Genomic DNA, 125,478 nt, shown 5'->3' with positions numbered 1-125,478 from the left:
CGTTTTGAAATCGTTCAAAGAGTAGGTCGTATATGGGCAATTTGAAAAGGCTTTTATTTTGGAAATCAAAATCAGAATGACTTGAAATTGACATGGTAACATCGTGAGGTTGTATACTGTTGATCTAAGGTGAAATTATCCTGTGGAAAGAGCAATTTTCATTTTTAGAGCATTGTGAAATCACTGAAAGTTAGGTAAGTTATGGGCATTTTCAACAGGCCTTTATTTTGGAAGGCAAAATCAGAATGACTTGAAATTGACATGGTAACATCGTGAGGTTGTATACTGTTGATCTAAAGTGAAATTATCCTGTGGAAAGAGCAATTTTCATTTTTAGAGCATTGTGAAATCACTGAAAGTTAGGTAAGTTATGGGCATTTTCAACAGGCCTTTATTTTGGAAGGCAAAATCAGAATGACTTGAAATTGACATGGTAACATCGTGAGGTTGTATACTGTTGATCTAAAGTGAAATTATCCTGTGGAAAGAGCAATTTTCATTTTTAGAGCATTCTGAAATCTTTAAAAGAGTAGGTCGTATCTTGGTAATTTGAAAAGTCTTTTATTTTGGAAGGCAAAATCAGACTGATTTGATATTGATATCACTGTGGGGTTGTATACTATTGATCTAAAGTGGAATTATGCTGTGGAAACAGCAATTTTCCATTTTAGAGCATTTTGAATTCGCTACAAGTGTATGTCATATATGGGCAATTTGAAAAGGCTTTTTTTATTTTGAAAAGCAAAATCAGAATGTCTTGCTATTGATATGGTATCACTGTGGGGCTGTATACTGTTGATCTAAAGTGGAATTACCCTGTGGAAACAGGAATTTTACTTTTTAGAGCATTTTGAAATCACTGAAAGGTAGGTCAATTATGGACAATTTGAAAAGTATTTTATTTTGGAAGGCATAATCAGAATGACTTGATATTGATATGGTATCGCTGTGGGTCTGTATACTGTTGATCTAAAGTGGAATTACCCTGTGGAAACAAGAATTTTTCATTTTAGAGCATTTTGAATCGTTAGAAGATTAAGTCAAATATCGGCAATTTCAAAGGGCCATTACTATGAAAGGCAAAATCAGACTGACTTGATATTGATATGGTATTACTGTGAAAAAGACTGTGGTTGGAAAGTGTTGATATAAAATTCAAATAGTATTTGGAAATACGACTTTTGCTTTTAAGAGCATTATGAAGTCATTGAAAGAGTAGTTCAAAAATGAAGATTCACAGGGCTTTTACTTTGAAATCCAAAATAAGATGGCCTTGATAGTGATAGGGCACAATTAGGGTACAAGGCTGTGTCATATAGATCTAACATTAGAGTTTGTAAAAAAAAAAAAGAAGCCTAAATTATATGTTATTATTTTCTTAACATATCTGTTAATTCACTCGAAGTTGGCTTTTATTTTGAAATCCGGTTTCCACATCCATTCCCGTAATACTTTGAATACACAGGGAACGTAAAACAAACTGGAGGCTTATGGGCTCAAAATGTGGTCATAAATATTTTGTACTTGTAAAAAAGATTTGTGTGTGCGTAAAAAAGATTTGTGTGTGCGTAAAAAAGATTTGTGTGTGCGTAAAAAAGATTTGTGTGTGCGTAAAAAAGATTTGTGTGTGGACTTAGAAAAAAAACCCCTGCAAGTTACAAGTACGGATTTTTGACCCTATTTCTCTTCCCTTCATCTGATTGGTCAATGTCATGTCAATCACAAATGTAACAATCCAATCAGAGAACAGATGGGTTTGGCTGTCGGAGGGGCGCTGTTTTGAACTGCAGGTCCTTGAAGGGTGATACCGTTTGAAGCTGGAGGATCGCTATATAAATATCCGATAGCAGCTAGGTCCCCTAACTTTCAGTAGCTGTTGAAAGGATAAAGTTGTGGTATATCAGTGGTTAGAAATAACATTATTACTTTAGGATTAGTTTAACACAAAGTCAGGGCTGACCCAGGACCATTGCTGTGAGTCACAGTGCGCAGCATAAAAGTCCTTTCACATCGGATGCAGGATACGCTGCTAATGCTAACTGCTAACTAAAAGCAAAGGATCCAGAATTTGTTAAGCTGGCTGCTGGGCTCTGTGGGTTTTTGCAGCAGCTCTACCTGTACTAGATGCACCTGCTCCTTGTCTTTTCTATCTCTGACTTTATGTCCTCTAGAAGAGTTTGTTTTTTTTGCTAGTTCTTCAAATGTTCAATAAAAACATGTATGCTAATTCATAACGAAGAAAGCTTTGTAATGAAGACTGTCATTTCCAAAACACTGCCCACCCCCACCCCGCGGTCCGCAGCGCTGTTGAAAAGGCTGTGGAAGTCCCTGTATTAAACACGTAGACCTGTGACACAAAAATCACCAAACTCGGACGACCACAGACTGTTTTCCTTCGTGGTGATGAAGGAAAACGCTGGGTTGGCATGTAAAAGGGCATTTACTCCCTTCAAAGACCTGCAGTTCAAAAAAAAGCTCCCCTCGACAGCCAAACCTATCTGTTCTCTGATTGGATTGTTACATTTGTGATTGACATGACATTGACCAATCAGATGAAGGGAAGAAAAATAGGGTCAAAAATCCGTACTTGTAACTTGCAGGGGTTTTTTTTCTAAGTCCACACACAAATCTTTTTTACGCACACACAAATCTTTTTTACGCACACACAAATCTTTTTTACGCACACACAAATCTTTTTTACGCATACAAATCTTTTTTACGCACACACAAATTCTTTTTTACACATACAAATCTTTTTTACACATACAAATCTTTTTTACAAGTACAAAATATTTATGACCACATTTTGAGCCCATAGAGGCTGGCTTGACTGCAAGTCTCGAATTGGGGGCTGGCTTGACACTAGTCAATAACAGCGGTAGATCGGCACTAAATGCCCAAAAGTTATAAAAACCTAATCCCGGCGACCCGAGCACCTATTATGAAGCCAAAGCTTTTGTCGAGAAAAGGGAGTTTAACTTTTAACTTACCTCTAAAGAGCGGCGTCCAACTGTACACTCCGGTGTATTAAATTGAACTGCTCTCTGCTGTCACAAACACGCCTAGTCATGTTGAAACTTGGCGCCTTTTCGCCTGTCTCCTGTTCCACAGGCAAGAAAAACACAGAATGCCATCTAGTGTACTGGAGTGTCCAACACATAACAAACAGAAGGACAGGACAACTGAACGGAATCCCTTTGTTGTCATTGTACACAGCACAATACACAATACAAACACATTTAAATAAACAAAATAACACACAGATAAAAAAAAATCCCTATGAAAGATCTGAAAACAACACAAAGGAATCAAAGTCACAAAAGCAATGCAGATAAATGTTAAATATATGGTTGTGTTTGCTATCAGCAGTCAGTGCAACTTAAATAGTTTCCAGTAGACATGTTCAAAATATGTGTACTTGTCTCCTTAAGAAGTATTCGTCTTCATTAAAAAGTTTTTGGTTTTAATTTTCTTACAAATCCAACATGCATCTTTGTTCAGTGCTGATAGAATGATAATTAATCCACCATCACTGTAAACATTTCTGTGTTAATTGTTGGTTTAGTTTAGCAAAATATATAACTTTGGAGGTCTTTCCAAAGAGTTAAATGTTCAACCATGAAAAACATAAGATATACTCCCTCGCAAAAGTGTTGTAAAAAGTAAAAAAAATGTCATCAACATTTAGGATTTAATTAATATATCTTACAGACAATTTCCAAGATACCATGTTTGAAATCAAGAGTACAACATTTTAATAATAATAATAAAAAAAGACGTTTCCTGACGGAACGACGTCAACTCTGCTGACTGCACACCTGTTACGTTGCAACGGAGCCCTAAACGTAGCAAGACGCCGGGACGTCTCCTCTGACGTTTTTTAAAGCGACACCAACCGCTTCAGTGGCAGCAGCCTCGTTCTCGCCGCACGTCTGAGTGCTTCAGCGTTAATTCAGCTAAACTACAAAACCAACATTACATCGCTACAGACGCCTACCGTCAGTTAAACATGGCCAGTACAGAGGTAAGCGTGCAAACGACGTACGGCCATTGGCGCGTTTGTTGTTTTAATACCCAGCTGGACACTTAACAACAAAAGCAAGCTGTCAAACTGGGGTCTCTTCTCCATTGAGGGCACATTAGCTAACAATAAACTAACCAAAGCCATGGAGTTTTACCTTGTAAAGTTCATGTTTTGACCTATTTGAATTTTTCTTTACTTTTTTCATGTTACCCTTTTCCTTCTCAGGGAAGTAAACTCTGGGGAGGTCGATTTGTTGGAGACACCGATCCTATTATGGAGAAGTTCAATGCCTCAATCGCTTATGACCAGAGGATGTGGGATGCAGACATCCGTGGGAGCAAGGCTTATGTTAAAGCTCTGGAGAGGGCAAAGCTTGTCAGCACGGACGAAATGGAGCAGATCTTACACGGAATGGCTCAGGTGAAGTCACAACATAAACCACAACTAAGAAAGATAGTTCAGGGCAACCACAGGCTGGCAGTAGCAGAAAATCACTTGCATGGTTATGTGAATCACTGCCTTCCCTTTGGCTGGTTAATAGATGACAGCTGAAAATGTGCCATGGTGCAGGATTCCTCTGAGTGTGAGCTGCACAATGGTGTCATCATGTGACATCTGTCAGCTGCTAAACAGCCTTAGTTCTTCTTTCATGCAGCTCATTTTTTAGGGTGCCCTCTCTGTCCTGAGGTTCTGCTTTATTGGTGCGATTGTCAATATGTAACCAGGACTGACATTTGCTATACTCATGCACAGTTACTGAAAACTTCCTATGTATTAATATATTTTATTTACGGATTATATTTTAAAATAGTCCCTATTTGTTTCTGCAGATTTCTGATGAGTGGTCTAGAGGTGTTTTTGTCATCAAACCCGGAGATGAAGATATTCATACCGCCAATGAGCGCAGACTAAAGGTGAGTTATGGCTTGTAGAATTTCTTTTTCCTTTCGTTTTCATGGCAACACTCAGTTCAATATGCTTTATATCATAAGGCAAAGACCCTACAACATTAAAAAGAAAAGTGCAGTGAACAGAGTTCGACTTATGAGGTAGTGCTTGGTGACAGTGGCAGAGACCTCCAACAGGACCAGACTCAGGGAGGCACAGCCATATGAGGTGACTGGTTGGGGTTAGAGGAGAAAGAAGAAAGGGAAATGGAGCATAGTGGAAGCAGAGAAGTATTTTTAAAAATATACAGGTTATGTTTTGCACAGTGTTCTAATTGTTGAATTGATCCTACCAAGAAGTGCTGCATGGTGCAGCAGAAGCTTGATAGAGCTTATTCCACATCAGTATTTTCCAGAAAACAATGAAAATTACATTTATAAACTCTACTGTTGATTTTAGTAGAACACTAAATGCGTGTGCTATCACTGCTGAAAACAATTAAAAAAATGTATACACATATATTGGGTTCAGATACTATTTATCGCTCCTGATGGCTGTTGCGATTTCTATTTGATGAGCGTAAGATTCTGTAAAATCGCTTTGGTCTTACCCTGATGTGTGGAGGATATAGAAGAAAAAAACTGCCAACGATAAAATGTAATTTGAGTGTTTTATTGTTTCAGTTTTGGGCTATAAAACACTGATCTCCTCCTCCGTTGAGGGCTTGGTGATCGCTGTGGTGACAGATGTCATAGTCGTGTGGCTACATGTTTTCTCAGGAGCTGATTGGTGCACCTGCAGGGAAGCTGCACACAGGCAGGAGCAGGAATGACCAGGTCTGTGTTTGTGATATTAAAACTGTAATGATTTAACTGTTATAGAATAGAAAAGATTAAAATATTACCCTCTGTGTGTTTTGATTGATCAGGTGGTGACTGACATGAGGTTGTGGCTGCGAAGCGCAATCTCAACCCTTACGGACAACGCGCTTCAGTTGATAACTACCATGGTGGAGCGGGCGGCAGCGTGAGACAAACACACGCTGGCATTCGTAAACATGTGCTCTGCTGTAACCTTGCAGTTTTTAAAAAATGATATTTTCCATCACTTTTTCTGAAACTCAGAGAAATTGAAGTCCTTTTTCCTGGTTACACCCACATGCAGAGGGCACAGCCAATCAGATGGAGCCACTGGATTCTGAGGTGATCTTCCTGTACTGACATATTTGCAATTTTCCCGCCTTTCATTAAGACAGTGTGATGTTCACGTCAGTCTCGTGCATCTCTGTCTCCAGCCACGCTGTTGCCCTCAGCAGAGATGTGGAGCGGCTTCAGGAGCTCAAGAAAAGAGTTAACGTTTTACCTCTCGGCAGGTACGCCCTGAACGCGCTCGTGTGTGACTTTCATTTTGGTCTCACAGATATGATAAAATGAATCCTGTTGTTTTCAGTGGCGCCATCGCTGGGACTCCATTCGACATCGACAGAGAGCTCCTGCAGAGAGGTCAGGCCAATTGGCTTTTTGTTACCAATGTCTTCTTGTCATTTAACTGTTGTTTTTTTATAAAATATGAATTCAAAAATGAGCAGAAATTACAACATTTGCTGTCCTCTGGATCTGCAGAGCTGGGGTTTGATAGCATCAGTCTAAACAGCATGGATGCCACAGGCCAAAGAGACTTTGTTGGTATGTACTGTAAACTGTACACACCAGGAAGCTTTCAGACTAAAATGGATCCAAGCAGTGAAAAACATGAACTCTACTCTGAGTCCTTTCATGTTCACTTGTCTGTTTATTTAGCTGAGTTCTTGTTCTGGGCTTCGTTGTGTTTGACCCATCTCAGTAAGATGGCCGAGGACCTGATACTGTACAGCACAAAAGAGTTCTCCTTCATCACGCTCTCTGATGCCTACAGGTCGGTTCATGCTTTTATTTTGCAGTTCTTTAGCAAGATTTGTGACATTGTGCATGAACTTCAATATTACATGAAACACCGCTTTCATATAAAATCAATGTATGTAAAGATCTGTGATTTACATATTGGAAAAAAATTACTGGCACATAAGAGGAGAGCTGTTCAGCAGTTTATTTACTTCATGAAAGTTTCTTATTACCTATTTTACAGGTAGTTTCAAGGCAAATTAAATCAATAATCAGTGTAAAACTAATAATTCAATTAAACAATCTAAAGCAACAACAAATAAAGAAACTGCAATAATGCTAATCTATACATCCAATCACAGTTAGACAGAGATCGGAATGCTGCAGCAAGCAAAGGAAAAGGAACTTCAAGACATGTTGAGGAGGTCATTTAGCCATTTGAATCAGCTGTGTTGGATCAAGGGCACATATAAAACCTCCAGGACACCGGTCCTCGAGGCCTGGAGTTCGACACCTGTGCTGTAGAGGTTTGACAGTTCACTGGATTTCTGTGAGCATAATCTTGGTATTTAATCTATAATAAAACGGAGCCTAAAAGTCTACATCTCATCATTCAACATTTACAGCAACCAAAGTGCAAAGGCTGCAGTCACGAAGCTGTGTTATAAGTTAATAAAGTGAAATGTTATGTTTGAATCATTATTTTCTCTGTAGTTGTGTCCATTTAGCACTGATCTCTCTGCTATGACCTACTCTATTTTATGCTGCATTTTCATTGCCCTTCATGTATATTTGTGTGTCTGTGTGTAGCACCGGCAGCAGTCTGATGCCCCAGAAAAAAAATGCTGACAGTTTGGAGCTGATCAGGAGTAAAGCAGGTCGTGCCTTTGGCAGGGTAAGCCTGAAGGGTTGGCTTTAATGCTGTCTTTCTACGCATGTCAGTAGCTCACACTTGCAATTTTATTTTGCCAGATAACTTAAAAAAAAAAGAAGTATAATATAGAAACACCAATGATGCTACAATAACTCTTTTCAATATCTTGGTATAGCTGTAATGTGCTGTGTGAGATCACTTCCATTAGTTCAAGTGTAGACCCTAAATCCTGTTTCTTCCTGTTGTAAATAGTTGATTCTTTGCTTTCATATTTTAACTTTTTAAAAAAGGGTCAATATGTTTAAAAGTGGAACTAACTGTAGATTTTCCTCTCTGGAGAACAGCTTGTTTTTCCTCTGCAGTACCAGCGCCCTCGTGTGTCCTAAAGCAGTCACTAGTTTTCCGTCACTAGAATCACAGTTGGCTGGTTTCAGTATGAAAGTACAGTGCCAAACTGGAGAAAAACACATGTTAATAAATAGTCTATTTTCTAATAATTTAATATTTTATTATAGTGATACAATAGATCCTTCATAATTCATCATCAACACAGCTCTGTATGATGAAACCTGGGAACAGGAGGCAGAGGCTCTTCAGTGTGGAGGGTGATAATAGTTTTATTGTAGTTGTCTGCCTTGCAGCTACAACAGTATCACCTTTCATGAGCATTCAGACGTGCTGTGCTCTCATAGTCTTTACTGCTTTCATTCTTTACTCGCTGCAGTTTTCTCACAAAACTCTTCCTGTGATTTTTGTATTTCAGTGTGCGGGCTTCATGATGACGCTGAAGAGCCTACCGAGCACGTACAACAAGGACCTACAGGTATGAAAGTCTGTCTTCACGTGGTTTCACTTGGAAGGAAGTCAAGTTTCTCCTAATATCCAGCTCTCTTTATCACCGTGCTCACCCTTCAGGAGGATAAGGAGGCCATGTTTGACTGCTATGATAATGTTCAGGCTGTGCTGCAGGTGACCACTGGAGTCATGTCAACTCTGAAGGTCAGACAATCAGTTCACTGCTGTTTCCTTTGAAAAATAAACCGAATACATTTCTTGGTTTGTAGATGGTAATTGATTTCCATAAAGACTATGTTAAAAAGTTAATATGGAAACAGTAACTCCTGTGTGGTTAATGAGATGCTTCATTTAAAGCTGAATCATTTCCACACTTCAGTGACATCGTGGCAGTTTTAGCTGCAGTATTTGTATGCAGAGGTGGATTATGAGAATTGCATCACTGTCAGTCATCTTGCAGCATTAAACATTTTATTACAAGCACTGCTGAGGATTTGACAGAGCTGATTCTCTGTGGAGACTAGCAAACGACATTAACGTAGAAAGATTTTGTAGGGTTTTAAGTTCTGGCTCCATAAACTCAAGGCTGGAAGTTGAGACAGTTTTCCAAACAAGAAGAGGAATTTCAGTTTTTCTTCAGTCTTTTTTCACTGTACAAATAATCTTGCAAAGGTTCAGGGTGTCCTTTAATTTTTGCTTATTTTTTTTAGATCAATCAGACTGTGATGGAAGCTGCTCTCAGTCCTGACATGCTGGCTACTGATCTGGCCTACTACCTTGTGAGGAAGGGGGTGAGTAGATCATATATCCTTAAAATATTATATTATGTAGATGTTAACTATTATGTTATAGATATTCAGGATATGAAATTAATCTATATTATTATTTTTTTTGAAATTACAATTTTGTCTTGCAGATATTTTTAGAACATAACAAATTACTGAGTATCAGTTTTGTAGTTTAGTTGTGTACAATATTCGAGGAAGTAATTACAAAGAAATGATTTCAAATGATGTCTACAGTTTGTACAGGAATTCAAACACTCTTCATAGCCTTTATTAGGATACAAGTTTATTAGTCCTAGTAACTAGTCCTAGGTAAACTAGTGTCTCTGGGTAGTGGTTTATCTAACAAGTGAAAGCTACCCTGTTTGATCCTGGAAGGAGACATAAATCTGTCAGCAAGGGTCTGTTTTGTCATTCTTTTTCTTTTTTTTTTTATATGAGTTTATTCACATTAATTTTTCACTGCAAAATACTTTCCTGCATTTCTGCATGTTGTGTGTTACAGTGTAGCTGTGTGTTATTGTGTGTTGCAGGTACCATTCAGAGAGGCCCATGGTCTCTCTGGCAAAGCTGTGTTTACAGCTGAATCCAAAAACATTGCCCTGAATCAGCTCACTGTGGAAGATCTCACTGCTATAAGGTGGCTGTCTTCTTCTCACACACACAGACCTTTAAACTAAAAGCCTAAAACCTTCCAAATGAATCATTTTCTCTTCTTTTGATTTCTATCATGTTTTTCATACCATAATTTTAAACTCCTCTTTCTTATCTTTGTCTTTTCTTTGTCTGCTCTGTACCTTCAGCCCTCTGTTTGGAAGTGACGTGTCCTCAGTGTGGGACTACAGGAGCAGTGTGGAGCAGTACAGCGCCCCTGGAGGCACAGCTAAGAGTAGCGTCGCTGCACAGGTGGAGCATCTGAGGAACTGGCTGAAGAAACACGCACAGTGACCTCTCGGTGTCACTCGGTGTAACCTTTAGAATCAGATTTGCAGAGCGAGGTTGAAGTGAAATCTTTATACTTTGAGAACCACATTGCCTCCCAAACATTTCACTCTTCTCTCTTTAATATGGAGTGCCATTTCCATCCTGTGCAAACATGTGATGTTTGTCATTGATTGTGTACAAACTGGAAACTGACCAGTTTTAAATACCTGAAAAGAAAATAAATAGTGCCATGGCAGGTTGATTAATAAGTCTGATTTCCACCACAAAAACATCTGATGTGATTTACTTTACTCTCTAGCCATCCTAAAGACACACACAGCCTATTTTACTGCACAGACAAGAACGTGTATTTATTTATGTCACATAAGTGGATCCAACATTACTTTATGGCAGGTTTATGCAGGATTCACACCTGCGCTGACAATTGAGAGAAACTCTGAGGTGCCTGTTTATTTAAATGCTCCAGTGTGGCCGTTTACCAGTGAAGTCATGTAATGCAAGCATGGTTTCCTGTTGTATATGAACAAAGTTACCAACAGTCGGCTATGATAAACACAACTGACCGGGGCAGAATGAACTGCAAGGCAGATTTATTTCCATGGTGCTTAAAACAGTCAGTTTCATTCATTTTAAACTGATCTAATTGAATCTGTAGAAATCCAAATTGGTGAATACTCAATATAAAATCAGTCTCACTCACAGTAAGGGTTCAGATAAATCCACTGACGTCAGCTGTTAGTTTACTGATTGAAGTTTTGGGTTTGGATTTTGCACATCATAAGAAGTCAAGAACAAGTTATTACTCTGGCAGAGGATTAATATTAATGTATACTTCATTGATCCCCGTGGGGAAATTACTGTCTCTGCATTTGACCCATTCACTCAGGGAAGCAGAGGGCAGGCGCACCGGGGATCAGTGTGTAGGGAGAGTGCCTCGCTAAGTGGTACCTCAGGGTAGCTGTTCAGTGTATTCGAACCCCCGACCTTCCTATCATGGGGCGACCACTCTACATACTGCTCATTGGATTGCTGGAGGATTACTGGAGTTTAGATCTTAATTAAAACATGCACAGGTACATTTGAGATGCCTTAATTACCAAATGCTTTGTTAAACTCTCTAAACAACAAAGATACAAATATATACATGAAAAGCAACGACAAAAATAGTAGAATAAAGGTTATTATTTAAAGAATCTCTCATGTTTTGAAAAAGAAAGAAAAATATGTTAAACCTCTAATTCTATATATCGGTTTATTACTTTTGTCCACAAAAACATCTAGGAGAAAATAAGCGTTAATATAAAGCAGTAAAACATGAATATTAAAAACTGACCTCCCCCCTAAAGCCCCAAGTGCTGCAGGGTACTAAAGCTCACACACATACTATGTTGGTTTTCAGTTTCCTAGGTCAGAAATACTGACATAATTGAAGTCAGTAATACTTTCAAATTCAAATCTACTGCCATGTTAGCGGCTTCAGCTGAAGTCGGCATGTGCTAATTAAATTTGATCATCATACAAATTTCTGTTTGAGATGAAGATGGTGCTGCTTTATGGTTTCAACGTTTTAAATTGGTCTGGTCTGAATCAGTTGATCGGTTTGTTTTTCTTTCTTTCAGCTTCTTTCCACAAAGAGAAAAATCCCAAAGAATCATCATGCATCCCTTCAAATCACCAGAAAACGTTCATGTAGCTCAGATATGTCTATGGTGGGGAGGAAGAAAGTAAATATAGGAAGAAGGTCTTCTTAAATAGCACATATATGTTTGCATTTATGAAACACGCCCAGTTAGCTGTTTTAACTAGTATTACTGTGGAAGCTGCCATTCTTTGCATGCTCCACCATAGCTGCGACATCAGGCTACAGGAGCCGAGTGCACTCACATTTTAGTCAAAACTTGCCTGAATCATTTTCACACCACTACCGAATTAGTTTGGTGACTGAGACCAGTTCCTCTAAAGGCTGTTGTTATCATTCTGCTCAGTACAATATGTGAATCTGTACAGATTTAAGGACAAACAATCCAGTATCTTCAGAATCAGAACACTTTAATAATCTCTAAGGAAATAAGTTTGACACTGGTCCACTGACTGTGAGTCAGTGGACCTGATGGTGGTGCTAGGAGAAAACTATCTAATAGGGTTGTACGAGACACTGCCTGGCAGTCATGTACCTAAATGTGGGCATTGCTGCTGATGTGATCAACTTTAATTGATGGTAATTTGTCAGGAAAAATGGATCATCTTAAAAAATGATTAAGTATGAATACATTACCAATAGTTAACGCAAAACAACTGCCCCTTTTAAGGGTAGCAGTGGCATTTTTAATAAAAACATTTCTTTGCATCTCTAATTTTTGCATACCCTCTGATCTGCAGAGGAAGGCTGAGCTGTGTGTATCTAGCTCTATGTACTTCTGCTGAACTCAAAAAGGGACCATTACTTACTAACGATACATCATGCTTTATCATGTGACTAAGATTCATCAAGAAAATGTTTACTGAAGTTATAACCCAAGGAAGGGGTTATAAAGGGCAAATACTTTTTCACAGAACTGTATATATACAATCAGACTTTGAGAAGTCACTCCCTGCTGGCCATAAGAAAAAATGCAGATTTAAGACTTTGTGCGTTGGCTTCGCTGTTCAGACTTGAAGACTATGCCCATTTCTTGCTGCGCATTCAGTGTGCCAGACCCAGCGTAACAGTCACAAATGATAAAAACAGACACCAAAAATGTGTCGCAGTTGTCTGAGCTGTACCCGACTTTGAGGAGTACACAATCCTGCCATCCAGCGGCTGCGTAGGTCGGAAAATGTCAGTCATGGGATGCCCTGTCCAAAAGCGACACTGCTTAACTATCGCATCCAGCTGTGAAGTGGAGAGGGAAAAAATGTGTTTGAGGAGATGAAGAGTTGTTTAAAGAAGGAAAGTTGTTGTAGGTCTTGACCTCTTAAATGCAAAGTGTTTCTGAAAAGTTTTTTTCTTCCCCCAGGCGTTTTCTACTTTTGTAGTTTTACTAGTTTTATTTTGCAATTTAATATCACATCTCCATAACTTCTTCAAATATGCTGTTTTTGTTTACATTGTGAAAGAGTAAAGAAATGTCCGTTTGGAGGTTCACAGGTTTATGGATGAAATGCAACCAAAAGCACTAGTTTCTCTACTGTGAGCCTTTTATCTCTTTCACTTATTTATTCTTGCTTACCTGTCGACTACTGATGGCCAGCTTCCTGTGAAACACTGTCCAGGCAACTGCCTGCTCACATCCCGGCGTTGTCATGGAGCCCACGTAGCGGTAGTAACCTTGTAGGTCCTTTGCAGCTGGGATAATGTCACCGAGTCTAAAGTTTGGGATCACTGTGGTGCTGCCTTCATGTGACAAAGAAAGAAGCAAAGTCAGGACTGAATAAAGCTTATTGTGCCCTGATGTGGGAAACAATTATTTGATCCCAATCTGGATCAACTCCTCACTTTATTTTAATGGAGAGAAACAGATTATCCACCAAAAATCCTGAAAAAAATTATTACATGAAAGCAATAAACTGACTTATTGAATTTAAGTATTTGATCTCCTGCAAATCACAGATGGGAAGATAGATTACAATCAATCGATTAATTGCAGATACTCCTCAACTGGTTATATGTATAAAGCACACCTATCCACAGAAATCAGTTTCTTCCAACCAAAGAGCTGCAAATTAACAGCATACATACCGTTGTTTTGTACGCGGCCCAGCGCATCTATTACTGTGTCCAAATGAGGATGATCATCCGCTGTTTCCTAGAAAGATACCATCAATACTATGCCGCAAGTCACGTCTTAACATTTTATGAAGAAGGTGAAAACATCACAGTGTATTACCTCAAACAGGAAGGCGAGCAGAGCTATACCTGCTGTGTCATGTTCGGCCTCCGCCAGAGAGCTGTACGGCTCCTTAATGTGGACTATGTGCATCTGTATAAAGAAAAGAGTACTGTACTGCATCAAGGGCCCTTTCTGCTTTCAGAGATCAGATCAGTCACATAATTTTTTCAACAATGGATATAACAATATTAATAAAATGTTATTAATGACCCTCCTGTGTCATTGTGGTGTATCTGTTAGCCTTACTGAGCAGATTTAAGGTAAATAAAAGGGAATAATAAGGGAATAAAACATGAAATTTTTCACACTAACATAACTGCCATGCTTGAACATTTTTGATGTCAGAAAACCAAATCCATGTGCCAACAAAATTATTGACCTCTACTCAAATCTTTTATAACTTTAATGATGACTCCTTTACCTCCATGGGGAATCTCTCTCCGTCAATGGTGTGCTCTGATCCTGGTCTCCCATTCCCTCCCCAGTGGAGGTGAAATTGGGCGGCTCTGTAGTGACCTGGCAGAGCTCCCCCAATGAATCGAACAGACGCCGGCAAAGCAAAGTGGGCTGCAGGGGCGAGAGATTGTCACTGAGCAAAGGTATTATGTTACTTTAACAGTTATTTTTATGTAAACATGTTGAAAGTATTTTGTCGTTAAGGGAAAAAACACGCTCTGTGTGCCAGACTGGATAAGATCGGCTCTTCATTACCAGAGTGCCCTTTGTTTTCCACTGTCATGTTGATTGTGTCGGTGTGGCCAATGAAGTTGAAAGGTGACAGGGCGATGTCGATGTGGACTTTGCTGGTCACGATGTTAATCGGTGACTGGCGTAACCCTCCACATTTTGGGAATTGAGTAGCCCAGTGGTTGGGGTCTAAGCGACACAAACAGGAAAAGCAACAGCATCATCAGATTTTAGGCTTCACTGACCATACAGAGTGCTGCCTCTCAGAGAGTCCATGAAGATTGCCTCCCCCACCCATGCTGGCTGAAAAGACAGGATGCCTGCCTATTTACGTAAACGCTTACATATTGTATTTTTTAAAGACTTATTTTGGGGCTTTTTTGCCTTTGTTCATCAGCTGAACAGCCAAGAGTAGACAGGAAGGGGGCAGGAGAGGACACACAGCAAAGGCCTGCAGGTCAGACTCAATTTATAAAGCAACAACAAAATGAATAGTGCTCAGCCAATTCACCTCATGAATGACGAATATTTGCTGGTGCTGTAGATCTCAATGAGAATGAACATCACTTTCTTCTGCTTTCATTTTGCTACTTTGGGTTTGCTTCTCACAAACACAAGAAACTGCACCTGTGTCCTGTGGCACTTACTAACAGCTGAATCTTGTTTTTTTTATTATCTTGGTTTAGATCTCTCGTTACATTAAGAAACTTTAAGATGAAATTGACTGTTTGAATTACCATCAAACTGATGCATTAAGATTCTCATGGGCACCTTCATGTTTTTAGTCTTCAACTATATTACTTAATATATTACTATATTAATTTGGTTTTTGATAGTGATCTGATAGTGTATTATTTTTTTTGACACTTTCAGGACACTGGTAGCAATTTTATTATAATTTTGTATTTTTATTTAATTTTTTACTTTTTATTTTGCAGTTTAGTTTTAGCTGGTCTCCAATGTGGGTATCCTTGTTTCAGTTTGTCTGAAGATGTTTAGTTTTAGTTTAGTTTGTTAATAGTTTCAGTTTTTAGTTTTAGTCTTTTTTTAAAATGTTATTATATTTAAGGAAAAGTGTTTTAAAAAAGTGTTTGCCCCCTTTATTATTTCCTAGTGTTTTGGATATTTGTCATACTTACATGTTTCAGATGATCAAAGAAATTTTAATATTAGACAAAGATAACGCGAGTAAATACAAAATGCACTTTTTAGATTATGATTTTATTGATTGAGGGAGAAAGGGTGAACTAACCTAAACCTACCTGGTCCTGTGTGAAAAAGTAATTGCCCCTCTTGTTAAATCACAAATTAAATGTGACAAACCACATGTAAAAGATCTTAAAAAGCAACACATCATGTCACGATCTAAAGAAACACCTGAGAAACAAAGTCACTGACATCTATCAAGGGTTAAAAGGCCATTTCTAAGATTTTGGGACTCTGATGAAGAGTCATTATACACAAGAGGAGAAGACTTGGAACAATGGTGAACCTTCCCACGAATGGCCAGCTGACCAAAATTACTCCAAGAGGGCACAAAAGAGCCCAGAAAACTTTAAAGGACTGCAGGCTTCACTGCCTCAGTTAAGGTCAGAGTTCATGATTCAACACTAAGAAAGAGACTGGGCAGAAATGGAATCCACGGGAGAGTTCGAGAAGACCACTGCTGACCATGAAGAACACAAAACCTCGTCTCACATTGGGTAAACAACATTTTTTCGATCCCCTTGACATTTGGGAAAATGTGGACTGACGAGACAAAAGTTGAACTTTTTGGAACGTGTGTATCCCAGTACTTTTGACGTAGAAGTAACACAGCATTTCAGAAAAGGAACATCATACCAACAGTAAAATATGATGGTAGTGTAATGGTCTGGGGCTGTTTTGCTGCCATGAACCATGAATTCTGCTGTCTATCAAATCATGAAGGAGAATGTCCGGCCATCTGTCCATGACCTCAAGCTGAAGCACACTTGGGTTCTGCAGCAGGACAATGATCCAAAACACAAAAGCAAGTCCACCTCTGAATGGCTTAAGAAAAACAAATGGAAGACTTTAGAGTGGCCTAGTCAAAGTTCTGACCTGAATCCAACTGAGATGCTGTGGTACGACCTTAAAAAGGTGGTTTATGTCCGAAAACCCTCCAATGTGGCTGAATTACAGCAATTCTGCAAAGATGAGTGGGTCAAAATTCCTCCACAGTGCTGTAAAAGACTCATTGCCAGTTATTGCAAACTCTTGACTGCAGCTGCTGCTGCTCAGGTTCTTCCAACCACTTATTAGGCTTAGGGGGCAATCGATTTTTCACATAGGTTTGGATTTTTTCCCCTTAATAATAAACACCTTCAATGATTTGTTGGTGGAAAACTAACAAAATAACTCCTAACTTAGAAACTATGACAATAACTTTTTGGCATGGGATACGCTTTGAGTGTAGTTTGTGATTTTGTGTATAGTACACTAACAGGTTATTACAGTTAAAACAATTTTAATACATGTGCAATGTTTCTGAATAAGTAATATTTTATTTGGAAGATAACATAAATTTGTGTTTCAAAACTTGAATGAATGCCACATGTGTATTATAGCCACATAAATAAACAAATTAACTATACTCAGAATTATGTCAAATATATTAAAATGGGTTTCAACAGGACAAATAACAGGACCTCCACCTGTTTTTGCAATACAAATGTCTTAAAGTACAAAGAAAATAAAATGTTTATATATAAAATAAATGACTATTCCTTTAAAAGTAAATACTGCTCAGAAAGTGAGCTGCATTGGTGAAGGTTTGATCTCTGAGTCATTCTTGATTCATTTAACTATTGTTTTCCAAGTTCAGAAAATCTTTTTCATTTTTCAAAAGTCCAGTGTTTCACCTGGTGGCTGTAGCTCAGGAGGTAGAGCAGGTAGATCACCTACTGATCAGAAGGTTGGTGGTTCAATCCCTGGCTCCTCCATGCCAAATATCCTTGGGCAAGATACTAACTCCAAGTTGCTCTCCGATGCATCCATCGGAATATGAATGTGGTTAGACAGCACTATGTTTAGAGAAAGTGTATGTGGCATGTTGTATAGAGCGCTTGGAGTACTCTGAGAGAGTAGAAAAGTGCTCTATATGAATCAGTCCATTTAGTTTTTATATTTTCCACATCTAGTTTTAGTTTAAGTTAAATGCAATAACTTTATTCTGAAACTGATGACGTTTAACCAAACAGATTTTTGGAGGCCAGTGAGAACCTCTGTGGTTAAGCCCAATAATAAAATAAATGGTTAAAGAATTGTTCATATTGCAGTGGTTTACATCCTTGACTTGCAGGATCTTTGACACTTTTTGGATTTTCCTCTAAAATTTTGTAGGTTCCTTTCTTTCTAGTCTTACCTCTGCATGGGTCATCACAGGCATTCTGGTTTTGATAACACCAGTTAGCTGGAGAAAAAGTAAAACACTGAGATTAGACCCAGGAACACACACAAACAGACACACATAACCTGCAGTGTACACAGCGCTTATATTTATGTTCGGGATGGTGCTGCGCTGTGCCAGGCCAACAGTCTCCCTGCAGTTAATAAATGAATATTAATTAAGTTCACGCTCTATTAGACACAGCGTTTATTTTTTTCTTAGTCAGCAACTAGCTGATCTGCTCATGTGTTTGTCCTCTGCACCTGAACTTTGCAGCTGACATATTATTAGTCTTCACATGACACATGTGCTCAGTGTGTTAAAAATATGCTGTGTCCATTAATATGTTATCTGATAAAGCACAGACAGAATGATGTGTGATTACAAATGACTGATCCTTACGATTTATTGATTTATTACAATGAATCACCCTGCCTCCCTGCAAATTTAGTCTGACTGCTGAGCTCAGTGCACTTTGAAAAAGTTGCACAAAACCCACCTCTGCAAAAAGTGAAAAAGACATCCAAAAATGTGTTCAGTCAAATTCACAGACCCCCACACTTACTTCCTTTGTTTACAAGAACAACAAAAGCTGTGCCAGAACAAGAGAGTAGTATAAAAATATATTGACCGAAGGTCTTACAATAAAATAAATTAGCAGCTTACATTTAGTTTTCAAACATGTTTTACTCAGTTTAAATGTTGGAAAATGTGTCTGTGTGTGACAGTGAGTGGAAGAGATGCAGGCGGATTTTAATCACCCAGGTCAGCTGGTTGTTATTACACTGATTGCTTTCAGTGCAAAGTGGCTTTATCCGACTCCTTAACTGCCTCTGCACCGCTGCATTAAGCGTGTTCATTCAGCAGGTGCTGATGACGTTATTAGAGTTGTGCCGTGGTTGTGTATTGTGTTTCTGATGTGAATGAAAGTCCGGTGTTTGACTCTGCAGTGGGAATGAAAGCCGCTATAGAGAACCATTTAGCTAATATAGGAACACAGATTAGCCCTGCTGACTCCCACAATGCCGTCCTTTGAAAAGGGGACAGTGGTTCTCACCAACTGAGAACAATACACAGCTGGAGGCTGGCTTTACACCACCTGGTTCATTCACCTGTGTGAGACTGAGCAGCGGGGAAAAGTCAGAGTGAAGTCTGTGCAGTGATTACCTCGCTAAATTCCCAGTTTTACTTTCCTTACACTGACAATATCTTCTACAGTTCACCATCTGAGCTTTCAGAGTGGCTCCATGCAGCCTAAACTTGGAGCTTACACATGACAACGTGAATCCCTGTGAGAAAATAATTAAACTCTTACTGCATTGACAGAAATTAAGAAGGTAAGTAACAGCAGGTGCTGCTGATCAGTTGCACTTAATATAGAGTGAGCACCTGTGTAAAAGCAGATGTTTTGGCAGTTTGCTGATCTGGAGCACTCGGGTGTTTGTTAACACGATGTCACAATCTTTCCAGGAGTGGAAGTCCCGGCAAATTTTATATGTCAGACTGTGCAGCGCTCAGAAACTGCAAAAACATCCAAGCACTACATCTCAGACTCCAGGCCTCGGCTAAATGTTAAAGTTCATTACAGTAACCAGAAACCACAAGACATCTGGAGCAATGTCCTTTAGACAGAGGAGACCACAGTGGAGATATTTGGCCATGTTTGGCAGAAACAGAAACACCTAATACCAGCTTCAGGCGAGGTGGTGATGATAAGTGATTGATTTGGAGCCACAGAAATTTGGCACCTTGTAGTGAATTCGTCGACAGGAACTGATTGAAAAGATGCAGCAGGACCACAAACCTGAAGCTATGTTCAGTTCAAGCTATAAGAACGGCCCAAAGTTCCTCCACAGTGATGTGAGAGACTGATAAAATTATAAAGAAAACGGTTGCTTTAAATTAAAATGTTGTTCTTAGGACCTGTGGAAATGTTCTTTTCATGGGATTGTAGCTCAGGACACTTAGAGGCTCTTCTGCAACTTGTTCTGGTTGGTAGCGATGAGTTTTTTGTGGCAGGTGTTCTTAAACTGGAGAAAGATATTGCTGCAAAGCAGACACTGGTTTGTTGACTTTTATGGCTCCATTCTTGTGACTCTTGTGAACTGCAAGCCAAAACACCTGCTCCCCGGCAAACTTTCAAAATCAATTAATTTTTTACGTAAACTTTAGGAAAATGAAAAACTCACAGATGTGAGATTTGCACATCCCCAAATGGGAGAATTGGTTGCTTTTCCACTGCTTTCATGATCTAGACGAACTGTTTTTGAGTCTTGGACTTTGTTTCAACAGAAAAAGACATCTGATGTTGCCTCTAATCCACTTTTTTCCACTATGATTTGCAGGGCTTTGTCATTTAATCATATAGAAAAACTAATGAGCCTATTAATTAGTAATAAAAATCATTGCTGTTTGCAGTTCAGCTCGTGATCTTTCCAGTTAATATTTAAACATTCATGAAGAAGTAGCAAGAAAATTCAAAATATGTTGTAGATAGTTGTGTTGCTGCTTTGATTCTTAATAATCTCATGGCACTTGTCTTCCCACAAATTACAGCATGTTTAATCAAGTGTGGCTGCAGATGTTTTATCGTCATATCCACCCTTTTGACTTAAACAAGAACAAGTTGAAACTAAAAAAATAGGCGCAGAAAACTGAAGCCCATCATAGTTCCTGCATTTAGCTTAAATGCAGTTATACTGTGTATATTATGTGTGAGTCTCCTACCTGTGCAGCGGGAAAGGAGAAGATGCAGAGTCAGGAGGTAGAGAGAAAAACCCATGATGAAGTCAGGCGAAGCTCCTCATAGACTAAATTTCAGCTGTCTTCACACACCAACTCAGCCACCTTTGAAGGTGGGAGGGAGGTGATTATTGTGTGTTTGTGTGTGTGTGTGGAAGTTATTCTAAACAGGAGGGGGGGTCTTGGTGCAAACGTTCCTAATTTTAAGTTGTGTAAAACGAGAGAGGAAGACACCTGGTGGCAAAATGTACAAAATGATTTCAGCTGTTCCTTGTTTTTTATTTTTGACTTGATACAGCAGAAAAACCAGGAGGAACAAGAAAGTATTTTAACTCACCGGACAAAATGTCATTATTTACATCTGATTTCCATTTTCTATAATACATTAGTGCACATAATAAAGTGGATGTGTTTATTTGAAAAAACTTTAAAATTAAGCCTGGAGCTTTTGCTTTGCTATTTTATTTTATTTAAAATTGGCAGCATTTTTCCTAAATTGCGTGCTTGTCTTCCATCTTCCACATAGTAGAGTGTACTTAATAAAGTGTCCGGTTAGTGTTAGTGTCTATGGAAGTTAGCAGTGCAGCATCATTAACATCAGAAGAGGTTTCCAGTTTTCTGTGTCAGAACAAGCTTTTGTGCACCAGCGAAGGTTGGGTGTGGTTTCTGGTCCCAAAGATCACGAGAACTGAACTCTGAATTTTCTGAATCTTTTAAATGTTACCATTCATGGAGATTTTATCACTGCAGATGATAAAATCCAAAGTCATTGAAATTTGACTTTAAGCAACACTCTTCATAAGTTCTTGACCCACTTATGTAAAAATGTTTTTCATGACCTTTAACAGTTAATTTAACAACGTATGAGACTGAACTGTGAATCTATTTCTAACTCACAGAGGAGAGCTGATGAATATCAACTCTGTATTATGCAACATACGCTTGTAAAATACAGAATAAAAATAACTTAAATTTCAAACTGATACATGTAGCAATTTATTTAGTTGAATATTAAAATAGAAATGCATATATATTTCTTTAATTGTTGTTTATAAATTTAAATGGTGCGATATAGGCAAATATTTAGAAACAACTACACTTGGTCACTTAAATGTTTTACATTTGGTCATAAAAAAATCATTAAAAACTTCCTTCACATGAACCTGCGTGATTCGGATGAGCTGAAAACAAACACTGAAATCTCACTGGACAGATTGTCTTCATGCCTGCCAAACACAGCCTGAAACTACTCTGGGCTGAAATCAAGTGCATTCGGGCTGATTGTCAGATTAATGGCGGATCCATTACTGAAACAACAAGCTAAAAATACCCTGTAGGTAGCTCCTACATAATAATAATAATAATGATGAAAAAAATCATTTTTCATTATTAACATGAACTTCATCTTATGGCCCTTCATGTAAACATGTTTTGTTTTTTAAATGCAAGGTAGAATAAATGGACAACATACTTTGAATCATGCAATACCTCTACACTTACACTATTACTTCATTAAAAAAAAACAACTAAATCATTCATATTTAAAAAAAAAAAAGTATTAAAAATGTGGTGATGAATTAATGGAACGTAGTGATTCTTGCATAGATGAGAATAAATAATTATCTTCATTAAAATAAACGGCTCTCAGTGAGCTCCATGAAACTTCACTGAAATGTGAAATGGAAAACGGCAATCCTGAAACAACACAACATTGCTATCTTGTTCATGCATAAACAAATGAATCCTCCTTGTTCCTCTTCTGCGGCCCAGACGATAAAGGAAACAGCAGAACGGCTTCAGAGGAGGTACTTCTGTAAAACCAAAGACACAAACAGAAGACTCAGCTGGAGGTTTTTCTAAACATTTGCTCTGCATTCATAATGCTTTTAAAATGACTGATGGGTGTCTCAGAGGTAAGCTGTGACGCAGCTGTAAGCAAGTGTTTTAACAATATTTCTATTTGAAATAGTGCTTCTATTTCTATTTGAATCCTTTGTTGTTACTCAGTAGGAAGGTTGGGTAAAAACTAGTCTGCAGACTGTAGAGGGCAAAAGGTACGGTGGCCCTGAGAGGCCAAACGGACTGCAACTTAAGAAAACACTAGCAATAAGAAAAACGCTGCAAAAGCACACAAAACACAATGAAGGAAAAACAGAAACAGAAATAGGAAAAAACAGATTTTCTAAAGCACAAGGGAAGTGTTTCTGGGGAGACAATAACCCGACGGACCAGTTGCAGGAACCCAAAACATGGTAGGCGTGTTTTATCATGATTCATATAATACTCATGACGGATTTTTAGGCCAATAGTTAGGCTAACACACTTACCTCTCATCTTTTCTTTCCTCACAAAACTGATAGATCCTCCACTTATTTTAAGTGTCTCCCAGCGCAATTCTTAGCATAATTTGGTTCCTGCAACTGGTCCGTCGGGTTATTGTCTCCCCACAAACACTTCCTTTGTGCTTGTGGAAATTAGTTTTTTCCTATTTGTGTTTTGTTTGCTCCTATTTCCGTTGTTGTTTTTCTTATTTCCGTTGTCGTTTTTCCTATTTCCGTTGTGTTTTGTGTGCTTTTGCAGCGTTTTTCTTATTGCTGGTGTTTTCTTAAGTTGCAGTCCATTTGGCCTCTCAGGGCCACCGTAAAAAGGAGTATACAGAGCAGAACAGAAAAATGCCACAGTGCAAAAAAAATAAATGTCACACATTTAACATTTATATATGTGAATACTGAATAAAAAAAATACAGAAATACTGTGAAGTATTTGCATTGTGAACCAAAAAAAGAAGAAGAAGAAGAAAGAAAAACATTCTGCATCTTTGTTGCCATTTGACCCTTTCCACATCCAGATCTGTGTGTGTGCCAGGCTGTATCTGCCACATTCACTGGATAGCATTGTTTACTGAACCAAAGAGCCCCGGGTTGTTTACTTACAACTGTGTAGCTGTTAATGAGTGAGTTGGGAATGTTTTTTTTTTCAGATACAAGAAAGTTTTGTCATTGTTGCGTTGTTCTGTTTATTGGCATGTGTAGTTTTGGATCATTCAACTCTGTTTTCATGTGCGTCGTGGATTCGCTGCCTGTATATGGACAGCTTGCCAATCGATCACAGACGACCATTTATCATCAAATCTGCCTCAGAATCACTGATTAATCTTTGAACCTTTGGAGGAAAAAAAGGCTGAACCACCACCACTTCCACAGGACCGAGCACTAAACAGCTCAAAACCTGAATAAATTAAATCTGCTTGAAAGCACTGAAACAAAACTGGGCATGCCTATAGTATGACAAGCCAGCTGGTGGTTATGTAACCCTTAACCCTAAATCTGTCTTCACCCAGAAGGAGCTTTTCATTAGGCCTTTGAATGTAGATGGAAAGACCAAAGTTGAGCTTAAAAAAATACTTGTGGACGGGGGACTTGGTGGCACTTGGATGGTTCAGCTCCCATTGTGCAGCATGACTGGAAATGCTTTATATTTCTATACTGTAGCATGTTTAGAAAAGTGATTTACAATAAGAAACAAAAATAAAAGATACAAATTCACGCATTTACATTAATTACATAAAATTACAAAAAGCATGATGTCTTTAGCTAAGAGTTAAAGACAGAGGTAGGTGACGCATTTGTGAAGTCACTTGGATGATCATTCCAGTGTCTTGGTGCAAGCAAATTAGCTTTGACTCTGCTATGGTCTGGACTCTAGAGTGATTAGGAAGTAGACCTTAACCCTGTAAGGCTGAAAAATCTGATGTATGCAATCAGACACATGGAGTGCTACTGCGAGACAAATATTACAAATTAAAACTCATATATGGAAATTAATGTTTGCTTTTTTTTTAATTGTCAGAAGGTTCAATAAACACTTTTTTTCCAAAAACTTTTTTTGAAACTGTGAAAAAAAAAAAACAGTTTCAAAAAAATTACAATCGTCCGGCAGTCATTGCATAGTTCAGGATTTACAGGGTTAATGATGTTGAGAGAGAGTATGGATACAGCATAAGTCTCTACCGCAAACGCAGGTGCAAGGCCATTTAAAGCTTTAAATACAATAGCGCACTTCATGCTGGATTCTGTGATGCGCAGAGAGCAGGTGCAAGTCTGCCAACACTGGAGTAATGCGATCGCTCTTTTTTGTCCCACTCAGTAATGCACATGTGCACTGTGTGACACTCAAAGGATGTGTTCAACTACAGAAAGGTTTAGGTTTCTCTGCTCCTCTTAGAATATTGCAGCTAGCTGGGAAGCTCGTCCACTGATACTGCCCGTGTCAGTTATTCCTTTCTTTCTTTTCAACTCACCTGAATCACAACAGCAGCCACCATAACCAGAGCAGCTAGGAGCGCCATCCGTCCCACCCAGCCCACATCTACGGTATTGAGGATGAAGAAGCGCGCCCAGCCCAGTTTCTTCAATGTGTGCGGCGGGTAGCGCATGTCGTTCACCCCCTCCATTTTCAGCTTTTTGACCAGACAACCACGCAGGTGGCTCAGTCGGTCAAAGCTGAACTTGCCGTGGTAGCAGCCTATTCCACTGTTTCCTGCACATGGAACATACACAGATGTTGGCATCAGGTTTGACCACTTTTAATCAACACAATAAACCAGTAATACAGACAGTAAAGTCACTAAGGGGTTAAAAAAAAGGCTCCATTTGCACAGTTTCTCTACTTACCCACTCCTCCAAATGGCAACGCGCTGACAGAATAGTGCACGAGGCAGTCGTTGGCCAGGAATCCTCCACTCGAAGTCTCATCTCTCATTCTCTCTATCACCTTTACAGAGAAGAGAAAACAAAAAACCCTGACAATAAGTCTCGACCTAAACACTGGTTTCCACGTGTTAACTGCTTTGCTGTGTTGGCTGCTGGTAGATACCTTGTTATCTGGTGAGAACACATAGAGAGCCAGAGGTTTCTCTCCCTTATTGATCAGCTTGATGGCTTCGTCCAGGCTGCTGACTGGTAAGATAGGAAGTAGAGGTCCAAAAATCTCCTCCTGCATTACCTTTGCCTCTGGCTTCACGTCCCGTAGAACTGTTGGAGCTAAGCACATCACAGAAACACTGCATGACTTTGCCTTGTTCCTGAAGGTTCTCCTTTCAGATATTCTGGTTTATCTGTCTGAGTTTCAGTTTGATTATTTTAGTTTAAAAGCTATCAACATTTGTCTTCATTGTAACTTCTATTGTTATTTTCCCCTTATCCTCCTGCTATTGAGTATTGACTCTGTATATGGTCCCTGAAGGTGCATCTGTCAAGGCCTGAGAAAATAAACACAATATTTTAAAAATGAATTAATTGTTACCTATGTAGCAGTCTGACTCATCATTTTCCCCGCCTACAGCGATGTTGCTGTCTTCTAACATGGCCATGACCCTCTTGAAATGGCGCTGGTTGATGATGCGACCATAGTCCGGGCACGTCTTTGGGTTGTCTGTGTAGAACTCCTACAGAAATTATTTTAAAAACCAGTAAATTAATGGACAAACACATTAAATTCCCCCCCCCCCCCCCCCCCCCCCCGGTGCACTGTGTTGCTACCTTGATAATGAATCTTTTAGGCATAAACATTTCTTTGAGGTTTGTATTGAAATAAAGGCTAAAGACTATATTTTTTTCCTTAGTTTTAAAATTCTCAACTCAAAGTTATGTTTTTTTCAATCTTCAGTACCTTAATACACTTCTTGACCTCTTCAATGACCCGGTTCTGGATGCTGGGCTCACAAAGGATGTAGTCTGGGGCGATGCAGGTCTGACCACAGTTACTGTACTTCCCCCACGTGACACGCCTACAGAGCAGAGGAAGTGTTACCGGTGACTGGATTTATGTCATATACAGTTGTGGTCTGAAGTTAAACATACACTCATCATGAGCATGAATATCAAGACAATTTGAGAATTCAATTTCTTTGAATTCTTTGTCCTTCAGGGTGGAATGATGTGCCATCACGTTATCAGGGTGTTAAAGAAAACCCCAAGGCTCAGGCCTGCCATGAACTGGAAGCGTTATAACACCAGCGTCCACAGTCGAGCCAGTTTTACATTGACTCGGACTGAGAGTGTGTCGATCAAGAAAGAAGGCCCCGCTCTAAAATCGATGCCTTCAAAGTTTTATGGTCGGACGAGACAAAGATTGAAGCCGTTTTGTCACAATGACAAGTGGTAAGTTTGGAGGAATAAAGGTGAGGCTTTCAAACCTAAGAAAACTGTAACAACTGTCAAGCATGGTTGTGGTAGCATCATGTTCTGGAGCTGTGGTACCAGTGCATTGCACAAAGTGGATGAAATAATGAAGGACTATCTCATATTCTTCAACTTTACATTAAATCAACTGCTTTTATTTGGTGTTCCACCTGGACAATGATCCCAAACACACATCGACCCTGTTGCAAATTTGTGGATTACGCTTAAAACCCATGTGTTGGCAAGGAAACCAAGTTATCTGATTTAACTCTACCAATTCTGCTACAAAAGGTGGTCAAATGCCAGAAACTTACTTATGATCGGAGCTGGCTTGGCCCTGACTTATCGGAGAAATAAGAGAGCGGAACCAGCTGTTCAAACTCCCCCTAAGCTGACCGCTGGAATTGAAGCGATGGGACGAGGCGCGGCCTCCCACACCGAACGCAGCATGGTTAACACCTTGGAGACGCTTACAGCTGCCGTGAAGACTCAAACTAACACCATTGAGCGTATGATGGGATACATCAGAGAGGGGCCTGCTCACAATAACACCCTTGAGCGGAAGTTGGATAACATCGCAGAACGGCTCACTGCAGCTGTGGGGTCTCAGAACCAAAAGAATGACAACACCACGGAACAGAAGCTTGATACCATCATGGGGAGGCTCGCAGCGCTCCAACGGGAAATCGAGGCCCTAGTGTCAGAGTGCTAAATTCGCTGCTCGCATAAAGGAGAAATCAACAATATTCAACATTTGGACACCACGGCGCCAGCTGCTAGGCCCAAGGCTGGAGCCCACCAAAACAACTCCCTGATAACGACTGTGTGATGACTATTCTTCCCATCCCATGAAGGACACCTGGATCGGCTGGAGGACTGTTTACTTAGCCTGATATAGCGAAGGACACTGTCTCAGCTGAACTATGGACACGCACACACATACACTTACACTGATAAGCACGCACTCATCCCCCTCCCTTCCAAACGCCTTCGATGCTTGTTCCTGCGGGGGAAGGCAGCGGGTCTGCGTGCCGCGCTGAAATGATAGCATGGTGCAGGACGACTGCTGTGTTCCTTCGAATCACCCCCCACCCCCCTATCCATCCCCTGTGGCTTGTCATGTGCTCTGATGTTGTGATGTGGACATTAATGTGCTCTCTGTGCAGAGGAGTTTTTTTGTTTCCTGTTCTCATGCTGTCCTCCCATAGGTTGCCCAGCGTGTGAAGAGGTCTCTTTTTTTCCTCTTGTACTTTTCCCAATGTTGTGTAATTTTTTCAGTGTTATTCTCCCAACGCTGCCGGTCTCCGACTGTATTCCCTTGTGTTGTCTTGTTGTTGTGTGTGTAAGTCGGGGGGGGTCCTATTCCTCTGTGGGGTAACCTGCATATGGCCAATAAAGCATTCATTCATTCATTCATTCATTCATTCATGACCACCAGAAGTGTATCTTAGCAAGGTGCGACTTGCTTGGACACTGAATATTACTGATGGTGTGTAAGTATACTTTTGACCTTATGTGGATTAGAGAAAATTAAAAATCATTCAAATCATTAAAAGCCCCAAATTACTATGACATTCATGTCCACGACTAGTGTATATAAACATCTGACCACAGCTGCATATGCTTTGACAGCACTCGCTGGATGGACCAACACTCAGAACAAAGGTGGATGCTCATATTAAATATGGCCTAAAGCTGCAAGTATTCTAAAGCCCATGCTTTAGATTCCTCTTAACATCAGAGAGAGTAAATATATTTATTATGCTCATTTAGGGTACACAGTTCTGAATTTGAGCACAACAGCTCCTCCCACCAGCTGTTTGTTTATGAGGTGTAGCCAACCACAAAAAAGCTGACTTTAAGGCAGGGTGGTTGAAAGAAGAGAAGCTTAAACTGATAACGACAGATGATGAACCAACGGCCACAAGGCTAAAATAAAAGCTGTCTTAAACTGTGATCATGCAAAGCTACCCAGCATATTCAGACACCCTTAATGGAAATATTAAGATTCTGAGTGACTGTATGTAAGAAAGAAAAAAGAAATTAAAATTGTAACATGAAGACAAATAACACTGAGCACTGCTTTCACCTGCAGGCTATGCTTATGTCACAGTTCTTGTCGATGTAGCAGGGGCTCTTCCCGCCAAGCTCCAGGGTGACTGGTGTCAGGTGTTTGGCGGCAGCTTCCATGATCACTTTTCCCACCGTGCTGTTGCCGGTGTAGAAGATATGATCAAATTTCTGGCGTAGCAGCTCCTGGGTCTCCGGCACTCCTCCAGTTACAACAGGGTAAAGCTCCTGACACACAAAAGAAAACATACACGGAGGTATCACAAAAGCTCCGGAAACAACACGTCTCTGTAATTTAAACAACTTGAGATGCAAGGCAGTTTTCTTCTTTAGATCATTTGCAGAATAAATAGAGATGAATAAATAAATAAAACTGATTATAAAAAGCAAATACAGCACAAGTCAAAAGCTTTTCTCTGCTTGACTTCCCCCATCATGTGTCTATAGTAAACACAGTTTCCTTGACATCTTGTGTTTTCATGGGAAACATTTCACAGTTTGTTTTTATATGACACAGGATAAAACTATAAGTGTAAGCACAGAGGCAGTTTGTAAAGAATAAGCAGCTTATAACAGAGCCTTGTTTGGCTGGACATAGGCTGCTGTCATGTGACCTGTCCTTACTTTGTCAATGTAAATCGGCAGAAGGTCCTCCATGACTTTGGAAGTGTGCACACAGACCTCAGAGGGCTTCACCACAGCTGCATTACCTGCACAGGTAGAAGAGAATAGCAGCTCAATATTGTCTTTATCTAACAATTATTTTCAATCATTTTCTTTGATGATGTTTGTCCATTTTTTCCTGACACATTTAATATGAAATGTACTAATGTTGTTATTGCTTTGTGATCTAAAAACACAGCCTGTGGATGGATAGCTATTCAGCAGAATGCAGATCATGGCTTAAAGTCCAAGAAAATATCCAGTTCTCTTTGTGTGCAGGCATTTGGCATCATTATCTTACATTTATTGATCATTATCTCCACTAAGACAGCTGAGATCACGCGCCTACCCCCAGACGTTCACCTTTGTCTGTGCTGGCAGCCTCAGCTACACCTTTGTGCTTTTTTATTGGTGATCAACAGAGTTCTTATAATTTCGTTTTTATTTTCATTTCACTGTGACTTTTTGTTTTTAATTCTGTTTAGTTTCAGTTAGTTTCTATAGTACTGCTGCTTGTTCCACTTTAATATTTACTGCTTGAAAACATTTTCAGTAGTTTCACTTTAGTTTTTATTGGTTTCAGTGTCAGTTTTAGTCTTTTATTGTGTGGAGGACACACGACAGAGGCAAGATTATGGAAAATTAGAACAGGCATTCCCAAAAATACAACTTTTTTAAAGCTATTGACTCTCACTCTTTTAAACATCCATGTCTCAAATTAACATGTCCATCAAAACCTCCACAGCTAAGTTATGATAGCAAATTTTAACAGATAACAATGTCTAAAGCTAAGGATATTAACTTATTATCTATATTTTTATTTTACTTTAATTCATTTTTCACATTAGCCACAATTGTTTTGGTTGTTTTTAACCTTTCTCCAAGTCTACTTTTTATTTTTATTTTTAGTTAACTACAATAACCTTGAGGATCACTGACACGTGAAATGCAAATCTAATTGATTCAGTTGAACAAGTATCATTATATATATCAGAGTTTTTACATGATGGTATATATCATGAATTATCAGCCTATTACATATAGTACATACGTTGTTCATGGGTCTCTGTTTTACTGAGATTAATTGAATTATTTTTACTCCCTGGAAATAAATGACACTTATATCCTGCTTTTCTACTCTTTTCTAGCACTCAAAGCACTTTTATACAACTAGCCTCATTCACCCATTCAAACACACACATTCAGGCTGTGGCTGCCCAGACAGAAAATGCTAACTTACTATTTTAACCTGAAATTGTGACTGTAAATATTAACCAATCACAATGAAAAAATATTACGCACATCAGTGTGCATTATATTTTAAATGCATAATTCTTCAACAGTTTTGTAGAACTGACAGTTGCCTTTGGCCTGAAAATAATCAGAAGAAAAGACTTCTGACCCACTGGGCTGATACGAGCATCTGTGTAATATCTGATATTGCCGGTGCAAAGAGCAAAGTCCATGTTGTGCCAGCAATCACAGAATATTAAATGGTGGCACAAAGTGCTGCACAACTGCACTGACGAGTGCTACACTTTTTCAGTATTTGACACTAAACTAGATTTATCCAAATGAAATACAAATGAGCCGCCCACTTGCAAGCACTGATATGCAAAGCTATCACTGGACAACCACAAATACTGCAGTGTCATGCTGTGTAGTCACAAGAAACCTCTTCATGACATCGTGATTAAAGCTGAGTCGCACAGTTTGACCACTCAGGCTGAGCTTTATGAAGATAATGTATGAGAAATAGAAAAAAACATGATCCCAGCATCTGATGAGTAAATACCAACGTACAAGGACACACACAATGAATCTTTTGCCGTTCCTAAAACTTCTGCTCTCATTATTGCAGTATAGAGTTCACAGAGTGGCCTTTGACCTACTTATCACAAGCTGAAAGAGAACACTTGGCAGTGGCTGGATAGAAAGGGGAACTTGAGCGGTTGTGATCACGGGACAAAAGAAAAGAACTGGCCTGAAAAACAGACGAATAGAAAAGAACTGAATACACGCCTTGATTTCCAAATCTTAGGCAGAAATGTTGTGGTCTTTGCTGTCTGTTGCTAACGTATCCAAAGACATTTACATAGGTTCTGATTTTACTCTGAACTGAAAAAATGCTACAATATCAGAGTTAATAAGGCTGTGTGCTTAAAGGGCCAGGCACTACAAACTGTGAGTAAATTGTATATTTTAAATTGAGAATTTGGTGACATATAAGTTTACTCCAGTACTTAATTATATAGGTAACTTTGTTTTCAGTTATTATTTAATATGCACACAATAATAATTATTATTATATATAAATGCTAATGCTTTATATAATTTGACTTTTATGCTATTTTATGCAATTCTGCACTTGAGTAAGTGGCCACAAGGACACAAATTGCCTGTGGTATTCTTATCATAAAAGATGTTACAGATGTAAGCGCTACTCAGGCACATTACATCACACTCTGCCCTTTCATCCACCCCAAACACTCTCAGCATGGTACAGTACCGGCAGCAATGGCTCCAATGAGCGGCCGGATGGTCACAGCCCAGGGGTAGTTCCAGGCCCCGATGACCAGCACCACCCCCAGCGGCTCTGGATGGATGTAGACGGTGTCAGACATGGTCAGCAGGTTCTTCTTCACATGCCGAGGGGCTGCCCACTCCTTCAGATTCTTAATGAAGAGGCTGATCTCACCCTCCAGACCCAGAGTCTCATAAAACTGTGCCCCAACCTCGGTCTGAGGAAGAAGAAGATGAACGTAGGATCTCCTTATGGTGGATACTCTTCAGCTTCTGTATGCTTCCATGAAAGGAAACTATTTTGGCTATTTTTGATTCATGAACATTTCATAGGTTTTATGATCTGACCACTTTAAAACTTCTATTTATATTTCTTAACAAGGCAGTCCTATACATATATATTTATTTATAGCAATCAGATTTCCAGAGGAAAGAAGGGATCCCATCCAGCTCTTTCTATGTCAGACTGTTTGTGTGCCAGCACAAGTATGCACAACTACCAAGACATTAATGACACAGACAAAAAAATTCAGGATTTAATTGGGTCCAGATGACTTTGTTTAGAATTACGAAATGTGCCTTGGCCTTGGCAGTGGATGTGCTTTCCGGGAGCTTTTGTGCTTACCTAAGAAATAAAATGGGAAACATCGGAAGCCAGTCTGTAAAAACACAGACAGGAGTCTATGTGTTTTGTACTCACTACTCACCTTATTGAGGTCTTTCTTAATGGCAGCTGCAATCTCTTTCTGTCTCTCGCTGAATAACCGCTGCAGATTCTTGAGCTGGTTGATTCGGTACTCTACAGATTTGGACCTGCCTGTTTCAAAGGCTTTCCTGGCACGAGCCACCGCTTGCTGCTCCCGGGACATCTTTTGAGACCAAATGAAAAAGATTTCCTCAAAGCTGCAGAAAGCAGAAATCAAGAAAAGGTGGATAACTTTAAAAATACACAACTCTCCTACTGCAGCTCTCTTCTCACCGGTCCAAGCACGAGCAAGTGCATCAAACACTTTAAAAAAAATCTGTTATAACCATAACTATCCTAGTTTTATTGATCTCTCATCTATAAAGTAAGAACTGTTAAATTATATAATGTAATTTGAGGTTTTGGTGGTAGTTTAGTAACTTAAGCTATAAAGGTTAGGATAGTTTAGTATTTTCTGTTATATTTAATTGTGATTGTTAAGGCCCGGGAGCCAAAATCAGCCTGCTTAAGACTCCAGTCCAGCCCACTGAACATCTTTGGAAAATTTAGGAACGTTTCAAATGTAATTTCAAATATTTTACAGTTTGTGTTACTGATGCACTGATATAGACCTGCCCCACAGCCACTCATACTGCAAAGTAGTTAAGTAATATATAAACAGTTAAATGACAGAAAAGGTTTTTTCACTATCTACTATAGATATTTTTTATTTATTTACATTTACAGTAAAACAAATGAATGAATGAATGAATAAATAAATAAATAAAGTAAGACATTTTCAGTGTAATAACAAAAACCTTTTACTTAATTACAGGACAGTGTGGGCAATGAGCAGAAGTTTTGCTGTAATTTGTTTCTTATAGTTGTGCTGAGAGATTTCGTTCATTGACTACAGCAGCACTGCTTTTTCTTTTATTGAGACAAACCCACTATATTATAAAAATCACAGAAGTGATAAGATACATCATCGTTTTGCATATTAGCAATTAAGTATTATATAAGTACGTTTTTCTGTTGTTGTGTTGGCTCTCTGTACTTTTAATTATATGCATACGTTATTATATGCTCCTGATAACTTGGATCAAGCGGAATATTTGTCCATTATCGCTTTTTAGGGAGGGAGCCTGATGCTTTCTATGCTTGTATGCTGTGATAATGACAGCAAAGGGAAACCATCACAAACACCAGGCTACAGCGGCTGGCTCACACTTAAAGGTACAGTAATTAGAAACTACACATACAACATCCGGTATCCTGTTTCACGTTAAATGCTTCACGGCTGACGTTGGTTATTCTGCACAAACTTTATTGGATACATTATCGTCTTAATGTGTCCGTCTGGCTGATTAAATTTCGTGTTTTTATTGTTAGTCTTATTTGTTTTTTTTTTGTCTCTTCACAAATCGCTCCCGCGGGTCGCTCTCTGTCTGTTAGGTCAGGAACTTAAAACGCGAAAACACCTGTGATCTGGTTTTGTTCAGTCCTACCTTTATAATATCAGGGGCGGTTAAATTCTGGAGATCCTGAAGCGTCTCGATGGTGAGATAACCTGCTGCGGAGGAGCCGGACGGGTCACACTGGCGGAGAAACAGAGCTCTCCTTCCCCGTTAGATCCCACCCCCCGCTGGGGGGAGGGCCCCACACTCCCTCCGCTGGGCTTAGCTTTCAGCCTCAGCGTGTTGCTGGTCCACACCTACAGTTCATAGTCCACACCGAAATATGTCAACATGGACGTGGTTATTTGTCATAAAAAAGACTTCAAAACGTTAAATCTGACTTGTTATGTTAGTTGATATGCTGTTTCTGTATTTTGTTTGCAAATTCAAACTAAGTAAAGGTGTCACAGAGATGTAGTGCACCGCTGGACCTGCAGTCGACTTTCAAACTGAGCCAGGAGCACACAATGCCATAATAAGCAAAAATAAATGAAAAACTAAAATAAACAAATAAACAGATCCAATTACAAATGTGCCTTATGCACATGAAACAAATCCCCTTCTCTCTGTATTTATACAGAAATATCTTAATGGACTTTTTCCACTGTGGAAAATAACGGTTTTCTACTTTTAATAAAATATTAATGTTTCAGAGATTTAGAAATTCTGTAAATAAGATGATCTGGAAATATTACCTTTGGGAGTCATTTATGACAAATAACCAAGTCCTTATTTTTGCACAGGTTCAACAAGGTGCTGGAAACATCCCTCAGACATTTTGGTCCATGTTGACATGTCAGATTCTCACACTAGTTGCAGATTTTTCGTCTGCATGTCCACAATGAGAATCCTTCCCACCACATCCGATATGTGCTCTATTTGACATCTGAGGACTGTGGAGGACATTTGAGTACAGGGAACTTATATTAAGTTGTGATCAAGACAGTCGTTTGAGATGATTTGATGTTTGTATCATGCTGTGTTATCCTGCTAGAAGCAGGTCAAAAGGGGATGGAAAACAGCAACACTGCTCTGGGAGACTTTGGTGTTTAAATGAGCCCCAGTGTGCTCACTCATACAAGGGAGGATGGATCCATGCCTTCATGTTGTTTGGCAGCACATTTTGAACTTAAGAACTAATGCTCTTCTGCATACCCTGCTGGTCAGGCGGCTGAGTGAGTGTGAGTGTGCACTAGGATGCAGAATAAAATGTGTGAGCGAGACATGTTGAATAAAGAGCTTTGTGTGCTCAGGTAGAAAAATCACTAAATAAGAGTAATTCCATTTACCATGTTTTGGTTGTAACATGAGGTTATTTTAAGTTACCTTTACGTTATTATCAGTTTGAAGCAGTCTGACCATACTCCTCTGACATCTGACATCAATAAAGCATTTTCTCCACTCACTGGATATTTTCTCTTTTTCAGATCATTCTCTATAAATCCTAGAGATGGTTGTGCACCTAATAAAGTGGCCAGTAATTGCCTACTGCAGTTAGGATATCATTTTTTAGCTTCCGACTTGGCATATTGACGATTTAAAATTATGTACTGGTAACATCTAACAAATTATGCTATTGTTAGTAACAATGCACTAAAACCTAGTGTGAATATTGCATATATTCATATCCAAATCAATTCCCTGCTGAGGCTGAATCCATCTTTTATCAGATGCCAGCAGTCACACATCTGCTTTAAATCTCAGTACCCTGTGATTCCTGGAAATAGGGGAATAATATTTTTGTCTATGTATGATATCCAGTTTCCCATTCAGGCTTCTGCAGACCCCAAAAAACACTGCGACAATCCAGCACATAGCCTGAGTCAAGTAAGACTGCTTCATTCATTCATTCATTCATTGAATGTACTGTCATGTCAAATTTATTTATCAGTACATATAAAGCAATAGCTGTGGACCAAAGTGCTGCACATCTAAAAAAACAAAAACAAAAACAGTGATATAAAACAACAGACTTAAAGAACATAGAATTAAAGCAAAAAGAGTAAAACAACATAGATAAATAACAGTCAGAATTCAGTCTGATCTAAAAGCCAAAGAATAAACATGGGAGATGCTGATGTGAAGACGCAGTTTGTTCCACAATTTCACCTCCTGTGTTTAATTAGGAGCTCGAGACAGGCAGACATTTGCTAAGCAGATCTCAGTGATTCAGTTGAAGTGCGCAGGGTTAAAAGATAAGCACTAACCCATACAGTGACAAAATATAAAATCTTAAACTACATTAAACTAAAAAGCAGCCATCATATTACAAAGGAAGCTATTATGGATAATGTGCGGTTTACAATGTCCATCAGACACCTGTGCTTGAGAAACTGTAGCCCAGGTTGGAGGAGCAAACTAGTTACATCTGAACATCTGTTAATCAGCAGCAATAATTAATCACCACCTGATTGCATGTACAGGTTGTGCCTTTGGTCAGGATTTTGACAGAAAGAGGGGAGAAATTAATTTCTTTAATTTCACTGGGAAAAAAACATCAGTAGTTTCAGTAGCTAAGTGCACAAAAATGCCCAAAAACCCATGTTATGTGTTACTTTGTTGGATTTAATTCAGTTTATGAAGTTCACTGAATAACATGTGATCTACAGCCACAGTTTTCTCCTTCACTGACTTCATGCTTTGCTTACTTATCCAAAGCCAAGTTGAAGTCACACCGACCTGTTGGATCGCAATGCTGACAGAATATTTCAGCTTCCTTTCCATCTGAGCTGTAATACCCATTTATTTTGTATCTCCAGCTGCACTAAATCGTGTGTGATGCTTTTGCTGCTTGGCCTGTTGTCCTTTTATCCATAGCCAAGCTGGAATCACACTTTGCTCCTACTTCTCAGATCCAGAGGGGCCTTTACAAGCACGGGACAAGAGGCGAGGAGTAACCCCCTCGCCTCTGCTATGCAGAATTCAAGATTGGGCCCCCAAAATCTCTCAGGTTGACAGGAAATGTGGAATGAGTTTCCACATCAAATAGAGGACTGAGGAGCGGCGTTTGTGTATTGTGAAGGAAGGAGCGAGGACTGAGGTGACGGAGAGGAGGTCAGAGCGTCATTCACGCCTGAGTGTCAATCCTGATTTCTTAGAGGGGAGTGTGGACACAGGAGTGCAGCGTTTCTCTGTGTGCACACCTGAGTTTGTGAGGTATAAACTGAGGCATTCACACACAGAGAAAAAGACAGTTTGTGTATTGTGTTTTTTCCACGGTGAGGCCGGGAACACAGTCTGGGCAGAGGAGTGGGCAGGAGAGTGGAAAAGTGAAGAGAGCGACTACTCAGTGAGAAGAAAAGATGAATTCTAGATCGCCCTGTCAGTTTATGATTAGTAACAATTGAAGTACAAATGAAATGAGAAGAAATCTCCATTAATGTATTAATGTTCTTTGTAGATGGACAGATGATAAGAAAAAACACACACAAAGTCTCAAACAGCATTCACTAGATAACTGGTGGGTTGAACATCATCTGACCAGAAATATCATTTTTTAGGAGTCCACTTTGCATCTTTATTCCACCACGATCTTTTGCAGCTTTTGCCTTTAGTTTGTATTTGTGAGCTGCCATGCACTGCTGAAAGAATTTGTCTCTTTACGACCTGCAGTCAGCTGAGACTGAAGAAGTCACTTGGATGAGTGACGAAACGTTTCTCCCACTAAAAACGCTACATCCAGATGGACAGAATAAACTTTTGGAGATTTACTTACCTGGATGATTGAGCATGCATCAAGATGTCTCTTTATGACATACAGTGGACCCAACATCCCAGTTAACATGAATCAACATTTGGATAGAGCATTAAGTTCATTCAAGTTGTATTGTTAACCCAGCAGTGCAGTTGACCTTGCTTTCATACTTTAGTCAGTTTGGATTGGTCCGGTGCAATTGACCCAAATTTATAAGCAAACAAACTCTATACTCTATTCGAAAATTAATTTAACATCTATTTAATAGATAGATAGATAGATAGATAGATAGATAGATAGATAGATAGATAGATAGATAGATAGATAGATAGATAGATAAAAGCGATTAAATGCTGCCATCTAGTGGATCATTTCATCTCTGCAGCTGTAGCTTTAGAAAAAGCTTTACAATAAAGTAGGGCAAGTAAAACGGATATTTTTGTACCACAAACACACCACAAACTTTTCAGCTGTGCACTCATATTTGTTGTAAGCACGTGTTTCAATTATCTGCAGAACCTGCTGATTGGTGGGACCATGCCTCCCACTTTTCATATTAAATGCATTTTCCTGCTTTTCCACATACAGCGACTTATAGAAACTGTGTCCCACATTTTGAATGGCTCTAGCATTCAAAAGTCAACACTGAAGGGCACTTTTCTTAAGTCTGAGAGCTGGGAAAGCTGCCTCTGTGGGCGCCATACAAGTTAATGTGTCACCTTTTACTGTCAATGCTAAATTCAACAGGGAAAATTTCAGCTCTGAGGCATAATTTATGGCGATTTCTGGGGAATAAGATGAAACCACACACACACACACACACACACACACACACACACACACACACACACGGAATTGCAGCAGTGACGGCCAACCAAAAGCTGTGACAGAAGCCACAGGAAGGCAGTTTTCATATAGTTTCTTCTTCCTCTCATTATTCATAGTATTTTCATTTTTGGGGAGAATATTTATATGAAGCGTTGTTTAATAAGATATATGCAAATCTATCTTCATTACAGTGAAACCTAAAGGTTATTATCTGAAATACAAATTAATCAGTTAATTATCGATTACTGGTAACAATTTGAACAGAAAACACTCGACTTAATTTTATGTCATTATTTACATACAGAAAGCATTTAAAAAGTTGCATTTTCATATCTTCCATACGCTTAAACTGTGTAGCTGCATATTTTTAGGCCGTGATCTAAAACCAAAGTGTTCCTAACAGCAGTTTGTGTTTGCAGGAAGCTTTTAATCCTTTCTGTGCAGTTTTATTTTTATTGAAGACACTGTCGCGCTTACACTTGGACGTGGCAGATTTAAATGCATCAAGAGTTTTCTTTACTAAAAACAAAACAAACAACAACAACAAACAGTCTGAGCTTTCCCGAAAATGGTTCCATACAGAAATTATTTCTGCTATAAGTCTGTAAGCACCTCTTAAAACAAACTCTTTCGGGGAGAAGTTCTTTGGTCGTTTATGGCCATTCGTGGAACTGAAAATGTTTCTTCTACCACCTTCATTTTTCAGACCACTTCCCAGCGTTACAAACTTGTCCCACACAAACACAGGCCACTCTTTGTTCTCCACAGTTTGCTGGGACCTCTTCGACTGCATCTGTTATGTTATTGCATTTAATCAAATCACGTGAGCTTGGCTTATGATCTTTTAATGGCGCATTGTTCTCTGGAGAGAAGGTGAACGTAGAGTACTTCACAGCTAATTTGACCCAATCAACAAGGCCGCCGTCTCAGTTCAAGTAGGCTAATTTTTATTTCATGCAGCCTCTACAAAATATATTGTAGCATTCAAAAAATCTGCTTATAAGCAAAATCAGTGGACGTGTTGTAATTTAATACATGCAGCCCGTTTCTGTCTGTTTGTGAAGGAGCTGCGAGTCTGGCACTCGCCTGGGAACTGGCTGAAAAGGACTACGAGTGATCCGGTGTTTTGATGTCTCGTTCGGTGGAAACACAACCGACAACGAAGAAAGGGGTGGGAAAAGAAGTTGCCTGATTTGTCACCTTCACACATTGTAGCTGACAGAAGCGTCACTCCCACAACTTCTCCAATACGCTTCCACTGCGCGCTTTCATGCGCACCAGGAGGCGGCGCGCGGTAGAGGATGTGCCGCAGACTGGAGCTTCAAATCAGTAAAACAGTGCCGGTGTCGCTTCGCTCCTCGTAGTGCGGATGCCTTACACTGTATACGTTCATGAATATCATTATTACGGGCACTATTAAAAACAAAACTAGACCCGGATCAGAGCAGCCGTTCTGGCGCTTCAAGGTGTTTCCAATCATTTTAATTTGCCCCCCTCCACGCTGTTGATTAGTAACACATGTGTTTATAATTTCAGGCCAAAACAGTTGCCATAAAATCAGAGTGTCTTGCTTCGAAAATGATCTTAAAATGAAAGAAAACGCGCCCACGATAAGTTTATTTCTTCACCTGCGGATGTCTTTGATTCATCTTTCCATTTTAAGGTTTCTGGAGCATCTCGTTGTCCGTAGCTGAAGACAAGCTGTCTCTCTGGTCTAAACGGGGCCCATTAACGGGCCATAGGGGATCAAACAGACACCTATTATCCAGACAGCCATTAACAGGTGAGCAGCACATCAAAGCCACGCGTTCGCAAAGCCCGATAGCGTCTGTGATGTGCAAGAGGATGCCACGCAGGGGGTCGTGTTGTGTCTGCAGAACTCGGGTATAAAATCCCTCTGACATCATGCCTGCTCACTGGAGAAGTGTCTGGGACTCACTCACGGAAACTTATTTCCCCTTTTAGCTGCGTGCTTCGGACACAGCGTGCGGGATGGATTTTACCAGCGGTAATGTTTCTGAGATCATCACGTTTTTCTCGGAGCAGTTATGGCCTGATGCACTGACTGACAACAACGGGTCGGCAGAGCTCTCCAGCACGGGTAGGTGGACATGTATTTATATTTGCACATTTAAAATGTGATATAGTTTGAGGACAAACATCTGTATAAATCTGTGGGCTGTTGACTCTGCAAATTCTGCATTTAAAATGTAATTGTCAGTTTTAACAAAACGTTTTGCCCTCCCTCTAAAGTGCACCATGTTCCATACACTATCAACTCGAAGACAAAGTGCCGCCGAAAGCGCACAATATTCAGCAAGGCGCAGCTGAGCCAGCTGGAGAGGGCCTTCTCTGCTACACCCTACCCGGATATCAATGGGAGGAAAACCCTGGCCACTCTAACTGGACTACCGGAGCCTAAAATTCAGGTAGGACACGTGCGACCTAAGGCTAATTTAGACAACGTACACTTGTTTTGTTGACTAAGAGTTTCATGTAATTCTCAATTTTCTTCAGGTTTGGTTTCAAAATCGGCGCGCACGCTTCTTCAAGACTAAGAAATCAACTCGAGGAGCCACCAAACCTTCACAGGTCAGGCACAAGACACCGTGCACTCCTCAGGTGGCTTCTCCTCCACCTCCTAGTCCCAGCCTTGCGTCTCCAACAGACTACCGGGTGCCCAGTCTACCTCAGTCCACCAGGCTCTCGTCAATCCTGGACATCCAGACCAAGTCACCAGACGTTCCCCAAACCTTTTGCCACCAATCCCAGGACTTCACCAGCTACTGCCAAGACGTGTTTCCATACGAAGGGCTGGATGAGTTGGATTTACCAGAGGACTTTGAAGCTTTTCTCAATGCACGGGGGGTACAGCCAGCAGAACGTGGCCATCCTGTCCACAAGGAAGACATCCAGAGTCGGCAAGGCCTCCAGGCTCTCTCCAGCTCTATAGAGACCCTGGCCGACCTGTCGGATCTGTGCTTCCAGGACCTGATGGTCCCCAGTCTGCCCAGCTTGGACAGCTCAATGATTGACTATCTTTTGGCATGACTGACAAAACTGAGAGCAACATATTGAAGACTACGACATGAATGGGTCCACGTCCAACAACACGTCCGTTTGTGTAACAGCTACGAGCCAGCCTGCAGCAGGATGTCTGCTACATCAGTGTATCCGTTCTCACACCCATACGTCTACGCTGTGTCGCCAGTTGCCGTGGTGGCCTCCACTAGTGCACCCATTCAGTGATGTCGCGGTCTTTCAAAGTGTTGCGCTAATTTTTTTTTTTTTTTTTTTTTTTTTTTTTGGACAAAGGTGCCGAGTCTACCTTGGGGAGGTGGTAACTGTGACTTATGCTATTCGTTATCTATTTAAGAAACACCAGTATGATGCACATCAGATGATTTCACATGTCCTTTTTGCACATAGTTTGTTTATATTTTGGATGGGGTTGCAAAGATAACGTTTAGCACTTGACTCAAAGCTGTCCTTGCTGAGTGGGCTTCAGCGGAGTCCCGGAAAAAAAGTAAATGAGACGCACTTGTTTCCAACTGAAACTCTGTACCAGATATGTTACAAGGTATGCCAACTGCTGTGACGGGGAAATGGGACACGAATGACCAGATCGCCTTTTTTTTTATTTTTTTATTTTTATTTTTATTTTTATTTTATTTTTTTGGGGGGGGGGGTATATTTCACGATTTTCATGGCAGGCCGTGGAGATCTGTAATGTAAATAAAATGCATATTACGTTATGTACATAACATTGTTAATAGTATTTTTTACTAATAAATGTGTCCTGAACAAGTCTCTCAGGCTGTGTGTTATCATTCATAAACTCTTCTTGAGGTCAGGAATCACGTGGCGCCGTGGCTTAGTTGGTTAAAGCGCCTGTCTAGTAAACAGGAGATCCTGGGTTCGAATCCCAGCGGTGCCTTTTTGTTTTCTGTTTTGATTAAAGTAAACTTTTAAACACTCCCGTAACATTAAATGTTGCGACACTGACGCAAATCAGATTTTTATTCATTTTTAAAAAAACCTCAAAATAGTGTGTATTTGGGTTTTTTTGTTTTTGTTTTTTTTTTTTCCCCACTGATGCAACAGTTCGATAATATCAGGTTATGTTAAAAACATCTGTAGTGGTTTATAAATTACTTAAACCTTAATACAAATTTCCTAATGCCTTTTCAAAGTTGTAACACAGCTTCTTATTGTATTTATTTTTGATATATTTTCCCTTGTACCGGCCTATTGCCCAACAGAGGGCGCTGCTTTTTTTTTTTTTGCTTTTTTTTTTTTTCCACCTGAAGAGGTCAGCACAGGATTACGGCAGCCTCTTGTAGGGATACTCATGAATTCACTGAACAGAGGCCTGTATGTGTGCGCGCATATTCAGTTGTATGTTGCATTTGTAAAAACCAGGTCAGGCTACCCCAAAAGCTTGATTCAGTCTCACTAGATACAGCATTTTCAGGGGGAGGAAAGTGACCTCTTCAGTCTGCAGGTTTCCCTAAGCTTATAAACATTACATCTGCCCTAATTTATGTGTAAAAGGAACCGCAACTGAACTAAGTAAATCTTTCACCATCTTCTAATGCTGTGACAGCAGCCATTCCCTAACTCTGTAAATGAGTGGCTATTTGCATAACTTTATTAAAACTTGAAGTTATTTAAAAAAAAAAAAATAAATATATATATATATATGGTGTTATTTTAGGTCAGTATGAAACTGTAGTCTTTAAAAGATTGAGCAAATCTGCTGTAAGCTATGATGGATGAGTGGTGAAACATTTCTCCCACTGATAACGCTGATAAAGGCTCGGTGTTGAGTTTGGGCATGTAGGCATGATGCATGGCTACAGATCACATTAGATGTGTGTGTAATCTCTGCCATGTGGTCAAAAATATCAAAGCACTCAAGCACTGAAATGTAAAGTTTATTAATTTTGAATAATTTCAGTGTATCCACCTAAGAGGCCATTGGAGAGGTGTCTATCCTGAACTACATGCAAGGGTCAAAGGTTTTGTCATCATTAGCCCCATATTGTAATAGTCAAGACAAGTATTTATCTTTTTTCTGCCCTTGATGCATCAGGTGCAGCAGCTTCATGCTTGCAGCCCAGCCAGTACTTTGCGATAGATCGAGGATAGGGAGGGTAAGTGGCATCCACGCGTTTTGTCTGCAGATCCACTCTGTAGTACTTATCTGATATTAAAAACAAAAAGGAAACACACAAACCAAAAGGTGTTAAGGAAGAATAAAGAGCTGTTTTTGGAAGGATTTTGACTCATTTTTTTTCAGGCTGATTTACCCTTCTTGAAGAAGTACACATTTTGAACGGGGGTGCTTTGGTACTCCTGCATGATGCTCTCTTCAGAGCTGTCACTGTAATCACCGAGGTCGAACAAATCATAGAACCAAAAGTCATCGTGGCGACTCTGCCTTCTTCGCTGTCCACGCCTCTTACTGGGCCTCTTCCTCCGACTCTTCCACTTCTTTGCGGTCGGAGGTGAAGTTGGTTTGGGAGTGGTGTAGACTCGTCCCACTATGGCAGCATCTATAACGGGCCTAATACCCCGCCAATCCCTGCTGATGAACCAAGGGCCTGTTTGGGAACTGGTAACTGCTAAAATACAAAAGTCATGCAGATGGAGAATAAGAAAAAAAAATCTGAAACAGACAAGCATAAAGAGACCAAGGTCCTTACAGGATCCTCCAAAGAGCTCAGTGAAGAGATCCTCCCATGCGTTATCGCAGAAGAGGTCTGTGTATTGTGTGAACAGCACAGAAGGGGAGGACCTGCTCATCTGGATGCACTCCTCGTGGGAAGGCTGGTGCTTGAACTCATATTGATAATACCGGTCCCCTGAAGAAAAGAGAAAAATCAGATTTCAGGATTTTACTCGATGAGAGAGAAACAATGAGGCTGTGGAGTTGCCGATACATTTTTAATGATATACAAATGCAGATAAAACCTTGCCATCTGCATTTGCTTCCATCAGATTCTGTAACTCTTTGCTTTGCCTCTAACTGCTTTTTCTGAAAACTTTAACCTCTGTGCTCCACTGGGTGTCATCAGACTGCTCTTTATAACTTGCTCATCTTTACAACTTGCCGTGAAATGATGATGCAAGGAAATTTTGCTTTAGAGGTGAAGTGTAGAAGGAAAAGCACCAAATGTTACAAGTGAAGACACTGCATTAAAATAATAAACGAATATAGCAGTGCTCTGTTTGAAGTCATCACTTTAAGGGTAAAGTTAAGGGTAACTTTATCAAGTAAAGACAAAATAACTTGACTTTCAGATAAATGTGGTGGGTTAAACATTTCCTAAAAATGTCAAATATTTACAATATAAGTAAGTACGTATTCAGCTCCTTAACTAATTATTAACAAAATGAAGCAAAAAAACCCCAAAAAACATGAAAACAACTTTGTTTATTAATTTGCTTGTTTTGTGTGATAGGGTGCTACTTCCCTATTCTTGTAAAAGCCATTATATATTCACATGCAAAGTCATCTTCCTTAGTTTTATCAGATCACGAGCAACACTTAGAAACCCCTGCTGTACTTGTATATGATAAAAAACATTATCACCCATTAGTACAAATACCTTTGAAGAAGTAGGCCTTCTCCTTGCCACGGTGACTTGGTGCTGGTATGGCAAACGCAGCATCGATCTCATCTGGTATGCCATCAAAGCCGTTTGAAATAAGCCGTGGATAGTCCTCATCCAGGACGTCACCATCAAATCTCCAGTACTGGTTCCCCTGAGAGAAAATGGAGCCCAGAGCATTGAAGTTTGAGGATACCGCTGCGAGGGAGTGTTAATGAGGGCAACAGACTACTCTCCCTAAAGAAGGTTTGAAGTCTGAAACATTCCTAATCATCATCTTCTTCTTCTTTTTAGGGGTCGCTGCAAACATCTCAGTCAATCCTCTGTCCCACCAATCATCTGCACGTCCTCTATCACTACATCCAGTAATTTGGTGCCTTAAAGCTCCATCTTCACCATCTTCCACTTTCCCCCCGCCGCACATGTCCAAACCAACTCAGCCTTGCCTCTCCAACTGTCTCTGATATACTTATTTCACCATTGCCTCCAAACCATATATCACAGCAGGTCCATCTTGTAAACATTCCCTCTTTCTCATGCTGCTACACTTCAGTCACAAATCACCCCTGACACTCATCTCCACCCACTCCACCCTGTCTCTTCTTCACCTCTATTGTGCACCGTCTTTTACTTTTGATTGTTGACCCCAGGCGCTTAAATCTCCTCTCATTCACACACATATTTCATCTTGCTTCTACTGACTTTAATTCGTCTTCATACCGCCACCTGCTCTCTACTCTCACTATAGATCACAATCTCATCTGCATAGAGTCCATAGAGACGCCTGCCTGACCTCATCTGTCAGTGTGCATCCCCCTGCAAACAAGAAGAGGCCCAGAGCTCATCCCTAATATAAAATACTGCTAATACTTTGCATAATTAACAACTTTTGTTAGTTAGTTGAGAAGAACACCGCTTTCTCTCCACGTTTCTTATGTTTTTTTTTGTAAGGTTACTCCATTTTATCCAGCTGAAGACCACTGGCAGGGTATAGCAAGAAAAAAATGCACAATTCTTCTTCATATGCACTGTACAAATAACCGAATCAATAAGGAAACAGATCAATATTATGAGTAATGAAGCAACACCATTTTCTAGCAACACTCATGCCAGTGTGGGGCTGAAGAGCATTATTTCTGCCATAATGTTGGATAGTGTATTTGATCTGAATTATTGCACGCAACAGAGTCACTGCTTGAGTATTTCGGAGTTACAGAGAAATGGTTTAAAACAATGGCTTTTACAACTGTAGGCACTCATTTTGAATTTTCAGAGGCTTAAAAGAATAAACAATAAATGTAGCTCAATTAAACCTGAAAACACATGCACACCACCAAAAAAAACACACACATTTGTGTGAGGTGGAGCCTTTTGTGGACCTCATCACAAAGAAATATGGTAGCTTATACCTTAAAGATGTAGGATTTCCCCTGGCAGTTGATGCGTGTGAATGCAGCACTGATGGGTCCACTGATTCCCCAAACGTCCTCAATGAGTTTGGGGTAACCAGGAAGGATGGACTTATCATCCAGCTCAAAGAAATATACACCTACGAGGAAGACCAGGCTCTGGATCAGTGTTTACATCAGCATTCAAAGAGTTTCAAATCTTGCAGCAGGATAATCCACAAAGTTTCCACGAATGGGTACTCAAGTCTGATTTTGGGTCTGTGTTCAAAATGACTGCAAATATGTACCCATTTATCGTTTACTTTTTAAAGAAACACATTCTGTTTTCATTGAGCAAAAGCTCCTTTAGCATTTACTTTCCTCAAACAATTGTTATCATTTTTATTTTAATTTTGGATGAAATTGAAAAGGCTTTCCCTCCTTTTCTTTAATGTTTGGATCTTTTAAGCTATTAACATTAGTTTTTACCATAATTTACACTTTTAGGCACTGTATCAATTCTGCATCTTCTGATTATAACTTTCTCCTCTCTGTATTGGAAAAAACAGCATTGCTGAATAATTAAGGAAATTAAAAAGAGAGACATTACACAATGGCAACAAAGTAACAAAAGTAAAAGTAGAAGTAGAAGTAAACTGTCCTGTTATGTGATCAGGATTACCTCTAAAAGCGTAGATTGATCCATTTTTCAGCTGCAGAAAAGCATCAAATGCCCGCCCACTGCAGGGCATGGCATCAGGATCCACCGGTAGTAGTGTGGGCGCCTGTGTAACATTGGGTGTGACAGTCGGTATAACCGTGTCTGAGGTTGGCATAAAAGTTGCTGTGCTCGGGCTCGTCTCTTCCAGTGGTTCCTCAAAGACATCGCCTCGAGAAACTGAAGGTAGAACATGAGGTTTTGTCAGATGGTGACGTTTCAAAGGAGAAGAAAATTCAAGCTGACTCTTTAGTGAAACTGTCACACAGCACAGCACTGACCTTTTCTGGGGCAGATGGTGTAAAAGTCCCCACAGCAGCTTCCATAATACACACACATGGAGTCACACTGACATTTGCTCTGTGGGCTGAAGGAGCCGCAGCGACCTGCACAGGACTCTGTGGGAAAGTAGTTTTAGTGTGAGATATCATGCAGCGTGTAGACCTGGTCTGAGTTTACCATTCAATAATCAGTGAAACCAGAAGTAATCAGACCCTTTACTCGTTTAAACGCACCAGCTGTAAAACAATCCAGATGCATTATCAGAAAGATAGGATATAAAGTTAGGATTAGATTCTTCCTAATTCATCACTAAATAAAATATTTCACATTGTCAACGTTTGAAATATTTACAGTTATTTACCAAGGTGAACTGAATTTGAAGAATTGGGACACGAATAAGAGGGAAGCAACAAAATTGTGTTTTGGGTTCAAAGAGTCATTGAAATCAATTCATTTAGATATTTAAAGGGGAAAGTGTGTAAAACACGAGTTACAGTTACTAAAAACATGTTCCCACCTATCAGCCTATGACAGGGATTCTTTCATTGATTATGGTGTGGAATAATGGATGCTATATATTGTCCCTGCAAGCTCAGGCTGCTCTATTTCTACCATTTTTCACTCTTGGCTCTGTGTGATGTCACACAGCTCTGGCTTATAGTACAAAAGCTCGATTCAGCTCCCGTTCAAACATTCTGTATGCATAAGGCAGCCAATTGGAAGAAAGATGAATTAAATAAAGGGAGAGGAGTATGTTTCAGAGAGGGGATAAACTGGAAGTCTGAGATAAAGAAGGATATTTTAAAACTGAGTCATTCAAAGCATTTTCAGTAGAGTCCAAGAATAAAAAGATTTAATTAGAAATTAAAACAATAAAACAAACCTCTAAGAAAACACCAGGATAAACTACTAATTTACACTATACTGCCAAAAGTATGTCCCATCTTGCATGGCAGCTGCATCCAAGCCTTACATCACCAAACATAGTTTAAACCACGCCCCCCACTCGATCTAGAGAAGTGGAGACGTGTTCTCCGAAGTGAAGAATCATCCTTCTCATTCTGGTGGACGAGTCTGGGTTTGGTGGTTGCTGGAGAGCGGTATGTGTAAAGTTTGGTGGAGAGGGGATTATGGTGTGACGGTTGTTTTTCAGGCGTCGTGCTCAGCTCCATAGTTCCAGTCAAATAACTCTTAAGGCTTCAGCTCACTAAGACATTTTGGACATTTTCATGCTTTAGGGTGGTCCCTTTCTGTTCCAACATGACTGCGCGCCAGTGCACAAAGCAAGATCCATAAAGACATGGATGTGCGAGCTTGGTGTGGAAGAACTCGACTGGCCTGTCATCCAACATCAGTGCCTAACCTGACAAATGTGCTTGTGGAAGAATGCTCAAAAATCCCCATAAACACTGCTAACATTGTGGAAAGCCTTCCCAGAAGAGTTGAAGATATTATAGCTGCAGAGGGTGGAGCGACATCATAATAAACCACATGGATTAGGAATGGGATGTCTCTCAAGTTCATATATGTGTGAAGGCAATGAGCAAATGTTTCTGACAATATAGTACATTTTGTTTCATACATCAGTAGCTACACATCAAAGTCAAGACATTATACGAAACTTAAAAATATGATCTATCATGTCTAATAATTACAACTGCTATCAACAATAATACAAACTGCACATCAAAAATGTTAAAGTTTTACCTTCTGCAGCAAAGGCGGTGTCCAACAACAGGACGAGGCCCAGCAGAACTACCGCTGGCTTCATGTCGGCTCACAGCAAAAATCCCCCAAACTAAAACTCTGAAGGTGTACTATTCTAATATCCTGCTTACTAACCTAAACCACTAGCTGGGTTTGAGCTGGGTGCCCCACTTTGGGGTTTAGTACTGTGTGCAGCTGATCAATAGATATTTTTCAGAGGCTGTTGACCCCCCCAGGCTTCTGCTGTCCTGACTGGTCAATACTCTGATAATCATTAAGCTGATCTCTGTCCCATCTGTCCTAGAAACATGCTACAGACCAGAAACATGAACACTTTATGGCTTTAATTTGATGTTATTTAGTAAACCTATCACCCAGTATAATTTTATAATAACTTTAATTTACTTTATGAAAATGTTATTAATCATAGGTTTATCTGGATGCTTCTCAATATGAAAATGGTTAAAACACAGAATTACAAACTCAACTAAAAACTGAAGGTGTCTCTTGAGTCATAAAGTAAGTGTGTGCACTGTATTTTTAATTTCCGGGCAAATTTAGGATAATATCTAAGCTCAAACATTGTAACATTAGGCCTGTCTTTTTTCTCTATTGATCCTTAAACACAGACAATGACTTTTTCTCCCCAATTAAGCCCTGGGAAGAAGAAAAAATGCAGGTGAAACCTGTGGATTCCCTCCTTTCCAGTTTGGATTATGACCAAAAGATGGGAGTTGATGACTAAATTCAACACCACGGAACAAGTCAGTCAGCTTGCAGACAGATTAGAGCAATATTAATGCGTCCTTATCGCTAGCCTTGAAGTTTCCGGGTATTTGTTAAACATTAAAGGATTTGAAAGGAGTTTTAAAAAATAGTTTTTTCTTTAAGGTTTAAAACGAACAAAGTCGCAGCTGAAGAAAGTTGGTAATTTAGGTCAATATTTAAACTGCCCAAACAATAAGGAAATCCACGGCATTTAGGAATGTACTCATCCTTCATGCAGTGCAGCAAAAACAGTCCATGTGTGGACTTTGATTATCAGTGCAGCTTTTATCACTGGCAGTTCTTATGTTGCTCTTGAGTCCAATTAACAAGATCACTAAGCAAATCCGAAAAACCACAGAAAGTGTGCCGAACCTAATCCACAAAGATCTATTTCGGGATCTAGCAGCAAAGTGTTGGACTGCTTGCTGACTTTTCTACTTCCTCTGATGTAGTGCAACTCCATGAGCCTGATTGAAAAGCCTGCAGCCAGTCTGACAGAAAACAACCTCCCGGAGTTTATCATGACAAAAAAATCTAGGTTTAGGAATTTAGAATGAAGGTAAAATAAGACACATAGTGCAGACTTAAAAATAAAAAAAGCAAAAGTAACAAATGTAGGGACTAAAAAAGTAACTGTAAGTAAATGTAAAACTTAAAATCATTGAAAGCCTTTAAAAAAAAGGACGCTTTAAGACACGACTTAAAGGAAGTGGCTGACTGCAACAGATCTGATTTCCTCAGGCACCTTGTTGCAAATGCTCTGTCCTCTTTAGGTTTTAGCTGGACGCCTAGAACAAATAAAAGACCTCTGCCTGCGGATTTAAAGGTACGTGCTGCACATTCTAATAAGAGGTGAACTCTTAAAATCAATTAAAAAACATTCTGGGAGAACATGTAAACATGCCTAAACAGGAGTGATACAATGCCATCTCTTTGGTCTAGTTAAAATCCTGGCAGTCTGCAGTCATTCAATAGATTTATTTGGCTCAGGCAAATAAACAGCCTGTTGCAGTAATCTCGGTGTGAGGAAATAAAAGCATGAAAAACACTTTGCAAAGGCAGCCATTCAGATAGCTCAGTGTACCGCGGAGGGTCAGATGATCTACGAGGCCGATATATCTGTGTGTGATCAGCATAAAATTTTAAACATAACAGAGACTATAAGGAGAATAATTATATGTAGAAGAAGAAGAAGATTGGACCTAAAATGGGCTCCTGCGGAGACACAGAACTTCCTTTTTGACAAATTTGACTTATTGCTAAACCCTGCATGCTGTCACTATAAAAAATGCTTTTGTCTGCCTCGATGACCATTTACCATTTATTATTTATTCAAACTTGTCAAGTGCCAGTAGAGACAGAAGTAAGGATAGCATGCAGTATGTTAAAGACTCAGAAGCACCATCCTGAATTTTCTGGCTGATTGTTGTAAAAGTATAATCTACTGAAATGCACACATCTGGCAGAACCCCTGAAATTAACAGCAGGACAAATAAAACAATGAAACTCAAGGTAACAACTTTAGTTGTGACATTGATATAAAAGATAATGTTTCAAAAATAACTAAACAAGTAAATGCACAGAGTTGTTTCACGGGAGCTTAAAGTGGAAGGTACCTCTGTTCGCTCCTATTGTTGCTAATATGCCAAAAGATGGGAAAGGTGTTTATATACAGGATGCAAAGTCCCCTTAAAAAGCACTCAGTCACAACAATATTGAATTGTGAGTTCTACACTGATCAAACATAAAACAGATCATATTTATATAGCCCTCCTTAAATGTAAGTGGATGCTGCCCTCTTAAAATAATGGTCCAGATTCTTCTTTTAGTGATGTTTAAACCATGACTGTAATGAGAGCAGGTGTAGAAATGTTCTCTGGTCTGTGCAGAAAAACAAATTAACATTATATGACTTGATTATTATTGTACTGGCACTATATCATCAAAATGCAGTGCAATGGCGTTTCCAAGGTAATCTTGATAGAATAAAAGTGTGATTTTTATAGCACTAATAGTAAATATTAGTTTGTTATGTAAGTTATATTCAACATTTGCACTGTTTTCAGGATGCATGTTGTTATCTTATCAGTATGACTAAATTGTACTGGCAGAACAGCCTTATTACAATTGGAGGCACTTCATCCATAAAGCTGGGTGCTGATTGTTTAGAGGTCTTTACAGTGGGTTTTCTCTCAAATTGCACCTTTAATGAGTAATGATTCATCAAAAAGTGTGACCAACAAATAAGGATTTTGTGAGAGTGACAGAACATCTAAATCCATACACAGTTTTTATCAGTTGGTCTCTTTTGGTGTCAAATATTAATCCGGTTCATGTACAAGTCAGCTCTTCTGTTCATTATTGGAAAAAAAGAGGTTGGCTCTTTAAAACCTTTGAGCTTTTCATTACAGAACAGTCATAAAAACAGTACAGACGCAATGTTCAGCTCAGTCTTGTTCTTTAATTTCAGGCAGTAAAAAAAAAAAAAAAAAAAACAGCAGCAAAGCGACTCACTCATTAACTCAAATATCTATTAGCTAATCACATGGGACCAACTCAGTGCATTTAGGCATGTAGATGGGTGTAGATGGGGTCATGATGCCCTGCAGAAGTTCAAACTGAGCAGCGGAACAGGGGGAGAAAAGATGATTTAAGAAACTTTCAACATCTCATGGTTGTTGGTGCTAAATGGACTGGCATGAGTATTTCAGAACCTGATGATATCCTGGGATTTTCCTCACACAATCATCTCTTAGGCTCAGAGAGAGAGAGAGAAACTATTCAGCAAGAAGTAGTTCTTTGGGTGAAAATGCAAGAACATGTTGTGTGGTCATGTGGATGGGCATTAATTACCCCTCCCTTACTGAAACACCATAGTATTCATAATGAAGATCACTCTGACTCATCCCACCCTAGCACCCCCCAGCAACCCAACCGCCCTTTATTTCCCCTTCTCTTCTTGTCATTATTATTATTATTATTACCTGCCAATGAGTTCTCTCTACTCACATAGTTCCACAGTTACCAGATCTCAATCCAATAGAGCTCCTTTGACATGTGGTGGAGCAAGATAGTAATTTCATGGATGTGCAGCAAACAAAGCAGCAGAAACCGTGTGATCATGTCAGTCTGAACCAAAAATCTGAGGAATATTTCCAACATGAATCCATGTCATAAATAATTAAGGCAGTTCTGAAGGCGGCAAACCTGATAAAGGTGTCAGAGGATGTATAATGATTATGGAAATCTAAAATTCTAACATTTGGATTGTTATTTTGTTAGATTAAACTTAGTTGGATGCAGAACCTTTCATTACTATTTTAATTTCAAGAAGCCTGAAATTCTTGCATACAGGATTTGGAAAACACAAACAATGATTATCTGTACGTGTGCTTTCTAACCAAACTCCCTTCATAAATCATTCAGTAAACCCAATAAATAAAAAACACTAATCTGTGTGGATGCTATATTATGTCTATTGCTTTAATGATTAACTGCCTTTATTATTAAAACTCCTAAGCTGTACATGAACATAGAAAGGTCACCCAGTGTTTTTGCTTTGGCTGCTTTTTCTTGTTTTAATTACTACATTTGCCCTTTTATTGTTTTCATCATGTTTAATACCAGAACGTTCCTCAGTAACATTTAGTCAGATTAGACCAACATGATCATCTATGATCAATAGAAGTGTTCATCTTTAACAGACGTTTTATGCCTCAATCTCTTATGAACTTCCTATATGAACTGCAGTAATAAGTAATTTATAAAACAACCGGGAGTTTGCAGTGATGCCAGTGTGCTGTGTAAGAGTGATATATGAGTATTAATCGCATGATATGATCACTGGTTTTTAGACTAATATAAGCTTCTAATCTGAGTTGCTGTGTATATTGATGGTGTTTTTGAGTCATGGGAGGCATTTATCTTCATTTAAGACAAAGAACTTTTGTGATAAAGTCTTTACAAAGATTCACTGGGATTCCTTGAAAATCACCAGCCACTGTTTGTTAAATGTCCCAGATGGAAGTGTTTGTGTTTAAAGGCAAAGTTGTGGTTGCCATTTTAAGATAACATGGTTTACAATTTAAATGCTATTCTTAAACAACACACTTCCCAGCGTTTTGCCTTTAAAAAACAAAACAAAACAATTACATTAAAAAAAGTGTAAAAAGTGGAAGAAACTAGACAGCTGTTGACATCTCATCGCAATGTCGCAATTGAACGAGAAAATCCTGGTTGCCAGAACTTTTGCAAAGTCAGCAGCAACAGTCACAAGCTTTTAATCCACTGAATGATTTCATTGTTTTAAGACGTTGAGTTTTTTTTTCAAGTTGTTCTTTGTTACAGGGCAGATGCAGGAGTATGGGTTCCTCCTATCCTATTCTGACACATGCAACCTGCTGACTGTATGAAATCATACTTTAGAATACTTTTCTAGTCTTACAATGAGCTATGCAGCAATGAGAAATAACATCTGACGCAGTAACAACAGTCAGACAGGAGATAAAATAATGTTCATATAACCTAATTATGGCTGTAGCGAGGCTATGATTGTTTTTTTGTCAAAATCGGTGCATTTTAGGTTAAAACACCTCATCTCTCGCTGTGCTGTTTGACATCAACTGACATCAACTCCCTTCTTTGTTTAATGAATCAGTTATTAAAAATTTGAATCATTCAGAAATTCATCTCAGGTGAAACTTACACAGATATTGACCTTTGGTTAAGTTACTGGAACTGCACTCCTTCACATGATAAAGTCTCTCTATTGTTTGGCTGTCCATCTCCAGTCCCTCCCCCTTATTCTGCTTTTACAGCTACTTTTTGCTCTTTCCCAACAGTGTCAGCGGCTTCTCTGTCAAGGATGTTGATCTCTATGAGTTAATGTTTGATATGCTACCAGAGATATAGACAGAAAATTGCACTGACTTTATTCTCTTTACCACAGTGACTTTCTGTGGAGCAGACCTCTACTGTTAACCCACCTGAGCTCAGTTTTCAGCTCCACAGCTGCCCTGTGCCTCTTCTTCATACTGACTAGTGTTTGTGTTAGCGTTGACCTACCTGCAACACTTAGAAAGAGTTTATTTCAGTTGTTAGTTCATTTTTTGAGAGCATCATGTATAACTGGGAGAGAGTGCTGCATCTTCTGTGGCACCACAGGAACTATATCATCATAATCGTCACGCCGCTTGTATTCCTTCCTCTGCCTCTCGTCTATCCTTCATCGGTGAGTGTATTTGTTTAAAAAAAAAAAACAGCTAAAGATTTATATTCACTGACCAGACTAATCTGTACACGTGCAATTTGAGAAGTTTGGCTATAACCCGTTCAGTTAATCTGACACTTGTTCTTAAAGAACAGATCTTGTAATTATTTTTAAATCTATGATTTAAGTGTTGGATCACTGACCTACGCTGATGCCCACCTTTAAAACTATACACTCTCACCTGAGTGAATTTACTTGAAGTGCAGTCAATCACAGTTAAACAGGCTAGGCTTGTCCGTCTGTCTGTAGTGGATAACATAAATGGTGTTTGAATGTTGTTCGAATTCAAGGGCTAAAAAGCTTTTAAAGTCAGGTGTTTTATTCACACTTATTAACATGTCTCTCTTGTTGCAGTTATTGAATCTGCTGAAAACATGTGGACTAATGATGGTTATTTCTAAAAAATAAACAAATACTCACACTACAACATTGGTCAATTATCCTCCTGATACCCAGGCTCTTATTTGGGGTTCATTTTTAATCTCCCTGACCTCGGGCCCTGATAAATCTTAAAATCGTTGAAGAGGAAGTTATTACAATGTTGTAACAGCCTCATGTGGTACCAGTTTTCTTCTATAGGACAACACAATAAACACATTGTATAGCAAAGTAAGAAACACTTTGTTGAACAGAATGAAGTTTAAGATGCAAAAAAGCCAAAATTTAATGTCCCCATGTGAGGACGCAGGCCGTCTGGAGAGAAGCATAGATGATATTCTTATATAGTTTTGATGATTTTCTTTAATAGACTGCATTTTTATTTCTATAACAAAACTGGACCCAAATACAGACATAAAGGAACGTGGAACAAAACTTGAATTAACAAAAAGTGAACCATTTAACATGGCTGATGGAGAAATCTAAAGTAATGCATAAGGCAAACAAAGATGAGAATAAACAATGACCTAAACTGGGGAAACTAAAAATAAACATAAAAAACCCTAAAAATGAAACTTGGCATGGATACAAAGATACCTGGAACATTGAGAGATGGCGCAAAAGACAACAGACGACCTGACCCTGAACAAAGGAGGACAAAGGACTTAAGTACACAAAAAGATAATGAGAGGATGGGGAACTGGTGGACAAATCAGACCTGATGAGGGGGAAGGGGGAAGCCAAAATAGACACTCTGCATACAGGACAGGGACTCTCACAGTAAAACAGAAAAAAGTATGGAACCCAGACATGAAAACACGAACGTGACAACATAAGACACACAGACATGAAACGCATAAAGGGCGAGGGAAACTTAAACACAGGGGTAGAAGAAACAAGGGGAATATAAAAAACAATGAACTATAACAGCAACTTAGGCATTGTAGAAATGAACTTGGAAAACCTAAAGGACTTAAACATAAATCAAAAACATCAAAATAGGCTAAAACTCAAAACGCCGGGTCAAAAGACCCAAGATCATGACACAAACATAAGCTGCTGTGACATTACATGTCTGCAGGTTATTTTTTGAGTGCACTTAACTCAGTCACCACGTCTCTCACTTTGAAAGACTTGATTTAATCGAAAGATACCGTAGACATCCAGGGCCAGTTTTTTAATATGATTACTAAACACAGTCACCTCAAAATCCCTGCAAGCCATGTAATCTCTTATGTGTTGACATATTGCAACTGAATTCACCACCAAATTGATTTTATCATCTTCATTTTTTGCTGAAAGTGCTGAAGTGGTCTGTTAATGTATGAAGGATAAGAAACAAAGCGGGCTTTGTGGTGCTCAGCTGAACCTTTGTGCTTTACAGTGCAATTAAAGACACATAAAGATGGTGGGCTCAAACTACACTACCCAATATGACCCCTATTACTGTTAATAAATTAGAGCCTGTGTTACCTGTAATTATCCTGAGCTCTCTATTTAATATGTAGACATTAGATTTAATGCTTAAATACACAGACTTGTAGTAAAAAATATTTCTATAATATACGATGCATTCCATTACACAAAAGCTGCAAGAGAACGGTGTAGCTGTCTAAAATATAACTGTAAAGTAGATAATAACACAAATATTATTTTGTACTTTTTATTATAATGTTTTAGGAAATCTTTTTGAAACTTAAGCTTTATCAGTGTCTTGTCTGCAGTGGAATGTTTTGTGTCGGGAGCTTAAAGAGATTTTATAACTTTTATTGAGGATGGTAAAAACTTATCTTGTGAGATGTGAACACGACAAACTGTTTGTTTTATGATCAAGGGTTGCTGCTATCTGCATGTATAGAGACTTGGTGCCTTTTAAAAAGAAAAGATAAGCGAAAGGAAAATTCCATGTGAAGGAAACGGTTTCCAGGGCCTAATCTGTGGATCGACTTCCTTCGAGGCGTGGACGTCTATCAGCAGAGAATGTACCTTCACCTATCAGCAGAGAATGTCCCTTAGTCTGTAACACAGTCAAATATATTCTCAAGTAATATTCAAGCATGCCATTCAGCGTGTTAGTACGAGCTCGGGAGCAGCTTGGGAGAACAAGAAAACAGAGACTGCTTTAGATTGTCTTCCCAAAGTGACTCAACTTTATTCACAAGTACAACAGTTTATATATCAATTCAGCTACAATTGTGATTATCTCAGCGACATATTTTCAAGGCACAAAACAAAGAGTTCTTACATTAGTGAAATCTGAAACAAACCATTTGGCCTTCAACAGGCGTCTAAAAGATTAAGAAACTAATGTAGCTGAGGGAGTGATCTCTGTGGTATTTCAACCTTGTACCAGCCTGTGATTCTCACACATCAATTCTTGGGTCAAAGAGAAAAATAACTAAAACAAAGGGGCCTTATTGAATGACAGAGTTTTCCTGCATAATGTCACTATAAAACAATATCCAGTAAATGCTCCCATGGTACTAAAATACCTAACACCATGTATGCACTTTGCTGCAAACTGTGGGTTGGTCTCTGCTTCTGTGTGCGTCTGCACAAAATGTAATCAAATCACATGTTAGTGATTGTGATGTTATATTTATGTGTCTGTGTTTACAGGAAGCCAGATGTGGCTACGCGATCATCCTCATGGCTCTGTACTGGTGCACAGAGTGCATGCCTCTGGCTGTGACTGCCTTACTGCCAGTCATCCTCTTTCCTATGATGGGCATCATGAAGGGTGGAGATGTAGGGTTATTTTTTTCCACCTCTGTGCTTCATAAGTATATTTTAATAACACAACACAGCAATAATGTAAAATGTTCACTGCTTCAACAGGAAATAATAGCGTAAGTGGCAGCCAGGTGCTGCTAATAAAATGAACTTGATTAACGGATTATCAGCACCTCTAAAAAAGTAGAAGATTTGCCAGTTTGTTGGTCTGGCGCATTGATGTGTTTGTTGGTCTGGCGCATTGATGTGTTTGTTAACACAATGCCAAGGAGCAATGATTTTAGAGAAGCAATTGTTGCTGCTCGTCAGTGTTTGGAAAGGCCATTTCTGAACAGAGCCGGGCCCAAATCCTCCAGAACTATGTGAGAAACCAATAAAGCTGTGCAGAAAAGGATTACGTCAAGTTATTACTGTTAAAATTGATTCATGGCATTGTGTACTTCACTTCACTGACTGCTTCTGTTTTTAGTTTTGGTTAATTAGTAATGACACTGTGTAAAATGTTGTGTGTTGTTGTTTTTCTGAGTTTCTATTTAAATCATTTTAGAACCTGCTCAGGACCACATAACCTTTTATTATTTATTTTATTATCTTATTATATTGTATCTTATACATAAAACTGTCTTTATTTTTAAAATGATTCTATATAAAAATCTGAGTTATTGACACACGTAAGAAAATTTTGCTCCTGCTTATGAATATAAAATGAAAATCAGAGATTTTAAATATAATTTAGGATATATTTTTTTTAATTGCACTGAGAACAGAAAGACCATTTATGAGGAACTTGAATTAAAAAGTGTTGATACAACACTGTGTGTCGCATGAGAAAGCAAATAGGAGTGTCAAGGGAAGAAACTCTTCAGTTAGTTTAGTGTGGAAAATAGAAGTTAAAAAGGACAACAGTTATTGAAAGTGTGATGTGACCCCCAGTCACTTCTTTTATGCCATACTTCTACTGGCATGGTAACACTGCTGATCCCGTTTTTTTGCGTTTATTGCTCATAAAGCATATTTGATGATACATGTAGGTCCACAGGTTACCTTTGATCCATGTGCTAATGTTAGCGACTGTGTGATCTGTTTCAGGTCAGTATTGAGTATCTGAAAGACTCGAACATGCTGTTCATCGGAGGTCTGCTGGTGGCCATCGCGGTCGAACACTGGAACCTCCATAAACGAATCGCTCTCCGGGTTTTGCTGCTGGTTGGTGTTCGTCCATCGCTGTAAGAGAGCCTTGACATACAAGTCTACAAGTCTTTCAGAATCCGGTTGTTAAGTGATGACGTGACGGATCCTACTTCCGGACCTAAAGTAGTCTGCGTTTAATATGGCTTTTGTGTTGTTAACATGTTTAATGTTTTGTATTTTCTTCTATTTAATCTCAAAAAGCTCCTAAAACAGTCAGTGATCACTGTTTACCTCCCTCGGCTTTTATTACTGCTAATCATTTATTTAAGCTCAGTTTTTAAAACCTTAGGATATAACTACAGTCCAGCCCATGCAGCAGTATATGAATGACTAACCTCGTATTGTGGATGGATTATCTCAGTTGTTCTCCTGGCTGAAGTTTGGTCCTTTTACAGCATCCTGCCATGCGATTACATTTGTTCCTGACCACCCAGAACACTCACGTTAACTTTTATCGAGTGGGAAAAAAGTTAGCTTGCTATGCTAACATAGCTGTGTCGCTAGCGGTCACGTAGCACATCATTATATACCAGCTAGCCCAACTTCAGTAACCCTACAAACGTCACTGCTGTTTTCTGTCTTCATTTATGTTGGAAGTGATAACAGAGCTGTACGTTTTAATTTGTTTCCAAAACCCCGCAGTCAGGACATGCTATATTGTATTTAGATAGAAGCTATCGAGCTAACTTCCTGCTAACTTCTAACTCCGTTAAATGTCATAAATTCCGTTTTCATGGATGCCTGGATGTTAAACTCAATTGTTACACCTGGTAGAGCAGAACGCTGATCATTTCATTAAAGATGAAAGACTTTAGACAGTTTTTCAACTCTCAGTAATGCTCGTTTGATATATGGACCTGCAGCGGAGTTTAGGCCCAGACACGGCTAGTGACGTCAGACCGGATAGATTCTTTGCATCACCATTGTTTTGTTTGAATAAATGGCAAAAAAATATTCATTTGATGTTTCCCATAATGAGAAACTTTACCTGTGAGTTTAATAAGGATGACAAACAAGCACAAACACTAATGCCATCTAATTTAAGCCAGGTGTGGTCGCCTCTAAAGGAAAAGGAATAAAAGATTAAATTTAATAAAATTAATAAACAATCAATATCAATAAAGATGGCAACAAATAATTGCTCTCTGTTTTCATTCAGAAACATCTATCATTTGTAGACGTAGCTATGTCTTTACTTGCATGGTTCTTGAATTTTGACAGGGTGGTATTGCAAACTGCTCCAGGAGTTCAAGGAGCTGCCCAGTACAGCAACATTTAAAAAACAATGCACCCAGAGCACTAGTGAGGATGTTGAGGATTTTTCACTCATGCCTCCTCGTTATCATCATCACCATTCCCTCTCACGCAGGTTAATGATTGGCTTCATGAGCGTCTCGGCATTCCTGTCCATGTGGATCAGCAACACAGCCACCACAGCCATGATGCTACCCATCGCACACGCTGTGCTACAGCAGCTGAAAGATACAGAGACCCAGGCAAATGAGCGTGATCTCCAGATCCAAGATGCGGACAACCACGCATTTGAGCTGGAAGTTCAAACCAAGCTGGAGACGATACACGAAAGAGACACACAGGATCCTGTGTGTAAGTAAAAATGCTACATACACATATGGGCTTCTAGAAGAAACCCTTCCAATAACATCTCTGTCTTATTGTGTTTTGATCCAGATGTACATGACACACAGCGAGAGTTCAGAGAAAAAGCCATAGAAGCGAAGTATGACCTTCTGACCAAAGGGATGAGTCTTAGTGTGTGTTACTCTGCCAGCATTGGAGGCACGGCCACGCTCACAGGGACCACGCCTAATCTCATCCTCAAGGGCCAAATGGACGAGTAAGGCAAAAAACCCAACTCAACACACAAACAGAAATGATCTTCAAGGTGTGTCACTGCTCATTGAACCACTTGTATCTTCTCTTCACATCCCTTTGTTTTTCTTTCTGTGAAGGATCTTCCCTAACAATACTGACGTGATCAACTTTGCCAGCTGGTTTGGCTTTTGTTTTCCCAGCATGGTGCTCATGCTGGTGCTCGCCTGGTTCTGGCTTCATTTTATGTTCCTGGGCTTCAAGTAAGTATAATCAGCCAGAAACAAACCCAGGTATTTTAAACTATCCTCAGAAAAGCTGCTCAAACAGCACAAAATAAATTAATCTACGCTGTAAGTAAAACTGACTTTTTTTTAGCATCTGCAGAGATATGCTATATCTTTTTGTTGCTCTCCTCAGTTTGAAGAAGTCATTTGGCTGTGGTGAGAAAAGTGAAAGCGACAGAGCGGCATACACAGTGATGAAAGTGGAGTACAAGAAGCTGGGACGTATCAAGTTTGCAGAGGTGGCGGTGCTCGTCCTCTTTATCTTGCTCGTGCTTCTGTGGTTTACCAGAGAGCCGGGCTTCATGCCTGGCTGGGCCACAGTGCTGTTCAATAAGGACGCTGCGTGAGTTCTTTTTTAAGCATGACCTTTAGATATAAATGAAGTGAAGCGCCACATATTACCAACAAAAAGACCAAACAGCTGGCCATGAACTGATCAATTCAACACATGCTTTCCTGCGCATTAAAATGTATGCAGCACTTGTGGTATCACCCAGTGGTTTATAAAGTCCTGCATTAATGCCTCTGAGGCAGGATGAGTCAACATATTTTACAAGGAAAGTCACACAAAGTCTTCTGGCACCTTTTGTGCTGAATGCACTGAAGTCTACTGAGACACAAATAAAATAAAATAATAATATTAATAAAATAACAAAATAATTTTCAATAATTTTCAAGCTGTGATGTTTTGACATCACAGCTTTGTTTGTGATTCTGCAGCTAACACTTTTGCAATAAAATATAAAAAGTGACCTGATCTCTCTGCATTAAGATCTTTAAAGTGATTGGACATTGAGCCAATTCAGCATTGTTAACCAAGGTAGCAAACATGAGCTGACAGATAAATACCTGGATGCTGCTTTAATCCTGCTCAGAGGGTCTGGGTGATTGGCTCTGACCCATTCTTATACAACATCCCCTAGTTTGTATTCATAAAACAAATGCTTACATCACATAAAGTTAACAAATAATTTGTGATGGTGGAATGTCAATCACTAAAACTGGAGCACAGAATGAACAGTCATATATTTTATTAGATTTACATTAAATGATCCAAAAGCGACAGAAACGCAGGTGAGATGCTCACACGTTAGCCTCAGTTTAAACAGGTGCGTTATGAAGGAAAAACAAATGCCAGTACAGTTCTTTTTGTACCAGACAAACATTTTAAGCATTCATTATTTATTTCTGCTGTAAAGTCTACATGAAAAGCTGAAGTGCCCGTCTGAGTATCCGCAATTTGAGCACTTCTGAACTGGAGTAATATTTCTGCAGGAAATGTTCACAAGCGCAACAAAGTTGTAGCTAAAGTCCTCATTTTCTTTCTTTCTTTTTTTATTAAACTTTCTTTTTTCTTTTTGTTAGTTTTTTATAAAAGAGAAAAATTGGTCAGACTGAAAAAAATGGCAACATAAATGTATGTCAAATACAGTTACGTTGTTTTGCCCCACAGTTGACAGTAAATATGATGTTACACATTTTTCTCTTCATCATTTTTAAAAGGCAGCATATATAATCATGTTCTCTCGTGTCTGTCAGGTTTGTGACAGACGGAACGGTTGCCATCCTAATGTCATCGCTCTTCTTCGTCATCCCCTCTCAGCTGCCGTTTAGCAATTACGGATACACAAATGAAGGTGAAGTATTCATTTTTAACCTTGGTGTTTTAACCTGCTTCTAAAAATGTTCATGTGACCTCAGTTTGGGCTTACTGGAGCACTGGGTGAAGATTGCTTGGCAGGCTTGATGTTGCACTTTCAAACTAATTACTTGTTGATGTTTAAACTTCATCTGTGTCCCACAGGTAAGAGGATAAAGGCTCCACCGGCTCTGTTGACCTGGAATGTGGTTCATGAACGAATGCCCTGGAATATAGTGCTGCTGTTGGGAGGAGGTTTTGCTCTTGCTGCTGGCAGTGAGGTAAACACCCTTGGACTCCATGTCTTCACCTTTTATTATGTCATTCTCCCTTACAGAATATCTAAAAAGAATTTTGGCAGTTAAATGCTAGTCTTGGTGATTACTGGATACTTAAATGCTTGAATCAGAAAATAAATACTGGTATCTTGTTTGTTTTTGGTGATTGAATTTTGGAGGTTTTGTTAATATGCTTATCATTTGCACAAAAATTAATGACAATTCCATCTAGTAGAGGAGAGATTTCAGTCAAGGCCAAATTGGTAGACCGATAGCAGACATCCTCTGAGCCATGGTGGTAGCTTTTCTCAAATACTAAACATTTGTTTGTGTATTTTTCCTGCTACCTTTACAGGCATCAAATCTATCCAAGTGGTTGGGAGAAAACCTGTCACCTCTTCAGAATATTCCCCCCTTTGCTATCTCACTGGTGCTTTCCCTACTTATTGCCACATTCACCGAGTGCTCCAGTAACACAGCTACCACCACCCTGTTCCTGCCCATATTGGCGTCAATGGTAAATGGAGCTCATATGTTGACAGATGTGTGCGCACGTATGTTCTCCATGAATCTAACTGTGTTGTGTTTTGCGCTCCTTTAGGCCCAAAATATTAAGCTCCACCCACTCTACGTGATGCTGCCCTGCACTATTGCTGCCTCTCTGGCCTTCATGCTACCTGTGGCCACACCACCCAATGCCATTGCCTTTTCTTTTGGAAACCTCAAAGTCCTAGATATGGTAAGATTGGCATACATATGACATACAAAGATATGCTGCCTTCGCGATTTTAGTTTATTTGAGCTAATAAGACTGTCTTTGATTGGCCTTGTTGGAGTGGGAAAAGCAATACAATTGTCCTTCTTGTCACTTCTCAAAGTTACAAGAGAGCTATCTGCTGCTAGTATCATCAATTTGCTCTTTAAAATCAGTGACTATTGAGCTGTATCATGACACCTAAATCAACCTCCATGTGTTGTAGCTCATCCATAAGTAAGTGGTATGTTATCCAGATGTGTGCCAGGCCTGGCGTAGATGGCGCTGTTTATGTGATGCCATGCCATATCTGGCCTGATTGTGGTTTGGTATATGTGACCCAGGAGCATAAAAAACAGGCCTAGCCCCCGGATCTGGCATCAACCTGGCACGTCTGGCTGACCGGTGTCATGGCAGGGTGTATGCCAACCAGATGTGGGCCAGGTCTGGTAATGATGGCACTGTTTATGTTCCTATTTTCCTATTTTCCTCCAGTCTGTATGTCAAGTTTGAATGTGTATTAATGTAGTTAGGAAGCACTCAGTTTAGAGAAAGTGTGTGTGATTTGGTGAATGTGGTATGTTGTGTAGAGCACTTTGAGTAAGTGGAGTAGAAAAGCTCTATCAAAGATTGAGTCCATTCACTGTCTGAACAGAGTTACTTTTGCACTATTATGTTCCGGCACATGTTGTTATTACATGGCTTGATTAAGGTACACATTAGGCTGACATCTGGTGCCAGAGCTGAAACTGTTCTGGGCCAGCACAGGGCCAGCAGTGTGTCTGCAACTGGCCTGTGGCTGCACACAACTTATACATGGCCCACATACCGCAAAGAATGACGGCCCTTTGGTGGCCCAGATCTGGTTTGCCAGAGGTAATCCACACATGGGCTAGCACAGGGCCACCAGTGTGTCTGCAACTGGCCTTGTTCTGGCCAATGTGTGGGCCACCTCTGGCAAACCAGATCTGGGCCACCAAAGGGCCGTCATTCTTTGCGGTATGTGGGCCATGTGTAAGCACATTGTGTGGGCCAGATCTGGGCCATACCAATTTTGCCATGTGGGGTAATACAGATAAGATCTTGGTTAGTTGTGTTATTCAACAGACAAATATGCAAACTCACAGAGCATAATTTTGAATTTTTAATAAAATTCTAAAGTTTTAGCCATCCTGTGTCATCATCTGATTATTACATTTTGTTCCTTCAGGTGAAAGCTGGTTTCATGCTCAACATCATCGGGATCCTGTGCATTAATTTAGCCATCAACACCTGGGGAAGAGCCATGTTTAACTTGGACACTTTTCCAGATTGGGCCAACACTACAAATAGTAAACCTTGAATTTGTTTACAGCCTGTAAAAAAACAAATCCAATTCTACAGTCACACAAGAAGACACTGAACAAAGTATCACATTTTCCAACTTCTGCTTCAAACCAATGAGGAAAAAGCTCAGAAATCCACTGTCTGAGATAAAACTTTTCTACCTTTAGCAGACAATAGTTTGTTGTTGTTGCAGGATACCATTACTCATGGTATCCTGCTCAGGAAAGCTACATACAGCCCGTTCTCACTCCCAAGGCGTAACATGTCGACGTTTTGTCACGTCCCGCGGCGTTCCTGAGGAACGCGAAAGGAGACCTTCGGCGTTCTTATGGTACGCGGCGGGTTATGGCTGGAATCCAGTGCAATGACGCTCCCGCGGTAATAGACGTTCCAGCCCTGTATTCCAACCCTAAACCTAACCTTATCCCTAGCCCTAACCATAACCTTATTCCTGATCTTAACCAGGACTATAAATAGCGTGTTTCTAAGTGATTTGAAGAAAAAGAGCGAACATGTGTAGATGGAGTCCAGACGGTTCTCATATTTCCTCTTTTTTCCGAGGTCGTCATTTAGGAAGGTGGTGGGTAGCCGAAAACGTAATATGTTGACGATTTGTCACCTAGCATAAAATGTTACGCTTTGGGAGTGAGAACGTGTTGCTACATAAGAATGTTTTCAGGCCCTTTAAAAAGAAGAAGAAAAAAGTCATAGCAGAGTTTTTCCACTCTCACTGAAGACAAATAAGTTAAAGATTAAATGACAGTTTAAATTTGGTTATAGAAAGAGCAATCAAAGATTTTCACTTGCAGCTGAAACAAACTTTAAGCTCTATCAGACTATTATATACAGACCCTCTTTGAGGACTTCCTTACATCATTTCAGTGACAGAACCAAAGAAAGTGTTTAAACCAGGTTATTTCCTCATACACTTTTCAATGAATTTGTTATCTTATCAGTCTGTGTATCATTTACTGATAATGCATGCATTATCTGCAGCATAGCTACCTTTGAAAGGCAAAAATGAAAACTAATTCATGGTGTCAGTTAACTGTGGTCATTTTGTTGGACTTTTTTTTTTGGGTGTCATATTTAATTTTATATGTGTTTTTGTCACAACTTCTTTTCATAAGGAGGAATTTTACTTATTTTATAATTTATAAATACCAATGTGACCTTTTTCTGGTTGTGATAGTCTTTTTTTTTAATTTATAATACTTTATATAACAATTCATATAATAATAATAATGGAAGTGCTCTAATTTCTTGCTAAGAAAACTGCAGGTTAAAATTTTGGTCAGACTCCCAGATGAGCCCCCAAATGTGTTATGGACAAAAAAGTAAAACGGAAACTTAGCAAAACCTATTTAGAAGCAGAATGTCAAAATCCACCTTACGGCAACTTACTTATTACATGTTACATCTTCTTTGTGTTGGCTATCTAAAGTGAGGTTGGGCATTTAATTTTCCCAAGCGGTCATATGAGAAACTGGAACTGTTGTGATAGGATACACCAATAACCTAAATCTAAAGTAATAGTGAGCAGAACTGATATCAGCTGTTTATGCAGCCTTCTACAACAGTCCCAGTTTCTTATGTGCTCCCTAGGAAACACAAATGACCCAACCCTGATCTGAAATGTAGAAAGTTAAACAGATTTTTGGTGAGCTGAAGCCATTTTTATTACCCTGCTAAAACACCCAATGAAATAAATGCATTGCTTTTCATGCTTAAAAAAAAAAGCAGAGAAGCTAGATATACTGTAATGCAGGGGTCAGCAACATTTCTGATGACGAGTGCCATCTAAAATTTCCTCAGAAGTCAATGTGCCATATGATTGCATTAGCAATAAATTTAATAATGATCTATATGAACAGTTACAAACTATATAGAACAACTTTATAGAATTATATTTCTTCGCAGATGTTGGCAGCTATCAGCGAATAGTTATCAGCTATTTTGAAACAAAAAAAATACTTTTTATCCATAACAAGAACTCCATAACAGCAAATGAACTGTACAACAGAAAATGCAAATGCTATTTATGGTCTCCACACAACAATGATAAGAAAAATAAACTGGGCCAATATGGCATTTTTGTTAATACAGAGATACACATGTTAATGTGACCTCTGGTCACCCACTCAGAGACACAGGTCTAGAAGTGTCCAGCATTCAGACGGCTACCTGAGGACACTCTTCATGTGAGAGAAAATCAGCTCACACAAATATGTAGAGCCAAATACTATCAATAAGGCCTCTGCAATGTTTTAAAGACTGTTAACCTTGTCAGGCAGTGATGTCCAGCAGGTGAAAATACAAGCACCATGAACACGCACAGCTATAGATTCCAGCTGCGTTCGTAGTCTGCAAACTTTGAACCCCACAGAGTCGAGCTTTTCAGTTCAATCAGTTCATTTCGATGCCCTCTGTGTCCAACCAGTTAATGTGAGACAAATCCAGCTGCTCATTAAAGCTTTTTGGTTTGATTAGAAAAGAAAACATTGGTCCATAGTCCCAAAAACGCATTCTGTCTCGAGTCTACGGATGTATCCGTGTATTTCCGCGGTGCTGATGCTGCACTGACAGCTCCTGAAGCATTTGAAGTGTTGGAATGTGGAAATTTCAACATTACTTGAAAAAACTGCCAGCTAGCAACGTCCCTCTCACCATTAGGTTAAGTTATTTTTAGCCAATTACAAGTTGAATCTGGTAGTTGGGGTTGTTATCTAAGATACCGTCATTAAGAAGCGGCACAACTATGCAAGCTAATTCGTGATGTGCACTGCTGGCCCAGCCATTAATTTTTAATTCACTGAGTGTCGTGCCCAGGGCTGGACTGGGACAAAAAATCGGCCCGAGCATTTTGACTAGAGAGTGGCCCACCAGGTATTATAGGAAAAGCTATAAAGCCTTTGAATGAAAACAAATGCTGTTGTGACAGTGAAGTATACTGTCTTGTTGGTATATGTATGATTTCTATACATTTTACATCAGATAAAAACTTTGGTTTTAAGATTCAGATAATTATTTATTATAAGCTAGACATTTTAAATGAGAATAAGAAATAAAAGTATTTCTTTCTGCCCCCCTCTCCCTGTTAATGCCCTACCTGGCCCCCTGGCAAAACTTTGCTAGATCCGCCCCTGCACAGTTACCAGCTGTCAGCTACCTAAAAAAGGATCCTGGTGTTATTTGTCTCTCAGAAACAGTTCATAACTTCCCTTCAACTCATTCATGTCACCTAAAAGGTAAACCTGTTTCTCCATCACCTGCTCAGCTCTGATGATTCAGTAAGGACATCTCCTGGTTTCATCTTCATGTTTCCCTCTCACCACATATCCAAACCGACATCATGACCAGCAGCTTTACAGCTGTGGCTCCAGCAAACATCAGCTGATACTAGGAAGTAATATTAAATAAATTCTAACAACAGCTGATCAAGCTTAAACGTGCTGCTGTTGTTTAGTGCGACATCCTTTTTCTGGCGCAAAGTGGGCGATAAACAAACAAGAGAAATAGAACTTGCGTCAGAAAAGCCGATCAGCTGATCATTGATCAGTTTCATGATTGAAGTCGCAACAGGAGAGAGAGGCGAGAGAATGAGAGAAGAAGAGGCAGGTGACAGCGTAAAGACACAGAATAAATCCAGCTTTTTTCATTCTAGCTGAAGTACGGGACAAACTGTTCCTTTTCACCTCAACACAAAACGTGTAATATTTTCTCTGAATACGGGACTATTCCATTTTTTTACGGGACGGTTGGCAACTCTACTAACTAACCTTATGAATAAAATAAAGTTCACTATCAGTAACATCATAGCACCCACCCAGCTGTATAGAAACTCCGTCATGCTAGCTAATACGCAGTACAAGTTATTTAAACTGACTGTAAAAAGTTAGTACAACGAAAATAAACTTCACCTAAACTTGGTTTATATCTGACCCCGCCTCGGGTCTCCTCTCCTCCTGCCTCCCCTCTCCCTCATCCACCCGCTGGCCTCTGTGGAAGCTCTGCCATAGCCACCAATCTACCACTTTCATTGTTTATACCATTACAAAAAAACCCCATTGGGCCATAAAAACGAAAAATCGCTATGCGTGCCCAGGGTTGCCAACCCCTGCTGTAGTATATTAATAAGTGAGCTTTATAGGGTCTGGTAGGCTAATCCTTACATTTTAAATGAAGCCAGGCTCTGTTTCCCTCTGTTTCTACTCTCTAAGCTAACTGTATCCTGTATTCACCTTAACACTAAACAGAAGGATTAATTAAAGCAAATAGGATTTTTAAAAGCTTTCCCTTTGAAAGATTCACTCCAAGAAAGCGCACAAATAAATGGCAGGAAGGTGACTGTGCCCAGTCATTACAGATGAAAACGTTGGTTGGTTGGGTAACAGAGATAAGAGGCTGCGAACAGGATGTACCGGTCGCAGAGATTAGTGTCCATGTTCTCTCCTTGTTTTTTGTTTTATACAAGAGAATGTGAAAAAATGAAGATGTTGAGGCAGAACATCCCAGCAGAGAAATGTGTACTTTCCAAACTGAACAAGATTTGTGATCCACTTCTATTCTGTAGAAATAAAGCACTACTTCAACAAAGTGTCACCTTCATTTACTCAACAGATAGACAGGCACACCCACACAAATAGCAGCCAAGACAGTGATATTTCAAAATCTTTTATTTTTACTTTTTTCAGTCACACCAACATTTGTATTGTCAAAAACTTCCCGAGTTCAAAATAATTTGCACGAGTCACAGTCATATATAAATCTGTTCTACATATCTGTATTACATTTTTGTTTAAAATAACATTCATGTTAATTGGCTTAATCTCTGATTAAGTCAAATCTGAGTCCCCTCCTGTTCATTTCACAACTATTATAAATGTTTCATACTTTGTCTGTTGTGCAGGATGAAATCAACAAAGCAGTGCCAGTTTGAATCAATCCATGTCCACAATTTCCTCTGTTAATCTGAACACCCAGCAGGTACATTTGAGTAACTTTGATTCAGCTGGCCTGTTATTCATAGATTTGTGAGTGTTTGCAAATACGATGCAGTATCTGTCTAAATTAACTGCATTTTAAATTTAGACTCATTAAAATCATCAGTCACATAAACTAATATCAATCTCTAGTGCATCAAATTAGAGTGTGTGATGAGGGAAAGAAATGCAGGAAACTATGTGGTTGCTCTTGAGTCTCAGCACAAACAGACAAAAAGCACAGTGAGCATATTACAGTATGGAGCAATCCTGTGTTCGGATCACCATACTCGGGTCCAAATCGCTGGAATGTCTCTGAATGAAAACAATTTGACAGAAAATAAGATATTACAGGGAAAAAAAACTGAGAAAGAGAAAATATCCGCATCACACAAGACATGACGAGAACGACTGCAGGAAGAAACAACAGAATGGAAGAGATTTAAGGGTGACCTGTTCTTTAAGTAACTGCTGCTACATTCCTTATCCTTTCTTTTTTTGCAGAACATTTCAGGGTGAACATGAACATTTGCTAACCCATGTTTTCCTTTTCGTCTCTTTTGAAACTTCTGAAACACATAATTTGCACCTCTCTAAAGTTTTCTTTATCACTTAAACAACGAAACATGGGGCTGGAAGTACAGTTGAATTTTCACAGATGACAAAGTACATTTCATATCAGCTCAGCTTGTCTTTGTAAGTTTCCTGATTGTTGTAAAATGTTGTGCTTTGAGCAGATATAATAAACACAAGTCCTACTAAAACTAAAAGGAATAAAGGGACAGGGGGAGGGAATTATAAATACAAAATAACTACTTACTGCCTACTTTGTAGAATATGCACTAAACGGGTTTGGAAATCTATTTGAACTTTGCCAACCAGATGTTCATGTTATTGACATTTAAATCAATCATCCATCAAACTTATACACACAGACGATCATACAAAAGACACTAAAAGCAAGGGTAGACACACGCACATACAAACACACACATGCATACAAAACACACAGACTCACTGAATCTGAGAACAGATTTCCAAAAGACTGTTTTTAAGTCCTAAAAACACGTTTTCAGACGCGTTTCTAAACCCTAAAATGTAAATAATTTCTACCAATAATTAAAGATTTTTTTCTTTTTTCACTTCATGACGTGGCTAGAGAGCAAAAACCATTTGATAATTCCTAAAAAGTTGCTTACTTGCAAGTTTATCATGTTACAAACACACTTTGTTACAGCGACGCCACACTGAGCTCTGTGCATCAGTGTGTGTGTGTGTTTCCTGTTAGGCTTTGATAAACCCAGATGTGCTTACACACACACACACACACTCTCACAGATTATAAGTGTCACATCTGTGTGGGCCTTTTCTTGACGGCATCCTCTCTGAAGGAAAAACAAAGAGGGAGAGGAAGAGATACAGGGAGAGGGACTGCAGGATCAACAGGACGTTAACCCCACACGTGTATTTTGATCGTCCCTCGGGTTTAGTCCATAACTCCGCTTGCTCTCCTGTTAGCGTGCCACCTCTACGTCCCGCCATTGTACGAGTAGTCTGCCTTGTTGTGCATCACCAACTTATTGTCCACAAAGTAGAAGCTGTCCGACTGTGTCTCATACGGGTGCAGGATCATCTCTCTGACTGCAAGCAGACAGAAAACATTGCAGCTTTTAGAAGACCGGCTCCTAATCTACTCTGGTCAGATCAGAACAGAAAATAATTTTAAAAAGTAAAAGCAACACCTTCATTGGGCCTATTATGCAACTGAATTGCTAAAAATTTTATAAAGTAGGTAGTTTTAAGAGAAAAAAAGTGTAAACCCAATGAGATGCATAGCTGTCATTCTAAAATGATTGAAAGAAGTAAACATAATGTGACTTTAATACATAAATAACTGGTAAATATGTATTCAAGACACACTGAGTTCACTTAATTCACTTGTTTGACTGACAAATATGCCCTGTAGTAAATTCACTATGTTGCTTACATTAAAACTGTGTCATTTACTTAGTTTATATGTCATTACAATACACGATAGGCTAAAGTATTTTTGAATGTTTTCTCCCCACCCAACTTAAGCTGACAATTAAATATCTGAGTAGCTACTCGATAAAGCTTCCTGAGCACCGAAGCTGTCAGGTACTTCCTGATTCTCAGGAAGCTTTGGTGGCTTCTTCTCTATTGCCACCATGAGGTTGCCAGTTGTAGTTTTGAGCAGGGCTGGACTGGTAATCTGGCATACCAGGCACTGGCCGACAGACCAGCGCACTGGCCAATGCCTGGTATTGCAGATTACAGCATTTTGTCCCACTCTTCTTTAGTTCATTGAGGTTTGAAGTCATTTGTTTTTTCACAGCTCTCTTAAAGTCCCACCACAGCATTTCTATGATTTTGATGTCTGGACTTTGACTGGGACTTTTTCCATCACTCTATTGTAAAGTTTCTGCTGTGCTCTGGATCGTTGTTCTGTTGCATGACCCAGTTTTTGCCAAGCTTCAGCTACCAGACAGATGGCCTCACATTTAAGTTAAGAGTACTTTGGTACAAACCCTTTATTGAACAAGATTTATGGACTTGTTTTGTAAAAAAATTAATAAATAAAAAAAACCCAACCCAAAATTGGGTCTGTGGCTCAAATTGGTTGAGGAGTATGGATTTTTTTGCCTATGTTCAGACAGCAGTGCCTCGTAAAAGCCTTGTGCTACCGTGAAAGAGTCTGAGATGCTGCTCTTGGGTTCTCTGTAGTTTATCTAAGCATTGCACCTTGTGGTAAATATGCTGGGACATCCACGCCTGGGAAGATTAGCAAGTCCCTTGAATGTTTTCCACATGTAAATATACTTTCTCACTTCTGAATGATGGACTTCAGATGATGACTTGGAAATGACCTTAAAACTCTTTCCCAGACTGATGAGTAGCAACAACTTTTTCTCAGATATTATTGCTGATTTCCTCCTTGGCATTGCGCAAACACACACCTGATTGCCCCAAGCCTGCAAACTGTCAAAACCTCTGCTTTTATAGAGGTGCTAATACTTGCAGTTCATCAGTTATTCAAGTGCATTTTTTTATAAGCACTTGGCTTCTCCTTGCCCTATTAATCCTCGTGGAACTTCTTACTTGATTAAGACCTGCTAAGGACCAGATGATTTTCTATGATATATATATAAAGCCTTAAAAGTTCAGTTTAATTTATATAGTGCCAAATGACAACAATAGTTGTCTCAAGGTGATTTATATTGTAAGGTAAAGATGCTGGAATAATAGAAAGAAAATAGAGAAAACCCCAACAATCATATGACTCCCTTTGAGCAAATGCTTTGGCAACAGTGGGATGGAAAAACTCCCTTTTAACAGGAAGAAACCTCCAGTAACCCCAGGCTCAGGGAGGTTCAGAAAGAAGGTAAACAGCATGTGTGCATGCTGTTTGTTCCACAAGACCTATATTCTAGTGGGTGCACAGACTTACTGATGTCTTCAGACAGAGGTGGGAACTCGTAGATGTGTTCACAGGTGTTCTTGCTGCTGGGCATGCAGAAGCCAAACTCAAAGTCAAAACTCTTGAGCAACTTCTCTCTGAAATAGTGCCTCTCAATCATCCTGAAATTCTCTATAGGTCTGTCTCCGACTGTGAACTCAACACTGGAAGGAAAAACATACACAGACAAGGTTCAATCTTTCCTTTGTTAACCGTGTCCTTGTCAATAAAGATTCACACACATTCTCACTTACGTGGCTCCAACTTGCCGCAGTCGGAGAAACGCAGGGGTGAACTGGTAACGGACGAATCGGCCGGCATTTGGGTCAATATCCCTCTTCTCACTTCCTTTATCTGAAGTGAAGACCAGTTTGCATGGAGCAGATTAAAGTACAAGATAAACCTTCGTAGATGGAAGCCTAATAGGAATGGCAGATTTATATTGTGCTGGATGGCACCAAGTAGGAAAAATGTATTTATTTGGTGAAGAAAAAGGACAGATTTGCTTTCCTAACGCATCTTATAATTTTTGTTGTCTTCCTTCAATTTGAGCCCTACTTTTGTAGCTTAGTTCCTCTAAAAGGATGGGCTGTGGTTGACTCTGTTTTTAGAGGTAAATAGACCAAATCACTACTCAAACTACAGAAAGTACAAAACACATTATCAACCCATCCTGCAACGCTCTCACTTTGAAATCTCCTAATGTAAAGAATATTTATTATATATATTATTGTATTTAACAACAACTATAACGTAATGTCTCCCGTGAGCTGCTGATTGGAAGCTGGTGAATAAACAATATCGATTTCTATTTGATTAATTAGCTCACAACAGTCATATTCAAAGGGATTATAGAGCTGTAGCTACAATATAGTGTATTCCAAACAATTTCTTAAATATTTATGTAGTGTTTGAAACTCATACGCTTTACAGCATTTCATGATGGAAATTTCTCTTTTTTTTAATAAATAGTTGACAATGAAATATATGAATGCAGAAGACAGAAGACTGACCTGTAGACGGGGGTTTGGTGATTTCAAACAGCACTGTGCCGGTCTCCATATCTCTGATCTTGAACCTGGTGAAGTCGATGTTGTAAATGTTCTCCTCTGGGCTACACAAATAATCTGAGAGGGGGAGAGGAAGGAGGTAAAATAGTTATAGATTAGACACAAAAATGAGAGTTTGCAGGAAGTTTACTCCCTACTAAATACATCTTAAGGAAATAAGTATGTCTGGGTATTGAAAATCAATACCTTTTGAGACTCAGCAAGCAGAGAGTATTAAAAATTCACAAATAGCAATGGAAGGGGAGGACAGATTGTGTGTTTCCTCATCTTATTTAGGAGTAAAAGGTTATTTTAATCAACCTGAAACCTCCAAGGCAGTAAAACAAAATCAGTGTAGAAGTGCAAAAAAAGCAGTCTGCTGGTCTTCACAGGTCAAGTTGAGTTTGTCTCTAAAACCACAGAGAACTTTAGAACAGAGAAAAGGGCGTTTGCTGCCTGGTACAAAACCGCTTCCGTCTCATTTTCAACTTTCCAATTAAGGTTAAGCAGTAAGCAACATGACTGCTGACTGACACAAGCGGCTGTGGCTGGTAAATGTTTGTTAGGCGTCACGTCCACTGTTTGTGATGTGCCTTTTGGAGAATTGGTGCATAACTGTAAACACTAGACATTTAGTCTTTTAATAATAACTAGGACTCCCACAGTCAGCCAGGTGTAATCTCAAGTGTTTTATTAGAGCCATTTCTCCATGAATACACAACTGAAAGGGATCATTTACAAGAGCTCGGTTTCTACTTATTAGCAACTGACTAATGTCTTAAAAAACTATCTTGCATTGTTGGCACAAATCCTGATGAAAAACTGTTAGAGGAGCCACTTCCTCACAATTGCAATTGCAGGCAAACACCCACAAGCGCCCAGTAAGAAAGAGAAGTGAGTTATTTTTATTCCCTTAATCCTTCCTGCCCTTACCAGGCAGTGTCAGTGCTTATTAGACTTCCCCAGCAGAGCAGACACTTCCTGCTTCCTGGCTGATCTGATACCACGGGAAGGCGAAACTGTAACATCTACCTATCGGCTGCATGTATGATGAGGGGAATTTTTTTAATGGATGGGTCATTGAAGGCCCGAGGAGCCAAAACAGAAACCCAGAGTCACACAGCAAGTTTAAAAGATGTCACAGTGTTTGCCTTGTTTGATCTTAACAGATCGGCACTTGTCGCTGTATGTTCTGCAGTTTCTCTTGATGGGCATTGATAGGTTTGTAGCTTGAACCCATCCGCTGGAACGTTGAAGACAATATAATTACACTGCTAAGCAAGACACAAATAGGCAAAGTTCTTCATGTTACTCGTGCACGGGAGAGACCGGACAGAGCGCCGTCCCTTCGCTTGACCCCAGTTGCTCTCGTCCGTCCTCCCGTAACACTGTCCTTTTATTGAGGTTACATGAATATGCATAAGTTCATTAACATATGACGTCTACATACACACAAAGAGTACCTTGCCTGTGTGTGTGTGTGTGTGTGTGTGTGTGTGTGTGTGTGTGTGTGTGTGGACTGCTGATCAAAGGGTCAAACATCCTTGGTCAGGAAGAGGGTAGCCTCCCCCTCCCCCTAGATGGTTCATCCTAGATAACACGGTGAGGAAGTCCTGCAGTTCATCTAAACAAAGAGCACTTAGACTAGAACAGACGCAACTACGTTAATCCTACCATAAAACAATAAGACACGGTATGACCTCTCATGCTCCCAAAGTGCTGTCTAATACACACAAAGTTTGCAGACTATCAAGGATCAAAACCTCTACCAATCTACAACTAATTACAAAACTCTAAGCATATATAAGTAAATATTTCTAAGCATAAATGACAATCAACAATACAAATCTAACAGGCATGCTCTTTTCACACGCACACATACACACTAGGGGTGCAACGATATTCGTATCGATATTGAACCGTTCGATACAGTGCTTTCGGTTCGGTACGCATATGTATCGAACAATACAACATTTGTAATTAATTTTATCAATTTTCCTTCTGAAGATGCTGTCTGTGTTGAGCGCTCAGTGAATCTGTGTTCGACTACTCCGCCTAGGCTGCACTGTCGAGCGCAGATCCACTGAGCGCTCAACACAGACAGCATAGTCAGAAGGAAGAGCGCAGGGCAAGCTAGCGAGACAGAAGTTAAGCTCTACTTGCAACAGGCAAATTGAACCTCATTCAGATCTGGCGTTTGGAATTATTTTGGTTTTCATGTGACGTATGACCCTGAAGGTAAGCGAGTCATGGACTAAAGTAAAACAGTATGTTGGATGTGCCATGCAATGCTCAATTACATTGGTGGGAACTAGTGTGTTAGCGCAGTTAGCTCGTTAACGTGTTGGCCGTCTAGCCCCATGCACGGAGCGATCGGCGGTAGCTCGTTAACGGAGATTTGCCGTGTTGTGGCGTTAAGGTCATTTCAACGAGATTAACCTGAAAGCACTAGTGGGAACACAACGAATATGACTGCACATTTACGCCGACATCATCCTAGTGCAAAGACAAGTGGAAGCAGACAAAAAAAAGCAAGCATGTTACTAACTTTAGCGGAGTCATTTAGACAGCTGTTAGCACATGATTCTCCTTATGCTGCTGAGAATATAGTCCAGAAGAAGCGGATAGTATAGCTTTTATTTTGGAAAGAGCCATTTCTCTGTAATAAACTCTCTTTTCCAAAGATGAGTGATTCCTCAATCAGATACAGGGCTTGCAATATCGCTAGCCCGACGTCCCGGAGCTAGCGATTTTTTCAGTCGGGCTACCAAAATCTATCTCTGCCCTGCCCGTCGGGCTATTGTAGGAAAAATATATGTCAATGCTTTTGCATTCTTTCAGAAATGTAGCTGGGTAATTATGTCATTGGCATCGGTGAGCCACTGTCAATATGTGACATATTGAAGTCGCGTTTGAATTTGCGCTTGTTTTTTTGCTTTCACTTTGCAATCGTGCGAACTGTGTATAGAGAGCGACAGCACTGATCTGTGAGTGATGATAATTTGCGCACCAATTCCTCTGACATCGTCTTATTAATCGTTAGCTTACTATGCAAACATGACAAGTGAAATCTCCCGCAGCAAGCTTAAACATGTGAGAGGTTGATCGCGCAGAGAATCGCTGAGCTTATGTGAGTGAGTGTGTAAAAGCATTTCAGTTCTGCTGAGCCAAACAAGACAGGTCAGGGTGAAGAAGTGACAGCCAAAGAAAAGCTTACCACAAAACGGAGAAGTTATGACAAATCAGACTATAAGGCAAAAAGAAAGTGCAGCTTTATGGTTTCATGGACAAAAGAATTTCTGTGGCTGCGATATGATGAGCTAAATAACCAGGGCTGCACATAAGTGGTCCGCAGGTGTGCATTCGCTGTCAAAATAAAAAACACGCACAAGGGTTAGGGTTAAATTTAAAAACTGTACTTTTGAGTTAAAATATATATTTATAATTTTAATAAATGACAAATTAAAAATGCATGAACATTTTTTTGTATCGAAAAAATATCGAACCGTGACACCAAAGTATCGAACCGAACCGAACCGTGAATTTTGTGTATCGTTGCACCCCTAATACACACACACAAACATGCACACATACTCATCTGCTGTGTCAGCTGACGATAAGCCAACCACATCTGCCTGCTCAAATCTGCAGTGAAACAGTGGGGACACTGCTGCTGCCTCGGGGATGATTAATCACTGAAGAGGCAGCTCTGACTGACCAATCAGCCCACCAGCTGTTCTTCATAACACACTGACAGCTAGAAATGCCAGATATCTCCAACACCAAATAACACATCTGAGGTCAGTGTGCTTCCACTCAAAGTTTAGGCAGTATGAGTTGAATTCAATTAAATTCTATTCAATTTAAATAGCATCAAATCACAACAACAGTCGCCTCAAGGCGCCTTATATTGTAATGTAGACCCTACAATAATACATTCAGAGAAAAACCCAACAATCCTGACCCCTTATGAACGAGCACTTTGGCGACAGCGGGAAGGAAAAACTCCCTTTTAACAGGAAGAAACCTCTGGCAAAACCAGGCTCAGGGAGGGGCGGCCATCTTCTGCGACCGGTTGGGGTGAGAGGAGGAAGACATGGACAATAGAATAGCAGGACCACAGCTACATAGCCTGCTGTAAGCTGCAGAAATCAGGTGGTATTTTTGACTAATAACTCCTTGCTTGAGGTGGCTGTAGGACAGTAGTTCTAAGTCACAAACAGCAGATAGACTCAGTGCGCCTGTTTCCCACCAACATGGTGCCTCCGAGCAGCAGGGCCGGCTCACTGTCAGCGGACACCAGAGTTGTGCCTAAACTCTGGTTTCCACACAACCAGAGCTATGTTTAAACCAAACATACCAAAAAGCATTTCTTTAAACAGAAACAATGGCGCACTGAATGCTGCTTCATGTTACACAGATGTTACACCTGTGGTAGGTGAGTCACTGTGTGTATTGTCTTATAATGCTAATTCCGAGCATAACTTCGGTAATGCTTCTGACACGCCCACTGAATGAGCAACAACCTACAAAAAAAAAAAACAGTTGTTGGACATTGTTTTCAGGTCTGAAGGTCTTTCAAAGTTTTTCTTTAGACATTGGCTGCTTTCTCAATCATTTTTTGTCCAGTCCTTGCACCTGACCATTTCTAGAAGAATGCCGTTTTGTGTTGTTTTATAGGCCACTTCACACCGACCTATGAATCATTTAAGCATAAAAAAAGCACCTAACTCAAAGGATGAAGCAGTGTTCTGTCTGCAAAACGGGCAATTTAGCTCACAGCCAAATTGATGCCTTTATTTGCTCCCATTTCTGTAGCCAAAGATAACAATTTGACGACATAAAACGTAGTTATCAGATGAAAACTTGGCATGTTTCAGAGGCCGTGTGTCCTCATAAAAATGAGGAAACTGGACAAGTGGAGGACAACAGAAGCAGAGACAGTGACAGGTGATACCAAACACGCTGCCAATGCATTAAAATCTTACCTTATATAATGTCTTTCAATGTATCTTTGCACGTTTTAATAAATCGTTGGACCTATTTCCCATTTTCCTATCCAGCTGTGAAGGAATGAGGGTGGCTCACAACTGTAGTGTAAAAAAATAGATTTCGAACTGACGTTTAACAAGTTGCCCCACATAAAAGAATCGAGTAGGAAATAATCAACCAAAAATAACCTACATATTTACTAGTAGCTTAGTAGTAGTTCACCAGTGTGACTTCATGGTGAATGTACCTGGTTTAACGTGTTGGCCTGGAGCAGTCAGGATGAGAACTTTACTGAGCAGGAGCCCGAGAGTCTGTTTATTTCAACGTTAATCCCAAATGGAGGATTATTCACAATGCACCCCCGTGTGTTATTCCTCATGTTTATGTATGAAGCATCCCCCAAAGAAGAGCCTCACCCCCAAGTCGCAGCATGTTGTCAACTGCATTTACTGCATGCGGTGAGCGCGCCTGACAGAGTTGACGTTATTCACTGTGACACTGTGATGCCTTTGCTACTCTGTCAGTCTGAATGCTGAGGTCGGCTCTTCTAAACACATCAACTCTGCATACCCGGCTTCATTTAGTACCACACAACACCTGACCATCCAAACCGCCTCAACACAGACATGAAACAGTCACACTAGCATAAACATTCCCAGCAACCACATAATTTTATTTAATAACATGCAATATTTGTGCCTGCAAGGTGTGGGATTTTTATTAGCAGATCTGCATTTGTGTGTCTGTGTGTGTGCTGCACACATGTATAATGTAGTCTGTTGTGCCACAGCTGGTGTTGTCCTTGTCCTTTTGCTAACCTACTGCTAATAGTTACCTTTGAGCCTCCTAATTAAGTCCCATGAGGACAATGAGGCTGAAAGCAAGACAATGGATTTGTTGTGTGAGACTGTCTGTGGCTCAGTGTCCTTTCACAAGTGTACGATCTCACTTTGCCTTAAACACACACAGACACCAACACACACAGAGCCATCTGAGGTTAACTTGCTCCCAGAAAGAAACGAAGCTGCCAGCAGACTTCAGTTTTTCACTGCCAGCTCTTCTTCTGGGCTGTGAACACCTCCAGACAGAGCATGTCCCAAGCTTTTAGAGTTTGTGCGTATGTGCGTTTGTGCGACTGATCAAATTTAAGTGAATTCAAAGCGTGAAGTGAAGTGGTCACCGCAGTCAACACTGAATTATGGTACGTGCTGAAGATGACAAAAACCTTAACCATTGAGTGCTCGCTCTGCTGCTGGGAACAGGAAACTCATCTGAAAACCACTTCTCAAACTTAAATGTCAGCTGCTTTTAACAAAATCCTCAAGTAGCTTCTCACTTCACGTCCTTCACAAAACAAAAGTTTGCTGATCAGAGCGTTCAGTGCCTTATTCCCACTTCTTATAGGTGCATCTTATTCGTGCACATGAATGATGCCTCGTGCTGATATTAAAGTATGTCCTCATGTTATTTTACAGCTTCGCTGCACACATGAATACTAGAAAAGATACACACAGTGAACAGGCTCTGTTTGGATGATGAAGTATTTCCTTTCATTTGTTCACCAGCCCACATTTTAGGAATCGTGGGTTTAAAGGGGATCTATCAACTTCATTTTCAGATCTATCTTTTTATTCTTGGACTCTTGTAGAAAAACTTTGTATGGAACAATGCTCATTGATCATATACTGCCCTTCAGTTCAACCCAATCCATACCAAGCCATTAAGCTAATTTTCTTCTCTCTTCAGGCCAACTTTGCTCTGATTGGATACCACTTCAGAATCAGAATCAGAATCAGAATGGGGTTTATTGCCAAATGTTGAGCAGGTTTACAACATTAGGAAATTGCTGCAAATATACTTGCAAATATTAAGTTTGACCAGCAGGTGGGTGGGGCTTTCATGTTCACATATTAAGGATATTTGCTCTCCAATATTAAAGAGAACAAATTAGAGCATTTAGAGCAGTCTGAAGCCTCAGACTCAAGAAAAAGAAAAAAGGCTGTAGAGGAAGAGCTGAGCTGTGATTTTCACCCACTTGCAGGGTTAGCTAACATAAAGGAAATGCTGACTCAGTCTTTGGTCAGAGGAGTCTGAAGTGGCACTCTGGATTTGAAACAATTTACTGGAATGATTTGTCAAAAATATGCATGTGTCAAAATGTTATCTACTATTTGAGTTACATCAAATTACTGTAAACAGTTTATCTTTATCTTTTTCTTAATTTACTGGCCAAAATACTTCTAATGTCCCTCCCTCCAAAATTCAAGCTGTGTTAAGGCATGGTAAGGTTAACATTTACCAGGCCACCTGCCCTACAGGTAAACATGAAAAGACACCAAAACCAGAGAGAGAAAAAAGCAAGCAGGGGGTGGAAACAACTGCATCAGAGAGCAGCAACAGATCCAAGAAAGAGTTGGCCCTCAGGGAGTGAGGAAACCTCACACCCCCAGAGAGTTTTCCATTAAATATCCTCACAGGTGGGCCCGGTTGTGCCAGAAAGGTTTAATGATGGATAAAGGAAAAATGCAATAATTTAAAGCAGCATCTTCATAAAAACAAAATAAATAAACCGAGTCTGTGACGCTGCTACTCTTTCAAAAGAGGAGGTAAATATCTTAATAAAAGCCTTTAAAGCTACACACACACACACACACACACACACACACACACACACACACACACACACACACACACACACACAGAAAAAGATGCCTTCTACAGTAAACCAGAAAAGTGCTCCAAATTTAATAATTTTAACTTAAGGTGATTTCAGATATCTGTCCTCCTGAACATTCCCTGCAGAGATCAGCAGCTCCGAGTCGGACTGGGTCAGGTTCACAGTTCAACACATACTGCGCCATGTGGCCCAATTACACCAAAATAAACAGTTCTGAGCTTGTTTTAGCTGTTCACCCAGTTAACACTGGGACAGAACAAATTTAAGGAACCTTCCAGTATCAGTGGCACATAAAAAGGCTCATAAACACAACAGCTGAACCTAATAATGGTATCTAGTTCAGCGTGTCCCTCTTTAGATGCTGATGGATCGCTCCAGTTTATGTTTTTTCTTTACCCTTGCTCATTAAACAGCACTTAAACAGCACCGTTAAACTGAAATACCTTTTCCTGTAAATGACAGCAAAAAATGTCACAACAAAAAAACTGACAAATTTAAAAACTTAGGCAATAGATAATGATTTCAATGATTGATCAACAAAACGAAAAAGAAGAAGAAGCTCAAAGAGCATGCAAACAGGCCTGTTTAATGTGTCATTGTTGGTCATGTGACAAATGTCATATCATCTCTCAGAGAACGAGTGTTGAGAAATTGTGCAACAGCTGAAGGGGGGGAAGACTTTCTCATCATGTGTTGCTGCTTGTTTCACTGACAGACCACAGAGGCCACATAAAAAAACATGAAGAGGAAAAACCTTTAAACTTGTGGCTGACCTGACCTAAAAGTAAGACTCTGAACCAGAACCAGCCTGAACTTTAAATACTGCATGAACAGAGATGCATTCGTTGTCTGCACAGTGCATCTGCACAGCAATGATTATTAGATCAAAATAGTCAAAAACTAACTGCTTACTTTCTTCCTTTTTTGGGTGACATGCTAGATATAAATATTCGAAAAGCTACATTTTATTTGTCTTTAAAGTTTTACATTTTATAAAAGAAATTTTTTTCTTAAAAAGCTTTTGCCATAAAAAATATCGGGCATCATCCTGCACTTAGAGTACATAATAATACATGTGAATGCCAAAGAAAATGACAGCAACCTCTTTGTATTCTAGTGAGCAGCAATCTGCCGGTTACGTAGGTGGGATGAGGAAGGCACTTAAGCCCAACTCAGCTCACATGGACTAATCCGGTTTAGTTACTCGTATGAAGGCAAATCCAACTAATCATTAGAGAGAGGGGGCAGGGCTGAAACTGTGTGTGTGTGAGAAAGAGAGATTGGGGTGACAAAGCAGGTGTGCTGTAAGGACAGTGAAGAGAAAGGCAGGAAGAGACGAGTGGCTAAAGAGACTGCAGATGTTGAATGACCAGAACCTGCAATGTGATGATAAAAGATGTGAAGCTAGAGGAAGAAGATGTGCTAAAGTGACATGTCATCATTACTCAGTCTGAGGGACAGAGGTTATTGGAAATGTGTAAAGTATGTCTACAGTACTGTGTGATGAGCAGATGAGCAGTATCTCTAAGTTACTTACTTTAAAAAAATAAGAAAACCTCCAGTAAAGAATTGACACAGGACCTGAGAGATACATCTGGCCCCTCAGCTGATCCTCTACTGTTCACCCTCATCAGAAAATAGTCTCAGCTGAAGGATGTCTGTCAAGAAGCCATTCTTAATGGAGGGAAACAGGGAGAAAAGGCTGAGGTTTGCCATTACACAAGAACTGGACCTAAAATCAGTATAAACAGGTCTGATGGAGGTATGAATCCAAATGTGAAATTTTTATTCCTTACATAATGTGCACATTTATCATCATTAGTATGTATGGAGGATATCAAGAGAGAGCTACAACATTGAGTGTCTCCAGACTGTAAAACACACTGGAGGCTCCGCCATGGTTTGGGACTGCAGTTTAGCCAGTGGTGTTGGGGATCTTGTCAAAATCAATGAAAAAATACCATCAAATTTTCATCCACCAGGCATCTGGAAAACACGTGACTGGCAACAGCTTTATTTTTCAGCACGACAATGACTAGAAACACACTGCTGGTGCAGTAAAAGCATGTCTGGATAGACAAACACACAGTGGAACACTATCAGTCATGGATTGGTCTCCCCAGAGCCCAGATATCAGCAATATTGAAGCAGAGAAGAAGCAAAGAAGAGCTCTGAATGTCCTTCAAGAGGCCTGGAGAACTATTACTGAAGACTACTTAATGAAATAAAAGGAAAAACCCACTAAGAGTTCAGGCTGTGTTAAAGAATTAAGGTGGTCATAGCTGTCATATTCAATTGTACAACCTCGGCACTTATTTCCTATTTTATTATACTAAATAAAATGCATTTTATATATGTAGTATTTACAAAAACATTGTACTACATTGTAGTAAACATAAGTGAGCCATGTTGTTCATATCTTACAACCTTGATAACAGTGTGATTAAAGATATTTAAACATAATCTGGTCTTCCCAGGGACGGTAGATGTAAACGAGATTAATTTTGCTAAAAGTCTGTAAAAAGTTCATTTAACTTTATAGTACGGAAGATTTAACTGCATCCCACCTGCACCGATGCACTGTTAAAATAGTACAAACCAAAAGACTAAGGTGGGTTGTTTATGCTCTGACTGTTTAACAGAGCTTGTGGGTTATAAAAACGTTTAATCAAATCATACCTCGGTCACACCTCACAGGTCACAGGTCGGTTCACACGGTCATATTTCTGTGACTGCTTCTGTCAAATGTCAGTGCAGTCAGTCCTCTTAAGATAGTCAGGAAGTTATACTTATTAAACCACTTTAGTGCTATCGATGAGTATGAATGAACATCACAGCAGAGAGCTGACCAATGGCTCAATGGCTCCAAGTTGTCTGTATAAGAAACCCTAACACTACATTCAACCCATCATCCACTCATCCTCTAGGAAGGACTGTATCCTACAGTTTGACTAACTCAAGTCATTTGACATTGGCAGTCTTTATTTTGTGTTGGAGAGACACTCAAACGAAAACCTGCAGCAAGTGGGGAAGTGGTTCACATGCTGCAATTCCACTTCACTGAGTTTGGAGTGCAGAAAACGTCAGATCGTTACTGGCTGCAGAATTGAAGGTCATCCAGAGGATGAGACAGCGACCAATGCTCCAGAACTATCGCTCGGGTTTCTGTGAAAAAGTTCCTGTCATATTCAATTTTGGCAGAGACAAAGTTCATAAAATTGTATTATTTAATCTTACAGTTAAAAAAATTAAATCCATGTCATTTTCTTCTACTCATTCAGTTCAAGGTCATAGTTGGGCTTGAGCCTATCCCCAGCTGTCACTGGGCAAGACTCAGGATACACCCTGGGCAGGTTGCCAAACTATTGCAGGCTAACACAGAGAGACAGATAACCATTTGCATTATTGGTCAATTTAGAACCCCCAGATAACCTAACATGCACGCCTTTGGACTGGGGTAGGAAGCTGAAGCCCCAGCAGAACGTAGCGAGCATGCAAACGTCACCCAAGCCAGTCACTGGAATCAAACCCAGGACCTGCTTGTTGTGAGGATATGTTGCTAACCACCACCCCACTATGCCACCCTTAAAAAGAACTCATGTGTACATAAGCCCCAACATGCACAAAGACTTGAAATCCAGCCACAGGCGTTTAAATTCTTTTTATGATTTATTAGGAAATAGATGAGTAGTTATTAACCACAATGATGCACTATAAGCTGTCCAAATCACCCAATCTTTCCTATGCAGATCACTTTCTTAATTAGCTGTTTGATCAGAACAAGCTTCTTATTTTGTTTGTCCATCAGACCAAAATCATCAAATGCTCAATTTACCATAATATGATAAAGTCAAGCAGCAAAATCATCCCATCTGAGAAGCTGGAAACAGAACGTTAGAAGCAGCACAATAGACTGTTTTCTTACTAGAGTTATGATTCTAGTCCTGTAGAGTCATTAAAAATATATTCTTGTGGTTGTTATCAAAAAAACTGGGGGGCAGAAAAGCCTTTGAGGAAGTTCACAAAGACTCCAAGCAGCACCTGAGCATTTGCTAACCCCCTTTAATAACATGTGTATGAGCATTAAATCCACTCTGTAAAATATCAATAAATATAGAGGAGGTTGGGTGTGGAGAGCTGAGGTAACGGACGCTGTTTACAGGAGTATAATCATCGGAGTAACAATGGTGTCAGTGTTTTAATGCCTGTGCTATTGAGCTGCCCAAATGTGAAACAGCTGATGCCAATCAGCTAAAACAAGCTTATCCGCACTGAACTAATGCTCTGCACGGTCACACTGCCACTGCTAAACTCAAAGCAAATACTCACTCCAGTCGGCATGACTGGTTTATGTTGTTTAGTATCATCCACGTCATCTAATAACCAAAAAGAAATTAAAATAAGTGAAGACATTTCTGCAGCTATTTAGGAAGTTTTTCCACTACATTGTTTGCACTCACCAAACTGAAGCAGTCCATAAACTTAAAACTCAAAGTTTAATACTTTTGTAACAGCCAAAACAATTAGTGTGAAGTTTCAATAATTGTATCAACAAACACTTAATTATGTTGGAAAAATACAGCAGATATACCTCAGGCCTCTCAGGGTTCTTATCTATATCAAATATGGTGGTTGTCTAGCAACCAAAGTTTATGCACCTTCAACACCAGTGTCTTTTTAATTTCACAATAGTAACAACTTCTTTATATACACAAAACTTTCAATGCGCGTGACGTATTTGACATAACTGTATCGCCTAGCAACCACATAATAACATTAGCCTGTTAATATGTGGTTGTACTTGTAGCATTAATGCACCTATAACACATTACAAAAGCACAATTTTAATTTAACTTTCTTTATGTGTGACACTATCTGTGTTGCCTGGCAACCACAGACATGGCATGGGTGTGTACTAGATTTAATAAACTGTAACATTATGCAGTTGCTGCTTCTGTGTAATAACAACTCGCTGCCTTTCTTTGTGACTTTGGGTTCTGGGTTACTTTGATAAACTGTTTTTTTGTATGCAGTGTCGTCACAGAAGTGCCAAAAACTGCAGTTTCTCCAATGGCCACTTGAGGCCTTAAAAGCAAGTCAGTCCTCATAGACACCTAGGTTAAACTGCCCCACCTACAGCAATAACGTGTTCACATTTATAGCAATTTGTCCCCATTCATAACAACTACATATTGGTGATACATCTACATGTATCACCAACATGTACCAACAAGATGAAATAAAGTGTGTTAAAACTGTTGCTGCACTTTTAAGAGAAACATCTTTACATTACAATATCCTGGTGTGAAGTGTGGCCAATCTAAGATGCATGTGCTTCAGTTTCAGTGAGTTTATTTCTAATTTGAATAAGTCTGTTTGTGCATTACACCCAGTAACTTTCTGGATCTTGATTGCTGGCATTGCACAGTAATTTAGCATGTCACCCTCTCATGAAAAGCCTCCCTCTAAAAAACTAAGAAGGAGGCTAAATGTTAACATTAAAGTGTTGAAATACAGAGACCAGAAATGTATGTTGGTGGCTGCAACATTTTATTAACTTCTTATTAAGTTCCAATAAGAAGTTTCATCACTTAATAACTGACAATTTAAGGAATGTATATTCTCTCTCCCTTTTTTTTACACTGCAAAAATAATAATTAAGAAATACAGCATTTTGATTCCCAATGATATACAAAGAAATGCAGCAAATCCTCTCATATAAGAAGCTGGGAAAGAGAATACTGGGCAGTTTTTCAGTATGTTTGCTGCAAAATGATGTGTTTTTTCAATTGTTTTCAGAGCTAAACAAAACAACAGAAATAGCAGTTAGCTGCTTCCCCATGAGACACAAAACACAATCACAATGTCAGCAGGGGGGCCTTTCTTACCGCTCTGAGGCTCCATGCTGACTCGACGGATTAAGTTTAGGATTCGGTTAAGAACAAAATCAGGATCAAATCAGTCAACTGGGTAGAAAGCCCGTTCTGTCTATGCAAATCCCAATCAGTCTCAGCAGCTTGCTTTGATTATGAATGGAGGGCAAAACGATTAGTGACATCTTTACGCTGCAAAAAAAAAAGCTACAAACTGAAGTTTCCCCTCGTGGGATGTCAGAGCTCCAAACAGGTTCAAACCACTCAATAACAACAAGAACAACAAAAACCTCTTTAACTCAAGACTGTTGTTAAATCTGGCTTGCCACTTAGAGAGGGACTCAATTTCAGCCACTAACAATCTGCAGCAGCAGAAAAAAATAGTGACAAGTCACAAAACAACAGAAGGGCCTCGGTGGCTCTGACATCTCAGGAGAGCACAGGATGTCTCCTGCTTGGTTTGACCACCAAAAACGAGGCCAAGCAAGCGTGAGTGTACGCATATCCAATTCTGTCCGTACAATCCATCACCTACACTGTTTAACATGGGAGAGGGGGCGAGGAGAGCAAGGAGGAAGTGTGTGGGAGAAGAGAGATGATGCACGCTCCGCTGGCTGTAACCAAGGGGAGATGCTTCACGTTGCTGTAGTGACTCAAGCGTGTATCCACGTTGCTGTGGTGATTCACACATGCCTCCTCTTGCCTCCAGCTATGACGCTGCGAGATAGGAAAGTGAGTTTCCAAGACCATAACGGGGTCCGGCGTGGGAGTCAGAATCATTATGGTGCTCGCCTACGTGTCCCTGTGCAGCAACACATCACACACTCACTTATGGGATCACAGACTTGCCGATTAAAAACACAAAGATGCGCACACGTGTTCTCGATGAAGTCAAAACAAAGCTGAAATTACCCTAGTGTGTGTCTAATAATAGACTGCATAATGGACAATTAGAGAAACTACTAGAGTTTTCGATGGCTGTGAGCAAGATGAGCTAAAGGATGTTCCCAAAGCTCAGTAAGCTGTGATTATATTGGATTGGACAAGCAAAGACCCATTCATCATTACAGCTTTATCGTCCTCTGTTAATCTCATGCGAAACAAGAAAATAAGGAAAAGTAAAGCAGGGAATGAAGACAGGTGGAGGTTCCTCCGCTGTAGGAATATTTTTGAGAGAAGTGGAATGACAAGCGCTCACTGTATTGCTTGTGGCATCTCACGGGTGCATGTGAAATGAAAGCTTTCAGAGAAATAGAGAAGAACTGAACATGCAGAGGTGAGCCTAAAAATCCCCATGCAAGTTTCAAAATAGCAGTGAAAACATCCCACAGAGCATTTGCATGTTATCACACTCAGTATGTAATGCAAGTATGTTGTGTAAGTGAGGTATTACACTGGCCTTCAAATAGTCAAATGTCCCGCTGCCACCTGTTAGCTAACTAATAATAAATGTAGGAGTTCTTGTGAACATAAGAGCTTCCTGCCTGCTTCTCGGATGTTTAGAGGTGTGACATAATTAAAAAAAAACAGATGCATTAAGTAATAGGCTAATGTCATAAGCAGATTTCTCATCAGAAGGTTATGAAAAGGAACAAGCACATGAGTTTAAAAGTACCTAAAGAGACTAACATCTAACAGTAGGCGAATGTGACTACAGAGAGTCGATCATGATGTTTCCTGCATTTATAAACTGGCTTCAGCTTAAACAGCAAAATACTCCCTTCACACACTCATTACAGTGCTAGCAATAGGGATAGCTTATTATAACAAGTGTATTTATATAGTTTTCATACTTCTTTTTAAGCTTGTTTGTTATAGCATATTCACATTTTGCAACTTGTACACTGGCATGGGATATTTTTTCTTTGCCTCCTGTTTTATTTACATGTTTACTGAAGCAGAGGAACCACACAGACTGCTTTGAATGATGACCCCTGGGTCACCCAAACGTCTCCAGCTAAGACGCCCTGCTTAATTTAACAGAGATTAAAATGCAGAGTGGGTCGTCCAGTCTTTCTTTTGATCCCGGTTCAACATCTTCACTTGCACGCTGTCTGCATGCACCACATCATTCACCCACCTCCACTGCTTAACCTCCACATTACAGTGGTGGGCTTGCACCTCCACAGGTCGCAGGACTGAGATGCCATCAGAGAGAGCTGAATGCTCCTCTGCGCACAAATTGTCAAAAAACGTACACCAGCAGCTCAGTGGAGAGTGGAACTCCAGTGACGCTTTATCAATAACGCTTATTCAATAGGGCCTGTATGGATTACATAAATAAGGGGACACGATAATGACGTGATGCATGACTCATACAAGAGCACCTTTGTCCCCCTTTTCCCACTCACCTACCAACACAAGCAGCAGCAGCAGCACTGAACTTACTCTCTGTGATCTTCTGCAAGCCAAGAACATCCTCCGGAGTGATCACAGTGCTGGCGAGCAGTTGCTCCTCGGTGGTCACCGGGACCCCCACGTCGGTCGAGTTGCAGCCTTTCTTCACTTTCATCGCCGCCGTCTGCTTGGGGCTGCCGTTACTGGTGCTGTCTGTGCCGCTGTCGGTGCCTCCGGCGTCTCTGGCTGGATTACTACCGGCGGGCTTCTTAGCGCTTGATGGGTCCTGGCTGTTGCCTCTGCTGGTGCAAGAATAGCTCATTCTCCGCTCCTCCTCCCCCCTCTCCTAACCCAGGGCTTCCAAGATAGCTACAAAACAGTTGCCTCCCTCCTCTCCCTCCCTCACCGAAAGATGCAGAGTTGCTGCCTGTTATCCGGTGCTTAATTCAAATCCGCTTCGTCTTTCCCACAGCCTGTCTCTGCAGACGGAGTGTCGTGTGCGAAATGTGCCCCGGCTGTCTTCCTGCTCCAGCGCAATACGTGCGGAGAGCGAGCTGTCCTCCACAGCGTCAAACGCAGTTTGTGTTCTGTCAAGTGAAGCTGGACGTTTGTGGGAAAATCTGCTGGGTTTGAAATTAAAAGAGGCGGCAGATGGCTGTTGCCGTTGACGAGGTGGAGGAGGAGGGGAGAGAGAGCGTCTCAGTGGCGCAGAGACCGGCTGGTGCTTCTGCGCACAGTCTACGCTACAACCGAGTTTTGCGCGCGGCAATCAGCGCGACAAACAGCTGATTGATATAAAACGTCTCCGATATTTTCAGCTAGTGAGGTGATTATTTGTTGATGGCGCAGGGGAGATATTAACCGAACAGCAGGCCTGTGTTTGACTGCTGCTTTGCAGGAAATTTCTAATTGCCAGAGTAACTAATTTGCCTCAATATTCACCAAAAATAACAATTTTTTTTTTTTATCAATTTCTGGAGTCCAATGCATTATTGTTTTTATTTTTTGCTTTCATGCCGCTTGTAATTAAAGTACGCCAATTAAGAACAAACCTTTCCATATTATGCTCTCACACTTTTTTAACCTTTATTTGCAGCAGACACACGCTCGCTGTTAACTTTTCAATGCAGATTTTTGATTCCCAAATAAATTAAAACCAACAGCCGAAGTAACCGCCAAATATATAATCTGTGAAACTTATCTCTCATGAATGATATGGCGTCATTTTGACCCACAAACAACACTACCCTTACAAAGAAGAAGGTGCAATCATTTTGTGGCGAAGTAGGTTTCATATATATCATTTTTTTTTATCCTGCTAAAAATCTCTTTTTTAAAGAGTGATCAGGACAAGAAGGCAGCAGAAACTGCAACAAATATAGTTCTATAAATATATTTTAAGTGGCCAGGAAGGACTGGGCTGATTAAAATGTAGGTACAATAATGCAGTTTTAAAGATGGAGTTTGATTGACTTTTCTTTAAAAAGGAAAGAAATCAAAGAATCCCAGCCTACATCAACAAATTCAAGTATTTGGGTACTGCTGTGAGTAGTGATGAAAGATTGTTGCATGAAATCAAGATCAGGTTGCAATAGCATCCTGGTAAAACGGAGTTTTTCCTTCACACTGTCGCCAAGTGCTTGCTTACTTTTTTTGCTTTCTCATCTTATTGTTGGGGTTTTCTCTGTATAATTGTAGAGTATTTACCTTAATATATAGAACACCTTAAAGTGAATACTGTTGTGATTTGGTGCTATATACAGGGAGTGCAGAATTATTAGGCAAGTTGTATTTTTGAGGAATAATTTTATTATTGAACAACAACCATGTTCTCAATGAACCCAAAAAACTCATTAATATCAAAGCTGAATGTTTTTGGAAGTAGTTTTTAGTTTGTTTTTAGTTTTAGCTATTTTAGGGGGATATCTGTGTGTGCAGGTGACTATTACTGTCCATAATTATTAGGCAACTTAACAAAAAACAAATATATACCCATTTCAATTATTTATTTTTACCAGTGAAACCAATATAACATCTCCACATTCACAAATATACATTTCTGACATTCAAAAACAAAACAAAAACAAAACAGCGACCAATATAGCCACCTTTCTTTGCAAGGACACTCAAAAGCCTGCCATCCATGGATTCTGTCAGTGTTTTGATCTGTTCACCATCAACATTGCGTGCAGCAGCAACCACAGCCTCCCAGACACTGTTCAGAGAGGTGTACTGTTTTCCCTCCTTGTAAATCTCACATTTGATGATGGACCACAGGTTCTCAATGGGGTTCAGATCAGGTGAACAAGGTGGCCATGTCATTAGTTTTTCTTCTTTTATACCCATTGTTGCCAGCCACGCTGTGGAGTACTTGGACGCGTGTGATGGAGCATTGTCCTGCATGAAAATCATGTTTTTCTTGAAGGATGCAGACTTCTTCCTGTACCACTGCTTGAAGAAGGTGTCTTCCAGAAACTGGCAGTAGGACTGGGAGTTGAGCTTGACTCCATCCTCAACCCGAAAAGGCCCCACAAGCTCATCTTTGATGATACCAGCCCAAACCAGTACTCCACCTCCACCTTGCTGGCGTCTGAGTCGGACTGGAGCTCTCTGCCCTTTACCAATCCAGCCACAGGCCCATCCATCTGGCCCATCAAGACTCACTCTCATTTCATCAGTCCATAAAACCTTAGAAAAACCAGTCTTGAGATATTTCTTGGCCCAGTCTTGACGTTTCAGCTTGTGTGTCTTGTTCAGTGGTGGTCGTCTTTCAGCCTTTCTTACCTTGGCCATGTCTCTGAGTATTGCACACCTTGTGCTTTTGGGCACTCCAGTGATGTTGCAGCTCTGAAATATGGCCAAACTGGTGGCAAGTGGCATCTTGGCAGCTGCACGCTTGACTTTTCTCAGTTCATGGGCAGTTATTTTGCGCCTTGGTTTTTCCACACGCTTCTTGCGACCCTGTTGACTATTTTGAATGAAACGCTTGATTGTTCGATGATCACGCTTCAGAAGCTTTGCAATTTTGAGACTGCTGCATCCCTCTGCAAGATATCTCACTATTTTTGACTTTTCTGAGCCTGTCAAGTCCTTCTTTTGACCCATTTTGCCAAAGGAAAGGACGTTGCCTAATAATTATGCACACCTGATATAGGGTGTTGATGTCATTAGACCACACCCCTTCTCATTACAGAGATGCACATCACCTAATATGCTTAATTGGTAGTAGGCTTTCGAGCCTATACAGCTTGGAGTAAGACAACATGCATGAAGAGGATGATGTGGACAAAATACTCATTTGCCTAATAATTCTGCACTCCCTGTAAATAAAACTGAAGTGAATCTAAGCTAGCAAACATTTAATTTAACTGACAAATTTCCTTCAACACAAGAAAGAGTCGAAGATGCCTACACATGGAAGCAAAGCATGGACAATGAACTAGAAAGCTATTGAGATTATCAATGTAGCAGAGACGTGAATATCATAGACCTGAACTGATTAACGAAGAAGTCTTTAAAAAAGCAAACACCAAAAGATCACTATGTAAGAACATCAGAGACAAGCAAGAGAAGCAAGATTCTTTGGACACACTATGAGAACAGGAGGACTGGAATGTGATATTACATCTGGAAAAATTTGAAGGGAAAAGAAGCAGCAGACGAAAAACCATCAGTCTGGACGAAGAAAACACAGAATGAGCTGCTGCACTGTGTGAAAGATAGGGCATCTTGAAGGACCATGATCTGTTTCCATTGTGCAAAGCAGTTAAGAAGATAGTTCACTCTTCACAACAAAGCGTTTTGATGAAAAGTAAAATGGTAAATGGTCTGTATTTGTATAGCGCTTTTACTAATCCCTAAGGACCCCAAAGCGCTTTACACGTCCAGTCATCCACCCATTCACACACACATTCACACACTGGTGATGTCAAGCTACGTTGTAGTAGAAGTACAAGTAGTAAAAGTAGTTAACATTAGCTGCAAAAGAAACCCCCTGACCCCCCTTATGATGACATGCTGAGGAACTATAGATCTTTCTATTCAAAGATGATACTTAGTATTTCTTTCACAACTGAAAATATCAGTATATAATAAATGCCTGCTTTCATCTCAACACAACTGTGGGATTCTGCTACTTTAGTTCTGTTATGTAGGTAAAAAACTTTTGCAAGAATATTTTAATAGCATGCTTTTTATGGTTTTATTTAAGAAATGATGCATCTACTTATTCCAGCTCTGCATGTCTTGCAATTAGACCTAAATAATTCTCCTCACATTGATTAAGCGTACTACATTTTAACATAAAATGTGGCTCTAATGTGCTGTAATTTCTCAGAACTTTACTGTTAAAAACAACAACAGATGTTTTCAGATGTTTGAACGGCAAAAATGAAATCATTCTGGGGTGGGTTTAATCCTATTTCTGTCTTCCTTTCACTCTCTACTGATTCATGTAAAGTCTCTGCATGACTCACTGGAGATCTCAGTCACACATGACTATCCATCACAGCTCTGCAGTGACTCTGTGTGTGACGATAACGATGCCAAACCAACCGTAACGGCAGTTTAGGAGCAGTCACAATAACAACAACAGCAGCAAAAATGCCAGCAGAGAGATTAGAGTATAAAAGATTCCTGATCCAGGAAGAGCCTGAGTCAGTTTGTGCACCTGCAGTGTGATGGGTTGTTAATATTGTGACCCTTCTTTAAGTTAATATTAAAAAGGCCTTTAAACTCAGAGTTTATATGGAAATGTTGCACCCTAGAGGAAGTCAGGATTCACTGCAGAGATAATTTCTGTTACAGGTTTTTATTTTTTAAGATTCAGGTGAGTGGAATAAAATGACTTCCAATCGAAAATATCCAGATTTCATGCTTGGAAAAAGCCCAGCTTGGAAAAATATGTTCTAGGCAAAACTTTTCACTCAAGAAATATCAGAGGAAATTTGTAGGTGTTTACTTCCTTCTTTGTAATTAGCACTCAATATGCAGGCTTTTTGTGGGACTGTTAAGTGTGGGTCTTTGACAGCTGACAGCAGGTGGTTTCAGAGTCTACTGAAGGCTCTACTGAGGTTTTGATATCTGTGCACGTGACACAGAGTCGACTATATGGACACGGCAGGCTCTTCACATCAGCCTGCTGAGTTTGCTCGTCTCTTTGTCAAGTCTGCGCCGATGCTGCTGCTGCTATCATCAGCAGAAACACACGCACACATGTTCATATATCCCTGTCCCATCTTACATTCAGACCTCAACAAATCAACTCTGATCAGAAATAAGTTCACAGAAATGGACCTACTGCGGTATTATGTGTAAAAAGTGCACACGTATCTTGCTTTTGCTCTGTTATAAGCTTAATCAGGAAATTACATGGGCATCCACATGAATGCACACACACACACACACACACACACACACACACACACACACACACACACACACACACACACACACGGGCGTGTGCGCACACACACACGCACACATAGACAGAGAGTCTGGACAATGTGCTGACCTCAGTAAGCCATTTCTAAATGTTTATTGTTCAGAGCAGCAAGAGAAGAGAGAAGGGGGGGACAGTAGCAGCTGCTCACTCTGTTTTCGCTCTGTGTTGTTCACTTTTTTAATGACACAGTGAGGAACAAATAATGTAAACAAAACTATTTATAATTCAGGCACTTTGAATAAATGTAAATAGAGTCTAAAAACCAATAAGATGCTTCGCTTAATGGGAAGAATAAAATTATTAAAATAAGAGTCTGTCTGCTTCATCTCTTGATCAATTTGTATAAAATTCCCCTTGTGTTATAAAACCCAACTGCACCAAACTATTTGAAAGTGAAGCTGCCAGTTGCAGCTCACCAGTCAATGCCAAAGCACTACCAGACCTGCCAATCAGGCCTTTGAACTGGTGCCACTGGCCCCGGTTAACCTTTATTGTTGATTTATTCAGTCTTAGAGATATTTTAAAAAATAGAAATAGCTACTGCCGTTCATAGCAAAAAATAAAAATAGAAACAGTTAAGCGGAGAGCTTTGCTTTTCTGGGATTTCAAGCTTTCCAACAATGTCAGCACCTTCCTGTTTCTAATCCAGCATTCATAGCGTTGATCCAGTTTGTGTCCATCATCAAAAGTAGGTCAGTTAGATTCCTGATCTGAGTCTTGACCAACTAAATTCTCACATCTGATTAACACACTGCACTTGTAATAATGTTAACAGTGTGTGTGTGTGTGGGGGGGGGGACATGTAGTCACACACCTATGAGTCATACTGTAGTAATAAATAAATAGGATTTTAAATTTGATTCTGGATTTAACAGGGAGCCGCTGAGCAGAAGCCAATATGGGAGAACCTGGAAAGTTCATTCTGTTCAACTGGAGTTAGCATTTTTAGTGGGAGACCCACTCCCACCAGTTGGACAGAGTCAAATATCAGGGATTTGCTTACCTGGACGACTGTGACGACCATCAAGACCAATATGGGAGAAACATGCTATCTCTTCCTAGTTCCTGTCAGTACTCTGGTTGCAATACTTTGGATCAACTGGAAGCTTTTCAGATAGTTTTGAGCACAACCTAATAATAATGAATTTCAGTAGTGTGAGCTAGGTGTGAGTGTGGTTTAGTTAAGCAAGAGGTTGGATAGACCCTGTACAGGTTGCTAGTCTATTACAGGGCTATACTGGTTTGATTAGTCTAATAATAGTAATAACTGTGAGATATCACTCGATCCATCCATTTTCTTCCATTTATCCAATTGAGGGTCATGTGGTGCAGGAGCCTATCCCAGCTGCTATAGGGTGAGAGCCGGGGTACATCCAGACACCATTATTTACTTTTCATAGTGTAATCACAAATTAACCCCAGCACATGTCTTTGGGGGAAAGCAGGAGTACCCGTAGAGAACCTCGGGGTGAACGTACCATCACAGAAAGACGGTGGATTCAAGCCTTCTTGGACCTTCTTGCTGTGAGGCAGTAGCCCTGATATTATTTGAAATCATAGAAAACATCACTTGGCTTTTCAGTGGATTCAGTGGTTTGCACAAGACTGTTGCTAATCCTCCACCTTTGTACCATGACTTTGAAAATCAAAGAAAACAGCCACATAAAGTATTTCACCGCTGAGCTGAATTTTTATGTGGGCCTATCTCATAATAGACCCACATGCCCGTGTGGAAAGCCACCCTCTCTTTTTTCCTCTAACATATAGATTTACCACAGAGGTGCATGTAGCGCAGTATAGCCGTGGGTCCTCTTTGTGTTTGCATGAATCACCGTGTGTCTGCGTGTTAACCCCTCTGTGGCTAAACAATGGAGTCCAAAGCAAAGTGCTGACATGAGTCCAGGCATGCCTGCCCCCCCCGGCCCCTGACACCCGTGGGTGTATATATACCCCCCGTCCACACTGCCTCCGCACACTGTTCAGTGGAACCCTGCGACACACAGCTCACCAGTTTGGGTAGGTCCAAGTTGTTAAAGTAGTTACCAATACAGCACAGTTTCCCAGTCTATGAATGTAATGTAGCCTAGGCCTCTAATGCAACAATCCAACTAACAACAGGTGGTCTTACGAGAACAGAAGGAGGCCAGTGTACCTTGTTTTATTACATTAACTATAATATGAGGAAGTTATTTTAAAACAACAAGTGAAAACAGCAAAGAAGAGTGAGCAGGAGGCTTGAAGTGGTGTGACAAACCTGGGCTTTAAATTTATGGCACAGCAAACAGTGAGCCACAGGTTTTGTGATTTTGACCTTCTCACATCATTTCCCGACTATTTATGTAATTTTACTCTGCAGGTACTGCTGAAAAAGAGGACAACATGGCTTTGACAAACCCCATGCCCATGGGCCCTTGGAAGGTAAGCATATGCTTTACACATCATGTTGCAGGGATGCAAGCAGCAGCACAAGTTTTTAGTTTATGTACAGTAATATCTGGTTCAGGCTGTACTCAGTTCACCCTCTTTGCTTTTTGCAGATCACTGTGTACGATCAGGAGTACTTCCAGGGCAGGCGTATGGAGTTTACCGCCAGCTGCCAGAACATCATGGAGTGTGGGATGGAGAACATCCGCTCCCTGAAGGTGGAGTGTGGCGCGTACGTATCCGATGAGCTTCCTTGCTCTTCTGGAAACCCTTAAACTGTTTAAAGAAACTAAAACGGAGTGTCTTTCCTTCAGATTTTGGGTGGTTTAGATAGAAGGTGCGCTCATTATTCTTTTCATTTGTTTCTGGCTTCCAGCTGGGTGGGCTACGAGCACTCCAGCTTCTGCGGCCAACAGTTCGTCCTGGAGAAGGGAGACTACCCCCGCTTTGAGGCTTATAGTGGCAGCAACTCCTACCGCATTGAGAGAATGATCTCCTTCAGGCCCATCTGCTGTGCTGTAGGTTAACACAGCACACTATAACGGCCATTAGCTGACATCAGCTTATTCTCAAATTCTGCTGAGACTTCTTTTTTCTCTCTTTTGCACAGAACCACAAGGACTCCCGCATGATCATCTTTGAGATGGAGAACATGATGGGACGTCAGTTCGAGATGTGTGATGATTACCCCTCCCTGCAGGCCATGGGCTGGTTTAACAACGAAGTTGGATCCATGCAGATTCAGAGTGGCGCGTAAGTTCACGGTCACTTTAGATCACCTTCACACAGCTGAAAAACACACAGCCACTAGAAAGCATTGACTGCTTACCTGATTCAAGCGTGTGTCTGTGTGCGTGTTTTCCTGCAGCTTTGTGTGCTACCAGTACCCTGGCTACCGTGGCCACCAGTACATCATGGAGTGCGACTGTCGCGGAGGAGAGTACAAGTGTTACCGTGAATTTGGCTCCCACGCCCAGACTCCTCAGATTCAGTCCATCAGGAGGATCCAGCACTAAGAGGAGAGCGCTTTCTTTAAACCTCCTTATCGCTCCACTCTTTCTCCCTCTCCCTCCTTCCTGTGCTTCCATCCCTCCTTATCCTCCTCCTCCTGTCCCGCAACCTCCATCTTCCAGCTAGTCAAAGCAGGATCTGGGACTGGACTTCAGGTGCTTACTGGCGTCAGTTGTGTCATAGCACTTTTTTTTTTAAAAGAAACATCATAAAAGAAAAGAAAGATGTAAGAAAGACAGACAATAGGAATGACAGAAATGAGAGAAAAAAGCTGAATCAGTGTGAAAGAGAGGTGTCATCTGGCGAGGCTGCAGAAATGCAAAAACAACACAGACTTTTTTGCTCTTTTTCACCACTGCTGGCATCATCATCATCATCATCATCGTCACTGTCTTCTACATCAACCAGACCACCAGTGCCGCTGTTACTGTGATATAATTACTGCCTGTGTTCAAGACGATGAATAAAGAGAATGAGCAAAAAGACAGAGAATCACAATGCTGACACATATCTCAGTTACATCTGTTTGTGCTTTTTGTTTTTTTTCTGATACACTTTAACTTTAAACCAGCCTGTAAAGCTGCATCATCTTATAGAGTGACTCCCCGAGCCAAAGATAGAGCTGCCAAAGTTTACATGAGGCTAAATATAAGAGGCTGAATTTTGGGTGAATGTGTATGAAATGGAGTGAAGCAATTTCCAATACAAAAACAAAGTGTGTAAAGCTCAAATAAACATGTCTTTAATGACCTGTTTAATACTACAGAAGTAGGCATTTTTATCTATTCTATAGCTGGTTAAATAAAAGTTTTGACAGAGTTAAAGTTAAACACCCACAGCAGCTGCAAACCCCCACATTACCTCTTCAATAGTCTAATTTAAGCACATATTGCTACCAATAAATCGGTATACCCAGTGGTTTATACTTCAACATGAAGATTTTAGAATTTTATTTATCTAAAATTCTGAATGTAGGATTTTCTACATTTTTAAAATTAGCTTTACCGTTACTGATGCCTACTCTATATCAAAATTAGTAATCTCTGAAAGCGACATACATCTTGAAACCACTAGAGGCCGCTGTGGGATAGAAAGACAAGTGCGACAACTGTATCTTCTTGACGGCTGATGATGACATGTCAACAACAAACATGGCAGGCAGCAATAACTACTGGGAAGGTAAATAATGGTGCTTTGTGTAATAAAAAACCCCAAACAAACACACAAACAAACAGCTGCCACCATGTAAGGCTTTTGTTATCCAGGTCATACAAACTCAGCAGTTCAGAAACTTTATTTTATCCGCGGTTAGAAGGTGTTTTTAGCCGGTTTCGAGCTAATCTGTTAGCGTGTTAGCCTTCGTAGTTCAAAAGTCAGTAGTCAGACTTCAGCTTCCTCCTTTAAGCCAGCCTACGTGCTACCAGAGTTTGTAAACCTTTCTGTTTCATCCTCCGTTTACTGTTTATAGGCACGTAACAGGAAGATTTCAACCAAACAAGTCTTGCATCGTTAAGTGTAAACAAACAGGAAGTTAATAGTTGTTTACACATATATGGTCATTCATTGCTGACCACCAAATCAGTTACCTCGTTAATCGGATGAAGGCTTTCGTAATGTTATGGTTGCCAGTTATTATCTCCTTACATTTGGCTGAAATCAAAAGTGAGCCCAATTTTCTGTTTTGATGATCATAATATTATGAAAAACAGCTATTTTTATAATCATAAAAATAGTTTCTACCTGTACTGTGTAGTCTGTGGTTTATCAGCTTTTTGTGGATGTTTGTTGTAAACCAGTGGTTCTCAAACTTTTAAATCCAAGATCAAACTTTGGATCTCTGATACCATCTCAAACAGTAAAAGAGAATCAAAGTTTCTTTTCATTGGATAAAGGTCAGCACACTGTCAGCAGCAACCCATAATAATTCAGTGTAAAGGATGTTCTGTAATGTGTTATTGGTAAATGATAATTAAATTGTGCTATTTAAAATACACTTTACAGTGTAACACTAACCCTGCAACAATAATGTGAACTAAATAGTTTAATTTAACATGCTTCTGGTATCTTAAAACACCAGAGTTTCCGAGGCTTTATGCTTAATGCTTTCACTAACCACGTGTAGTCGGTGACCCTTTAAAATCCTTCGGCAGATTGAAAGAATTTGTCCAGAATTTAACCAAACTTGAACGCAGTGATCATCTAATGGGTCTTCCACAAAATTGTGCTCAAGGCCAAGGTAACGTTTGTCCTTTTACAGACTCTTGTACATTTTCACGGCATAATGTTGTTCCACACTACTTCCAGTTTCACCAAATTCTCACTCTTGGTGTTGTGAACAGTATCCAGTTGTTCACTCAACCGTCTTTCTGTGCTTCACACTTTACAATAACCTGTAAATCATGATGGATCATGACCGAGATGGGCTTCTCCTTCACCGACACTCTGGGTTTACATAAAATGATCTGCCTGGGTCTTTCTATCCTTACTGGACTCCTGTAGATCTGGCATGATATTGAGGGTTGTCTAATTTATTTGTTTTCCATTTATTTTCTCCCCCCGTCAGATTTGCGTAAACAAGCCAGGCAGCTGGAGAATGAGCTTGACCTCAAGCTAGTCTCCTTCAGTAAGCTTTGCACCAGCTACAGCAGCAGCCCAGACCAGCGGATGAGAGACAGCAGGTTGGCAGCGCTTTCCCCTCTTCACTTTAAACATGTACCCTCTCTCAAAATAAATCTTGTTGGATATTAAAAAATCTTTGTGCTTTTAGAAGCTTTAGAACGTATAATTGTTGACTTATTGAATTTAAATTAAATTTTCTTTTTTACATTTTTGCTGAGCATCCTTTCTATTTCCGTCTGAAATCAGGTCTGACTCTCTGGGCTCATCTCATGACAACTCGCTTGTGGCCATGACGACTGAGCTGGACCAGCTCTTAGCCAATGTGAGTTAAATGTGGCACACGGTATGGTCACGTATAGGATGCCTTCAGTTGCAGACAATTGTGTTATTCTATGTTTTTAGAGTCAAACAGACTGTTAGGCCTGAAGCCTATTTGTTAAATAATTTTTTTCGAGTAGTCGAACATTTCAAATTATAATCCTGGGCTGTTTTGAAATCACATTATCTCTTAAAAGGTCGTCTGTGCTTCTGTGGCTACGTGATAAGAATTTAATCCTTTTTTGCAGCTTACAGCAGTCAATGACAAAATGGCAGAATGCACTAGCACCCCTGGAGTTTCGTCACACAACGCAGGATTGATGCACACCTTACAGAGGCACAGAGACATTTTACAGGTACATAGACTTCCTTCACTTTGTTGTAGGCTGTGCAATTAATAAAACTTTAATTTCATTTGCAGTTTTGCCGGACGGCACAGTGGTGTGGTGGTTAGTGCTGGCGCCTCACAGCAAGAAGGTCCTGAGTTCAAAGTTCAGGGACATTATTATTATAATTACTGTTTCACAATAATCACTTTTAGCCCTCCACACTTTAAATGTTATAATTAATTACGGTTGAACTTTGGGCAAATCCACATTCTAAAAACAATTTTTTCATGTCTTTGAGTGATCATATGATTAGTATTTTCCCCTCGGTCAAGGACAAAATCTTTCAGCTATTTATTGGAACATTCTGCGCACTTTGAAGATGCATTTATGAAATATGTACTGTATTTTGCCCCAATGTTTTCCAATCATGTTGTTTGCTAGTGATATCATGTCACACTGGCTGTAGTTTATCGTGTTTTATTTTGCAGGACTACACTCATGAGTTTCACAAAATCAAAAGCAACTTTTATAGCCTGCGAGAGCGAGAGGACCTTCTGGGCTCAGTTCACAGAGACATCGAGTGAGTTCCCTTCCCTCTCTGATCAATAAAAGACTTCATGTTGTTAGAAAATACAACCGTGAGTGAAGCGTCAGTCACGCAGGCCTCGAGGCTGGTCAGCGAGGCCCTGGTAACCTTGCTAGATAAAACTGTGTATTGCCCAAAAGGTTGGCAAGTGTTTGTCAGCACTCACTTGGTGAAACTGGCAACAAAGAAATATATGGTGCTGCTGTGGTTGGCTGTAGTTTGTAAGAAAAATTCGACTTGCTCGCCAACCCTGTCTTCAAAGTCAAAGTTGTGCCTTTTGAAGTGGTTGCAGCAGTAAGGCACAACTTTTATTTTAAGTGCTTCACAATAAAATAAAATAAAAAAAACAGCTAATATTTAACTTTGAGGAGGTGGAGCCAAAGAATACTGTCAAATTTTTTAAGCTAATGGAAATTAATTATTGTAGGTTCTTCTTTTTAGCTCCAAGTGCAGCGCAAGTGTTGTGTAAAATTATTTATTGTGCTACTTTGTGAATAAATTTGGTGGCAAATGTAGTTTAGGCTTCTCATTGATATTGATGATAACTCTAATATTTAATATTAGAAGTTCTCTTATCTTTTTAGGTGTCATTTCTTTTATCTCCCATATGTCCCAAGATGTTACAAAAATGTGTTATTAAATCACTTGCTTACTCTCCTGCTTTACGTATGCAGAGTTTTCCTTTTCCTCCTGAATTCCTTCCATGCCTACTTTTTGTTGTCACAAAATCTAACATTTTCAGCTTTCCTTATTTTTGTCCCACTTTTCTGCTCTCTTCTCATCCCTCCTCCTCTCGTCCGATGTTATCCCTGACCAGCAGGAGGCAGAGATGTCTATTCAGTGTCTGGTTTCCCCTACCCTTTAATACTCTGCATTCCCGCTATCATATTTCATCCTCTAATAAGAGACACCTCTTATTAGCCATCTTCCCTCCTCTTCTCTGTATCTGTCTATGTCTCTCTCTTTCGCCGGGGATCTCTTTCCTAAGTGCCTTCTACAGTAAATCAAACCACAAGGCTTTCATTGAGCCAGAGCTGAGGGAGAGTGGTTACATCTGGCCTGCCTGATGCAGAGAAATGCTTTTTCACTAGAGGCGAGGAAGAGCAAGAAAGTCAGACAGAGGGAATGAGACTTTCTCCTGATTTGACTTTGATTGATTACAAAAATGATGAGAGTGAATTTTAATTATTCCCACTGAGATTAGAGGTGTGGAGGAACAGTGAAAGGAGTGGGCCAACAGAACAGAAAATAGATGATGGATTAAAAAGATTATTAGTCCAAATAGAAATGGGATGGTGGTGGTGTAAATAAGAGATGGAGGACGGAGCTTTGGGTTAAGCACTTAGAAGCTTTAATGCAGGAAGTACATCAGTATCCCGGCATGTGTTTTTAGGATGGAGGGAAATACCTGCAGCACTGATGACGAATCATATCCTTCTCTTGTCACAGGGAGGTTGACATATTTCGATGTTAAGTATATTGTCTAAGCATCTGCACACACTCATGTTCCAGCTGTAATGACGTTTTTGGTGCTAATCTGATGCTGGAGTTTACCCTTCTTTAATTTTCTTACTCAGGTCCTACAAAAGCAGCTCAGGGGTGAATAACAGGAGGACAGAGCTCTTCCTGAAGGAGCACGAGCATCTAAGAAAGTAAGACACATCTTTAAGAAAACCAGTTTCACACTTATCACAAGAAGATTGAGAGCTATTTTCCAAAATTCCTCACTGTTTACAACCCCTTTATGTGAGAGTTGAATTCTCTGTGATGTGTCTGCGGTATTTCCACTGATGTAATAAAAAATGACTGCATCAACTCAGACACTTCCTGTTTGTAGTTATAGCTTTCTGTTCAGCTCGGTTGGGTTCTATTTATAAAAAAGAAGCGATGCAGCTATTATTCAGAAGCTCGTCTTGCTTGTGTCAGTGTGTGCTGGCGTGTTCGGAGCTGTGGTGACAAACAGGTTTCATGTTGTGGAAATGCTATCCAAAGGGGAAAAAGAGAACAGGTAGATTATGGTTTGATCTAGGAGTTGAAGCTGTATCGTGTCTTTCATAAATTTGAATGTCAGTGGGCCAGCTTGAATGCTTGTTTCTAGACTTGGGACCACATCTGAGAAGGTAGACAAATCATTTGAAAGAGCCCATCGACACAGAGCACTGTCCGTCTGTGTCTTTTAAAAAATGATTTCCACATTGTATATTCAGTACAGGTGCACGATTTGAGCCATGAGCGCACTTGTTGCCAAATGCAGTGACCTGATTGGTTTGATCTGTTTATTCGGATCCACAAAATCAGAAAAATTGTGCTTGGTTTGAAAAAATTAATGCCGCAATTTTTCCAGCGAAAATATGTGTTGAGTGTGAGCGGCTGCATTAAGAACAGGTGAGTGTGAAAAATATTTTAAACCCATCCTGCGTGTAAAGGCCTTAACAGTACTCACGTACGTTAGATTGCAGGTGTTTTTTTCTCCTTCCAGTATCTTCTTCACCAGCTGTCGTGTTACTCGTGTTGCCAGTGCTGGCTGTGTTTTCCCCTTCAGAAGTAAAAAGATAATAACACAACCTACTAATTTTACTGCACAGATTCTAAACTCTGAAGTCTGCCCACTCCTGATAACTTTTCAGCAAAATGACAGAGAAAACAGACCGCTCGCACTGCTAGCATTCCCCCAGGCAGGGCATCCAGCGTTGCTTCCACCCCCCTGTTTTACATTAGTTGCCAGTATTTGACTGGGCTCCCATTCCTCCTTTTAAAATACAGAGAATGACTAAGAATTCAGAAATCACGAAACAGCCCACCTTTAGTGTCTCCTGAACAAAATAACACATTGAGCTGGGGACTCACACTGCCGGTGCTTCCTGAGGCAGTGAATACAAAGTGGCTTCCAGTTTTGGTTTGACCACTTTGGAACTGGGGGGGGAATAGACCAGACTCTATATCGTATATTGGCTTTATGGGAATGACTGCATTACTGCAGATAATGAAAACATGGTTTAGGTTATTTTAGCAGCGAGAGACACAACTCCCACGCTCCCATCACCGCTGTTCCCTGAAGCAGTGGATCCGCAGTTTGTTCCTTCCCCTGAGTTGCCATTGGACTGAGATCCAATTCCTCCTTTTGAAATACAAAAAATAATAAATAAAAAAGGTAATTATTGTCTGACTCTAGGACAGAGCTGTGCTGCGGTTGCATATCACCTGGTGTAAATGATGGATACGAAATGGCTGAACTTCATGATTAAAATTTCTGTAGAAACATGCGAGTTGTTGAGATTATAATGAAGGTCCAGTCTGATGATTATTCATCTGTGCTCAGATGAGTCAGGTGGTCAACAGTAATTTCTTTTATCCACTCATTTTGGCCTCTCTATATAATTGTTATTAAAAATCTTTTTTAGGGGGTCAGACACCTCCAAGTCACACCACAAACCCTCGATACATCCCAAATCTGAATTCTCACGTCACTCTGAAACTTTTTTGTTGCAACAATGAACCGAAACTTGTGAGTCAGCATTGTGGTGGCAGAAAACAGCAGAGTTAGTTGTTCAGAATGAATTGGAAACACCAAAAAGGGCTTTCATTTGTTTGTTTTGTCATTTAATCTTTAAAGTAAATGTGACTAAATCAGAGAGCCTGCACAGCTCACACATTTATTATTCAGTTTCTTGTGCAAGGGAATGCCCCACCTATCAGAGATCTATTTACAAATCCTTACTTTCATAGATCCTGTATATTTTATGTTTTGTGCAACAGCTTAAACAATTATTGTTTGCATTTAGATATATTAGAAAAATAAACTAGAAGGCTATATTGATCCTAGCTGTGAGTTTAGATCAATATATTGATATTTGATGATGAACACATGCCGTTTTCTGGTTGTTCCAGCAACAATTAAAGGTAAAATAACTGCACAGATATTTCAAAGGGCTGAAAGTGGTCAGACTTGTTTCTCCAGGCAGTTTGGATTAATGTAATATCTGAGTCTGATTAAATTATCGTAAGATTTCGTAGGTATTTTGTTGTAAATAACAGTCTTGAACACTTTTTTTTTTTTGCCTGTCCCGTTTGGCTTTTTTGCCATCAGAATTATTGTCTAAAGGCGAAGAAAGATGCCCAACGGATTTACTTTACCAAATGGACCATCCCAGCCTTGCCGTAATGGTCCATTTGATTCACCTTTTATTGTTTATTTTATTTTATTTTCACTTGCTAAATACGGGACAGATTTGACTGGGGAAAAGAAAGAGGGAAAGAAAAACAGCGAGAAAGAGGGACGGGGATAAAGGGCAAAAAACAAAAAACAACAAAATAAGCAGACAAAAAATACATATATCGATCACCTGGATCACCTGTTGAGAAAGAAAAAAGAGAAAACAAGCAGGAAAAAAAAGAGCAACATAATAAACAACATCACGATGATCTATGGGAATATAACAGTAAATAGTAAACATTATTGTGCAGCACGTAGGATCTACAGCGCACAGTGTGCTTTGAGGTAGGAGCCAAAAAGGGTGTAGTTTGTGTGTGTGAGCATCTGTGTGTACACCTGTGAGCATGAGCGCGCTTGTATTTAAAAGGTTCCTTCATGTAATGATCTGCTAGAGGGTGTGGGGAGCCACAGCCCCGTCCTCAGCACAGACCCTCCCCTAGCCCCGCTGCACGCAGCCATGAGGAAACCGTCACCTAAGAGCCAACAGAGCCCTTAATAGGCCATGACCGCAACCCCGGGTTGAGCCCTCCGAGGAAGATGCTCCTGGGGAATCCCCCGACGCCCCGTCAGGGATTAAGACTTTTTTAATGGTGATAATGGTTTTGTTTGAAAAGTCTGGAGAGCCATTAAAGTGTTTAGCTACTTCAGTGAAAAATCCACCGTGTCAGTGTTGAGATATGCACCACAGCTTTGAACTTACCAACTGACGCGGCAGTTTGTCGAGCCGGGAATCCAACATGATTAGTCATCATTTAGGTGCCTTTCATTTTACATTTTCCTTAGTTAAAAATTTATGAGTTTCTTTGAGATTTCATTTTCAGGTATTTTACATGGTTGCTTCTGAATACTTCTTATTAACTTCCCATTTATTTACTTTTTCTTTAATGTGGAAGTATATCAGTTTTGTTTAATATCCATTTAAAAAATTCATACAACCACAACAAGGTCATACAGGTCTAGAGACCATTCTGCAGCCACCATGCGAATTACAATTCACTGAACATGTTTGCTCGGCGAGTTCAGATAAGTCGACGTCTTCTGTGCAAACTGCAGGTGACTACAGCGGTCCGCTAGCAACCAAATTATTCACAAGGCCGCCACAAGGAGGCCAGTCAGTAGGCTCGTGTGACACTGGGTATCACACTTTTTGGCCTTAACGATGAGAACATGTTATGCCTTTTTTTTTTTTTTAAATGAAGCAAAAAGCAGTTTTGACTTTATTCTGATTTGTATTTATTTGTATTATCTTTTTGTTTTTTATTTGTTCCTAACAGAGGCAGTGTTTTTTTAAGAAAGGTCAGAGCAAGTTAAAAAGAAAAGAGTCTATACCTTTATATAAAGTGTTATATGAACATTTTAAATACTGCGTTGTATTTGATGAGTACTTCAGCTAATGCTAATACACTTCCCTGAGCCAACAGTAACATTATTGACAGTGCCAGTACTGGACTTGTTGAAATGCCAGAAATGTGCTGAGATGCGCGCTGCCGTGATCACTGAACATGATTCAGAAATAAACCACCCACTTTAAGCACCTTCCCAACCGTATGAGGAAAAAATAGCCCACCTGCTGTCGCAGTGTGGTTATTTCTTCCTCCAGTGCATCCTTGGTTTGTTTCGGATAAACAAGCGTTGCTGATTTTACCCAGAGAAACATTTTCCTCCTGTATCACCTGTGGAGGAGGAGCAGACATCAGCAAAGACAAACTATTAATACTCTTCAGACAGTTTAGACTCTCAGATTGAAAATTGAGGAGTTAAATTTACCTTTAACAGTGAAACACAGTCTCAGCAGCGGTCTCTGCAAGTTGAGGAACTGTTTTTATTGTCAATTTTATGAGATATTGGGCGTGCTGTTATTTAGATAGATGGAGCTTGAAAGAAGAATGCACATAAAATCTGAGGCTCTGTGAGGCTGATCTGAGAAACCACTGTTGCACTTTGACTTGTCGAAGGTGTGAACATGTCAGTGATTGATGAGGAGATTCTTGTTTGGGATTCGGTGGAGTAAATGCACTATATGAACAAATGTTCAATACTGAATGTAAGAAATGAGGTTAAAATGTGCGGCATCGTCTCAGTATTGAGGGCTGCTAAAAGGATTCGATTTAGCTATTAGCTGATCGACAGACAACACGTTGCTGCTGCTCAGTTTATAAATGTTTTGGACTGCTGGTGTTTTTCTTCTTCTTATTTTATTAGATTTTATTCAAGCACTCATAACTTACTCAATAATTTGCAGCTTCACTTAAATTTAAAGAGGTGTTGATTGCAGTTTTAGAAATTATACAATATTAATGCACATCTCATATTAGGACATATATTAGTTAAGCTAAACAAAAAGTCAAAGTTTAAACTGGATCCTGCAGGAGACAGGAAGCCAGTGTAGAGAAGCTAAAACTGGGGTTATATGCTCTCCCTGTTTGGTACCAGTTAGCAGGCGAGCAACTGCATTTTGGACCATCTGAAGATGATGAATGGAGGCCTGGTTGAGACTAAAATACAATGAATTGCAGTAGTCCAATCTGCAAGTAAGGAAAAGGTCAATAACATGTTCAAAGACATTAGCCGGAAGGTATGGCTTTACCTTGGCTAGCTGTCTTAACTGAAAGAAGCAGGACTGGACTATTGCCCTCACCTGCTTATTCAATTTAAAAGAACCATCAAGGTAGACACCGAGGTTTTTTACATGTGTTTTACAATAGGAAGAAAGGGGGCCCAGAGTGCTATCGATGTGATTATTGACAAAGTTGCCTCAAAGTAGAGCCGTTACTTCCTTGCATCAAATGGGCCAACGAGGTGGTTTGGTCATGTCCCACCGGGAGGAAGTCCTAGAGCGGATTCGGGCATGCTAGACAAATTGCATTTCTCAGCTGGACCCAGATCTGGACCTGAATGAGGGATGTGGTTGGTTAACTGGTTCATTTGCTGGTTGGCTTGTTGACACATTTAGGTTTGAATGGTTCCTCTCATTTCATTTTCACAAGAATCTATTGGCTGTGTTTGTTAAATACGCAAATGTCCAATGGTGGGGAGTCGATCCGCGTTATTGCCTCTGCTCTGTTTTCAACAAAGATGCCAACTAAACCAAATTTTTAAAAAAGACTCAGTGGTTCTAACTTTATAAGTGTGACTAGTGGTCAGATATGCAGAAATGGAAAACCATTGGAAACCATGTCTGTGTGCATATTGTAGCTGTATTCATATTCATGTACATTGAACACAGGCAGATTTAAATTTAAGTTATAATGTTATGCTATATCACAAGTAAAGAATAGGAAAATAAGCAAAGAAAGAAAAGTAGGGTCTGCTAAACATGAAGCTGCCTCGCCTCTGACTCTGTCGGCTAATAAAGGATCGTCTGAAAAAGGAGAGGATGGCAGCAGATAGATGGTGGGAGCGGTGGACGAATAGATGGAGGAAGTATAAAGCACAGTATTGATTTTTGGTCTCTAGTGAAGTCCGACAGGATGCATGCAGCTGCCTTTATATGCTCCGCTCAGCCCCAGACTTTTTCTGCCCATCACTTATCTTAGCAGATAATGCAAGCCCTTCTCTGTGTGTATGTGCACTGTTGACCCTCTGTATGTTTTCCTTACGCCTCAAGAAAATCAGAGATCAGAACCAAACATTATATATCCATATGTTCAGAGCTGAAATTTTATACACGTTAATGGACTTTCCCCAAAATCGCCCATTAACAGCACTTTCTCCTCCCTCGCAGGAATCAGATGAAGTGCTTCTCTTATGATAACAGACCGATCGGGCTGTGTGGGTTCATGGCACAGGCTTCCTATGAGTCTTGTTGTATAATTCCATAACTTCATATAGAGAACATTTGAAATGATCTCATAAGGTTATTTTAGGAAGTTTTACTCTTTAACTTTACTGAAGATGGTTGACTTACTTTTATCCTTTTTCTTGTTTTTTGTCCTATGTTCACAGCTCAGACAGTCATATTGACAACGCAATAAGGTCAGTTCTATTAATGCTTCATTTGCTTTCCTCCTCCCTTGCTTTGTTCTCACTCAACACGTGCCCATCATAAGCAAATGCAGCACATTTCAGTCTATTAAAACAGACTACTGTAGCTCCCTACTTTTAGCTCATTAGCTGAAACAAGCTTAATGTGATTCTGCGAAGACAGCTACTGTGTGTGCTTCTTTTTGTGCCGCCGCCAGACCCTAATGGTTTGTCTCCCTGCAGTATCGCCATGGCTACCAAAGAGAACATCACATTTCAGCGTGGGATGTTGAAGTCCATTCAAACCAGGGTCACAACTTTGGCCAGTATCCTTTTATCATTGATATCACTTCTCTTCTTTTTCTCCAGACTCGACTTTCTTTCCTTTTTTCTGTGTTAAAATAAAAATGCCAGTTCTACTCGTTGCACAGGAAAATAGAAAACTGCTTGTGAAGACAGGCAACGCCTGTGCAACCACTCTCAGTCAGCTGCGGTCTTCAAAGCAAGTTAGGCGCGATAAGACAGAGTCAGTCTGCTATGAGTTTGCGATCGAATGGAGTCAACTTGGAAGTTACGTGCAATCTGTGATAATATGGCGAAATGTGTAAATGTGATAAATAGGTCAAAACCACAAGTGTGGAATTGTCTGGAGGAATTACATTGCATAAACGGCCTGTTTATGGTCATGCCAAAGCATTGCCATCACATTTAAGCCCAGACTTTGATTAGACCAATTCAAAACCTTCATTTTGTTTTTCATACAGTGTGAAATGACATTGTCATTTAAAGGAAAAGTTATTTATGAGATCAAGGAGGTGGCAAATACTTTTTCACAGCACTGTACAGTCATGGAAAAAGGTTTTGAGAATGACACAAATATTGGTTTTCATAAAGTTTGCTGCTTCAGTGTTTTTAGATCTTTTTGTCAGTTGTTTCTGAATCATCGTTAGAGGACCTTTGAACCTCTTTCCTTGAAATTCTTGATGATCCGATAAACAGTTGACTGTTTATCGGATCATCAAGACATAAATGTAAATGCAATCCATTCCTTATTATAATTATTATAATAATGAATTGCACTGTCTTGATGATCCGATAAACAGTCAACTGTTTATCGGATCATCAAGTGCAATCTTAGCAGCAACAATATCCTTGCCTGTGAAGCCCATTTTATGCAACACAATAATAATTATAATAAGGAATGTATTGCATTTATATAGCGCTTTTCGAGAACCGCAAAGTGCTGTACAATTCCACTATTCATTCACTCTCACACACTGGTGGAGGCAGCTACAGTTGTAGCCACAGCTGCCCTGGGGCAGACTGACAGAAGCGAGGCTCCCATATCGTGCCATTGGCCCCTCTGGCCAACACCAGTAGGCGGTAGGTGAAGTGTCTTGCCCAAGCACACAACGACCGAGACTGTCCGAGCCGGTTCTCGAACCAGCAACCTTCCGGTTACAAGACGAATTGCCAACTCTTTGAGCCACGATCGCACACAATGCTGGCTGCACATGTTTTCTTGCAGGTTACCATGGTTAACAGGAAGAACAACGATTTCAAGCATCGCCATCATTTTAACAATTCCAGTCTGCTATTCTAACTCAATCATCATAACATAATGATCTCCAGCCTTGTGCTTGTCAACATTCTCACCTATGTTAACAAGAAGAAGGACTTTGCAGTTTATCTGATCACTCTTCATAAAATTCTGGAGTATATGCAAACTGCCTTCATAAAAGGTGAAGCAGCAAACTTTCTGAAAACCAATATTTGTGTCATTCTCAAAACTTTTGGCCACGACTAAATGTTTGCTAGTCTGTCTGGGTGTGAATGAAGAAAGTCGACCCATGCAACTGTCTTCCAATCAAAAAAGGTTGCCCAGAGGTGAACAAAGGAACACCCCCCACATCTGGGTGAACACTTGGTCACCATAGCTACCAGGGAACCACTTTCCTTTCCTAGTCACGAGGATGTTTCTGTCTTATTTTTACTTTGTGTGACTGAGCCATACGCACTTAGATAGTTAAAATAATAAATGCTAGATTGCACTAATAAATAAAAAAATGAACAGACCTGAGATGAACACTGACCATTGAACTGAATGAAAAAATATTTAGAAAATATACATTTTTTGCTATTAAGTCTTAAATGACCATAATTTTAAAGTCTCGAGTCCATCTGACAGGCCTGTGGGTTAATATAAGATGGTTTGGATCCACTGAACCACACCGCTGGATTGGATTTTTGTTTCGGAGCCTTGCTGATGTTTTTTCCTGCTACTCTCTGTCTCTTATTTACTTACTGCAAGGAAGGGAAACCCAGCTTGGGTCTTAATTATTTTCCTTCACCCTGCTACCCCACCTCTCAGATCGCTTCCCCACCATCAACAGTCTCATCCGGAAAATCAATTTGCGCAAGAGGCGGGACTCTATAATTCTGGGTGTGGTTATTGGTGTCTGCACCATACTCTTGTTGCTCTACACTTTCCAATGAATCGCCATCAACTGACAAAATATACGCACTGTAACTCTAACCAAGTGTATACCATGTGGTTTTTATTCTCTCTATGGCACAAAAATATAATTGACATAAAATATTGAAAATAAAATGTAATTTCTCAGATTGGAGAGTTTATTTATTTTCTGGGGATTTGTATATTGCTGCTTGTATCCTGTTGTTATTTTAACTCCTTATAAATTCACATAATAACCTTTCATTTGGATTGTGTATTGTATTGACTTATTTTGTTAAATAAAAGTGACAAACTCACTTCCAGCTTGGTCATGCTCATTCAGCTTTATTTCAGACATGCAGAACTATGGCACAGTAAACCAGTCATACAGTATAAATGTATAAACATGAACATCAGAGTGCCAAGATCGGTGCATACAAGGGGGGCAACCGCCCCGTTCATATCTTGCAGTATATTGTAAACATAATGAGGTTCAGTAGAGTCCAAACAGGAGTCATTTCAGTTATGACAGCACGCAAAGCAAGATATCACACTATGACTGCAGAAAGGCATTGTTGTGATACATAGACATGTGCCTAAAATTCATGTAAACAATGTACGAAAACAGCTTATACGTCTTCCTACAGCCACAAAACTCTCAAATGGGAGAAAAAGTTAATGTTTTGTTAATATTTAGTTTTGAGAAACAGGGCAGGCAGTGACGACATCATGGACTAGAAGTGCACTGATGCCTTTTTTTCTGATCTTGTGTATTTGTTGTTGTGTTTAGTGAACCCATATGTGTTTTTTTCTTTTTTAATTTATTTGCAAGTTGTAGTTTTATCCAGCTGTCTGCATAAGGCAGGAGTGCACCACTAGTTTAGACTATGAGAATATAGTTACTGACAGCCTGACACAATAGTGCAGTTTTTATCTTTCTTCCTCAGATCCTGAGTTTCTGACGTGATTGGGCATGAGTGTAGCCAGAAAAATGGAAATGTCCTGCCCTTCTTTCTTTTTCTTTCTGTTTTTTTTTTAGGTCCGTAGCAGAAAACAAAACAAACAAAAACAAAACATTAAGTCGTACTTGAGAGTCTCTTCGTCTTGTTTGTGCTTTTTCATCGTCAAATTGACATCCTTCCTCGTGTGAAAATTTGAGATGACGTAAAAGAAGACTCCTTTCATCCCACTTTTCATTGCTGCATCTCTGAGAGCAAAACAGACAGAGGAAAAAGTTGATATACACAGAGTTACACTGAGATTTCTGTGTGTTTGTTCCATTTCTTCCTCGCATACCTATTGTAACCGCTACGAAGATGATCACAGCCACACCCAGCACCATTGCCAGGGCGCTGAGTAACATAGATAGACGCCCATACTTTCTCGCTCCCTCAGCATCCCCTGTCTGGAGAACAGTCCTCGACTAACGGGAAATGGAAGGAGATAAAATATAAATAATTTAAGAGCAACACAGTTGCAAAACAGTAGCAAAACACCTGGATTTACAGTGTGATTTAAAGCACGGAGAAAAATGTCTATGGATAAAGTAAAAGCTAAATAACTGCGCGGCACTCACCACATTTGCATACCACAAGGCACAAATATTGAGCGGCCAGCCGGGACAGAAACAGGACAGCACGGCGAGCCAGAGGTAACTCGGGGGGTCGGTGCCCGGTGGCACCTGAGAGGGCAGCTGTCCCAGGAAAAGCCGGGACGAGGATCTGGGTGGGGCCAGTTGCCCAACGGAGCCCGATTTAAGAGGTGATCTGTGTCCGTTCTGGTCCGCATCCAGAGAGCGGACACTCCCTCTGATGTTCAGGGAGAAAGAGTCAGATGGTTTGATGTTGCTCTGCCCGGTGGGCTCGGTGGTTGCTGTGCTCAGTAGCTTCTCCGTGTCCTGGAAGCCGGTGGGTATAGAAACTTCCCTCTCGCCAAGGGCGCTTTTCCCAAAGGCAGCATCAGTGTTAATAGCCATCACTGAAAGATAAGAAATATCTCCAAGTCGGATTCTCTGTCTGGCCGAGCCGCTTTCCTGTGGATGGAGACGCTGAAGAGTTCTTCCTTCAGATCTTGTCCATTGGGGGTCATCAGATTAAATATTACAAATTCAGCTAGCGTAAAGGCAACCTATTTAATTAAGCAGTCCAACTCCATCAAAATTTCTTATTGATGAGCGAGATGTTATTGATGTCTGAGCTTCTCTCACGTTTAGTTGGCGGTGAGCATCTGGACGCAAGTCTCGTCTCTTACCCCCACCCCCCTGTATTATGTAGTGAGGTATTACCGCATCCCCTACTTTTCTACAGCACATCCCTAATGCCGAAGCCTACTTATGCACCAGGCGATGCGTGTGACAATGCAGAAACAACAGCTAAACCCGTTTTAAGTGAACGCGCGCGGTGCGTAAAAGCTTTCCATCTTTCCATGTGCGCATGGGGGCAGCAGTTGGATCAGCATATCGAACACTATGGAGGGTGTGTGGGGGAGAGAGATGAGTGGAGCTGGAGCAGGGCGGACATTGAACCACAAGCCTCTAAACACATACACCACCTGCTGACTCAGACACTGGTTGTATTCTGCCATATTAGAGCCTGTAACGGCATCCCTGCAAAGAGCTCCCCAAATTTAACATCTGATCAGTCAAGAATCAGTTGAAGTGTTTTTAAATAAAATTAGCAATACTCGAAGTGCTAGTGCTTTCACGTCTTATCTTATACTTTTATTTTTTATGTTCTGTGTTAAGCACATTGAGTTTGCATATAATGAAATGTTCTATGTGCAATATATGCGTGTGTGTGTGTGTGTGTGTGTGTGTGTGTGTGTGTGTGTGTGTGTGTGTGTGTCATTGCCATAGAAGCACAAGCAGTTCACTTATTATGGATGCTAAGCTATTAATGGGTAGGACGTCAATTTGCTCTCCAGACAGCCTCGGATCTGGGTGGCATGGATTCCACAGGATGTTGGAGATGTGCTTTTGTGATTGTGCTTCATCAGAAATGATAACAATATGCAGATTCTTCATCTGAACATTGCTCCTTCGAGTCTATTGTTGCACTGCATCACGTCCCAAAGGTTTTCTACTGGACTCACAGCTGGTAATTGGAGAATACACTGAACTCATTGTCGTGTTGACGAAACCACTGCAGATGACTTTTGTTTCACTCAACAGTGCAGCATCATGCCGAAAGTATCCCTTTAGCTTCCATTAAGGGATGTAAATGGTCTGCAGCAATACTCATAGGCTTTTTATTTCAAGCCATAATTATTACGGAGGCACAGAGTGTGCCAGGAAAGAAGCCTGGACTGTTGACATGAGGCACGTTGACTTCATGGATTCATGTTGTTGGCAATCTGAGCTTATCCTGAAGTGCAATGTTTTGCCAGCCTTCACCTGTGCGGTCGACCCACTGCACCCTCAGATTTCGGTTGTTGGTTCACAGAAATGGAACCTGATGTGAACCTTTCCTGCTGTTAGCCCATTTGCTGCTAGACACATATATGCTGTGAGCCAGAGATGGTTTCTGGGCAGCTCACCACAGTAGTAAATATTAGATGTCTGAGTTATTGTGGCTTTTCAGTCAGCTCCATCAAGTCTGGATATTCCCCTGATCCAGACTTGATGGGCAAATGAGAAATACTTAAATCAGATTGGTGCTAATAATCCTGTCCCCATGCTAAGCTTCTGACCTATAGCTGCAGGATTCTGTGCCACATGATTGGCTGGTTGGACAGGAGATGATGTACAGGTGTTTTTATCAGGGTACTTGAGTATATGTACTCATTACTGAAACTGAAAATGTTACTTGTCATAAAAAGTATGCCAGTGCAATAAATGAAAATTGGTGTAGGGTCCAAACATAACACAAAGTGTTGACTTTAACCTTAATTTAAGGGGTCTAACACAGATTATATTATGAATGTGCATGTATGATTACACTATTTTTGAATTCAGATTGTATTCATTTCACAGTACAAACAGTAAGAATATCATGTAATAATCATGACATACTGCATGTTTTATAGAATATACCTTGTAAAGAAATTCTAAAGAGCCCTCTGAAAACAGTGTAAAAATAGAGTAATGTTCCTTGAAGGTGTAGTTAACTATAGTATGTAGTCATTTCTCTTCATATGATACAAATTGTCATCAAAATTTCATTATCTTAGATTAATCACCCAAAAGTTGATCACCTATAAAATAACATGTATTTGCACATGGATGCATCTCCATTAATAATCCACTGTTGTAATTAGGGATGGGTACCGGTGTCCGGTGCCATGATGGCACCGGTTCTGACATAAACGGTAGTAACCAGACCGAAAAGCAGCGCACATTTCGGTGCTTTATTTCGGTGCTTTTTTTTCCTGAGCTGTGATACACTTCTAGCCAATCATTTTACGTTTCCGAGGATAGTAGGCGGGGCCAGGTACGTACGTTCAGTTAGAGCAGAGCTACAGATTAAAAATGTCCAAGGCGAAGCGGTCAAAAGTCTGGCTGTACTTCACAGCAAAATATGCAAACTCAGCAGCAACAAGTGCTTTAAGCTGATACTGTGATACTGTAACACCTCGAATCCGATGAAACACCTGGCGACGCATAGCGTTTTTTTAAAAAGCCCAGAAATGCGCCGTATTTGATAGCTTGCTGCGAGACCTCACACTGTGCACGTCGGGTGGGTTGCCAGTTATCGGACCCGGAGCAACATCCCCCAAAAACCCGAAGAATAGAGTCCTGGCCCCTAGCCCTGCCAGTGTAGCAGAAATGATGAGGATGATGATGGCAGCAGAAGCCGTTCTTCTCTGCGTGAGTCGCTTAATGTTGTTCGAGTGTAATTTACGTTGAGTAGGCTAACCACGTTATTACATTAATGCAGGTAAGGTGAACTAGCAAACATGATCATAGCTACATGCGACTGTCCTCTTGTTTGATGGCAGATACTCCCTTCACCCTGGACAAAAAGGCTAAAATGACCAAAGAAAAAGTGGGAAACAGCTGAACATGAGAGGTTTTTGGACAAAGTTTGTGTTTTTTTTCCATTGTTTAAGCACTGCTTCCAGCCAGGAGTGATACCATATATGCCCCATAGCTGCAGAAAAGGCTAACATTGTTATCTTTTTACAAAAAAAAAAAAAACAGCTGAACATGAGAGGTTTTTGGACAAATTTTGTGTTCTCCATTCTTTAAGCACCGGTTCGAGCACCGTTTAAGCACCGGCACCGTTTCAAAAGTACCGATTTAGCACCGGTATCGGATAAAACCTAAATGATACCCATCCCTAGTTGTAATGTTGTTGAAATATGAAAAAGAAATATGTCAGTGTTTGATGACTTCTTTACTTTTTCACACCTTTCTGAGATTTCCTTACATCATATCTTAATGCTGTTTTAAAGTTCCATACCTTGTGCAAAAACATAAATCTGTATAATGAGCAAACAGATTTGACTGGATCAGCTCATGGCAGATAACCTAACAATGGTGTCAAAAAATATGATATAAATCCCTCGGGTCGTCTTCTGTCACACCAACCCTCTGATTTCCACCTGTCTCCCTCTCATTCACACACATGTGTCTTGCTTCTACTAACTTTTATTCATCCTTTCTCCAGACCATACCTCCACGTCTCCAGGCCTTTCTTCCACAAAGACTTCCATCACCGCTGCAAACAAAAAGAGACTCAGAGCCGATGTCTGATATAATTCTATCCCCACCCTGAACCCATCTGTCACTCCTACTGCTTACCTCACCTCTGACTCGCTGTTCTCATACATGTCCTGCACCACCTCCAGGGTGACCAAGAAATAAATGTGTAGCTAATACTGTGTTTTTTGACAGCTAGTCTTTCCAAGCTTCTTAGATTAACATATTATGCGTGTTACTGGTTTGTCATTTAGCATGTACAGGCTAAATATATTTCCAGCGCCTTTGCTAAGTATACAATAAGGATAGCAGGAAGTTCAAATTTGTTATTATGGTCTCATGCGATAATCTTAACATACTCCTGTTTTTATTTCATTTCACCATGGTTTCCGCAGGCTTTAGGTTTCAGTTTGGACGTACCCATAGATTTGCAGACTTTTTTGAGCCACATTTGACAATGTAATCAATTTTTATCCAATTATGACGCATACACTTCACAGCGCACCCCCACCCCCCTTTGCAAATCTGAAAAATAACAAATAAAAACTAATAAAACTTAAAAGAAATAGCAATTAAAAAACACAAAATTCCTGTTTCTCGGAGTATAGAGCCGCCTGATTTTCTGTGCGCTATTTTCAGTCATGGTGGATGAAATCTGCAAAGCTCGTCACTTTCGTTATCTTGTAACTTTTCCTTATGAATAACCTTCTTCTAGCTACAACGAAAAGCCTCCCCTTCACATGCGCTGGGTAAAAACCTGATTAACCTGATCTCCTGGAGAACCAATCAAAATGTGAGACTCTGTCTCGAGATTTTGGACACGAGGACGAGGAATAAAAATGCTACCCTCACATACCTTCTATGCCACTCCTGACTCATACAGTTACTCTCTTCTCCGTCTATCATCTGCTTCTAGCAATTTCTAACATAATAAGATGCAATTCATTAATACTGTTTAAACTATATGGGTGACTCATCAGTGTACATCTGTCCTACAGTGAGATCAGGCTCCCCGTCGCTCTCAGCCGTGTTAGTTTTTGCAGAGCATCCTGACATCTGGTGGTGATTTTATGACACTGCACTAAGATCATCAAGTTGTTTGCGCTAACAACTCTCAACTTCTACTTTCGTCTTTCAAATTCCTGTTTGTCAGCGTGGAACAAAATACTCAGGATTTCTCAGCCCAACAAACCGCAGGAGCTCGTTCAGCTTTAAAAAGTTGCCAAATGTGCTGAATGTGCTTTCCAGTCATATGTATATTTGAAGTACTGCTGAAAAATTACATCAGCATAATGTGACTGATTTTTGTTTTTAATCAACTTACTAACTCTGAAAGAAAAACTGAAACAACTATACATTTTTATCCTCTACATAAAAAAATAAGTAGTTTGCTCTACTATACATAGTTTTTTCAATTTCAGGGCCTCTCCCAGTTTGACAATCGTGTGAGTTCACCCTTGAACACACTGTGAAGGAATTCCTTAAAGCAGCTGGTGATGCCTTTAGGCTCTGAACAACAGACATTAGGGAAGTTTTTTTCTCTTCTCTTTCTGGTTTATATGTAACAGTAATATCCTGACTGAATGCCATCGTGTTGACTTAACATGAGAACAAAGACCGGGCAGTTATTGCAGATCTGAAACCAATTTGCTTTGACAATTTAGCATTTAAAGAGCATCTTAATTTACTCTGATCCTTTGTTGCTCTCCTTTGATGGGATCAGCAGATACTTAAAAGCCATTAGGTGTGACACATTTTTGCGTAGTCATGTGCCTCTCTGTGAGTGTGCTGTTATTTTTGGACGAGAGAACATGCAGTGCTGGTATGCACTTTATTGTCTATAGCGTGACTGCAACAACACATCTGAGAAAATATTTTGTGCTTTATTAAAAGACATAAAAAACACAATTCAAGCAGTTTTTGGTGGGAAAAGGATAACATGTCTGCCTATAATCTATAAAATGTTTCTGGTCCAATCTTACAGGTTATAAAAGTCCTCTTCAGCCAAATTCCCATCACCCGTCATCTGCTTCCTCTTCTTGAGCCTTCCGGGAGCAGAGCTGGCCAGAGCAGTTCTTCAGCTGGCAGCTTTAGCATGTGTACAGAAACATAAAGCTTGCCAGTGAAGAACTGCTGTGCATCAGCTGGTATGAAGCCGGCGAGCGTGAGAGAGCCTGCAGTGATGCACAATCCGCTTTAAGGCGCAAATGGTGACTCCTTCCTCTTTCTTCCTCTGGCTTTAGGTGCATGTATTTCTGCAGAAAGAGAAGAAAAGATTGTTTAACTTCCCCTACAAACTCCCTGCTTTAGTAGCGTGGGCATGAGGTGGCATACAGCCAGTCACACACGTACAGTAAGTGGGTGCAGTCGAATCACAGTGTGTGCAATCAGCTGTGAGTAAGTGGGTGAAGTGAGCTGATATGCAAAGGAAAAAAAGTGCCCGGGGAGATGCACACAAGATCATGCGTCAGATCACCAGGATGGACAAGCGGATCAGCGGCTCAGCTGCCTCTGCACGATATACAGTGCCAGCGAGAAATTCTTAGACATTCTTTTAGTTACAGGATGCTCGCATTCAGAGAGCAGCCTCCTGAATGAGAAAAAAAAAGAAATTTTGTCAGTTACCATGGTTACAAAGGATGAGCGAGAAGCGCTGAATAGGAGCAGACAGCCCGTACAAGAGAGAAGAGACCCTGCAGAAGTCCAAAGAAATATTTGTTTTTGAAGTTTTAAAAAAGTTTGGGTGTGTTCCAGAGAACACCTGTACTATAACTCATCTAAATTAGAGCTGTCATCTAACCTAGTGGTATGTTGTAACTGTACAGCTGACTACGTGGTTTAAGCAGGTTAACTAACAAAGATAAGATTCATATCTAAATTAAAGTAACTAAACAGAATTTTCCAGCCTTGCTAGAAGCATGGTCCAGGCGATTGACTGTATATAGAAGATGGATGTAGCGTCCAGTAAAGCTGCATTTTTTCTAATGGCCAGAGGGGGCAGATCCACTGGCTATGAAAAAAGAAGTGCAACAGTGTTAAAGTCTGTGGAAAAATAATTCTTTGCTTCCTTTTCTATGATGATAGTAATACTTTTTCTCATGAATTTACAGCCTTAATAACTTTTTTCAAGTCTTAGTCCCCTTACCCAAAAGAGATTAAACCCACAGTACTTTGGCTTCTAATGTCATGTTTGCTGTTAAAACACAACTGTGACTGCAAAACCCACTGCTTAAGGTTTCCCACATGACTTCACTAACAATTGTGTGACAGCCATCTTTTATGTACAGTCTATCAAATAGTGTGTGCCAGATTTTTTCGCTGTTTTCACGTTACCCAGATGACACTCATTTGAGAAAACAAATGTCATAATCAATCGACTCAGATATTCGGGGTACGCATCTTCTGACCAGATGACAGCTATTGCCAGAAACAAAAGAAGTATTTTCAGTAGTTAGAAACTCTCTAAATATACTTTTTTTTTTTTTTTTGCTTTATAGGAATGGTTGAATCCTACTGAACTTTGTAGATCTACTTTGTAGTTTTGGGTGAATGGCCAAACAATGGTTTGCCATAACCAAAAACATGCATCCGCCTTGACTTCACTTTATGCAGCACTACCGAGTAAATACACTGGCTCTAGTCTTTACCCCACATTTTTATTTCTTCTCCTTTTTAATTTTGACAGTTTGTAACTTATTTCTGAATTTCACTCCAATGCAGACCCGAGGGCTTGGAAAGCGTTTCGAGCTGATGCAAAGAAGTAAATACACATGCAGAGAGTTTGAAAACTAACCACTTGCAGCCAAACACATGCGAAGTAAAGTAGCTCAGTGTTTTTCTAGCCTTCAAAGAATGCAATTTTGTGTTGATCTTAAGATACTGAGGACATGCTCCACTGCTCCCGTCGACGATGAGTAACACATGCTGCACATTCCTGCTGTAAGGAGGGCAAGAATAATCTCAGGTGGTTCACGGCCCTGTGGACTGTGCACGGTGGGGCTGTGCGGGTCTCAATCAGCAAGATTTATGAAAATGCCAGAGACGTGGTCATGGGTAGAAATCATTTTGCCTCAAACTGAGTTGGATTTTACTCAAACATCAAGTTGAGGGGTCATTTCTATGCATGCACAGAGCTTTGACATGAAATCTACTGGGTGTGCACAGAAAACCAGCCACTAGGACAGATATGCTCATGTCAAACGTCAGATTTTTTTCTGAAGTGGGTGAGTCAGCAGCCTGCCTGTTCTGACTCGTCGATGACGTGCACTGGTAAAAGTATCAGGAACGAAGTGTATTATCTTTTTTTTTAAGTACCCTCCCAATTCTGCGTCAGATATTTGATTTAAAAAGACGGCATCTGATTACTTTATTTACTCAGAAATGGTTTTAGTTCATTTGAATCTTAAAGAAAGGACTTTCACCTTTGCTCTCTTTCAGGAGTTAGGCTCTCTGTGCCCCCTACCCCAGCCCCCATCTCTCAGGATACAGTATTTGACATTATTGCTGACCTCCACACCCCGAGCTTATCTTTTTTTGTAAACAGTCTGATTTGTTTATTTAAAATGAAACATTCAATGTGACTGGTGTGACGCAGTGCGACGATTGCAAAGAAAAGCCTTCCTTCTTCCTGGTTTGCTTCCATTTTGTCCCCACCTGTGGACTTCGCATTTATTTTTCATGACCATTTAATGGCTTTCCTAAGCCCTTCAATTGTTTTATAGATACTAAATTCCACTGCAGAAAAGGTCATGAAAGACGTTTTGTGCAACTTAAATTGTGCAATCATCAGTTTTACAGATACAATAGCCGCTGGGGGGAGTTGATTTTTCTTTAGGGGTACAGAGGACTTTTAATTAGTGCTGTGCTGTAGTTGGCCTCCAGGAAACAAAACCAACCACATTCTCCAAGTGCGCAAGTGTATTCACT

General features: G+C 40.0%; 10 protein-coding genes and 1 non-coding gene across 13 annotated transcripts; 6 read left to right on the top strand and 5 right to left on the bottom strand.

The window, feature by feature from the left end:
- The first annotated feature begins 3,899 nt into the window (after nt 1–3,899).
- On the top strand, nt 3,900–10,316 carry asl (argininosuccinate lyase). Its single transcript, XM_085363894.1, has 16 exons — nt 3,900–4,024; nt 4,250–4,444; nt 4,855–4,938; nt 5,692–5,748; nt 5,841–5,938; nt 6,037–6,114; nt 6,207–6,284; nt 6,362–6,414; nt 6,535–6,597; nt 6,712–6,826; nt 7,603–7,687; nt 8,430–8,489; nt 8,582–8,665; nt 9,172–9,252; nt 9,780–9,886; nt 10,050–10,316. Exons 1-16 carry the CDS (start codon nt 4,010–4,012, stop codon nt 10,192–10,194), a joined length of 1,398 nt encoding a protein of 465 aa, XP_085220020.1. The 5' UTR covers nt 3,900–4,009; the 3' UTR covers nt 10,195–10,316.
- A 2,558-nt stretch (nt 10,317–12,874) lies between these two features.
- ca4c (carbonic anhydrase IV c) lies at nt 12,875–20,938 on the bottom strand. The gene is made up of 8 exons (XM_085364588.1): nt 20,884–20,938; nt 18,133–18,180; nt 14,772–14,936; nt 14,482–14,627; nt 14,058–14,150; nt 13,910–13,976; nt 13,401–13,564; nt 12,875–13,063 (listed from the first exon to the last, which is right to left on the bottom strand). Exons 1-8 carry the CDS (start codon nt 20,936–20,938, stop codon nt 12,875–12,877), a joined length of 927 nt encoding a protein of 308 aa, XP_085220714.1.
- Nucleotides 20,939–21,883: 945 nt separating this feature from the next.
- aldh3a2b (aldehyde dehydrogenase 3 family, member A2b) lies at nt 21,884–34,640 on the bottom strand. 2 transcript variants are annotated; one of them, XM_085364586.1, is made up of 11 exons: nt 34,530–34,640; nt 33,044–33,239; nt 32,323–32,554; nt 29,775–29,860; nt 29,170–29,378; nt 26,569–26,686; nt 26,203–26,344; nt 25,774–25,940; nt 25,572–25,671; nt 25,199–25,437; nt 21,884–22,709 (listed from the first exon to the last, which is right to left on the bottom strand). In XM_085364586.1, exons 2-11 carry the CDS (start codon nt 33,203–33,205, stop codon nt 22,695–22,697), a joined length of 1,470 nt encoding a protein of 489 aa, XP_085220712.1. In that variant the 5' UTR covers nt 33,206–33,239; nt 34,530–34,640; the 3' UTR covers nt 21,884–22,694. The 2 variants fall into 2 exon arrangements, with proteins under 2 accessions (XP_085220712.1, XP_085220713.1); XM_085364587.1 differs by having other exon boundaries at nt 33,044–33,205.
- Nucleotides 34,641–40,833: 6,193 nt separating this feature from the next.
- LOC146624404 (uncharacterized) lies at nt 40,834–42,051 on the top strand. Its single transcript, XM_085363893.1, has 4 exons — nt 40,834–40,884; nt 40,966–41,101; nt 41,254–41,429; nt 41,518–42,051. The coding sequence occupies exons 1-4, from the start codon at nt 40,834–40,836 to the stop codon at nt 42,049–42,051; spliced, it is 897 nt and encodes a 298-aa protein (XP_085220019.1).
- An 812-nt stretch (nt 42,052–42,863) lies between these two features.
- Nucleotides 42,864–42,937, top strand: trnat-agu (transfer RNA threonine (anticodon AGU)). Its single transcript has one exon. It is a non-coding gene; the product is annotated as a tRNA-Thr (tRNA).
- A 1,001-nt stretch (nt 42,938–43,938) lies between these two features.
- On the bottom strand, nt 43,939–49,896 carry vtnb (vitronectin b). Of its 2 annotated transcripts, none has more exons than XM_085363891.1 (8): nt 49,713–49,896; nt 48,005–48,121; nt 47,688–47,903; nt 47,027–47,166; nt 45,615–45,771; nt 44,709–44,867; nt 44,313–44,627; nt 43,939–44,206 (listed from the first exon to the last, which is right to left on the bottom strand). In XM_085363891.1, the coding sequence occupies exons 1-8, from the start codon at nt 49,774–49,776 to the stop codon at nt 44,067–44,069; spliced, it is 1,308 nt and encodes a 435-aa protein (XP_085220017.1). In that variant the 5' UTR covers nt 49,777–49,896; the 3' UTR covers nt 43,939–44,066. The 2 variants fall into 2 exon arrangements, with proteins under 2 accessions (XP_085220017.1, XP_085220018.1); XM_085363892.1 differs by having other exon boundaries at nt 44,313–44,624.
- Nucleotides 49,897–55,395: 5,499 nt separating this feature from the next.
- On the top strand, nt 55,396–66,736 carry slc13a2 (solute carrier family 13 member 2). The gene is made up of 12 exons (XM_085363890.1): nt 55,396–55,710; nt 58,747–58,875; nt 59,950–60,086; nt 61,421–61,656; nt 61,741–61,906; nt 62,022–62,144; nt 62,302–62,511; nt 63,708–63,805; nt 63,973–64,088; nt 64,441–64,602; nt 64,687–64,824; nt 66,050–66,736. Exons 1-12 carry the CDS (start codon nt 55,600–55,602, stop codon nt 66,179–66,181), a joined length of 1,758 nt encoding a protein of 585 aa, XP_085220016.1. The 5' UTR covers nt 55,396–55,599; the 3' UTR covers nt 66,182–66,736.
- A 5,939-nt stretch (nt 66,737–72,675) lies between these two features.
- On the bottom strand, nt 72,676–91,875 carry unc119a2 (unc-119 lipid binding chaperone a2). Its single transcript, XM_085363889.1, has 5 exons — nt 91,605–91,875; nt 75,639–75,752; nt 74,880–74,979; nt 74,617–74,789; nt 72,676–72,788 (listed from the first exon to the last, which is right to left on the bottom strand). Exons 1-5 carry the CDS (start codon nt 91,873–91,875, stop codon nt 72,676–72,678), a joined length of 771 nt encoding a protein of 256 aa, XP_085220015.1.
- A 7,500-nt stretch (nt 91,876–99,375) lies between these two features.
- On the top strand, nt 99,376–100,436 carry cryba1b (crystallin, beta A1b). Its single transcript, XM_085363888.1, has 5 exons — nt 99,376–99,414; nt 99,534–99,652; nt 99,797–99,938; nt 100,031–100,173; nt 100,289–100,436. Exons 1-5 carry the CDS (start codon nt 99,376–99,378, stop codon nt 100,434–100,436), a joined length of 591 nt encoding a protein of 196 aa, XP_085220014.1.
- Nucleotides 100,437–101,567: 1,131 nt separating this feature from the next.
- LOC146624398 (Golgi SNAP receptor complex member 1-like) lies at nt 101,568–115,101 on the top strand. The gene is made up of 9 exons (XM_085363887.1): nt 101,568–101,610; nt 102,995–103,109; nt 103,297–103,372; nt 103,617–103,724; nt 104,186–104,277; nt 105,861–105,935; nt 112,442–112,471; nt 112,703–112,785; nt 114,831–115,101. Exons 1-9 carry the CDS (start codon nt 101,568–101,570, stop codon nt 114,953–114,955), a joined length of 747 nt encoding a protein of 248 aa, XP_085220013.1. The 3' UTR covers nt 114,956–115,101.
- A 1,006-nt stretch (nt 115,102–116,107) lies between these two features.
- On the bottom strand, nt 116,108–117,068 carry trarg1b (trafficking regulator of GLUT4 (SLC2A4) 1b). The gene is made up of 4 exons (XM_085363441.1): nt 116,961–117,068; nt 116,491–116,925; nt 116,161–116,337; nt 116,108–116,119 (listed from the first exon to the last, which is right to left on the bottom strand). The coding sequence occupies exons 1-4, from the start codon at nt 117,000–117,002 to the stop codon at nt 116,108–116,110; spliced, it is 666 nt and encodes a 221-aa protein (XP_085219567.1). The 5' UTR covers nt 117,003–117,068.
- Nucleotides 117,069–125,478: the final 8,410 nt, after the last annotated feature.

Source organism: Diplotaxodon limnothrissa, linkage group LG10 (genome assembly GCF_057381915.1).
Source record: "Diplotaxodon limnothrissa isolate DT_005_m linkage group LG10, D_limnothrissa_male_GT1.1, whole genome shotgun sequence".
NCBI lineage: Eukaryota > Metazoa > Chordata > Actinopteri > Cichliformes > Cichlidae > Diplotaxodon > Diplotaxodon limnothrissa.
This window is presented reverse-complemented; position numbering and strand designations above follow the sequence as displayed.

Bases quoted from the DNA above. Each gene is read 5' to 3' on its own strand.
- asl (XM_085363894.1), top strand. The intron at 4,445-4,854 runs GTGAAGTCACAA...TTGTTTCTGCAG, and splicing joins TCTTACACGGAATGGCTCAG to ATTTCTGATGAGTGGTCTAG. The intron at 5,749-5,840 runs GTCTGTGTTTGT...TTGATTGATCAG, and splicing joins GCAGGAGCAGGAATGACCAG to GTGGTGACTGACATGAGGTT.
- ca4c (XM_085364588.1), bottom strand. From the start codon at position 20,938: ATGGGTTTTTCTCTCTACCTCCTGACTCTGCATCTTCTCCTTTCCCGC. The intron at 14,628-14,771 runs GTAATGAAGAGC...TCGCCCCTGCAG, and splicing joins GGAAAACAAAGGGCACTCTG to CCCACTTTGCTTTGCCGGCG. The intron at 13,064-13,400 runs GTAAGCAAGAAT...TCCACTTCACAG, and splicing joins TGGCCATCAGTAGTCGACAG to CTGGATGCGATAGTTAAGCA.
- aldh3a2b (XM_085364586.1), bottom strand. From the start codon at position 33,205: ATGTCCCGGGAGCAGCAAGCGGTGGCTCGTGCCAGGAAAGCCTTTGAA. The intron at 29,861-32,322 runs GTACTGTACCAT...CTACCTGTGCAG, and splicing joins CATTGGAGCCATTGCTGCCG to GTAATGCAGCTGTGGTGAAG. The intron at 26,687-29,169 runs GTGAAAGCAGTG...TCTGCTCTGTAG, and splicing joins GACATAAGCATAGCCTGCAG to GCGTGTCACGTGGGGGAAGT.
- LOC146624404 (XM_085363893.1), top strand. From the start codon at position 40,834: ATGTGCAAGAGGATGCCACGCAGGGGGTCGTGTTGTGTCTGCAGAACT. The intron at 40,885-40,965 runs GTATAAAATCCC...TTCCCCTTTTAG, and splicing joins GTTGTGTCTGCAGAACTCGG to CTGCGTGCTTCGGACACAGC. The intron at 41,430-41,517 runs GTAGGACACGTG...AATTTTCTTCAG, and splicing joins TACCGGAGCCTAAAATTCAG to GTTTGGTTTCAAAATCGGCG.
- vtnb (XM_085363891.1), bottom strand. From the start codon at position 49,776: ATGAAGCCAGCGGTAGTTCTGCTGGGCCTCGTCCTGTTGTTGGACACC. The intron at 47,904-48,004 runs GTCAGTGCTGTG...TTCTACCTTCAG, and splicing joins CACCATCTGCCCCAGAAAAG to TTTCTCGAGGCGATGTCTTT. The intron at 44,207-44,312 runs GTAAATCAGCCT...TTTTAATATCAG, and splicing joins TGTGTACTTCTTCAAGAAGG to ATAAGTACTACAGAGTGGAT.
- slc13a2 (XM_085363890.1), top strand. From the start codon at position 55,600: ATGTATAACTGGGAGAGAGTGCTGCATCTTCTGTGGCACCACAGGAAC. The intron at 55,711-58,746 runs GTGAGTGTATTT...CTGTGTTTACAG, and splicing joins CTCTCGTCTATCCTTCATCG to GAAGCCAGATGTGGCTACGC. The intron at 63,806-63,972 runs GTGAAGTATTCA...TGTGTCCCACAG, and splicing joins TTACGGATACACAAATGAAG to GTAAGAGGATAAAGGCTCCA.
- unc119a2 (XM_085363889.1), bottom strand. From the start codon at position 91,875: ATGAGCTATTCTTGCACCAGCAGAGGCAACAGCCAGGACCCATCAAGC. The intron at 75,753-91,604 runs GTAAGTTCAGTG...TCCCCCTCTCAG, and splicing joins CTTGCAGAAGATCACAGAGA to ATTATTTGTGTAGCCCAGAG. The intron at 72,789-74,616 runs GTAAGTCTGTGC...GTCTGCTTGCAG, and splicing joins ACCTCTGTCTGAAGACATCA to TCAGAGAGATGATCCTGCAC.
- cryba1b (XM_085363888.1), top strand. From the start codon at position 99,376: ATGGCTTTGACAAACCCCATGCCCATGGGCCCTTGGAAG. The intron at 99,653-99,796 runs GTACGTATCCGA...TCTGGCTTCCAG, and splicing joins CTGAAGGTGGAGTGTGGCGC to CTGGGTGGGCTACGAGCACT. The intron at 99,939-100,030 runs GTAGGTTAACAC...TCTTTTGCACAG, and splicing joins TCAGGCCCATCTGCTGTGCT to AACCACAAGGACTCCCGCAT.
- LOC146624398 (XM_085363887.1), top strand. From the start codon at position 101,568: ATGTCAACAACAAACATGGCAGGCAGCAATAACTACTGGGAAG. The intron at 105,936-112,441 runs GTAAGACACATC...CTATGTTCACAG, and splicing joins GAGCACGAGCATCTAAGAAA to CTCAGACAGTCATATTGACA. The intron at 112,786-114,830 runs GTATCCTTTTAT...CCCACCTCTCAG, and splicing joins CAGGGTCACAACTTTGGCCA to ATCGCTTCCCCACCATCAAC.
- trarg1b (XM_085363441.1), bottom strand. From the start codon at position 117,002: ATGACCCCCAATGGACAAGATCTGAAGGAAGAACTCTTCAGC. The intron at 116,926-116,960 runs GTCTCCATCCAC...TCGGCCAGACAG, and splicing joins TGAAGGAAGAACTCTTCAGC to AGAATCCGACTTGGAGATAT. The intron at 116,338-116,490 runs GTGAGTGCCGCG...ATTTCCCGTTAG, and splicing joins CCTTGTGGTATGCAAATGTG to TCGAGGACTGTTCTCCAGAC.